We start from the raw sequence: 144,179 nt of genomic DNA, 5'->3' as shown, positions 1-144,179 counted from the left end.
ACATGCTTTATCCAAATCATGAAAGAAAAAAATTTGAGTTTAGTATCCCTTTAAAGTTTTGCAACAGGCTCCATTTGAGCCAATGCATTCCATAGATATTAAGTGTTGTCTTGGAAGGTTTTGTTTCTTCTTGCTATCTCTTCTGCTCGGAGAGTCACTGAACTTTCGGCTTTGCAGTGTGATTCACCTTACCTTATCTTTCATGCTGATAAGGCTGTTCTTCGTACTAAATTGGGGTTTCTTCCTAAAGTGGTTTCGGATAGAAATATTAATCAGGAAATTGTTGTTCCTTCTCTCTGTCCTAATCCTTCTTCTCATAAGGAACGTCTGTTGCACAACTTGGATGTTGTGCGTGCTCTAAAATTCTACCTACAGATGACTGAGGATTTTCGCCAGTCTTCTGCCCTGTTTGTTTCTCAGGAAAGTTTAAAGGTCAGAAGGCTACTGCTACTTCTCTTTCTCTCTGGTTGAGAAGTGTGATTCGTTTTGCTAATGAGACTGCTGGTCAGCAGCCTTCTGAGAGAATTACAGCTCATTCCACTAGGGCTGTCTCCTCTTCTTAGGGTTTCAAAAATGAAGCTTCTGTGGAACACATTTGCAAGGCTGCAACTTGGTCCACTTTGCATACTTTTTCCAAATGTGATACTTTTGCTTCGGCTGAGGCTTCCTTTGGGAGAAAAGTTCTTCAAGCGGTGGTGCCTTCTGTAGGTCTGCCTGTGTTGTTCCCCCCCCCCCCCCCGCTATTCATTCAGTGTCCTCTAGCTTGGGTATTGGTTCCCACTAGTAATTGAATGACGTCGTAGACTCTCCATATCTTAGGAAAGAAAACAAAATTTATGCTTATCTGATAAATTTCTTTCCGGATATGGAGAGTCCACAACCTTACCCTTTATTAAGACAGTTATTTTTTCTTTCATGTAATTAGCAAGAGTCCATGAGCTAGTGACGTATGGGATATACATTCCTACCAGGAGGGGCAAAGTTTCCCAAACCTTAAAATGCCTATAAATACACCCCTCACCACACCCACAAATCAGTTTTACAAACTTTGCCTCCTATGGAGGTGAAGTAAGTTTGTGCTAGATTCTACGTTGATATGCGCTCCGCAGCAGGTTGGAGCCCGGTTTTCCTCTCAGCATGCAGTGAATGTCAGAGGGATGTGAGGAGAGTATTGCCTATTTGAATGCAATGATCTCCTTCTAAGGGGTCTATTTCATAGGTTCTCTGTTATCGGTCGTAGAGATTCATCTCTTACCTCCCTTTTCAGATCGACGATATACTCTTATATATATACCATTACCTCTGCTGATTTTCATTTCAGTACTGGTTTGGCTTTCTACAAACATGTAGATGAGTGTCCTGGGGTAAGTAAGTCTTATTTTCTGTGACACTCTAAGCTATGGTTGGGCACTTTTTTATAAAGTTCTAAATATATGTATTCAAACATTTATTTGCCTTGACTCAGGATGTTCAACATTCCTTATTTTCAGACAGTCTGTTTCATATTTGGGATAATGCATTTGAATCAATCATTTTTTCTTACCTTAAAAAATTTGACTTTTTCCCTGTGGGCTGTTAGGCTCGCGGGGGCTGAAAATGCTTCATTTTATTGCGTCATTCTTGGCGCTGACTTTTTTGGCGCAAAATTTTTTTCTGTTTCCGGCGTCATACGTGTCGCCGGAAGTTGCGTCATTTTTTACGTTCTTTTGCGTCAAAAGTGTCGACGTTCCGGATGTGGCGTCATTTTTGGCGCCAAAAGCATTTAGGCGCCAAATAATGTGGGCGTCTTATTTGGCGCTAAAAAAATATGGGCGTCACTTTTGTCTCCACATTATTTAAGTCTCATTATTTATTGCTTTTGGTTGCTAGAAGCTTGTTCACTGGCATTTTTTTCCCATTCCTGAAACTGTCATTTAAGGAATTTGATCAATTTTGCTTTATATGTTGTTTTTTCTATTACATATCGCAAGATGTTCCACGTTGCAACTGAGTCAGAAGATACTTCAGGACAATCGCTGCCCGGTGCTGGAGCTACCAAAGCTAAGTGTATCACTTTTGGTATCTGTTCCTTCAGCTGTTGTTTGTATTAAATGTTATGACAAACTTGTTAATGCAGATAAAATTTCCTTTAGTACTGTTACATTACCTGTTGCTGTTCCGTCAACATCTAATACTCAGAGTGTTCCTGATAACATAAGAGATTTTGTTTCTAAATCCATTAAGAAGGCTATGTCTGTTATTTCTCCTTCTAGTATACATAAAAGTCTTTTAAAACTTCTCTTTTTTCAGATGAATTTTTAAATGAACATCATCATTCTGATACTGATAATGGTTCTTCTGGTTCAGAGGTTTCTGTCTCAGAGGTTGATGCTGATAAATCTTTGTATTTGTTCAAGATGGAATTTATTCGTTCTTTTTTTAAAGAAGTATTAATTGCATTAGAAATAGAGGATTCTGGTCCTCTTGATACTAAAACTAAACGTTTAAATAAGGTTTTTAAATCTCTTGTAGTTATTCCAGAAGTGTTTCCTGTCCCTGATGCTATTTCTGAAGTAATTTCCAGGGAATGGAATAATTTGGGTAATTCATTTACTCCTTTTAAAACGTTTTAAGCAATTATATCCTGTGCCATCTGACAGATTAGAGTTTGGGACAAAATCCCTAAGGTTAATGGGGCTGTCTCTACTCCTGCTATATTTTTAGCGGATGTTGCTGCAGCTTCAACTTTTTGGTTAGAAGCTTTAGCGCAACAAGTAACAGATCATAATTCTCATAGCATTATTATTCTATAACATGCTAATTATTTTATTTGTGATGCCATCTTTGATATCATTAGAATTGATGTCAGGTATATGTCTCTAACTATTTTAGCTAGAAGAGCTTTATGGCTTAAAACTTGGAATGCTGATATGTCTTCTAAGTCAACTTTGCTATCTCTTTCTTTCCAGGGTAATAAATTATTCGGTTCTCAGTTGGATTCTTTTATCTCAACTGTTACTGGAAGTAAGGGAACTTTTTTACCACAGGATAAAAAATCTGAGGTAAATTTAGGTCTAATAATTGTTTTTCGTTCCTTTTCATCACAACAAGGAACAAAAGCCTGATCCTTCATCCTCAGGAGCGGTATCAGTTTGGAAACCTTCTTCACTTTGGAATATATCCAAGCCTTATAGAAACCCAAAGCCAGCTCCTAAGTCCCCATGAAGGTGCGGCCCTCATTCCAGCTCAGCTGGTATGGGGCAGTTTATGTTCTTTTCAAGAAATTTGGATCAATTCCGTTCACAATCTCTGGTTTCAGAACATTGTTTCAGAAGGGTACAGAATTGGCTTCAAGTTAAGGCCTCCTGTAAAGAGATTTTTTTCTTTCCCGTGTCCCAGTAAACCCAGCAAAGGCTCAAGCATTTCTGAAATGTGTTTCAGATCTAGAGTTGGCAGGAGTAATTATGCCAGTTCCAGTTCTGGAACAGGGGCTGGGGTTTTATTCTATCTCTTCATTGTACCAAAGAAGGTCAATTCCTTCAGACCAGTTCCGGATCTATCAATATTGAATCGTTATGTAAGGATACCAACATTCAAGATGGTAGCTGTAAGGACTATCCTGCCTTTTGTTCAGCAAGGGCATTATATGTCTACAATAGATTTACAGGATGCATATCTGCATATTCCGATTCATCCAGATCACTTTTAGTTTCTGAGATTCTCTTTTTTAGACAAGCATTACCAGTTTTGTGGCTCTACCGTTTGGCTTAGCATCAGCTCCAAGAATTTTTACAAAGGTTCTCGTGCCCTTCTGTCTGTATTCAGAGAACAGGGTATTGGTTTTTCCTTATTTGGACGATATCTTGGTACTTGCTCAGTCTTCACATTTAACAGAATCTCATACGAATCGACTTGTGTTGTTTCTTCAAGATCATGGTTGGAGGATCAATTTACCAAAAAGTTCATTGATTCCTCAGACAAGGGTAACCTTTTTAGGTTTCCAGGTAGATTCAGTGTCTATGACTCTGTCTTTGTCAGACAAGAGAAGTTTAACATTGATATCAGCTTGTCAAAACCTTCAGTCACAATCATTCCCTTTGGTAGCCTTATGCATGGAAATTTTAGGTCTTATGACTGCTGCATCGGACGCGATCTCCTTTGCTCATTTTCACATGCGACCTCTTCAGCTCTGTATGCTGAACCAATGGTGCAGGGATTACACAAAGATATCTCAATTAATATCTTTAAAACCGATTGTACGACACTCTCTGACGTGGTGGACAGATCACCATCGTTTAGTTCAGGGGGCTTCTTTTGTTCTTCCAACCTGGACTGTAATTTCAACAGATGCAAGTCTTACAGGTTGGGGAGCTGTGTGGGGGTCTCTGACGGCACAAGGGGTTTGGGAATCTCAGGAGGTGAGATTACGATCAATATTTTGGAACTCCGTGCAATTTTCAGAGCTCTTCAGTCTTGGCCTCTTCTGAAGAGAGTCTCGTTCATTTGTTTTCAGACAAACAATGTCACAACTGTGGCATACATCAATCATCAAGGAGGGACTCACAGTCCTCTGGCTATGAAAGAAGTATCTCGAATTCTGGTTTGGGCGGAATCCAGCTCCTGTCTAATCTCTGCGGTTCATTTCCCAGGTATAGACAATTAGGAAGCGGATTATCTCAGTCGTCAAACGTTGTATCCGGGCGAATGGTCTCTTCACCCAGAGGTATTTCTTCAGATTGTTCAAATGTGGGAACTTCCAGAAATAGATCTGATGGTTTCTCATCTAAACAAGAAACTTCCCAGGTATCTGTTCAGACCCCGGGATCCTCAGGCGGAGGCAGTGAATGCATTATCACTTCCTTGGAAGTATCATCCTGCCTATATCTCTCCGCCTCTAGTTCTTCTTCCAAGAGTAATCTCCAAGATTCTGAAGGAATGCTCGTTTGTTCTGCTGGTAGCTCCAGCATGGACGGATTCTTTTTCGGATGGCCTTTTGCCAACCGTGGGCTCTTCCGTTAAGACCAGACCTTCTGTCGCAAGGTCCTTTTTTCCATCGGGATCTCAAATCTTTAAATTTAAGGGTATGGAGATTGAACGCTTGATTCTTGGTCAAAGAGGTTTCTCTGACTCTGTGATCAATACTATGTTACAGGCTCGTAAATCTGTATCTAGAGAGATATATTATAGAGTCTGGAAGACTTATATTTCTTAGTGTCTTCTCATCATTTTTCCTGGCATTCTTTTAGAATTCCGAGAATTTTTTTACAGTTTCTTCAGGATGGTTTAGATAAAGGTTTGTCCGCAAGTTCCTTGACAGGATAAATCTCTGCCCTTTCTGTTCTTTTTCACAGAAAGATTGCTAATCTTCCTGATATTCATTGTTTTGTACAAGACTTGGTTCGTATAAAACCTGTCATTCAGTCAATTTCTCCTCCTTGGAGTTTGAATTTGGTTCTGGGGGCTCTTCTAGCTCCTCCTTTTGAACCCATGCATTCATTTGGACATTAAACTTCTTTCTTGGAAAGTTTTGTTTCTTTTGGCCATCTCTTCTGCCAGAAGAGTCTCTGAATTATCTGCTCTTTCTTGTGAGTCTCCTTTTCTGATTTTTCATCAGGATAAGGCGGTGTTGCGAACTTCTTTTGAATTTTTTCCTAAGGTTGTGTATTCTAACAACATTAGTAGAGAAATTGTGGTTCCTTCATTATGTCCTAATCCTAAGAATTCTAAGGAGAAATCGTTGCATTCTTTGGATGTTGTTAGAGCTTTGAAGTATTATGTTGAAGCTACTAAGTCTTTCCGAAAGACTTCTAGTCTATTTTTCATCTTTTCTGGTTCTAGAAAAAGCCAGAAAGCTTCTGCTATTTCTTTGGCATCTTGGTTGAAATCTTTAATTCATCATGCCTATGTCGAGTCGGGTAAAACTCCGCCTCAAAGGATTACAACTCATTCTACTAGGTCAGTTTCTACTTCCTGGGCGTTTAGGAATGAAGCTTCGGTTGATCAGATTTGCAAAGCAGCAACTTGGTCCTCTTTGCATACTTTTACTAAATTCTACCATTTTGATGTGTTTTCTTCTTCTGAAGCAGTTTTTGGTAGAAAAGTACTTCAGGCAGCGGTTTCAGTTTGAATCTTCTGCTTATGTTTTCATTAACTTTATTTTGGGTGTAGATTATTTTCAGCAGGAATTGGCTGTCTTTATTTTATCCCTCCCTCTCTAGTGACTCTTGCGTGGAAAGATCCACATCTTGGGTAGTCATTATCCCATACGTCACTAGCTCATGGACTCTTGCTAATTACATGAAAGAAAACATAATTTATGTAAGAACTTACCTGATAAATTCATTTCTTTCATATTAGCAAGAGTCCATGAGGCCCACCCTTTTTGTGGTGGTTATGATTTTTTTGTATAAAGCACAATTATTCCAATTCCTTATTTTATATGCTTTCGCACTTTTTTCTTATCACCCCACTTCTTGGCTATTCGTTAAACTGATTTGTGGGTGTGGTGAGGGGTGTATTTATAGGCATTTTAAGGTTTGGGAAACTTTGCCCCTCCTGGTAGGAATGTATATCCCATACGTGACTAGCTCATGGACTCTTGCTAATATGAAAGAAATGAATTTATCAGGTAAGTTCTTACATAAATTATGTTTTTACTAAACCTCAGGCACCTCTACACCTTGTGTTATTCCTTTTTCTATTTCCCTTCGGGCGAATGACTGGGGATTATGGGTAGGGGAGTGACACTTAACAGCATTGCTGTGGTGCTCTTTGCCTCCTCCTGCTGGCCAGGAGTGATATTCCCACTAGTAATGTGTCCACTAGTCGTGGACTCTCCATATCCGGAAAGAAAGAAATTTATCAGGTAAGCAAAAAGGGTTTTTTTTGGCATATTTTCTATCTAGAACATATTATAACATACTCTTGGTTCTGTAGTTTTTAAAACTAAAAATTTGTGTCTGCAGAAACAAGTCTCCTCTTCACTGCAAATACGGTTATGAAATTAACATACAGAAATAGACATTAAAAGGGATATAAACCCCAAATTTTACAGATTTACTTTGTTTATCCAATTTGCTTAACCCCTTGAGTGCTAATGACGTCCCAAATTGTCTCAGTCAGGTGCTAATGACGGCTCAGAGCCGTCGCTAGCACTCTCCCACTTTGAGGGAGATCTGGGGGCTCCCACCAGCTCTTACCCCGGCGATCGGGCCTGCATAATAACAGGCATCGCCGGGGCTTCACGTTACGCGTGGTGACGTCACGCGCAATGACGTGATGACGTCACCGCAACTTTATTTAAAATAAACTGTTAAATGTAGGAGCAGGGGGCATGCTGCTTAGAAGCCTAACCTTTCAAACAGTGTAAGTCTTGAAATAAATTTAAAAAAATATATTTTTAAAAATATAAAATAAAAAAAGCCTTTAAAAAACCTTAGCACCCAGGTGGGAAAGTGCTTAGCACTCAAAGGGTTAAATCTCTTGATATTCTTTGCTGATGGAGAGCATTGCTCTACTGGGAGCTAGGTGAACACATTGGGTGGGCCAATGACAAGCAGCTAGTTCACAGCAGTGCATTGCTCCTGAGCCTATCAATGTATACTTTTCAACAATGGATACCAAGAGAATGAGGCAAATTAGATAAGATAAGTACATTGGAAAGTTATTTAAAATGTCATGTTCTATCTTAATCATACAAGCTCAATGAAAAAGAGATTGTTTGAAGTGGAATAGATTTGCATCTAAGTGTGAGGAGGGAGGGGCAGGTATTTAAAATGAGATATAATGTTATTGTTTTAGTTAAATAAAACTAATTTACATTTATATTATTAAAGGTAATCATCCTTTCTTTCATGTAATTGGCAAGAGTCCATGAGCTAGTGACGTATGGGATATACAATCCTACCAGGAGGGGCAAAGTTTCCCAAACCTCAAAATGCCTATAAATACACCCCTCATCACACCCACAATTCAGATTTACAAACTTTGCCTCCCTATGGAAGTGGTGAAGTAAGTTTGTGCTTGATTTTCCTCTGTGATATGCGCTTCTCAGTATTTTGAAGCCCGATTCCTCTCAGAGTACAGTAAATGTCAGAGGGATGTGAAGAGAGTATCGCCTATTGATTTTATGGTTTTCCTCATGGGAAATCTTGTCAAAGGTTCTCTGTTATCGATCGTAGAGATTCATATCCTACCTCCCTTTTCAGATCGACAATATACTCTTATATTCCATTACCTCTACTGTTAAATATTGGAATGCTGACATGGTATCTAAGTCTAGATTACCATCTCTTTCTTTCCAAGGTAACAATTTTTTGGTTCTCAGTTGGATTCGATTATTTCAACTATTACTGGGGGGAAGGGAGTTTTTTTACCCCAGGATAAGAGATCTATGGGTAAATCTAAAGCTTCTTATCGTTTTCGTTCTTTTCGACAGAATAAAGAACAGAAAGCCAATCCTTCCCCAAAGAATCTGGTTCCAATTGGAAACCTTCAATTTGGAATAAATCCAAGCCATTTAAGAAACCAAAGCCAGTCCCCAAGTCTGCATGAAGGTGGGGCCCTCATTCCAGCTCAGCTGGTGGGGGGGCAGATTAAAATTTTTCCAAAACATTTGGGCAGATTCTGTCCAAAATCATTGGATTCAGAGTATTGTCTCAAGGGTATCAAATAGGATTCAGTGTAAGACCTCCTGTAAGAAGATTTTTTTTATCTCACATGTCCCAGTAAATCCAGTGAAGGCTCAGGCTTTTCTGCAGAGTGTTTCAGATCTAGAGCTTTCAGGGGTAATCATACCAGTTCCGTTCCAGGAACAGGGTCTGTGGTTTTATTCAAATCTGTTCATTGTCCCAAAGAAAGAAAAGTTCTGGATCTGAAAATTTTGAAGTGCCAACTTTCAAAATGGTGACTATAAAGACTATTCTGCCTTTTGTTCAGCAAGGTCATTATATGTCCATGTCGGTTTCTGAGATTCTCTTTTCTAGACAAGCATTAGCAATGTGTCGCTTTTCCATTTGGCCTAGCGACAGCTCCAAGGATTTTTTTTAAGGTTCTCAGTGCCCTACTCTCTGTAATCAGAGAACAGGGTATTACAGTGTTTCCTTATTTGGATGATATCTTGGTACTAGCTCAGTCTTTACATTCTGCCAAATCTCACACAAATCAACTAGTGTTGTTTCTTCAAAGACATGGTTGGAGAATCAATTTACCAAAGAGTTCCTTGATTCCTCAGATAAGGGTCACCTTTTTAGTTTTCCAGATAGATTCAGTGTCCATGACTCTGTCTCTAACAGACAAGAGACAAATAAAATTGGATTCAGCTTGTCGGAACTTTCAGTCTCAATCATTCCCTTCAGTAGCTATGTGCATGGAAGTTTTAGGTTTCATGACTGCAGCATCGGACATGATCCCCTTTGCTTGTTTTCATATGAGACTTCTCCAGCTTTGTATGCTGAATCAATGTTGCAGGGATTATACAAATATATCACAATTAATATCCTTAAATCCCAAGGTTCTACTCTCTCTGACTTGGTGGTTAGATCACCATCGTATAGTTCAAGGGGCCTCTTTTGTTCGTCCAACCTGGACTGTGATCACAACAGATGCAAGTATTTCAGGATGGGGAGCTGTCTGGGGATTTCTGACAGCACAAGTGGTTTGGAAATCTCAAGAGGAGAGGTTACCAATCAATATTTTAGAACTCCATGCTATTTTCAGGGCTCTTCAGGTTTGGCCTCTGTTGATGAGAGAATTGTTCATTTGTTTTCAGACAGACAATATCACAACTGTGGCATATGTCAATCATCAGGGTGGGACTCGCAGTCCCCTAGCTATGAAAGAAGCATCTTGGATACTTTCTTGGGCGGAATCCAGCTCTTGTCTAATTTCTGCGGTACATATCCCAGGTGTAGACAATTGAGAAGCAGATTATCTCAGCCATCAGACATTACATCTGGGGGAGTGGCCGCTGCATCCAGATGTGTTGTTTCAGATTGTACAGATGTGTGGTCTTCCAGAAATAGATCTGATGGCTTCACATTTAAACAAGAAACTTCCCAGGTACCTGTCCAGGTCCAGGGATCTTCAGGCGGAGTCGGTGGATGCGTTATAAGAAGGTTAGTAAAACCAAGGAACTGCTATCTTCCCGCCTCTAGTTCTTCTTCCAAGAGTGATCTCCAAGATCATCATGGAACGATCGTCTCAAGGGCCGTTTTTCCATCAGGATCTCAAATCATTAAATTTGAAGGTATGGAAATTGAACGCTTAGTCATAGATGTTTCTCTGACTCAGTGATTGCTACTATGCTATAGGCTCGTAAATCTGTATCTAGGAAGATTTATTATCGAGTCTGGAAGACTTGTATTTCATGGTGTTCTTCTCATAAATTCTCCTGGCATTCTTTTAGAATTCCTAGAATTTTACAGTTTCTTTAGGATGGTTTGGATAAAGGTTTGTCTGCAAGTTCATTGAAAGGACAAATCTCTGCTCTTTCTGTTTTGTTTCAAAGAAAGATTGCTAACTTCCTGATATTCACTGTTTTGCCCAGGCTTTGGTCCGTATCAAGCCTGTCATTAAATCAATTTCTCCTCCTTGGAGTCTTAATTTAGTTTTGAAGGCTTTACATGCTCCTTCTTTTGAGCCTATGCATTCCTTGGATATTAAACTACTTTCTTGAAAAGTGTTGTTCCTTTTGGCTAGAAGAGTTTTCAAATTATCTGCTCTTTCTTGTGAGTATCCTTTTCTGATTTTCCATCAGGATAAGGCAGTTTTGTGGACTTCATTTAAATTTCTACCTAAGGTTGTGAATTTTAAAACATTAATAGGGAAATTGTTGTCCCCTCTTTGTATCATAATCCTAAGAATTCTTTGGAGAGATCCTTACATTTTCTGGATGTTGTAAGAGCTCTGAAATATCATGTGGAAGCTACTAAAGATTTCAGGAAGACTTCTAGTCTATTTGTTGTCTTCTGGTTCTAGGAAAGGTCAGAAAGCTTCTGCCATTTCCTTGGCATTTTGGTTAAAGCTTTTGATTCATCAGGCTTATTTGGAGTCAGGCCCCGCCACAGAGAATCACAGCTCATTCTACTAGATCAGTCTCCACTTCATGGGCTTTTAAGAATGAAGTTTCAGTTGATCAGATTTGCAAAGCAGCAACTTGGTCTTCTTTGCATACATTTACTAAATTCTACCGTTTTGATGTATTTGCCTCTTCGGAAGCAGTTTTTGGTAGAAACGTTCTTCAGGCAGCTGTTTCAGTTTGATTCCTCTGCTTATGTTTTAAGGTTTTTTTTTGCATTTATGAGAAAACTTATTCTTTTGGGTGTAGATTTAATTTTTTTCAGCGGAAAATGGCTGTTTTTATTTTTATCCCTCCTTCTCTAGTGACCCTTCTGTGGAGTGCCACATCTTGGGTATTGCTATCCCATATGTCACTAGCTCATGGACTCTTGCAAATTACATGAAAGAAAACATAATTTATGTAAGAACTTACCTGTTAAATTCATTTCTTTAATATTGGCAATAGTCAGTCCATGAGACCCACCCTTTTTATGGTGGTTATGTTTTTTGTATAACGCACAATTATTTCCAGTTCCTTTTTTTTATGCTTTTTACTCTTTTTTTCTATCACCCCACTACTTGGCTATTCGTTAAACTGAATTGTGGGTGTGGTGAGGGGTGTATTTATAGGCATTTTGAGGTTTGGGAAACTTTGCCCCTCCTGGTAGGATTGTATATCCCATATGTCACTAGCTCATGGACTCTTGCCAATATGAAAGAAATTAATTTATCAGGTAAGTTCTTACATAAATGTTTTTCCTCCTTCCAATAAAGTTCAGCTGAAAAGTTGATCAAATATGAACCTATTAAACAGGACATAGTTCACCTCTCAATAATTGCATTCATTTCAATTATCTATGTATTTCTAATGGTATAAAACCAAAATAATGAGTCATTGTCTGATATAACTGGAATAATAATCTAATTTAAATTTAGTCTTACTGACTAGTGATTTAAATCAAAACCACCCAGCCCATATTGTTTGTCTTTACCATCTCTAATGGAAGTTTATTCCATAAATCAACCACCCTTCCTGTGCAAACTGCCTCCTTAGTTCTTTTGACAGACTTGCATTTTAGCCAATCAGTGCTAACTTATAAATAATCCCATTGGAGTGAGCACAATGTTATCTATATGGCACACATGAACTAGCCCTGCCTAGCTGTGAAAAACTGATATAAGAGGCGGCCTTCAATGGCTTAGAAATTAGCATTTGAGCCTATCTGGGTTAGTTGATAAAAATTGCATGCCCTATCTGAATCATGAAAGTTTTATTCTAATTGTCCCTTTAAGGAATATAACATTCTACAAACAACATGGAAACACTTCAAAGCTAAGTTCTTGTTCCAGATTCTCAGCATATTTTGTGACATGTAATAAGATGGAAAAAAAGTAAATAAGAATAAATGAGTGCATAGATACCAAACGTATATATTTTCTTAAGCCCAAGGCTAGTACAGCCTGCTAACTTGTAAAATGTCAAACCTGAGAAAGCATGTTTTATAAGATTTAAAAAGAAAAAAGTTAATTAAAAGGGCTCTGCTATCCACATGTACAGTTTAATTTAATACATTTGTTGGAAATTGATCATTTACAGTAGGTTTATTTTTGTAATTAAAACCACCACCTAAAATTAACATTTAAATACCAATTTTTTTTTTATTTTAACACTTCATGAACCTCACTCTAACTATGGGTGAGATCATTTTGGAACCTAGGTTACACTGCAGGTATCTGAATGAGAGTTGCTGCACATGTGCAAACACAACAGCACTGAGTGAAGGTCAGATTTCAATATGGCGGCCCACATGACTAAAGGGAGGCAGGGAATAAACTCAATACTATGCTTATAAAATTAATTTAGTGTTTAATGTCACTTTAAGTAATGTACACAGAAACTATTACCTATTGAGAACAAAAAGTAGCTATTTAAAATATAATAAACATAAATGAGCTATTTACAATACATTTGATGTCCTGCAGCTAGTATAACAAGTAATTGTGAACTAATTAAAATATTACAGTATTGTGTCCCTTTAAATAATGTTAAAATGTCTTCATCCATGGAATTAAACACCAATATCAATTCTTTCAATTTTAAAGACTACAACCCAAACACAGACATAAGAGAATAATCAATACATGTGTAGATGTTTAACTAAAGGACTTGGGGTTCGATTTATTAGACAAAAATTCACAAAATTTGCAATTTTTCTGCCTTAAAACGGGACAAAATTACATACGGTTTATAAAAAAGGGCAGAAATTAGTAGTCAAATATGTTTGTACGCATGGTAACACTAATTGCGCATGTATTGTATGGAAATGCCTACTGCCTGTATTGAGTTCAATGTACATTGAAATTTGTGCGACTAACAAATCCCACAACTATTTATCAGAATATGCCCTCTGTTTGCAAAACAAAAGTAATTCTGGTTAGATAGCGAGACTGATTTTAGGCAGATTAGTTTTTTCTTTATAGATGTTTCCTCAAGACATTTTAGCCCCCCATAAAACATAATTTATGTAAGAACTTACCTGATAAATTCATTTCTTTCATATTGGCAAGAGTCCATGAGCTAGTGACGTATGGGATATACAATCCTACCAGGAGGGGCAAAGTTTCCCAAACCTCAAAATGCCTACAAATACACCCCTCACCACACCCACAATTCAGTTTAACGAATAGCCAAGTAGTGGGGTGAGTATAAAGCATCAACAAAGGAATTTGGAAATAATTGTGCTTTATACAAAAAAAATCATAACCACCATAAAAAGGGTGGGCCTCATGGACTCTTGCCAATAAGAAAGAAATTAATTTATCAGGTAAGTTCTTACATAAATTATGTTTTCTTTCATGTAATTGGCAAGAGTCCATGAGCTAGTGACGTATGGGATATCAATATCCAAGATGTGGAACTCCACGCAAGAGTCACTAGAGAGGGAGGGATAAAATAAAAAACAGCCATTTCTCTTGTTAAGTGTATCCAGTCCACGGATCATCCATTACTTATGGGATATTCTCCTTCCCAACAGGAAGTTGCAAGAGGATCACCCACAGCAGAGCTGCTATATAGCTCCTCCCCTCACTGCCATATCCAGTCATTCTCTTGCAACTCTCAACTAAGATGGAGGTCGTAAGAGGACTGTGGTGTTTTATAATTATTTTATTTCTTCAATCAAAAGTTTGTTATTTTTAAATGGTACCGGAGTGTACTGTTTATCTCAGGCAGTATTTGGAAGAAGATTCTGCCTGCGTTTTCTATGATCTTAGCAGAAGTCACTAAGATCCTTTGCTGTTCTCACATATTCTGAGGAGTGAGGTAACTTCAGAGGGGGAATAGCGTGCAGGTCTTCCTGCAATAAGGTATGTGCAGTTAAAATATTTTTCTAGGGATGGAATTTGCTAGAAAATGCTGCTGATACCGAAGTAATGTAAGTAAAGCCTTAAATGCAGTGATAGCGACTGGTATCAGGCTTATTAATAGAGATACATACTCTTATAAAAGTGTATTTTAAAACTTTTGCTGGCATGTTTAATCGTTTTTTTATATATGTTTGGTGATAAAACTTATTGGGGCCTAGTTTTTTCCACATGGCTGGCTTGAATTTTGCCTAGAAACAGTTCCTTGAGGCTTTCCACTGTTGTAATATGAGTGGGAGGGGCCTATTTTAGCGCTTTTTTGTGCAGCAAAAATTACAGACACAGACATCCAGCTTCTTCCTGCATGTTCCAGGACTTCTCTGAAGGGCTCAAAAGGCTTCAAAAGTAGTATTGAGGGAGGTAAAAAGCCACAGTATAGCTGTGGCAGTTGTTGTGACTGTTTAAAAAACGTTTTTGTCATTTGTTATTCCGTTTTTGGTATTAAGGGGTTAATCATCCATTTGCAAGTGGGTGCAATGCTCTGCTAACTTGTTACATACACTGTAAAAATTTCGTTAGTGTAACTGCCTTTTTTCACTGTTATTTCAAATTTGGACAAAATTTGTGTTTCTTAAAGGTGCAGTAACGTTTTTTTATATTGCTTGTAAACTTGTTTTAAGTGTTTTCCAAGCTTGCTGGTCTCATTGCTAGTCTGTTTAAACATGTCTGATACAGAGGAACCTACTTGTTCATTATGTTTGAAAGCCATGGTGGAGCCCCATAGGAGAATGTGTACTAAATGTATTGACTTCACCTTAAACAGTAAAGATCAGTCTTTATCTATAAAAGAATTATCACCAGAGGGTTCTGTCGAGGGGGAAGTTATGCCGACTAACTCTCCCACGTGTCAGACCCTTTGCCTCTCGCTCAGGGGACGCATGCTAATATGGCGCCAATTACATCAGGGACGCCCATAGCGATTACCTTGCAGGACATGGCTGCAATCATGAATAATACCCTGTCAGAGGTATTATCTAGATTGCCTGAATTAAGAGGCAAGCGCGATAGCTCTGGGGTTAGGAGAGATACAGAGCGCGCAAATGCTGTAAGAGCCATGTCTGATACTGCGTCACAGTATGCAGAACATGAGGACGGAGAGCTTCATTCTGTGGGTGACATCTCTGACTCGGGGAAACCTGATTCAGAGATTTCTAATTTTAAATTTAAGCTTGAGAACCTCCGTGTATTGCTTGGGGAGGTATTAGCTGCTCTGAATGACTGTAACACAGTTGCAATTCCAGAGAAATTGTGTAGGCTGGATAGATACTATACCCTTCCTCAGGACAGGGCCAAATCAAAGGCCAAACAGTCTAATTTTCGTGCCTTTCGAAATTTCAAGGCAGGAGCAGCATCCACTTCCTCCGCTTCAAAATAAGAGGGAACTGTTGCTCATTCCAGACAGGCCTGGAAACCTAACCAGTCCTGGAACAAGGGCAAGCAGGCCAGAAAACCTGCTGCTGCCCCCAAGACAGCATGAAGGAACGGCCCCCTATCTGGAAACGGATCTAGTGGGGGGCAGACTTTCTCTCTTCGCCCAGGCGTGGGCAAGAGATGTTCAGGATCCCTGGGCGTTGGAGATCATATCTCAGGGATATCTTCTGGACTTCAAAGCTTTTCCTCCACAAGGGAGATTTCATCTTTCAAGGTTATCAGCAAACCAGATAAAGAAAGAGGCATTCCTAAGCTGTGTGCAAGACCTCCTAGTAATGGGAGTGATCCATCCAGTTCCGCGGACGGAACAGGGACAGGGGTTTTATTCAAATCTGTTTGTGGTTCCCAAGAAAGAGGAAACCTTCAGACCAATCTTGGATCTAAAGATCTTAAACAAATTCCTCAGAGTTCCATCATTCAAAATGGAAACTATTCGGACCATCCTACCCATGATCCAAGAGGGTCAGTACATGACCACAGTGGACTTAAAGGATGCCTACCTTCACATACCGATTCACAAAGATCATCATCGGTTTCTAAGGTTTGCTTTCTAGACAGGCATTACCAATTTGTAGCTCTTCCCTTCGGGTTGGCCACAGCCCCGAGAATCTTTACAAAGGTTCTGGGCTCACTTCTGGCGGTTCTAAGACCGCGAGGCATAGCGGTGGCTCCGTATCTAGACGACATCCTGATACAGGCGTCAAGCTTTCAATTTGCCAAGTCTCATACAGAGATAGTTCTGGCATTTCTGAGGTCGCATGGGTGGAAAGTGAACGTGGAAAAGAGTTCTCTATCCCCACTCACAAGAGTCATCTTCCTAGGGACTCATAGATTCTGTAGAGATGAAAATTTACCTGACGGAGTATAGGTTATCAAAACTTCTAAATGCTTGCCGTGTCCTTCATTCCATTCCACGTCCGTCAGTGGCTCAGTTCATGGAAGTAATCGGCTTAATGGTAGCGGCAATGGACATAGTGCCATTTGCGCGCCTGCATCTCAAACCGCTGCAATTATGCATGCTAAGTCAGTGGAATGGGGATTACTCAGATTTGTCCCCTCTAATAAATCTGGATCAAGAGACCAGAGATTCTCTTCTCTGGTGGCTATCTCGGGTCCATCTGTCCAAGGGTATAACCTTTCGCAGGCCAGATTGGACGATTGTAACAACAGATGCCAGCCTTCTAGGTTGGGGCGCAGTCTGGAACTCCCTGAAGGCTCAGGGATCATGGATTCAGGAGGAGAAACTCCTCCCAATAAATATTCTGGAGTTAAGAGCAATATTCAATGCTCTTCTAGCTTGGCCTCAGTTAGCAACCCTGAGGTTCATCAGATTTCAGTCAGACAACATCACGACTGTGGCTTACATCAACCATGAAGGGGGAACCAGGAGTTCCCTAGTGATGTTAGAAGTCTCAAGGATAATTCGCTGGGCAGAGTCTCACTCTTGCCATCTGTCAGCGATCCACATCCCAGGCGTAGAGAACTGGGAGGCGGATTTTCTAAGTCGTCAGACTTTTCATCCGGGGGAGTGGGAACTCCATCCGGAGGTGTTTGCTCAACTGATCCATCGTTGGGGCAAACCAGAACTGGATCTCATGGCGTCTCGCCAGAACGCCAAGCTTCCTTGTTACGGATCCAGGTCCAGGGACCCGGGAGTGACGCTGATAGATGCTCAAGCAGCTCCTTGGTTCTTCAACCTGGCTTATGTGTTTCCACCGTTTCCTCTGCTCCCTCGACTGATTGCCAAAATCAAACAGGAGAGAGCATCCTTTCCACCATGGACTCTGCCTCTGAGGCAGGACCTTCTAATACAAGGTCCTTTCAATCATCCAAATCTAATTTCTCTGAAACTGACTGCATGGAGATTGAACGCTTGATTATATCAAGGCGTGGCTTCTCCGAGTCAGTCATTGATACCTTAATACAGGCACGAAAGCCTGTCACCAGGAAAATCTACCATAAAATATGGCGTAAATACCTTTTATTGGTGTGAATCCAAGAATTACTCATGGAGTAAGGTTAGGATTCCTAGGATATTGTCCTTTCTCCAAGAGGGTTTGGACAAAGGATTATCAGCTAGTTCTTTAAAAGGACAGATTTCTGCTCTGTCTATTCTTTTGCACAAGCGTCTGGCAGGGGTTCCAGACGTCCAGGCATTTTGTCAGGCTTTGGTTGGAATTAAGCCTGTGTTTAAAACTGTTGCTCCCCCGTGGAGCTTAAACTTGGTTCTTAAAGTTCTTCAAGGAGTTCCGTTTGAACCCCTTCATTCCATCTGTTTATGATGGCTATTTCTTCGGCTCGAAGAGTCTCTGAGCTATCTGCCTTACAATGTGATTCTCCTTATCTGATTTTTCATGCAGATAAGGTAGTTCTGCGTACCAAACCTGGGTTTTTACCTAAGGTGGTTTCTAACAAGAATATCAATCAAGAGATTGTTGTTCCATCATTGTGTCCTAATCCTTCTTCAAAGAAGGAACGTCTCTTACATAATCTGGACGTAGTCCGTGCCTTGAAGTTTTACTTACAAGCTACTAAAGATTTTCGCCAAGCATCTTCCCTGTTTGTCGTTTACTCTGGACAGAGGAGAGGTCAAAAAGCTTCGGCAACCTCTCTTTCCTTTTGGCTTCGGAGCATAATTCGCTTAGCCTATGAGACTGCTGGACAGCAGCCCCCTGGAAGGATTACAGTTCATTCTACTAGAGCTGTGGCTTCCACCTGGGCCTTTAAAAATGAGGCCTCTGTTGAACAGATTTGCAAGGCTGCAACTTGGTCTTCGCTTCACACCTTTTCAAAATTTTACAAATTTGATCCTTTTGCTTCTTCGGAGGCTGTTTTTGGGAGAAAGGTTCTTCAGGCAGTGGTTCCTTCCGTTTAATCCTGCCTTGTCCCTCCCATCATCCGTGTACTTTAGCTTTGGTATTGGTATCCCATAAGTAATGGATGATCCGTGGACTGGATACACTTAACAAGAGAAAACATAATTTATGCTTACCTGATAAATTTATTTCTCTTGTAGTGTATCCAGTCCACGGCCCGCCCTGTCCTTTTAAGGCAGGTCTAAATTTTAATTAAACTACAGTCACCATTGCACCCTATGGTTTCTCCTTTCTCGTCTTGTTTCGGTCGAATGACTGGATATGGCAGTGAGGGGAGGAGCTATATAGCAGCTCTGCTGCAACTTCCTGTTGGGAAGGAGAATATCCCATAAGTAATGGATGATCCGTGGACTGGATACACTACAAGAGAAATAAATTTATCAGGTAAGCATAAATTATGTTTTTCCGCTGAAAAGATAATCCACAACCCAAATTATAAGTTTATTCTTTTAATGACAAGAAAAACTTAAAACATCAGCAGAAGAATCAAACTGCAACAGCTGCCTGAAGAACTTTTCTACCAAAAACTGCTTCTGAAGAAGCAAAAACATCAAAACGGTAGAATTTAGTAAATGTATGCAAAGAGGACCAAGTTGCTGCTTTGCAAATCTGATCAACTGAAGCTTCATTTTTAAAAGCCCACGAAGTGGAGACTGATCTAGTAGAATGAGCTGTAATTCTCTGAGGCGGGATCTTACCCGACTCCAAATAAGCTGAATGAATCAAAAGCTTTAACCAAGAAGCCAAGTAAATAGCAGAAGCCTTCTGTCCTATCCTAGGACCCGAAAATATAACAAATAGACTAGAAGTCTTCCTGAAAACTTTAGTAGCTTCAACATAATATTTCAAAGCTCTTACCACATCCAAAGAATGTAAGGATCTTTCCAAAGAATTCTTAGGATTAGGACACAAGGAAGGGACAACAATTTCTCTACTAATGTTGTTAGAATTCACAACCTTAGGTAAAAATTGAAATGAAGTCCGCAAAACCGCCTTATCCTGATGAAAAATCAGAAAAGGAGATTCACAAGAAAGAGCAGAAAGCTCAGAAACTCTTCTAGCAGAAGAGATAGCCAAAAGGAATAACACTTTCCAAGAAAGTAGTTTAATGTCCAAAGAATGCATAGGCTCAAATGGAGGAGCCTGTAACGCCTTCAAAACCAAATTAAGATTCCAAGGAGGAGAAATTGATTTAATGACAGGCTTAATACGAACTAAAGCCTGTACAAAATAGTGAATATCAGGAAGTTTAGCAATCTTTCTGTGAAATAAAACAGAAAGAGCAGAGATGTGTCCATTCAAGGAACTTGCTGACAAACATTTATCCAAACCATCCTGAAGAAACTGTCAAATTCTAGGAATTCTAAAAGAATGCCAAGAGAATTTATGAGAACAACACCATGAAATGTAAGTCTTCCAAACTCGATAATAAATCTTTCTAGAGACAGATTTACGAGCTTGTAACATAGTATTAATCACTGAGTCAGAGAAACCTCTATGACTTAGCACTGAGCGTTCAATTTCCATACCTTCAAATTTAATGATTTAAGATCCTGATGGAAAAATGGACCTTGAGACAGTAGGTCCAGCTTTAATGGAAGTGGCCAAGGTTGGCAACTGGACATCCGAACAAGATCTGCATACCAAAACCTGTGTAGCCATGCTGTAGCCACCAGCAACACAAATGATTGTTCCATTATGATTTTGGAGATCACTCTTGGAAGAAGAACTAGAAGCGGAAAAATGTAAGCAGGTTGATAACACCATGGAAGTGTCAGCGCATCCACTGCTTCCGCCTGAACATCCCTGGACCTGGACAGGTATCTGGGAAGTTTCTTGTTTAGATGAGAGGCCATCAGATCTATCTCTGGAAAACCCCACATCTGAACAATCTGAGAAAACGCATCTGGATGGAGAGACCACTCCCCCGGATGTAAAGTCTGACGGCTGAGATAATCCGCTTCCCAATTGTCTACACCTGGCATATGCACCGCAGAGATTAGACAGGAGCTGGATTCCGCCCAAGCAAGTATCCAAGATACTTCTTTCTTGGCTTGGGGGACTGTGAGTCCCCCCCCTGGTGAATGACATATGCCACAGTTGTGATATTGTCTGTATGAAAGCAAATGAACGGTTCTCTCTTCAACAGAGGCCAAAACTGAAGAGCTCTGAGAATTGCACAAAGTTCTAAAATATTGATTGGTAATCTCGCCTCTTGAGATTTCCAAACCCCTTGTGCTGTCAGAGATCCCCAAACAGCTCCCCAACCTGAAAGACTTGCATCTGTAGTAATCACAGTCCAGGTAGGACGAACAAAAGAAGCCCCGTGAACTAAACGCTGATGATTTAACCACCACGTCAGAGAGTGTCGAACATTGGGATTTAAGGATATTAATTGTGATATTTTTGTATAATCCCTGCACTATTGATTCAGCATACAAAGCTGGAGAGGTCTCATATGAAAACGAGCAAAAGGAATCGCATCCGATGCTGCAGTCATGAGGCCTAAAACTTCCATGCACATAGCCACTGAAGAATATGACTGAGACTGAAGGTGCAGACAGGCTGCAACCAATTTCAAACGTCTCTTGTCTGTTAGAGACAGAGTCATGGACACTGAATCTATCTGGAAACCTAAAAAGGTGACCCTTGTCTGAGGAATCAAGAAACTTTTTGGTAAATTGATCCTCCAACCATGTTTTCGAAGAAACAACACTAGTTGATTTGTGTGAGATTCTGCAGAACGTAAAGCTAGTACCAAGATATCGTCCAAATAAGAAAACACCTCAATACCCTGTTCTCTGATTACAGAGAGTAGGACACCTAGAACCTTTGAAATGATTCTTGGAGCTGTTGCTAGGCCAAATGGAAGAGCAACAAATTGGTAATGCTGCTCTAGAAAAGAGAATCTCAGTAACTGATAATGTTCTGGATGAATCAGAATATGAAGGTATGCATCCTGCAAGTCTATTGTGGACATATAATGTCCTCGCTGAACAAAAGGCAGAATAGTCCTTATAGTCACTATCTTGAAAGTTGGTACTCTTACATAAAGATTCAAAATTTTCAGATCCAGAACTGGTCTGAATGAATTTTCCTTCTTTGGGACAATGAATAGATTTGAATAAAACCCCAGACCTTGTTCCTGAAAAGGAACCAGCATGATTACCCCTGAAAACTCCAGGTCTGAAACACACTTCAGGAAAAAATCTTCTCACAGGAGGTCTTACCCTGAATCCTATTCAATACCCTTGAGAGACAATGCTCTGAATCCATTGATTTTGGACAGAATGTATCCAAATATCTTTGAAAAACCTTAATCTGCCCCTACCAGCTGAGCTGGAATGAGGGCCGCACCTTCATGCGGACTTAGGGGCTGACTTTGGTTTCTTAAATGGCTTGGATTTATTCCAATTTGAGGAAGGCTTCCAATTTGAAACAGATTCCTTGGGGGAAGGATTAGATTTTTGTTCCTTATTTTGACGAAATAAACGAAAACGGTTAGAAGCCTTAGATTTACCCTTAGGTTTTTTATCCTGAGGCAGAAAAACTCCCTTTCCCCTAGTATCAGTTGAAATAATAGAATCCAACTGAGTACCAAATAAATTATTAGCTTGGGAAGAAAGAGATAGCAACAAAGACTTAGATGTCATATCAGCATTCCAAGATTTAAGCCACAAAGCCCTTCTAGCTAAAATAGCTAAAGACATGGATCTAACATTAAGTTCGATAATATCAAAAATGTCATCACAAATAAAATGATTAGCATGTTGCAGTAAACGAACAATGTTAGATATGTCAGTTCTTGTTGCGCTAAATTTTCCAACCAAAAAGTTGATGCAGCCGCAACATCAGCCAAAGAAATTGCAGGTCTGAGAAGATGACCTGAATATAAATAGGCTTTCCTTAGATAAGATTCAAGCTTCCTATCTAAAGGATCCTTAAAGGAATTACTATCTTCCATAGGAATAGTGGTACGTTTAGCAAGAGTAGAAATAGCCCCATCAACTTTGGGGACTTTTTCCCAAAACTCATAGAAAAAGGCAAGAGGCAGACAGCAATGGGGTATTAAATTAATGAAAAATTTGGCGGCAAATATGACGCACAACGTAACTGAAACTTTTTTGGCTCCAACAATATCTGTAAAGGACACACTTGCGTCACTAATGACGCAACCGTGTGTAAGGCTTCTGCGTCAACTACGACGCCGGAAATGACGAACTTGCGTCAACGGACGTACTTTTCGCGCCAAAAATGACGCAATAAAGTCTAGCATTTTGCGCACCTGCGGGCCTAGTACTGCCCGCAATTTTCAAGAAAAAATGTAGTCAATTTGAAAAAAAAAGACTAAACCCCAGGTTAGAAAAATATTTCTTAATATTTTTATTTTCCCTAAATATGAAACCGACGGTCTGCACAAGGATTACTCTGAGAGGAAGCGCATGTCAACGTAGAAATCTTAGCACAAACTTTACTTCACCACCTCCATAGGAGGCAAAGTTTGTAAAACTGAATTGTGGGTGTGGTGAGGGGTGTATTTGTAGGCATTTTGAGGTTTGGGAAACTTTGCCCCTCCTGGTAGGATTGTATATCCCATACGTCACTAGCTCATGGACTCTTGCCAATTACATGAAAGAAAGGGCATACGCTATTAACATTAAATTACAAAGCAGAACTTATTTTTGTAAAATTTCAATAAAGTTGCATTTGTCACACAGACACCAAGCTAATAAATATACATTAGACTATTTAAAATTGTAACTAAAAATAGTTCTGCACTAAAGAGGCATAATATGTTGACCTGTCAAATACATTAATAATATGAACGAATTTGAAATGACACTATAAATGTTATATCCATCCCTCACAACATTATACAAGTTAAATTTCAGCTGCATCCCGCACAACTAGGCAATAGTATCCCTGACACACCATATCAAATTAAAAATACTCTTTGCAATGTTCTGTTGCTGTAGTAAATAACCCTATTATCATCCACAATCGTGGCCCCTGCACATGGATACATTTCTTAATAATGAATTCATAATTAAGAAGGACAAGTCAATAATCCATAATTGAGAGGGACAAAATTCATAATGGAGAAGGACAAGTCCAGTTTTCCATTTTATTTTATTTCTCATTTAATAAGGCAGCAGGTGCATTTGAAAATAGGGGCATACGAGTGAGCATTGAAACAGAACAATTTGTAAATTTCAATAAAATTATATTTATGCACACAAAGACTTGCTCCTTAAAAAGTACATGAAGAAAAAATTATATGATAAAATGATGTGTCCTTAAAAAGGGGCTTAGTCTGGGATAAATTTGTGCCCCAAAATAGAAGCATAAGAAAGCAACAATTGAAATTGTATGAAACAGAACTATTTTATTGGAAATTATAATTAAGTTGGATTATGTGCACGAGTAAGGGACAATACCATTTTTTTTTGGGGGGGGGGGAATATGCTACAAATAGTTGTTTCCTAAAAATGGGGCATAATATGTCAATCTTTATTTTTATTGATCTATATTTTTAATGTTATTCCGAAAATATTTACAACTCTTGTCCATCTCTTTTAATCTGCACCCAACAAAACTAAACAGGAGTTATTCTGCATTCATTCCCCCAGTCACTGTAACTTTCAATAGGTGAAGTAATATGCCCTAACAAGTCGCACAAAATATCATCTTTTTCCAATTCAGCCTTTATCTCGTGGGTTTTAGTTTTTTATATATTTGTGTACTTTCATATTGATGTCTGGCGCATTAGCTGCCCCCTTTTTGGGGCATTAATACACATTATTGATAAATGGTCCCCTTAACGACCACAACGTACCTTGTATGTTGCTGGTCATTAAGGGTTTGGTTATAATAGCGTAGCTGGACTGCGCTATTATACCCTCCCTCCCTCAAGCTGGCCACTGGAGATAGATATTAAAAATAAGATACGTCGGAGGTCCTTAAGGGGTTAATTATGATAATTATGTCATTTTATTTTTTTTAAATAAAGGTACTTTCATCATTTTTTATGTGCCCCTTTTTTTCTTCTTTTTTTTTACGAGAATAGCTGAAACTAATGGTTGCCTGAATTGCATTGACCTATTATAACATGGGTCATTAAACACTAACACTACATTTTATAAACACATTATTGAGGTTATTCCCTGCCTCCCTTTTATTATGGGAACCACAACACTGACCTGTTTCCACATATGCAGCAACTCTCCTTTAGATACCTGCAGTGTAATCTAGGTTTCATAATGGCAGCACTTATAATTAGAAGGAGGTGCATGAAATGTATTTAGTGTCCCTTGAATCTTTTCTAATTGATACTTAAAAAAATGTTAAAGGTACTTCTGTAGTAGCTATCCTTCCATAATGAACAGGATATGACTGACAAGAGTGCATGTATAAGGGTGCTTAGCCTTTTCCAGATGGGTATCTGTGGGGAGGAGTTAGAAATGTATAAAGAAAATTTTAAAAAAATGCCATTTAAAAAGAAATTATAAGGAACACAAATTAATTTCACATAAAGATGCTTTCTTTAAGGTATATAGTAGGTATGTGCATTTATTCTTGTGAAAGTACAACACACAAATGGATTTTCCCAGATCTCAGTGTGTTGCACTTTTACAAAAATAAATCCGGCTCTGAAAAGAGCTAAATGTGGCTTGCGGCCGCCTTCTTCCTGATTCGTTACAGCAGGAAGTGCACAAATGCACGTACCTTGTGTATAGTGAATACAAAATTAGAGCTCAGGTGAAGTAATCAGTAACCATGGTTATTTACCTGTTCTCGTCCATCAACTGATTATTTCACTTGTTCTTTATTTCATATCAAGAAAATTTGGCCTGATGCCTTGAAAACTGGATCTAAAAAACACTGCTCTGTCTAATTAAGCTGATTAACAGGCTGTGAACCCAGGGTGACATCATAAGTAGTTTGTTTATTTACTAAAATGGTCACTAAAGTCAAAATTAAATGTTCATGATTCAGATAGACCATGCAGTTTTAACAGACTTTTCAATTTAGTTCCATTATCAAATTGTGCACAGTCTTCTTATATACACTTTCATAGTTGACATTTGAAAAAAAAAATTCCAGGGACACTTTGTTTGCATAGCTCCGACCCCCATACTGATTGCTTAAAGGGACAGGAAAGATTAAATTAAACTTCCATGATTCAGACAGAGCATGTAATTTATAAATTAACTTCTACTTTGTTCTCTTGGGTAACTTTGTTATAAAGAATATGTAAATGTCCTCATCAGCAACAATTCACTACTGGGAGCTAGATTTTGACTACACACATTTGTCTTTTATCATTGGCTCATCAGATGTGTTTAGCTAGCTCCCAACAGTTCTCAATGAGCTGTCTGGATTCCTCGCACCTTGTCTCCTACTATCCCTGGTATTATATATCACATATCCTTGCTGAATTTCAGTGTAACAGAAGACCCCAGATAAAGAAAACTGCAGAAAAACATACTGTCAGCAATGAGACTAATGCTACAGCGCCCTCTGTGGTGGGAGTATTGCACTGCACACAATATAAATAAACTATATACAGACTGAATTCAACAAGGGACAAGCTTAAAGAGACAGTATACTGTAAAATTGTTTTTACCTTAATGTATATCCAATTACTTGTTATGCCAGCTGCAGAGTATAAAATGTATGACAAATTGAATTTTCAGGTTTATTTGTGTACATGAAATTGCTGGTTTTGTGCTTTGAAACCACAGCTTTTGAAATGGGTTGAGCTTGCAGGTAAAATGAGATCTCATTATGTTATCACTTTGTGTAAACACAATTGCTTCCTTATCTTATATCTGTTTGTAAATCAAAGCCCAATACTAGAGAACAATGGAAAATTATTATTTTGGCTGATGGCTGGGCTGTTACACGATACAGGGGGCCAGCAAATTGAAGTACATTTTTAAATTTGTTATAGAAAATCTACTGCTCGTTTAAAAGTGCTATTGTTTTGTGTTTTTGTTATGCACTTGTCGATTATACAATTCTACTGTATTTAATGGTACTTTAAGGTAAAATGGACAATAAAGTCAAAATTAACCATCATAATTTATATAAAAAATGTAATTTTAAACAACTTTCCAAATTACTTCTATTATCTAGTTTGCTTCATTCTCATGGCATCCTTTATTGAAAAGCATACCAAGGTAGGATCAGGAGCAGCAAAGCGCTTCTAGGAGCTAGCTGCTGATTGGTGGCTGCACATATGTGCCTCGTCATTGTCTCACTCAATGTGTTCAGGTATCTCCCAGTACTGTATCTTTAACAAAGGATACCAAAAGAATAAAGCAAATTTGATAAGTAAAATGCAAAGTTGTTATATTCTATCTGAATCATGAAAGAAAAAAAATGTGGGTTTTGTGTCCCTTTAAATCTAAGATGACACACACTGTTTAAGGAAACAGGTATAGACAAAACAGTAAGTAGAGTGAGTACGTTACATAAATATGTGTAATATAATCTGATAATCCTTTGTAGTTTCATACACAAAATGTTGTGGATAAGGATGTACATTTCTTTTAGGTAAATCTTTCTTAAAAATATTTGATCTGTGTTACCAGTCAAAAAGCAAGGCCGTATATGGTTGCATATTTGCTTTATTAAAGTAGGAGACAAATGTATGCATACATGTACAGATGAACAATATACAATTAGAATACAACTCATAGAGGGTCCACTTCCATCTTAATAGGTATACGAGACAGATTAGATAGATACATAGGTAGGTATATAATGCCACAGTTAATAAATAATACCACAACTGTAGATGTCTATAGTAAATAAAAAGCTCCATCAGCTCCCTTCAAACTGGAAAATGGTACAATGCGATCTAAGGATAATCAAATAGAAAAAAAAACAGAATTCACCACAGCGCTATATTATAATGAACTCAAACTGACAACGCACTATGATATAGTGCAAACATGCAGGCCTCTGCCGTGTGATTGTGAAGACTATAAAAAGCAAGAACTGCTTAAAGAGAGAGTAAAGTCATAATTACTCATGATTTAGACAGAGCATACACTTTTAAACAACTTTGCAATTTACTTCTATTGTTTAATTTGCTCCTTTCTCTTGTTATCCTTTGCTGAAAGGTAGAACCTATATATGTATAAATATATACCGATTGTCATTGGCTCACGCATGTGTTCAGTTAGAAACCAGTAGTGCATTGCTGAACCTTCAACAAATGATCCTTTAAATTTGTGGTTGCAGGCTTGCTCTTTACAGTATATTGGTTTTCCTTTGTTAATTGCTTTTTTTTCCCTTTTATTTGCCATTATGACAACAATATGCTACTTTATGCAGTACAATACTATACGGATGCTTAAGAGGGTGTAGTAACACAGTCTGTTCCAACACTATTTCTATACACACAGAGGCTTTGTAAGTAATCAACCAAAGTCCTGACACCTATAGGAATTGTTGGATTCATTTTGAAGGCCTGATTTACTATTTCTACAGAAAAGTGGTAAGTTAATAAACCATTATTTCTTTCCTGTAAGTGGCAAGAGTCCATGAGCTAGTGACATATGGGATATACGTTCCTACCAGGAGGGGGCAAAGTTTCCCAAACCTCAAATGCCTATAAATACACCTCCCACCACACTCATACCTTAGTTTTACAAACTTTGCCTCCTATGGAGGTGGTGAAGTAAGTTGTGCTTGATTTCTTCTGAATGTATAATTTTTTTAAAGACACTCTCAGCTATGTTTGGCACTTTATATTGTATTGTAAAGTTTTAAATATATGTGTTTGCTTATATTTGCCATGTATCAGGTCTATGTATATTTCCCTTTTTTGCAAACTATCAGTTTCAGTATGGAAATTATGTTTGGGAAGATTATTTTTCTTACCTGGGGTTCAAGTTTTTCTAATTTGACTTTGTTATCCAAATTTTCACGGGCAAACTAGGCTCGCGAGGACGCAAAATGCAGTTTTTATTGCATCATTCGTGGCGCGGAAAATATTGTCGCAAAGTTGCGTCTATGTTGACGTTACTTCTTTTGGCGCGAAGTCACGCTTGTTATGACGCAAGTTGCGTCATTTCCTGGTGTTAGCTTTGGCAGCAAAAATGTTTTAACTTCCTTTTGCGTCATGCGTCATACTTGGCGCCAAAAATGTATTTGTATATTACCCCTCTTCTTGTAATGCTTCTGGTTCTCTTTATATCTTAGAGCTAAGATGCTTCCTTTTTTGCATATAATTTAGCATAAGCATTTTTTTCCCATTCCTACAACTGCTATATGAGGAAATTGGATATTTTGTTTAAATGTTATTTTTTTTTACATTTTGCAAGATGTCTGTCTGATACTGCCTCTGAGTTGCTGTAGAAACCATGCTGCCTGAACACAGTTCTACCAAAGCTAAGTGTGTTTGTTGTATATTAACTGTTATTTCTTAAGCTTAATTATGTGGCATCTGTCATGACAAACTGTTAAATGCTAATAATGTTTCTTTCATGTAATTAGCAAGAGTCCATGAGCTAGTGACGTATGGGATATACATTCCTACCAGGAGGGGCAAAGTTTCCCAAACCTCAAAATGCCTATAAATACACCCCTCACCACACCCACAATTCAGTTTTACAAACTTTGCCTCCGATGGAGGTGGTGAAGTAAGTTTGTGCTAGATTCTACGTTGATATGCGCTCCGCAGCAAGTTGGAGCCCGGTTTTCCTCTCAGCGTGCAGTGAATGTCAGAGGGATGTGAGGAGAGTATTGCCTATTTGAATGCAGTGATCTCCTTCTACGGGGTCTATTTCATAGGTTCTCTGTTATCGGTCGTAGAGATTCATCTCTTACCTCCCTTTTCAGATCGACGATATACTCTTATATATACCATTACCTCTGCTGATTCTCGTTTCAGTACTGGTTTGGCTTTCTACAAACATGTAGATGAGTGTCCTGGGGTAAGTAAATCTTATTTTCTGTGACACTCTAAGCTATGGTTGGGCACTTTGTTTATAAAGTTCTAAATATATGTATTCAAACATTTATTTGCCTTGACTCAGAATGTTCAACTTTCCTTATTTTTCAGACAGTCAGTTTCATATTTGGGATAATGCATTTGATTTAATCATTTTTTTTTTCTTACCTTCAAAAATTTGACTCTTTTTCCCTGTGGGCTGTTAGGCTCGCGGGGGCTGAAAATGCTTCATTTTATTGCGTCATTCTTGGCGCAGACTTTTTTGGCGCAAAAATTCTTTTCCGTTTCCGGCGTCATACGTGTCGCCGGAAGTTGCGTCATTTTTTGACGTTATTTTGCGCCAAAAATGTCGGCGTTCCGGATGTGGCGTCATTTTTGGCGCCAAAAGCATTTAGGCGCCAAATAATGTGGGCGTCTTATTTGGCGCTAAAAAATATGGGCGTCGCTTTTGTCTCCACATTATTTAAGTCTCATTTTTCATTGCTTCTGGTTGCTAGAAGCTTGTTCTTTGGCATTTTTTCCCATTCCTGAAACTGTCATTTAAGGAATTTGATCAATTTTGCTTTATATGTTGTTTTTTCTCTTACATATTGCAAGATGTCTCACGTTGCATCTGAGTCAGAAGATACTACAGGAAAATCGCTGTCTAGTGCTAAATCTACCAAAGCTAAGTGTATCTGCTGTAAACTTTTGGTAGCTATTCCTCCAGCTGTTGTTTGTATTGATTGTCATGACAAACTTGTTAATGCAGATAATATTTCCTTTAGTAAAGTACCATTGCCTGCTGCAGTTCCTTCAACATCTAAGGTGCAGAATATTCCTGATAACATAAGAGATTTTGTTTCTGAATCCATAAAGAAGGCTATGTCTGTTATTTCTCCTTCTAGTAAACGTAAAAAATCTTTTAAAACTTCTCTCCCTACAGATGAATTTTTAAATGAACATCATCATTCTGATTCTGATGACTCTTCTGGTTCAGAGGATTCTGTCTCAGAGGTTGATGCTGATAAATCTTCATATTTATTTAAAATGGAATTTATTCGTTCTTTACTTAAAGAAGTTCTAATTGCTTTAGAAATAGAGGATTCTGGTCCTCTTGATACTAATTCTAAACGTTTGGATAAGGTATTTAAATCTCCTGTGGTTATTCCAGAAGTTTTTCCTGTTCCTAATGCTATTTCTGCAGTAATTTCCAAAGAATGGGATAAATTGGGTAATTCATTTACTCCTTCTAAACGTTTTAAGCAATTATATCCTGTGCCGTCTGACAGATTAGAATTTTGGGACAAAATCCCTAAAGTTGATGGGGCTATTTCTACCCTTGCTAAACGTACTACTATTCCTACGTCAGATGGTACTTCGTTTAAGGATCCTTTAGATAGGAAAATTGAATCCTTTCTAAGAAAAGCTTATCTGTGTTCAGGTAATCTTCTTAGACCTGCTATATCTTTGGCTGATGTTGCTGCAGCTTCAACTTTTTGGTTGGAAACTTTAGCGCAACAAGTAACACATCATGATTCTCATGATATTATTATTCTTCTCCAGCATGCTAATAATTTTATCTGTGATGCCATCTTTGATATTATCAGAGTTGATGTCAGGTTTATGTCTCTAGCTATTTTAGCCAGAAGAGCTTTATGGCTTAAGACTTGGAATGCTGATATGGCTTCTAAATCAACTCTACTTTCCATTTCTTTCCAGGGTAACAAATTATTTGGTTCTCAGTTGGATTCTATTATTTCAACTGTTACTGGTGGGAAAGGAACTTTTTTACCACAGGATAAAAAATCTAAAGGTAAAAACAGGGCTAATAATCGTTTTCGTTCCTTTCGTTTCAACAAAGAACAAAAGTCTGATCCTTCATCCTCAGGAGCAGTTTCAGTTTGGAAACCATCTCCAATCTGGAATAAATCCAAGCCAGCCAGAAAGGCAAAGCCTGCTTCTAAGTCCACATGAAGGTGCGGCCCTCATTCCAGCTCAGCTGGTAGGGGGCAGGTTACGTTTTTTCAAAGAAATTTGGATCAATTCTGTTCACAATCTTTGGATTCAGAACATTGTTTCAGAAGGGTACAGAATTGGTTTCAAGATGAGACCTCCTGCAAAGAGATTTTTTCTTTCCCGTGTCCCAGTAAATCCAGTAAAAGCTCAAGCATTTCTGAATTGTGTTTCAGATCTAGAGTTGACTGGAGTAATTATGCCAGTTCCAGTTCAGGAACAGGGGATGGGGTTTTATTCAAATCTCTTCATTGTACCAAAGAAGGAGAATTCCTTCAGACCAGTTCTGGATCTAAAAATATTGAATCGTTATGTAAGGATACCAACGTTCAAGATGGTAACTGTAAGGACTATCTTGCCTTTTGTTCAGCAAGGGAATTATATGTCCACAATAGATTTACAGGATGCATATCTGCATATTCCGATTCATCCAGATCATTATCAGTTCCTGAGATTCTCTTTTCTGGACAAGCATTACCAGTTTGTGTCTCTGCCGTTTGGCCTAGCTACAGCTCCAAGAATTTTTACAAAGGTTCTCGGTGCCCTTCTGTCTGTAATCAGAGAACAGGGTATTGTGGTATTTCCTTGTTTGGACGATATCTTGGTACTTGTTCAGTCTTTACATTTAGCAGAATTTCATACGAATCGACTTGTGTTGTTTCTTCAAGATCATGGTTGGAGGATCAATTTACCAAAAAGTTCATTGATTCCTCAGACAAGGGTAACCTTTCTGGGTTTCCAGATAGATTCAGTGTCCATGACTCTGTCTTTAACAGACAAGAGACGTCTAAAACTGATTGCAGCTTGTCGAAACCTTCAGTCACAATCATTCCCTTCGGTAGCCTTATGCATGGAAATTCTAGGTCTTATGACTGCTGCATCGGACGCGATCCCCTTTGCTCGTTTTCACATGCGACCTATTCAGCTTTGTATGCTGAATCAATGGTGCAAGGATTACACAAAGATATCTGAATTAATATCTTTAAAACCGATTGTTCGACACTCTCTAACGTGGTGGACAGATCACCATCGTTTAATTCAGGGGGCTTCTTTTGTGCTTCCGACCTGGACTGTAATTTCAACAGATGCAAGTCTCACAGGTTGGGGAGCTGTATGGGGATCTCTGACGGCACAAGGAGTTTGGGAATCTCAGGAGGTGAGATTACCGATCAATATTTTGGAACTCCGTGCAATTTTCAGAGCTCTTCAGTTTTGGCCTCTTCTGAAGAGAGAATCGTTCATTTGTTTTCAGACAGACAATGTCACAACTGTGGCATACATCAATCATCAAGGAGGAACTCACAGTCCTCTGGCTATGAAAGAAGTATCTCGAATTTTGGTTTGGGCGGAATCCAGCTCCTGTCTAATCTCTGCGGTTCATATCCCAGGTGTAGACAATTGGGAAGCGGATTATCTCAGTCGCCAAACGTTGCATCCGGGCGAATGGTCTCTTCACCCAGAGGTATTTCTTCAGATTGTTCAAATGTGGGAACTTCCAGAAATAGATTTGATGGCGTCCCATCTAAACAAGAAACTTCCCAGGTATCTGTCCAGATCCCGGGATCCTCAGGCGGAAGCAGTGGATGCATTATCACTTCCTTGGAAGTATCATCCTGCCTATATCTTTCCGCCTCTAGTTCTTCTTCCAAGAGTAATCTCCAAGATTCTGAAGGAATGCTCGTTTGTTCTGCTGGTAGCTCCGGCATGGCCTCACAGGTTTTGGTATGCGGATCTTGTCCGGATGGCCTCTTGCCAACCGTGGACTCTTCCGTTAAGACCAGACCTTCTGTCACAAGGTCCTTTTTTCCATCAGGATCTGAAATCCTTAAATTTAAAGGTATGGAGATTGAACGCTTGATTCTTCGTCAAAGAGGTTTCTCTGACTCTGTGATTAATACTATGTTACAGGCTCGTAAATCTGTATCTAGAGAGATATATTATAGAGTCTGGAAGACTTATATTTCTTGGTGTATTTCTCATCATTTTTCTTGGCATTCTTTTAGAATACCGAGAATTTTACAGTTTCTTCAGGATGGTTTAGATAAGGGTTTGTCCGCAAGTTCCTTGAAAGGACAAATCTCTGCTCTTTCTGTTCTTTTTCACAGAAAGATTGCTATTCTTCCTGATATTCATTGTTTTGTACAAGCTTTGGTTTGTATAAAACCTGTCATTAAGTCAATTTCTCCTCCTTGGAGTTTGAATTTGGTTCTGGGGGCTCTTCAAGCTCCTCCGTTTGAACCTATGCATTCGCTGGACATTAAATTACTTTCTTGGAAAGTTTTGTTCCTTTTGGCCATCTCTTCTGCCAGAAGAGTTTCTGAATTATCTGCTCTTTCTTGTGAGTCTCCTTTTCTGATTTTTCATCAGGATAAGGCAGTGTTGCAAACTTCTTTTGAATTTTTACCTAAAGTTGTGAATTCCAACAACATTAGTAGAGAAATTGTGGTTCCTTCATTATGTCCTAATCCTAAGAATTCTAAGGAGAAATCGTTGCATTCTTTGGATGTTGTTAGAGCTTTGAAATATTATGTTGAAGCTACTAAATCTTTCCGAAAGACTTCTATATTTGTTATCTTTTCCGGTTCTAGAAAAGGCCAGAAAGCTTCTGCCATTTCTTTGGCATCTTGGTTGAAATCTTTAATTCATCTTGCCTATGTTGAGTCGGGTAAAACTCCGCCTCAGAGAATTACAGCTCATTCTACTAGGTCAGTTTCTACTTCCTGGGCGTTTAGGAATGAAGCTTCGGTTGATCAGATTTGCAAAGCAGCAACTTGGTCCTCTTTGCATACTTTTACTAAATTCTACCATTTTGATGTATTTTCTTCTTCTGAAGCAGTTTTTGGTAGAAAAGTACTTCAGGCAGCGGTTTCAGTTTGAATCTTCTGCTTATGTTTTTCGTTAAACTTTATTTTGGGTGTGGATTATTTTCAGCAGGAATTGGCTGTCTTTATTTTATCCCTCCCTCTCTAGTGACTCTTGTGTGGAAAGATCCACATCTTGGGTAATCATTATCCCATACGTCACTAGCTCATGGACTCTTGCTAATTACATGAAAGAAAACATAATTTATGTAAGAACTTACCTGATAAATTCATTTCTTTCATATTAGCAAGAGTCCATGAGGCCCGCCCTTTTTTTGTGGTGGTTATGATTTTGTATAAAGCACAATTATTCCAATTCCTTATTTTATATGCTTTCGCACTTTTTTTTATCACCCCACTTCTTGGCTATTCGTTAAACTGAATTGTGGGTGTGGTGAGGGGTGTATTTATAGGCATTTTGAGGTTTGGGAAACTTTGCCCCTCCTGGTAGGAATGTATATCCCATACGTCACTAGCTCATGGACTCTTGCTAATATGAAAGAAATGAATTTATCAGGTAAGTTCTTACATAAATTATGTTTTCTATTAGTACAAATACCTAGTCTGTTGTTCCTTCAACATCTAATGTACCTGATATTCCTGCAGATGTAAAGAGTTATATTGCTGCAGCTATAGAAGAGGCGATGTCTGCTATATCGCCATCAAATAAACGTAAAAGGTCTTTTAAAACTTTTCATAATTCTGATGAAATTTGTATTGACCGACAACATACTGAAGTATCCTCTGCTGAGGATCTCTATGGTTCAGAGGAAAAAGTCCCTAAAGTTGATGGGGCTATTTCCACTCTTGCCAGACGTACTACTATCCCTATGGAAGATAGTACTTCTTTTAAGGATCCTTTCGACAGGAAGATTGAATCTTATCTCAGAAAAGCATATTTACATTCTGGTTATATTCTTAGACCTGACATTTCTATGGCTGATGTGGCTCCTGCTTCAACTTTTTGGTTGGAGAGTTTAGCCCGTCAGGTAGAGGATTCTGATTTGTCTAGCATTGTTCTTCTGCTTCAACATGCTAATCATTTAATTTGTGATGCTATATTTGACGTTATTAAGATCGATGTTAAACCTATGTCTTTAGCTATTTTAGCTAGAAGAGCTTTATGGCTTACATCTTGGAATGCTGACATTGTGTCTAAATCTAGATTACTATCTCTATCTTTCCAGGGTAAGAATGTATTTGGTTCTCAATTGGATTCTATTATTTCCACTATCACTGAGGGGAAGGGAGTCTTTCTACCTCAAGATAAAAAAATCTAAGGGTAAATTTGTAGCTCCTAATTGTTTTCATTCCTTTCATCAGAATAGAGAACAAAAAAACACTCCTTCCCCTAAGGCCTCTGGTTCCAATTGGAGACCATCTTCAAATTGGAATAAAACCAAATCCAGCCCCCAAGACTGCATGAAGGAACGGCCCTCGATCCAGTTCAGCTGGTGGGGGGCAGATTGAAATTATTACAGGACTTTTGGATAGGTTCTGTTCAGAATCAGTGGATTCTGAATATTGTGTCTCAAGGGTATCGAATAGGTTTCAGAATAAGACCTCCCGTGGGAAGATTCTTTCTTTCTTTCTCATGTTCCAACAAATCCTGTGAAGGCTCAGGCTTTTCTGAAATGTGTTTCAGACCTAGAGCTTTCAGGGGCGATTGTATCAGTTCCTCTCCAGGAACAGGGTTTGGGGTTCTATTCAAATCTATTCATTGTCCCAAAGAAAGAGGAGAATTCTTTCAGACCAGTTCTGGATTTGAAGTTTTTAAATAATTTTGTAAGAGTCCGAACTTTCAAGATGGTGACTATAAGGACTATTCTGCCTTTTGTTCAGCAAGGGCATTTTATGTCCACAATAGAGACTTACAGGATGCTTATCTTCACATTCCAATTCATCCAGACCACTATCGTTTCCTGAGATTCTCTTTTCTAGACAAGCATTACCAATTTGTTGCTGTTCCATTTGGTCCAACAACAGCTCCAAGAATCTTCTCAAAGGTTCTCAGTGCCCTTCTATCTGTAATCAGAGAGCAGGGTATTGCGGCGTTTCCTTATTTGGATAATATCTTGGTACTAGCTCAGTCTTTTCATTTAGCAGAATCTCACACAAAACAACTAGTGCAGTTTCTTCAAAGGCATGGTTGGAGGATCAATTTACAAAAGAATTCCTTGATTCCTCAAACAAGGGTCACCTTTTTAAGTTTCCAGATAGATTCAGTGTCCATGACTCTGTCTTTAACAGACAAGAGACGACTGAAATTGGTTTTAGCTTGTCTAAACCTTCAGTCTCGATCATTCCCTTCAGTGGCTATGTGCATGGAAGTTTTAGGTCTTATGACTGCAGCATCGGACGCGATCCCCTTTGCTCGTTTTAATATGAGAGCTTTGCATGCTGAATCAATGGTACAGGGATTATACTCAGATATCACAACTGATATTCTTAAGTCCCAACATTCAACTCTCTCTGTCTTGGTGGTTGGACCATCACCGTATTGTTCGTGGGGCCTCTTTTGTTTGTCTTTCCTGGACTGTGATCTCAACAGATGCAAGTCTTACAGGTTGGGGAGCTGTCTGTGGGTCTCTGACAGCACAAGGGGTTTGGAAACCTCAAGAGGCAAGGTTACCAATCAATATTTTAGAACTCCGTGCTATCTTCAGAGCTCTTCAGGCTTGGCCTCTGTTAAAGAGAGAACTTTTCATTCATTTTCAGACAGACAATATCACAACAGTGGCATATGTCAATCATCAGGGGGGCAGCTCCTTAGCAATGAAAGAAGTATCTTGGATACTTTCTTGGGCAGAGTCTAACTCTTGTCTAATTCCTGTGATTCACATCCCAGGTGTAGACAATTGGGAAGCGGATTTTCTAAGTCGTCAGACTTTGCATACGGGGGAGTGGTCTCTCATTCAGATGTTTCATCAGATTGTGCTGATGTGGGGTCTTCCAGAAATAGATCTGATGGCCTCCCGTCGAACAAGAAACTTCCCATATACTTTTCCAGGTCCAAGGATCCTCAGGTGGAGATGGTGGATGCTTTAGCAGTTCCTTGGTTTTACCAACCTTCTTACATATTTCCGCCTCTAGTTCTTCTTCCAAGGGTGATCTCCAAGATCATAATGGAACAATCTTATGCGTTTCTAAAAGCACCAGCATGGCCTCAAAGGTTTTAGTATGCAGATCTTATCCGGATGTCCAGTTGCCATCCTTGGCCACTTCCTTTAAGGCCAGACCTTCTGTCTCAAGGGGCGTTTTTCCATCAGGATCTCAAATCTCTAAATTTGAAGGTATGGAAATTGAACGCTTAGTTCTTAGTCATAGAGGTTTCTCTGACTTAGTGATTAGCACTATGTTACAGGCTGGTAAGTCTTTTTCAAGGAAGATTTATTATCGGGTTTGGAAAACCTATATTTCATGGTGCTCCTCATAAATTTTCTTGGCATTCTTTTAGACTTCCTAGGATTTTACAGTTTCTTCTGGATGGTTTGGATAAGAGTTTGTCTGCAAATACTTTGAAGGGACATATATCTGCTCTTTCTGTCTTATTTCTTAGAAAGATTGCTAAACTTCCTGATATTCACTGTTTTGTTCAGGCTTTGGTTTGTATCAAACCTGTTAAGTCTATTTCTCCTCCTTGGAGTTTCAATTTGGTTTTAAGGATTTTGCAGGCTCCTCCTTTTGAGCCTATACATTCTTTGGATATTAAAAAAGTACTTTCTTGGAAAGTGCTATTTCTTTTGGCTATCTCTTCAGCTAGAAGAGTTTCTGAGTTGTTGGCTCTCTCTTGTGAGTCTCCTTATCTGATTTTCCATCAAGATAAAGCTGTTTTGCGGACTTCGTTTAAATTTCTGCCTAAAGTTCTGAATTCTAACAACATTAATAGGGAGATTGTTGTTCCTTCCTTGTGTCCTAATCCTAAGAATTCTCTTGAAAGATCTCTACATTCTTTGAATGTGGTAAGAGCTTTGACATACTACATCGAGGCTACTAAGGATTTCAGAAAGACTTCTAGTCTATTTGTTATTTTCTCTGGTTCCAGGAAAGGTCAGAAAGCCTTGGTTACAACTTTTGATTCCAAGTAGCAAAAAAGAGTAGCGGAGCACCAATCCAATGTAGTGAAATAAAAATAGTCTTTATTGAAAATCAAATTAAAACAGAAAAATGACAGGGTGCCATTATCCAAAAGGAGTCAGCTCCTACAGCTGCTGACATGTTTCGGCTGTTGCCGTTATCAAAGCTGCTTGTCTGTGCAGGTGTAATCCTGCCCTTTAAAAGAAATGAACAACGACTCCTATTGGATAATGGTTAATTGCACAATTAAACTTTAACCATTTCCTTACTTCAGGATATACTGACAATAATAATGCCCAGTGACTAAATAAGGTTTAAACAAAGTATATAAATACTACCTATAAGTACCTCAGTCTCTAAGTAAGCATAATAGAAAGAGAACATAAGATGTTGAATTGCAAAAATATATATAAATGTACAATGTGCTCTACAAGACTTATTTTTAACTCTTGCTGGTATTACAGATATTGCAGAGCAGTGAGGAACTGATGTATCAGACAACTGAATGATACTTCAAGGTAAACAGCAATTTCAAATAGAAAAAGTATCCAATGCATTAATATCAAAAATATTTACAAACAGAGAAAAATTTTTTTTATTATATATATGATATGTGAAAGAATACTTTAGAAAAAAAATGTTATACTAATTTTAAATGGAAAATTAATGTTGGAGAGGAAGTACTAAGATACAGAATCTCTATATGATGAGCACAAAATAGTGTGCTAGGTGTATATATATTATTATAATTGTAAGAGAAGAATGTATAAACGAGAGAATGGGAGGGGGTGGTTTTTAGGTCCAGTTTACTCCCAATGGTTAATTAAATCATACATGGAGTTAACACCTGAGGGGTATCTCGTGCGCAATTTGAATATCCAAAAGATCTCACGTTTTGACAAGATTGTATCCCGGTCCACCCCTCTGGGTGGTTTGGTAATTTGTTCAATGCAGGTCCAACGAAAAGTATCAGAACTTTTACCATGTAAATTGGTAAAATGTTGGATCAAGGGGGTAGTAGCTGTACCTGTCCTGATGTTAGAGAGATGTTCCCTAATTCTTGACCTGACCTCTCTGGTCGTGAGGCCTACATATTGTTTTGCACATAAAGTGCAAGTGGCAAGGTAGATGGTGTAGGTGGACCTACAGTTAAGGCACATGTTTTTCGTAAAAATCTGTCCTGTTACCGTGGAGCAAAAAGTGTTCCCCAGCTCCACCTTTTCACAGGCCACACAGTCTCTAAAATGACACTTGAACATGCCTTTCTGGGTTAGCCAGGAAGACATCTCTGAAACCCTGCTAGTGGAAATTCTGGTAGGAGCTACCATATTCCCTATGGTTTTACTTCGCCGGTATGTGAAATGGCATGATTTCACTGATAGATTAGCTAAATCCTCATCCGCTCTCAGCATTTCAAAATGTTTTTTGATGATTTCACACACCTGTGGGTATTGTTCCGAATGATCAGTAACAAAAAAAAAGATCATCTTTTGTTGCTTCCTTGTTGTTACATTTATTTTTATCTTTTGGTTTCAAAAGATTTTTTCTATCGATGGTTTTTACTTCTTCGAATGCTGAGGCTATCAGATCTTTCTTATACCCCCTGCACAGGAGTCTTTGAGAGAGTTGAGCAGCTTCCTTCTCAAAGAGTGCCGGCTCTGAACAGTTTCGTTTTAGACGAATGAACTGGCCCTTGATGATGCCTCTAAACACGGCTTTGGGGTGGCAACTGTTGGCATGTAACAGGGTGTTGCCTGAAATTGGCTTTCTGTATACCGTGGTACACACTTTCTCCCCCGCAACACCTGAAAGAGTAACATCCAGATAGTTAATGGTTGTCAGATTGGATTCTGAAGTAAAACTCAGTCCCAAATCATTGGTGTTCAGGAGCTCCACAAAGGCCAACAGTTCACTGTCAGTACCCCTCCAAATGAACAGGAGGTCATCAATGAACCTCCTGTAGAAAACTATATTTGAGCAGAGGGGGCTTCCACCTCCAAATATGTGGTCCTGCTCCCACCAACCCATGAAAAGGTTGGCGTAAGAGGGGGCAAATTTGGCCCCCATTGCAGTCCCACAAATCTGGAGGTAGAACACCCCCTCAAACTCGAAATAGTTATGTGAAAGCAAGAACTCGGTCACTTGTGTCACATACTCGCAGTAATCTGGATCTTCACCAAAGTATTTATTCAAATAGCACCTTACTGCTTGTAACCCTTTGTTATGGGGTATAGATGAGTATATTGATTTCACGTCTACCGTGAGCCAAGTGTATTCCTCTTTCCACTTTAAATTTTCCAGCAATTTTAGGACATGCATCGTGTCCCTTAGGTAGCTCCAAAGTTCTAGTACCATCGGGTGTAGAATTTTATCTAACCACTCTGAGGTATGTTCAAGGAGCGAACCTATGCCGCTGACAATTGGTCGGCCAGTTACATTGTCCAAGGACTTGTGAACCTTGGGCAAAAGATTGAAAACTGGAATGGTGGGGTTAGTTACTAGGAGATAATCAGCAGTATCCTCATCTATGAAACCTCCCTCAACACCATCATCCACAAGGCTTCTGAGCTTTTTTTTAAAAAGCACAGTCGGGTCTGAGTTTAAAACCCTATAATTGCTAGGATTGTAGAGTTGTCTGTGGGCTTCACTAATGAAGTCCTCCTTGTTCATCAGTACCACAGACCCTCCTTTGTCCGCGGCCCTGATCACCAAGGTTGAATTGTTGCTCAATGAAGCTAATGCTTCTCTTTCCCCCACAGAGAGATTCTGTTTCCTCTTAGTATTATCATTCACATAATACAAGTTGTTTAAATCAGCCTCAATTCTGCTCTGAAATCTTTCAATGATGGTGCCCCTACTTTGTATCGGATAAAATTTAGAGGGGCCCTTAAACTTAGGAAATTTGTGTTGTGTAGAGGTAATTGTGTCTGGAGTAGTATTATCCAATGCCTGTAAAGTTGAGAGACCACAGAGATACTGGAATTCCAGGTCATCGGTCTCAATTTGATTTCTGTGAATTTCATACTCGCATTGGACATTACACTCAGTACTAGGAATATTTTTAGTCTTGGAAAAATGTTTTTTAAGGGTAATTTTTCGTACCAATTTATTGACATCAATCAAGGTATTAAAAAGATTGAAATTGTTTGTTGGCACAAAATTTAAGCCCAAACTCAAAACCCTTTGTTCAATGGGATTTAAATTATATGAGGAGAGATTAATTACCGATACCTCGTCTGCCTTTGGGTTTTCCTCAATGTGTAGCCCCCTTTGTTTGTTCCTCTGGCTCCTTTTCCCCCCCCGGCGCCTTGCGGGGGGGGAAGGGAAAAAACCTGGCGTAATTCAACACTTTCAGCCCCATTAGGGGTATCATGAGTTTGTGGAATATCAGCGGGTAGAGGAATATATCTCGAGGGAGTTTTAGGATTTTTCAATATGGGGGGAGGTAATGTGTTAGGTTTATCCCTTGGTCCCACAGTCTGATGTGGCTGTGTCCCAGGGATGGGTTGATTTATTGTTTGGCTAGCTGAGTGTGCAGGTCCTGGGTGTGGAGTAATAGGATAAAAGGATGTGTCCTCTTCTCCTGATGTAGAGCTCTCTCCCCCTGAGTCTGCCTCACTATCTGAGAAACGAATTCTCTGCTGCCTACCTCTTCCCCTCCCTCTGCGTCTACCTCTATAACCCCTCCCTCTATTGGCAAAACCTCGATTTTGGTTATACTCTCTATATATTTGTGTCCTCTCCCTCTTATTCCAAATATATACAGTATTATTATTAAAATCAGTTTGATCCCTGACATACTTAGAATGTTTAATTTCTAGTAAAAGGGCCTTAGCTTCAGCAACTGCCTCTTGAAGCAAATTATCAAATCTAGCAAAGTCCGTGTTGTCACAGCGCTTATTCAATTCATCTTGCACCTGACTGATCTTAATAGTAATGTCCTGGACTTGCTTGTTCTTATAAATGATCAAAAGGCACATTAGATTCCAGGAGCATTCAGAAAGAGTCTCATTCCATTCAATAATGAATGCCCTGTCCTCAGTGAAAAAAGTAGGGTATTTATTGATGCGTAGGCCCCTGGGTATAAGTTTGAGCTTTAAGTAGTTTTCCAAAGTCCAAATATCCCATTTATATTTATTTTCTTTGTTCATTAGAAATTCCATCTCATCAAATAGAGTAGGTAAATTTTGTTGTGTCCTATCAAGTGTAAAAAAGTTCTCTGCCAACACCATATTCTCATCCCTTTCACTCTCATTGCGTAAAGAGTAAAAGTTCATAATAGTCCCAGGTGTCACTATATTGTTCATAGTATTATTCACCCCGTCATTCATTATCCCTGTATTGTGTTAAGTAGTACTGCTGCAAGTATAAACCCAGACCAAGGCACACAGGGAAAGAGAGAAAAGGGGGGGGGCGGGCCTATGTAGCACTTCCAGAGGATAATTATCCTCATTTTCCCTGTTTAACTGCTGCACCGGCATTCACCCGCAGCTACAATCAAGTTTTCACCACTTCCTGTCCAGAGAGGGCGTGTACAAGGACCGCGCCCCCCTCACTCCCGAGTACGTCTGAGGAGGGTTTGTTTGGGCACTGTAGCCCTTTGCCAGGACCGGAGTAGCAGATTTCTGGGCTTGAACCTTGCATCTACCCGGAGAACAAGAGGGCAGGCTTTCAGCTCATACACCCCAGGACCGGACGATTACGGCAGTGAGTGAGGGGAGACAGCATACTCCACTGAGTGGAGACCCACACTGAGGAGCGGGTGAGTCCGGTAGCAGAAATAAGTTGTTGTTGTTACTGAACTTTCTACACATAACCAACCAGGCACACTGGGGGTATTACTAGAGAGAATACCTTTCTGCATTCACTACAACTTTTGATTCACAAAGCTTATTTGGAGGCAGGGCAGTCTCTGCCTCAGAGAATTACAGCTCATTCTACTAGATCAGTTTCCACTTCTTGGGCTTTCAAGAATGAAGCTTCAGTTGATCAGATTTGCAAAGCAGCAACTTGGTCTTTGCATACATTCACTAAATTTTACCATTTTTATGTATTTGCTTCTTCTGAAGCAGTCTTTGGTAGAAAAGTTCTTCAGGCAGCTGTTTCAGTTTGATTCTATTGCCTATGTTTTGAGTTTTTGGAAATTTTTTAAGAAAACTATTATTTGGATTAAATTTCTCAGCAGAAATAGCAGTTTTTATTTTATCCCTACCTCTCTAGTGACTCGTGGATTTCCACATCTTGGGTATTATTATCCCATATGTCACTAGCTCATGGACTCTTGCCACTTACATGAAAGAAAACATAATTTATGCAAGAACTTACCTGATAAATTCATTTCTTTCATAGTGGCAAGAGTCCATGAGACCCGCCCTATTTTTTGGTGGTTATGATTTTTTTGTATAAAAGCACATTATTTTTCCAGTTCCTCTTTTTGCATGCTTATTTATTTCTTTTTACACCTCACTACTTGGCTATACGTTAAACTAAGGTATGAGTGTGGTGGTAGGTGTATTTAAAGGCATTTTGAAACTTTGCCCCCTCCTAGTAGGAATGTATATGCCATATGTCACTAGCTAATGGACTCTTGCCAGTATGAAAGAAATTCATTTATCAGGTAAGTTCTTACATAAATTGTGTTTTGTTGCCTGAAGGGAAAAAAAAAATACTTTTTTTTTTAACTCTGAAATTTAAATTATTTTTCAGTTTTTGGCATCACTTACCTTTGTAACATTTCAGGTTATTCACTGGACTTGAACTGCTTAAATTTCAATAAAAACCTGGAAAAACAATGGTGTTCTTTAAAGGGACAGTCTATTCCAGAATTTGTATTGTTTAAAAAGATAGATAATCCCTTTATTAAGCATTCCCCAGTTTTGCATAACCAACACGGTTATTTTAATATACTTTTTACCTCTGTGATTACCTTGTATCTAAGCCTCTGCAGACTGCCCCCTTATTTCAGTTCTTTTGACAGACTTGCATTTTAGCCAATCAGTGCTGACTCCTAGGTAACTCCACGGGCGTTGGTTCATGTGTTCCATATAGATAACATTGTGCTAACGCGCTCTAGTTGTGAAAAACTTTCGAAATGCATTCAGATAAGAGGCAGTCTTCAAGGGCTAAAGAATTAGCATATGAGCCTACCTACTATAGGTTTAGCTCAACTAAGAATACCAAAACAACAAAGCAAAATTTTTGATTAAGTAAATTGGAAAGTTGTTTAAAATTACATGCCCTATCTGAATCATGAAAGTTTATTTTTGACTAGACTGTCCCTTTAATGTTTGACTGATGGCATACAAACTTTATTAACCTTACAGCAGCTGAGCTTTCAGATTGATATAAAAAGGTACATTTTAAATGATTGTTTCAAGTGATCATTTCTGTAAACCTAATAAGGCTTTTGGAGTAGGGATGCCACCTGTCCGGGATTGACATGGACAGTCTGGGTTTCAAACTTTGTATCAGGGTTTCCTGCTTAATCAGACCCAGACATGTAAATGAGATTTTCCCATTTAAAGGGAAATTAAACCTCAAAATGTTTTCTTTCATGATTAAGATAGAGCATGCAATTTTAAACAACTTTCTAATTTACTCCTATTATCAAATTTTCTTTGTTCTCTTGGTATCTTAATTTGAAGATACCTTAATTTGAAAAAGATGGCCTGAACTTATTTGTAATTTATGATTAAACTGATACTGAATACTGAGAGGCCAGACGCACACTTTTTAGAACACATAAAGACACATTTATATAAAGATAATGTTGAATAATCCAAAAAGCTAAGAAGCTTAGTAAAATTTTAGGAGCCGTTACTCAGTGGCTCTCCGGATAGGCAAGATCCAGGGTGTGTATGACAGCAACTGCAGTTGACTCCTCTGTCACAGAGTCTCACCCACTTAAGGTGCATTAGTCCTATTTCTACTGAGGGGAGATAGAATACCCCAGAGCAAGCTGCACATAAATGTAAGCACCATGTGTTTCACACAGTGCAGTGATCACACAGAAGGACCTCTGGCAGGCTTGCATTTAGTGTATTATAGGAAGTGTTAATGCCCATTACTAGAGGATCTCACTATCCCTCTAACCAGACTGTGCTCCAGCTCCTCCCACCAGAAGCAGCAGTGTTTACTGAAGTGTTTCGGTTCTCTGTCCAATGGGAACTGTGTTCCACCTGCAAAAATAGTACAGGAACTCCGTTCCCATGCATTCCCGCAGAACTTGACCCCTGTATATATATATATATATATATATATATATATATCATTTTTACTTTGTAAACAACTCCCTACTATATTTAGTCTCTTCTATTTTTTTAGCCATCCTCCTGCACAATTATTATTATGTCCATAGCTCTCCAAAAAGTCATCCCTCTTCTGGCAACTCTCGTCTATACATCTGCAACATCTATTCTCCCCTTTGTTAGAACTCCCACTGGTGCTATAATCTACATTTTCCCTACACTTTGTATTTTTTCCTATATGTAACACCAACTTGTCCTCCTAAGAACTTTCTTGTTGCAACTCTCTTCAGCCTCTCTTGTTTAAGATCTCATCTGCCTTAAACCTGCTGAGCAACTTTATATAATCTGTCTGCCCAAACCTGCTTTAGCTCTGACCCTCAGCAGTTTCACCTTCATACACATTTTTCCAGACATTCTCCACACTCTTGGGTAACCCTTTCCCCAGCCTCCACCTCTAAATCTCGGGATCAAAGCATACAAACCACCCACTTTACACGTTTACAGCCTCCCACCCACAACCTCAGATTCTCAGCCTCCTCCCTCTCCTCCCCCCGAAAAGAAATAACAGGCAGCTCCCTGGTCTCTACTAATTCACGATTAAACGAGTTCCTGCTTCTCCCGGTATGTCGGTGCTGTTGGCGGTTGTCTCAGCTCTCCTGGCTGCCGTCCTCCTCCTGTTTCTCCCCAGAGGGCGAGCGCTCTGCTCCTTGCTGTTACAAGATGCGCGGTTCCTGTTTCGGGTCAGAAAGATTAAAATGTCATTCGGTCGCTGGATGGAGCAGGGGGCTTTCTCTCTACCGATGCTTTTCCAGGCCCAGGTTCGGAAACATCCTGACAAAACTTTCTTAAGGTGCAGAGATCGGAACCTCACTTACCGTGAGTTGGCCCACATGAGTAATAAAGTTGCCAATGCATTGCACGGACATCCGGCGGGGCTGGGTGGAGGAGCCACAGTAGCACTGCTGCTAGGAAACGAGCCCCGCTTCCTAGCTGCTTGGTTCGGCCTGGCTCAGCTAGGGATGGTAGTGGCATTCCTCAACACCAACGTGAGGAAAGGAGCCCTGAAGCATTGTCTGAAGTCCTGCGGGGCCCAGGGGGTCATCACCAGCCCAGGTAACAATCAAATCGCGTGGACCGTACCAATGTATGTGACGTTGGGGGCGTGGTTATTAAACTTCTAGCTAAAGTATTGTCAATGGCAATCTCCTCATTATGTGTGACAATAACTAATATGCTGCAGGAGATGCCACACGTACGCATAGGATGGCTGACAGCTACAAGTACTGTCTGGTGGTATAAAAGGGGCAACATATTGTCTTTTCATTGCCAGCCTGGAGCAGCGCAAAGAGTCTTAGCCTAGCAGAATAGGTGGTGCAATTGTGGGTGATGGAGCTGATTAATTAATATACTATTTGTTTATTAAATATGGATGGTATTGGCACATAAAAATCACTTGGCAAAAATGTTTTTAAAGCATATAAAATGTTGCTTGGTTAGCAAAATGTGGTATTGCTTTACAGTTCAGGGGTATACCTTATTAATAGCTTCATCTCTTCTAGAGATATTATTATTATTATATTTTATTTATAAAGCACCAACAACTTCCGCTGCACTGTCCATGAATACAAAAGATAAAAATACAACAATGATGCAGGACAAAATTGATCTAATACTGAGGAATTAAGGCCCTATTCCAAACAGCTACTATAGTAATCCCTTATCACTATATTATTTTTATAATTAGACAACTGGATAAAAAAAAACTTTTTTTACAATTAAATTACATGAAATCTGTTAATATAAATCATGAAAGTGTATTGCATTTTTTTTCTTTTTTTTTTTTTTGTGCACAGACATTTTATGACTAAGTTTCTAATGACTTGTTTGCGCATGTTTTTTGTTTTTGCAAATAAGTGCAATATATTTCCATAATTAAAACATAAACTATCTGTTTCCTTTTGCACATTCCCCTAAAATGTTCATAACATGAAGCTAATCCAAATCCATGATGGAACAAAATTTTCTGGGGCACATGCTTTTTAAAGCAGTGAAAAATGCCAGAGGCTGCACTAATTTAAGAGCTTTAAAAAATAAGGAAAGATTACAAATTACTGTAAATGTACATTGCTGTTAATTGTTTTAACTTTATTTCTTCACTTTTACATTCCTTTAAATCAAAACATATATCTGCAGCTTATTCCCAGCCTGCAGGCCCTGAACATTTTTTAAAGGCTGGGGAAAATGCAACCAGTCAGAGGCCATATTAGTAAAACCATTAGAGTGAATGGAACCATGCCCATTGTGCTCATAGCCATGGGTGAGGAACAGAGATGAAAGCATGGTAACTTATGTGGTACACAAGCACAGCCACACATCAGTCTCTTCCCTTTGTGACAAAAAAGCAGTCAGAGCATGTCTCCCCATTCAGTCTAGGGGCTTGGGAAAATGTGCAGAAATTCATCCCATTACTAGTTATTATGTAAAACTGACATTTTTTGGATATTTGTAATAAAATACATATATGTGCATGCTCGTACTGTTACATACTTCCACACATAAATAAATAAAAAAGCCAAACATGCATCTACTTAGAACTCACATACATTATATGCATTTCAATTGGGATACAATGTCCCTTATGTGCTTTTATATATGTACTGTACTATCATATACCAGCCGAAGAAATAATCTGTTAGCATGGTCTATTGATGAATAGGATTATTCGATGAGAAGGTATAAAGAATGATTTCTATCAAGGGGAGTCACCATCTTGAGTAAAGCGTTTTAGGACCTGGAAGTTTTGCAGTATCACATAAGGATGGATTTTAGAGGACTTGTCTGTAAGTTGGTATTGTGTTCATTTGCTAGTTGATGGAATGTCTTGCTTTTCAGATCTGTTTGAAGCTATTGGAGAGATTATTTCAGAACTGCAAGAGATGGGGATAGTTGTGTGGGTTATGGGCACTGGCAACTACCCTCCCAATGTTATTAACTTGCAAGAACTAATAGACGTGGCTTCAGATGACCCTCCAGCAGCTCACCTAGGGGTAGTGAAAGACCCAAGGAGCCCAGCTATTTGCATATTCACCTCTGGGACCACAGGTAAAAGACAACTCACTGCAAAGGAGTTACTGTGCATTACTGTGCATCTGCTGGGTAAAGATACAAATACATTGGGATTCACTGCAACCGTAACTGTTCTGCATCTATAACATAGGTCTGTAACCATTTAAAGAGACATTTAAAAAAGTTATTACAGGCCCTGTAATCAGTAGTGGCGTTGCTACATGGGGGGCTTACTGATGCCAGGGGTCCAACCAAATTATGCTTGGCCAATCTGTGTGCCCCCAGCAAAACAGGACTCGCAATTCAGTGTTCTTCACAGCAAAATGTTGCCAGCCTGGTGGAATTATGAAGTAGGGGGACGGGGCCAGTTTAACCCCTTAGTGACCAGACCATTTTTCAATTTTCTTACCGTTAAGGACCAGGGCTATTTTTACATCTCTGCTGTGTTTAGCTGTAATTTTCTTCTTACTCATTTACTGTACCCACACATATTTATATACAATTTTTCTTGCCATTAAATGGACTTTCTAAAGATACCATTATTTTCAGCATATCTTGCAATTTACTATAATCTTTTTTATAAAATGATGAAAAAAACACTTTTTCTAACTTTGACCGCCAAAATCTGTTACACATCTACAACCACCAAAAAACACCCATGCTAAATAGCTTCTAAATTTTGTCCTGAGTTTAGAAATACCCAATGTTTACATGTTCTTTGCTTTTTTTGCAAGTTATAGGGCAATAAGTACAAAAACTTTAATTTCCAAACCATTTTTTTTGTCCAAAATTAGCGATAGTTACATTGTAACACTGATATCTGTCAGAAATCAAATAACCGTTCACATGTGTGTATGTATGTATGTATGTATGTGTGTGTGTATATATATATATATATATATATATATATATATATATATATATATATATATATATATATATATATATATATATATATATATATATATATATATAGTAGACAACCCAAAGTATTGATCTAGGCCCATTTTGGTATATTTCAGGCCACCATTTCACTGCCAAATGTGATCAAATAAAAAAAAATCGTTCACTTTTTCACAAACTTTAGGTTTTTCACTGAAATTATTTACAATCAGCTTGTGCAATTATGGCACAAAGGGTTGTAAATGCTTCTCTGTGATCCCCTTTGTTCAACAATAGCAGACATATATGGCTTTGGCATTGCTTTTTGGTAATTAGAAGGGTGCTAAATGCCACTGTGCACCACACTTGTATTATGCCCAGCAGTGAAGGGGTTAATTAGGTAGCTTGTAGGGTTCATTTTAGCTTTAGTGTAAAGATCAGCCTCCCACCTGACACATCCCACCCCTGCTCCCTCCCTGACCCCTCTCAAACAGCTCTCTTTCCTCCCCCACCCCACAATTGTCACCGCCATCTTAAAGTGAATGTAAATTTAACGTAATTCAGTAAAGTCAAACGATAGAAGTTACAAAATGAATGAGAGTATCATTCACAAAATCTTTACTATGTACTTATCTTCAGAGATATTTCAATAGAAACGCTCTACGGATAAGAACTGAAGTTCCGGTCGCCATCTTCAACAATTGATTGACAGATTACTCATCTGCAATCAACTAATCGTTGTTTTCCCCCCGGGCAGTGACGTTTGTGTAAAGGGGCTAAACTACGATTAGTTAATTGCAGATGAGTAATCTGTCAATCAATTGTTGAATATGGCAACCAGAACTTCAGTTCTTATCCGTAGAGCGTTTCTATTGAAATATCTCTGAAGATAAGTATATAGTAAAGATTTCATGAATGAAACTCTCATTCATTTTGATACTTCTATCGTTTTACTTTAACGCATTACGTTAACTTTACATTCACTTTAAGTACTTGCAGAAAGTCTGCCAGTACTAAAATAAAAGGCTTTTTATTTTTTTATATCATTTTTTTTTATTTTTTTAATATATATTCTGCAGTGTAGGATCCCCCCCCCCCAAACAGCTCTCTAACCCTCCCCCCTATTTGCCGCCATCTTGGCTACTTGCAGCTGTCTGCCAGTACACAGTTTGCAAAATTTTAGGCTTTTGGGGGGTTTATAACCCAATTTTTTTCTGTAGTGTAGCTGCCCCCCACTCAATACCCTACTCCCTTCCAGATCCCTTTCCCCAACACTTATTCCCCCCTCCCTCTCCCTCCGTCACATACCCTTAAGGCGCACTCCCGCCCTCTGCCGTGCACTCCCAGAACTGGAACTCTGATCCAGCAATGGGCCTCCCACCCTCCTCCCTCGTATCCCTCCCATACCACCAACTATTGGCACCATCGCTGACTGATGCAGAGAGGGCCACAGAGTGGCCTTCTCTGCATCTTTTTGCTTAAAGGGACACTCAATCAAAATTAATTTTATTATTCAGATAGAGCATGCTATTTTAAACAACTTTCCAATTTACTTCCATTAACTAAATGTGCACATTCTTTTTATATTTAAACTTTTTGAGTCACCAGCTCCTACTGAGCATGTGCAAGAATAAGTGTGTATGCATTTGTGATTGGCTGATGGCTGTCACATGGTACAGGGGGAGTGGAAAAAGACATAACTTTTAAAATTGTCAGAAAAAAATCTACTACTCAACTGAAGTTCAGACTAAGTGCTATTGCATTGTCTTGTTATCTTGCATTTGTCGATTATGCAAATCTACTGTGTTGACTGGTCCTTTAAAAAAGGGTTCTGCACGATGGCTCAATATTGAGGCATCGCTGCAATACCCTGAAAGCGTCTAGAAGTGATCACAATCACTTCCAGCACTTGAAACCTCAGAGGAACATGCCAGGCACGTCTTTGGTCGTTAAGGAGTTAATACTTTGCAATATTATAACAAAAAAATTGCACAAGAAAGATATAAGATTTCAGGTATTAGAAAAAAAAGCAGGCAAAGGGCTTTAACATAGAGCTATAACATACATACATATACCGGTCTAATTATGTGTGTATGTATATGTGTGTGTATATATATATATATATATATATATATATATATATATATATATATATATATATATATATATATACATATACACATATGTAGACAAAAGTGCATTGGAGCCCTTTATAGTCAAGTAGATGAAAATCTGTAAAAGAATATTTCACATTCCAATGTTCTTCACATGGAGAAGATCCTTTTACAAACATAAAAAAGTCAGATTTTAGGCTTTGAGTTCCTTTCTGTACCATTTAAAGTTAAACGGCTCATCATTGGGTGCTAGTTAAAGGGACAGTTCACCCAAAACAATTCTACCATTTAAATTGTTCCCAATGATCCATTTTACCTGCTGATGTGTATTACATTGTTTACAAGTAGTTCCTTTACCCCTTATCAATCAACAAAAATGCAAATTGAGTGAACATAATAAAAATCTAGATCAAATCAATAGTTTCCTTTAAAACAGCATCAGTTCTTCTAGGTACTCTTGTGCAAAGTCAGGGATTTTGTAGGCATAAAGTCTGGTGCATATTTAAAAAAAATCTGTGTAGGAGTGAGGAACAGCCAAACTCTGCTAACAAGGTAAAATTGCTGAAGACCGTTTAATGTCAAAAGTCATACACCATGGCAAGACTGAGCACATCTATAAGTCACAAGGTAGTTATACTGCATCAGTAAGGTCTCTCCCAGGCAGACATTTCCAGATGTGCTGTCCAAGCTCTTCTGAAGAAGCACAAAGAAACAGGCACTTTGAGGACTGTAGCACCGTGGTTGGCTAAGGAAACTTAGTGCACCAAATGGAAGACATTGCTTACTTCCCTACACAATTGGAAGATGTCTAGCAGTACAATCAGCTCAGAAATGGCAGAATGAATGGGACCCTGGTACACCCATCTACTGTCCAGAGAAGTCTGGTGAGAAGTGGTTTTCATGGAAGACTTGCGGCCCCAAAACTCCATTTTCCAATGTGGAAACCAGGGCAAGTGACGCAACTGTGCACAAAAAAACAGGAACTAGAGTGCAGAAAGGAAAGGAAATTTGTTTGCCGAAGGGCTGGAGAGTAGTACAAGAATGAGTGAAGCATGGTGGAGGTTGCTTGCAAGTTTGGCTGCCTTAATGCACAGAAGAACTGTGTTTAGTTTTCCAAGTTGTTTGGAACAACCTACCTGCCAAGTTCCTTAAACAAAATAGTTTACCTAGAAAAATTGATGCTGTTTTGAAAGCAAAGGGTGGTCACACCAAATATTAATTTGATTTATACTTTTCTTCTGTTCACTTCCCTTGTATTTTGTTAATTGATAAAAAAATAAAATAAACTATTAACATTTATATTTTTAAAGCCATTCTTATTTACAGAATTTTTTCACACCTTCCTAAAACTTTTGCACAGTAGTTTTGTGTGCCGTTCCCTAATTAACTGCCCTAATTAACTTTTTCACTGCTGGGCCGCTAACAAAATGTGCCCTTAGAGGATATATATATAAAAACACACTGGGTTAGATTACAATTAGCACTCTATTTAACACTTGTTAAAAGTAAAATGTTTGAGCCCGAGTGAAACCTGATGCGAGCTAACTTTAGATATCGTAACCGCGTTATCTTCTTCTCCACATAGACTTCAATGGAGTGTGCTTTTAAAAAAAACTAACACTTGTCACTTGCACACTAATCTGATACCCCGTTAGACCTACAGCACTAAACCCAAAGGTAATTATTCATTTTTTACATTCCATATACAGGTGGCCCTTGGTTTACAACGGTTCAATTTGCACCATTTCAGAATAACAACCTTTTTTTCCAGTCATGTGACTGCTATTGAAAAGCATTGAGAAGCAGTGCATTGATTAAAATAGCCAGTAGGTGGAGCTGTCCGTTGTGTTGCAGCAAAGCCAAGCAAGCTGAAATTAATTAGTTCATTCAGACCTGAGCTATCGTGCAGATTTCAAAGGAACAAGTTCTTCCTGTCTATAAATCAGTCCAGATTGGAATGCATAGAAATAACTGTTTGCAGAAAAATGCAAGTGAAGTCTGTGTTGTGTGATTATTTTATTAAGTTTATAATGCTGTTTAGCAAATCTTTTTGTTCATTTAACTTAGTTTAATTATATATTCTGTGTTGTTTGATTATTTTATTAAGTTTATAATGCTGTTTAGCATTTACGTCTTCATTTCAAAGCTTTAAAATAATGTATTAGGTGTTACTTATGACAATTTTGAGAGGGGCCTAGAACCTAACTCCCTCACTTCCCATCGACTTACATTATAAACTGGGTTTCAATTTAAAATGGTTTCGATTTACAACCATTCCTTCTGGAACCTTGTGTATATATAGCCCTTTCCATTTATATACCTTACCATTGACTATATACCTTTTTAACCCTTTTTATTTTAAAATTTTTATTAATATTTATACAGTATGAATCATTTTTATCAGGTAGTGTATATATGAACGTGACACTTTATTTTAATGTATTTGTTGTGTTTGGTACACATTTATTTTTATTTATTTAAAATTCTTACACTTTACGCTAGGTCTCTATTCACACAAATCTGACACAGTCTACATTTGTTTGCGATCAAGCCAACGCATTTTTCTTTTACTTCACAAATGCGCACGTTAGCATGGTCGCAATATTGCTTATCGAGACTCACGCTAACAGTAGCGCACCACTTGTAATCTAGCCACTGTGTGTTGTTTTCTGGGGACACCCGCTTGACCCCAAACTGTTCACCATGTTACTGACAGCTCAGGCTCCTTTCCCCCAAATCCCCTGTGTTACAACATTGGTAAAGGGACTCAGAATGAGGTATTAGAAGGCTTAGCCAAAGCTGGATTTGTATTTCACTGCTGCAAGGCCTCTGGAGGATCCAGCCGCTCTAAGCTAACTTTTAGTTACTGGAAAGGGGAAATTGGGGTCACCAATGGGTGTTTTGGTGGCTCTAAACCAGGGTGCCAGGTCTTAATTTTTAAAAGCCAATGGCTTCCTGGCTCCTGGGTTTGTTGAGCCTTGTAATATTCTACTGATCTGCCTACTGTGATGCACATTCAGAAGAGTGGATTTGGAAGACAAAGCTAGATGGTATCATAATTTATACACCTACAAATTATGATCATTTTAGAGCTTAAGAATAGGGCTATTAGTTTCAAGAAGAGGAGTCCAAAAACAAAATACTTCCATTTGAGATATGTTATGGGCTTTAAGATGATCATTATTTTTCAGGTTATTATGAACTTTTGGAACTGAGAATGATCACCAGAAAGCCTGTCAGGTAGAGGTACCTGGTGTGTAAATACAGGCAGGGCATTACAACTTTCTGCCACCAAAACTCTAGGCTTAAAGGGATATGAAACCCAACATTTTTCTTTCATGAATCAGAGCATGCAATTTTAAGAAACTTTCCAATTTACTCCTATTATCAATTTTTCTTAGTATTTTTATTTGAAAAAGCAGGAATGTAAGCTTAAATGCTGGCCCATTTTGGTTCAGCACCCCCGGTAGCGTTTCTTGATTGATGGCTACATTTAGCCACCAGCCAGCAAGCGCTACCCAGGTGCTGAACCTAAAATGGGCCGGCTCCTAAGCTTCCATTCCTGCTTTATAAATAAAGATATCAAGAGAACAAAGAAAATTTGTTAATCAGAGTAAATTGGAAAGATGCTTAAAATTGCCTGCTCTATCTGAATCATTAAATAATTTTTTTTTGTTTCATATCCCTTTAAATCCGCATCCACTGGATCAGAAGCAGATATAGCAGAGGTCTGTAACTGATTAATACGTGTCAGGAGATGAGCACATTTTTCAGGACTAGAAGTATTACTTGCAGCTCCGTTATTTGCTTTGATTTTGCTATCAGATTTGTACTGGGCAATGTGCCAGTGGTGTCTGTGGATAAACAAAATGTCAAATCAGGATACATTTTCGGGGTCAGGGCAAAGACTAAAAAACTAAAGAGTAAAACAATTAAATTGATCGTAAGTCACCAATTTGAAAATTAAGAGCTGCATTTATAGTAGTATCACAGCTTAATAGTGAGTGAAGGGTCACATCTGTCCTGGCATAAATATGTGGCCTACACATTTATATACACATGGAAGCCGTATGGCAAAACTAGCCATGTGTGCAAGGGAGATGTAAGAATTAAGTCACCACAAGCCACACAACCCAGAATATTGACATTAAAGGATTACTTTCTGTTATAATTTTTAAGCTAAACAACTAACATATTAAAGTTAATAAACATTAATTAAAACCTACTGACCTATATTTTCTCCAAAACTAAGTTTCATAACGTTCTAAAAGTTATATCTTTTATTCGCCGATGATGTCACGTTATCCTGCCCACTATTTTCAGCACTGAGTGTTCAAAATACTTAAACCAATAACTTTGTGTTTAAAGCGCCATTTTGAAACCTAGGTATTGTAAACGGATTGGTACAGAGCAAAGGATACCCATGGAGTGGGTTTGGAAAACAATTACATTTGCAGACAAGATTTCTGATATACAGTAGGGATATGTTAATGAAATGCTATTGATAAAAAGCGTATTTGGGGTAGTTAGTTCGTAACAGGCATAGAAAATATTTACTTACAGTGGCCCTTTAAAGGGACATGCCACCCACATTTTTTCTGTTATGATTTAGAAAGAGAATGCAATTTTAAACATCTTTCTAATTTACTTATATTATCTAATTTGTTTTATTCTCTTGATATTCTTTGATGAAAAAAATATCTAGATATGCTCACTAGCTGCTGATTGGTTGCTGCACATAGAAGCCTCGTGTGATTGGCTCACCATGTGCATTGCTTTTTCTTCAACTAAAAAAATTGAAAAAATGAAGCAAAATAAATAATGGAAGTAAATTGTAATGTTGTTTAAATTTCTATTCTCTATCTGAATCATGAAAGAAAGATTTTGGGTTTAGTGGCCCTTTAAGTCAATGACTTTGTACCTTTTAAAGGAACAGGTTGTAATATAAAATGTTTTATTATGCACAGTAAAACTACTTTGCAATACACGTTCATTATTTATTTTGCCCCCTTTTCAAGTCATTTAATAAGGAGTTTTCTAATTCTCAGAACTGGAAATGCACACTGAAGCCTTCTTTATATCTGTCCCTAACCAGCTTCAGCAGAAAACAAACTGCAGTTTTTGCTAATATAATGGTCGTGGCTAGCCTTGTGTACTCCAGTAACAAGTCTGAATTGGCTCCTTCCAAATAAGGCAAATGGTGGGTAGAATTTGGCTTTTGAAAAACAATTGCAGCAACCAAGGTGAAATTTTGTTTTTAAAATGTTTAAACTTTTCTGATATGTCATTCTGTCGCAAGACAACAGAAATGTTTACTGTCCCTTTAAAGTACATCAGATTTTTTCTTTCATGCAATAAGGTTTGTAGGGAACAAGTGAGGCAGCTGATAATAAAAAAATGATGTACAGATGTTAGCCTTTCAGCCAAAACTGCAAAAGCTAACATGAAGCATTGTCAAGGATTTTCAAATGTGAAGGAAATTAGTGAGTTCCAGCTAAGCAGAAGTTAAAGCATTAGAAATTAGTGTTTTCTAAAATTGTAAATACAGCATTGCAAATTTTCTGAATGGGGAAGGTGGTCTGCATCCACAAGATAATGCAAAGCTCTTTAGTTAGAAGACATGGGCATGTTTTTTATCTGTTAACCTTTGGAAACAGGTATTGAATTTGGGTAAAAGTCACACAATGTGGTTGGTTAAATAAGAGGAAAAGAATCAAAGCTTGATTAAGTTTCTTCTTTAGAACACACAGGAAAAGGAAGGGACACTGCCTGTGCCTTGGTGTATTGTATAGCATAAAAACCAACAGATTTGCCAGTATTTTATAGTACATTCCGTAAGGCTGGTCTATGTAGGCAACAATTAAAGGGATAGTCTAGTCAAAAAACTTTCATGATTCAAATAGGGCATGCGATTTTAAACAACTCTCCAATTCACTTTTATCATCAAATTTGCTCTTGGTATTCTTAGTTGAAAGCTAACCCTAGGTAGGCTCTTATGCTAATTTTTAAGCCCTTGAAGGCCGCCTCTTATCACAATGGATGTTACAGGTTTCCACAGCTAGAGGGCATTAGTTAATTTGTGCCATGCAGATAACATTGTGCTCAGACCTGTGGAGTTACTTATGAGCGAGCACTGATTGGCTAAAATGCAAGTCTGTCAAAAGTACTGAAATAAGGGGTTAGTCTGCAAAGGCTTAGATACAAGGTAATCACAGAGGTAAAAAGTATCGCCTAGATTACGAGTTTGGCGTTTGCCTTAAAAAGCAGCGTTGAGAGGTCCCAACGCTGCTTTTTAACGGCCGCTGGTATTACGAGTCTGGCAGGTACAGGCTCACTGCTCACTTTTCTTCCGCGAGTCGAGGCTACCACAAATCCCTTACGTCAAATGCGTATCCTATCTTTTTAATGGGATTTGCCTAATGCCGGTATTACGAGTCTTGGAAGAAGTGATTAAAACAAGAAATTTTTGCGCTCTAATGTCAACCACAATATTATAGATATTAAAAACTAATAAAAAAAAATATATATATATATATATATATATGATAAAAATGTGTGTATATATATATATATATATATATATATATATATATATATATATATATATATATATATATATATATATAAATATACACACACAATCCCAGTGGAATCAGTCTATTGTCAAAAATTGTCCATATAGTCTCAAAATAGGGATTAAAGGACTTGACCACAGTACCTTGTAATGGAGTAGATTGGTTTTAAAGGTCAAACTTTTGCAGCTGGTATTCTGCAAGTTTTTCCTTGGAATGCTGTTCCAGACAATTCCTCTGTGAAAAGGATTGAATTCCAATTGTTGTGCCTTTATAGTGCAGCCTTGTTCCAGCCAGCAATTCACCGGTCTTGACTCAGAAGTGATAACATAAAACGAAAAAGAAAAAAACAGGCGCACAAGGCACGATTCAAGTGTAAAAGTTTTAATAACAAAGTAACACACGCACAGTAATAATTGCACTTACTAGATTAAAAATAAAAGTATGCATATAAACACCACTCCTTGGGTCTGCAGCTCCTGTAACAGTGGCACAGATGGTCTTTCTCCTTACAGCTTTTGTCCAACAGCATCAGGTAAAGGTAATCCGGATCCTTAACCTGAGCGTGTGACCAGCTTCTGTACACAGGTTGTTCCGCTTCCCAGAAAAGAGTGACAGTCTGCAGTGACTGGCCTGACGCGTTTCCCCCGACTTCGGCCGGGCTTTTTCAAAGGCTTAATCTTGTTAAAAATGCGCCCTTTTGTTTTAAAGGCACGGTGACCAATCATAGAAGAGGTTTGAGTTTGATTAGCCAATGCTAAAAAGGGGTGTGTAAACACCATAAAACTGACATCGCTGTTCGTTGGAAATGCTCAGTTGGATTAACAGCTTGTTGCTAATTGCCTAAAAAAGTTGCCACAATAAGTATACATATAACGCTGACAAATTCCATATGTACAAAAACTCTGAAGCATTAAAACCATAAAGGTAATTACGTGCTTCCTAATATGATGTTTTTTTGGGTGGTGTATATTACACTGTAATTCCTACTTACATTGTCAAACATACAAACATACAGATATCAATTGATTATTCGTGATTTGATACAGAAACGCATAATAAATTTATAGTTTATTATAATATCAAAGGCATTTAGTTAAACTCCATCAAATTACCTTTAATAAAATTGCATAAAAACCTTTTTCCATGAACCATTACTTTTTTAAAAATATATATGCTTTCTGGTTTTTGTAAAAGGTTTCTATTTGCAGTAGATACTTTTTGTGAACACAATATGAATTATTTGAAATTCAACTTTTGTTATATGGAGAATTAATATGAACTGTACCTAAAGGTTCGCTGTATCAAATCACGAATAATCAATTGATATCTGTATATTTGTATGTTTGACAATGTAAGTAGGAATTACAGTGTAATATACACCACCCAAAAAAACATCATATTAGGAAGCACGTAATTACCTTTATGGTTTTAATGCTTCAGAGTTTTTGTACATATGGAATTTGTCAGCGTTATATGTATACTTATTGTGGCAACTTTTTTAGGCAATTAGCAACAAGCTGTTAATCCAACTGAGCATTTCCAACGAACAGCGATGTCAGTTTTATGGTGTTTACACACCCCTTTTTAGCATTGGCTAATCAAACTCACACCTCTTCTATGATTGGTCACCGTGCCTTTAAAACAAAAGGGCGCATTTTTAACAACATTAAGCCTTTGAAAAAGCACGGCCGAAGTCGGGGGAAACGCGTCAGGCCAGTCACTGCAGACTGTCACTCTTTTCTGGGAAGCGGAACAACCTGTGTACAGAAGCTGGTCACACGCTCAGGTTAAGGATCCGGATTACCTTTACCTGATGCTGTTGGACAAAAGCTGTAAGGAGAAAGACCATCTGTGCCACTGTTACAGGAGCTGCAGACCCAAGGAGTGGTGTTTATATGCATACTTTTATTTTTAATCTAGTAAGTGCAATTATTACTGTGCGTGTGTTACTTTGTTATTAAAACTTTTACACTTGAATCGTGCCTTGTGCGCCTGATTTTTTCTTTTTCGTCTTGGAAGAAGTGAGCAATAGACCCTCTCCTGTCAAGACTCCTACCGCATTTAAAAGTCAGTAGTTAAGAGTTTTATGGGCAACGCCGGAACATAAGACTCTTAACTAAAGTGCTAAAAGTACACTAACACCCATAAACTACCTATTAACCCCTAAACCGATGCCCCCCCACATCGGAAACACTTTAATAAATATATTAACCCCTAATCTGCTGATCGGACATCACCACCACTTTAATAAATATATTAACCCCTAAACCGCCGCACTCCCACCTCGCAAACACTAGTTAAATTTTATTAACCCCTAATCTGCCGTCCCTAACATAGCCAACACCTACTTACATTTATTAACCCCAATCTGCCACCCCCAACGTCGCCGCTACTATATTAAATTTATTAACCCCTAAACCTAAGTCTAACCCTAACTCCCCCCCAACTTAAATATAATTTAAATTAAACAAAATAAATTTAACATAATTAAATAAATTAATCCTATTAAAAACTAAATACTTACCTATAAAATAAACCCTAAGGTAGCTACAATATAACTAATAGTTACATTGTAGCTAGCTTAGGATTTATATTTATTTTACAGGCAACTTTGTATTTATTTTAACTAGGTACAATAGTTATTAAATAGTTATTAACTATTTAATAACTACCTAGCTAAAATAAGTACAAAATTACCTGTAAAATAAATCCTAACCTAAGTTACAATTACACCTAACACTACACTATCATTAAATAAATTACCTAAACTACCTACAATTATACAATTAAATAAATTAGGAAAAAAACAAACACTAAATTACAGAAAAAAAAAAAGAATTACAAGAATTTTAAACTAATTACACCTAATCTAATCCCCCTAATAAAATAAAAAAGCCCCCCAAAATAATAAAATTCCCTACCCTATACTATTAGTTATATTGTAGCTAGCTTAGGGTTTATTTTATCGGTAAGTATTTAGTTTTAAATAGGATTAATTTATTTAATTATGTTAAATTTATTTTGTTTAATTAAAATTATATTTAAGTTAGGGGGGGTTAGACTTAGGTTTAGGGGTTAATCAATTTAATATAGTAGCAGCGACGTTGGGGTCAGAAGATTAGGGGTTAATACATTTAACCCCTAATAGAAACTGAAATCAAAGCAAATTACATAATAGGCACCTAGATACGTATACAATGTTGTGACATCATTCAGTACTATACCAACTGAGATTTATATATATATATGTTAGAAATAATATGTATAATTAAGTTCTATTTTTAAAACCATTTAATCATTACTTATCTGTTCTTCTCTAGTCCTCTGCTGCACAGGATCGATGCAAATGTAGCGGTGGGTGACCATCAGACCATACACCTGTTGGCAATTTTCACATTTAATGATGAAATTCCCATACCTGCCCTGATAGGTCACTCACCGCTTTATATTGACCCTGAACAGCAGAGACTAATATCTCTGATGAAGCGCATGTGCCCATGCGCGAAACGCGTAAGATTGGAGTTCACCTTGTATCCAGAAAGCCTACCTTGCAATAAAACTTTTTCCTGACACCTGGACTCAGCTCTCCTTCTTCCTCATTTTGTATGCAATCGGCGGTAGGAGGATCCGCCGCCGGCTGAGCCCTATGATTGAAACGGCACATCGTACTATTTGAAATTCCAAAGGGTACTCACTCTTCCGCTCCGTTTACCACCATCACACAGACGTTTGGATTTCAACCCCACAGGGACCCGTAGAGCCGCAAAAGATCAGAGCGACGCGCTCACACCACCAATGAGAGGAGAGTCCCTTGACAGTGAGGTCATCAAGATCCGACACGCTTAGACGCCGAGTACGGGCGCGCAAAGCGGATACACCAAGAGAGTGCAGACCACCAAGGGACCATATAGGTGAATCTATTTCAGGTTGAAGGCACACCGTGTCTCCCCGAACCTATATCAGCGACCTGGCTCCAGAATCGGGTCCCTACCAGAATCGATCACTCATACACACAGCGGCCTAGGACAGAGACTGTCATCAGTGAGTACCCTTCTTTGTATTTGCAAACATATTCATACAGTGCAAGATATCAGTGACTCAGATTAATTACTGATACTCTGTAAAGAACTATCTACTTAATACATATCATCCAAGAGGCACAACATATGGCTTTTGCCTGCACATCTATTTCACTCAGGAATCAGAACCTACAAATGGACTAACACCTAAGAACAGTGTATCTCCATCTAAGAGGAACCATCCTCTACTAAATATACTGATATTATCAGGACTATTTCATCGTCACTGACTTCCTATGCTACATTACAAAGCAGTTTGGCTAATTATAATTTTATCAACTATTGAGCAGGAGCCCTAACAGTCGAATGTATTTTACAGGTTAACCCACTACTAATATTAGCTATCTAAGTCTTAGACCGTTTAGGGTGGGTTCTTGCCAATTTGTCAATTATTTGTGCAGCTTTGTTTAGCTGTTATTTGCTATTTACAGCTTGTTTGCATATATTTACTTGATGTACTGATATAACAACTTAGTATTACACCAGAATAGGCAGTACTATATACCTTTCCAATTGCAGCACACTATAAGCATATAATAGCATTTATATATTAGTACCTAGACTGCCCACAACACATTTTCTCTAGTACACCGTGCCATATCTATTTTAAGAAACTGGTTTTCCTTGATCCCTATCTAGGATCTACATCCTCTTTATTGTTTCTTAAAAATAATAAAAGGCTTTCTACACATACATTGTCTTGTATTAGTACACCAAGCTTACTCAAGCAACTAGACACACTAGCTTACCATTATGGCTGAAAGTAACACTCTCACAGGGGTAGTAGACACAGACCGAAGAAAACTCATAATGAGTACAGCTTTAAAAGGTAACTCCACTAGAACAGATGAACCATTGGAGAGGGACCTAACTAATATTTTCTCTAATTTAGAAAACATCAAATACAAAGAAAGCAACCTTTGGTGGGATATAGAGTTCTTAGAACTCTATATCAACGAAAGGAAAGTCCCCAGGGGGCTTAGGATGAAGAAATATCCATCCTTTGCTCGTCACAATCAGGGCTTCATGGATGAGTGGAACAACAATTTGACCAACTGCTCCATCATTTTGATGAAGCAGCTGCTCAAACACAAAAAAGAAGAAAGAGACTCCCTACTCACACAGATAGAAGAGACCTTAGAGTCTCTCAAACCATTTGAACAGACTAAGAAATATACAGATTACAAAACCCAACTGGACTCAACTATGCAACAGTTAGATTCTACACTATCAGAAAGAAAAGTTAGTAAATATCAGAGAGATTTGAAGGATTACGAATTAGATATCGTATATTCCTGGCAGAAAGACAAACCACATAGACACAAAGATCATTCACAACAATACAATCACAAAAGGAAGAATAAAAATAAAAGAAAGGGTCATTTTAACCACACACCGAATGCCAAGCGAGTTACATTCTCAAGCATTGACACAGATAACACAGAAAGTTCACAGACAGTAGAAGAATCACAAGCACACACTTCCAATGAAGTAACAACAAGTCATAGTACCTCTGAAGGCAGAATTAAACTTTCAACACTAGTACAAACACCGATCACCAGCAGTACACCAAAAAAGGATTTACCACTACGTTATCCAAGCAGAATAAAAAAGACCACACAAAAGAAGTAGGATCAGTAATCAACCTATCTAATATCACCCTCAACAGCTCCCAAGTCAGTCTACTGAACAAAGGGTTGTCTTTTGCCCCGTCCACCAACTTTGATCTCTTTTGCACTATTCTGGACATTAACGCCTTGGTTAGAAAAATCACACTATACAAACACTTTTCACAAATTACATGCACTGACAATGAACAAGCCAACAGCGTACAGTTAGAAAATACAGCACATACAAACATTAACTCTATAGGCTTACAATTTAGAGATCTCTGTGATCTGAACACTCTCACCTCACTCCAAGCCCTCACACTTAGAGAAGTCAGCACTTATGACACAGTTCCCACACTTAAAACACTACCACACACTAAATCTTACTTTTACCCAGTCCACAGCAGAAGTGAAGCCATAGAGATGTTCCAAAATCTTATAGAATTGGAACTCACTAGTTTACACTCCTCCTTAGAGAACGCCTCCAACGCGACAAGCAAACACAATCTATCTTCTAGTGAACAATTGGCACTCAAATCACTTAGTACCAATAAAGATATAGTGGTTACCCCAGCGGATAAGGGAGGGGCAATAGTAATCCTCAACACTGATGACTACAAAAAAGAGGTATACAGACAATTAAATGATAGGGAGACATACTCAAAACTAACTTTCAATCCGACACACAAATTCAAACAAGAACTCCACAATTTATTGGATTCTGCAATTGAGGAGGGACATCTAACTCAAGACATAGCCACTTATTGCCTAGTTGAGTACCCTACCATCCCTACATTCCGCATAGTCCCCAAAATACATAAGACCCTCACTGACACACCTGGCAGACCTATAGTAGCCAGCAGAGGCTCACTATGCGAAAGAGTAGGGAACTGGCTAGACAACATATTACAACCCATAGTCAAATCCTTGCCAGGGTACATACGAGACAGCACACATTTAATACAACAAATACAAGCAGTCACATGGCAAGAAAATTATACTTGGTTATCCATAGATGTCTCAGCACTTTATTCGAGCATCCCCCATGAGGAAGGCCTCACAGCTTTGACATATATGTTAAGGAGACACACCAGTTACCCAGAGGAATTCATTACATTCCTTGTGGAACTCACAAAATTTCTCCTTACACACAACTACTTTGTCTTCGAGGGCCATTACTACCTCCAAAAATGTGGCACTGCCATGGGGGCCAAGTTTGCCCCCTCTTATGCAAACTTGTATATGGGATATTTTGAACATCTTTATCTCTTTGGGGGTGGACTGGCCCTTGAGGACAAGGTAGTTGTGTATGGTAGATTTATAGATGATCTAATTCTGATCTATAAGAAGAACACAGAACTTACCATCCAAGAAATTATTAATTATTTTAACAATAACATACTCAATCTGACATTCACACACCAAAATGACGACCACATTATTAATTTTCTAGATCTTACACTAGAACACAATAGGACAGGAGAAATCATTACTAGCACATTCAGAAAACCGCTAGCAAGAAACACGATACTAAGAGCAGACTCTTGCCATGCCCCACACATACAAAAAGGTATCCCTAAGGGCCAATACCTCAGACTACGGAGAAATTGTAGTTCCCTCCAGGCATACATCAAACAAGCAGATGAACTAACAAATAGATTAGTAGCTAGAGGCTACAAAAAAAGTTTACTCTTCAAAATTAAATTGCAAGTAATGAGAATGGATAGGACATCATTGCTAATTAGCAAAACAGCCAAAAGTACATCAAACAGAAATGACATAAAAGAAGACATATGTTTTGTCACAAACTATAGCAATCAGTTTTACACCATCACTAGAATTATTAAAAAGTATCTCCCTGTTCTCAATAGTGACATCATCCTAAGGGATAAATTACAGAAATGCATTAGATTTGTAGCCAAAAAAGCACCAACAATACGAGATAAGATTACACACAAGTTTCATGAGAAAACCCCATTAACCACCAACTGGCTCACTCCCACAAAAGGCAACTACAGATGTGGCCGCATACCATGTAAAAGCTGCAAATATACCGATAAGTACCTAACATTTACCTCGTCGCAAACCAACACAACATACCCCATCACTACTAGGATGGACTGTACATCAACATACATAATTTATTTGATTACATGTTTATACTGCCAACAACAATATGTTGGTATCACTACACGTCCCTTAAAAGACCGCATAAGGGAACACCTCTTATCCATAGAGGAAGATTTCCCTAGAACACCAGTGGCGAAACATTTTCACACACACCCACAAAAACTGACTCATTTTTCATTTAAAGCAATCGAACATATAACAAATAACCCTCTAGGAGGAGATAGGAATAAAACTCTATCCAAAAGAGAAGTATACTGGATCTTCATGCTTCAAACTAGGGCACCACAAGGCATGAATAAAAGATATGATGTCAATCTGTACATTGAATGAATAGTACCCCTTCTTCCACTCATCCAGGATGCCTTTGATCCCAAAATCTATATGCCAGGGACTTAGGATAAAAACTTTATAGTAGAGAAAAGTATGAAACTATAAGTAACAACCAAGAAACATACATATAAAATTACAGGATGTTCCCAGCTTAGGTCTACACGAATTTATCCCTCTCCCAAAAACATATTAATTATTAATTTTTCCTTTAGCTAAATCTATTGTATAGAATAAACACACAAAAATTCTTTTATCATGCTTTCTAATAGCCTTATTCCTTACCCAGTGTTGTTATTCACAACAGGTAAGGTAGCTAACACACCCCTGTAGTCCCCTACAGTATCAACCAATAGAACTTCCCTTCTTAGTATGGACAATACCCATTTTTAGAGTAATTCTTTATTTACTGTTTGTCCTTTTTCTCCTATTTGCAATACACAACTAGGAGCCATTATTACTAGGGGACCCAAGGGATATAGCTTAGTAAATATAGATTGTTTTATGGACCTCACAGAAGTAACTTACAAACATACAGTATCAAAGTTACCCATAAATGCTATTAGACTACAGAATGTTATTAATTATTAATCATTTTCATGCATGATGATGTTTGGAACAGTACTGTCAGCCCCATGAAGGGCCATTGTTATTTTTTGTTCCAGTTGAGCCACATATTACTTAAGTAAGTTCAAATTTCCCTATAAAGGGCTTTGTTAAATTACGGGTCTTCAAAATGCGAGCCAACTGTCTAACTTAAATATGTGCTTATTCTTAGATGTAAAAAATGTAAAAAACATAGAAACTGAAATCAAAGCAAATTACATAATAGGCACCTAGATACGTATACAATGTTGTGACATCATTCAGTACTATACCAACTGAGATTTATATATATATATGTTAGAAATAATATGTATAATTAAGTTCTATTTTTAAAACCATTTAATCATTACTTATCTGTTCTTCTCTAGTCCTCTGCTGCACAGGATCGATGCAAATGTAGCGGTGGGTGACCATCAGACCATACACCTGTTGGCAATTTTCACATTTAATGATGAAATTCCCATACCTGCCCTGATAGGTCACTCACCGCTTTATATTGACCCTGAACAGCAGAGACTAATATCTCTGATGAAGCGCATGTGCCCATGCGCGAAACGCGTAAGATTGGAGTTCACCTTGTATCCAGAAAGCCTACCTTGCAATAAAACTTTTTCCTGACACCTGGACTCAGCTCTCCTTCTTCCTCATTTTGTTTTTAATACATTTAATATAGTTGCGGCGACGTTGGTGGGGGCAGATTAGGGGTTAATAAATATAATGTAGGTGTCGACGATGTTGGGGGCAGTAGATTAGGGGTTCATAGGGATAATGTAGGTGGCGGCGGTGTCCGGAGCGGCAGATTAGGGGTTAATAATATAATGTAGGTGTCAGCGATAGCGAGGGTGGCAGATTAGGGGTTAATAAGTGTACGATTAGGGGTGTTTACACTTGGGGTTCATGTTAGGGTGTTAGGGTGTTAGGTGTAGACATAAAATTAATTTCCCCATAGGAAACAATGGGGCTGCGTTAGGAGCTGGACGCTGCTTTTTTGCAGGTGTTAGGTTTTTTTTCAGCCAGCTCAGCCCCATTGTTTCCTATGGGGAAATCGTGCACAAGCACGTTCAGCCAGATCACCGCTGACTTAAGCAACGGTGGTATTGAGGTGAGATGTGGAGCTAAATTGTGCTCTACGCTCACCTTTTTGCAGCTAACACCAGGTTTAAAAAAAACTGTAATTACCAGCGTTGTCTTAAGGGAGCGGTGGGAAAAAAAGTCTTGTTAGCCCCGCAAACCTTACCGACAAAAACTCGTAATCTAGCCGCATATTAATGTAACCATGTTGGTTATGCAAAACTGGGGAATGGGTAATAAAGGGATTATATATCTTTTTAAACTATAAATCAAGTAGACTGTCCTTTTACGTCTATAGTTGAGTGAGGTGCCCAATATACTATATTGCACATCAAACCACTAACAGCACAGAAAAATAAAAAATGCAGCAATTCCTAAAGAAGTTTGCAAAACTGTGTAAATGTCTGTAACTGTAAAATATTTGCATGCCTGGTAAAGTATGGAAGTCTCACCAGATAGAATATACAGTGTCTGCAGGAGGTGGCTGTAGGGTTTCCAATGAGTAACTTCAAGACCTATACTTTTGGTCAGCCATGAGGAATACATAAGACTGCATTGCCAACGTGAATATATTGAGAGTCATGATTCTCTATTTTAGAGCTGACCCGCTTTTATCATATATATAATTTTGTTTTTAACTTTTATTTATACCCAACAGGCAATACAAAATGAAATAAGTGTGTCACCTCACCAGGCAGGGTGGCAAAAAGATATCCAAGCATTGTACATAATGTAATAAATCTAATAATGGATAATAAAAACTGCCTCTGATCCAATCAGCAGTGCTATTAGTAGGACTCAGATGTGGAACTAGCATTCACTTTGCAGGGGTTAGACTCACAGTAGTGCAGGGATACTAAGCTCTAACGAATTAGAACATTACATTTTTCCACTATTATGGCCCGTTTGTTCTGCAAGTGTTTGAAGGAGTTTTTATGATGCTGTTGTCCTTCCCAAGAAGTGAACACTGATGAGATAGATGTGTCTTCTCTGAGTATAATGAAGCTTAATTAGCAACTCACTGATGTATCAATTGGTGGATACAAATTTACTCAGTTTTCGAGTTGCGATGTTGCGGCAAGTTTTTTTTCTTTCCTTGGGATATTACTTAGTGACACAAACTGGTGTAATTAAATGAAGGCCTTTGGCATCTGTGTTTCAGTGGGTGAGCTATTATAGGCTATCTTTACTCATTAATTAAATCATATTTTTGTTTTAAGTTTTATATCATTATAAAGCAAGGTAAGAATCTATTAGTGTTACTCTTTATATCATTTATCATCTTCTTTTCAGGATTACCCAAAGCTGCACAGATCAGCCACTTAAAAACTCTTATGTGTTGCGTGTTCTACCAGTTGTGTGGTGCCAACACTGATGACATTATCTACATGTCACTACCACTCTACCACAAATCAGGGGCGTTACTGGGTATTGGTGGCTGCATCGGCATTGGTAAGAAATGGGTGATGCTTGGTATGTCCAGTGCAATATGGAGCTATTTGTAAGTACAAAGAAGTTGTTTATTTATATTAGTATTATTCAACCCATCATAGTGGCTCATCCCCAGATTGAACATTATGTGTGTCTGAACTATGGGACTGTTTTTAGATGGTTGTTTTATTTGTTCTTTGTTTTTGATAAATCCCGTCCTCTATGTGTGACTAAAATTATATATGTTTCTGGGACAGTTAATTTGTTGCTAATGTTCAATCTCATTTTATTTTGATAAATTAAATTGTTAAAGTTCTTCACCAGCCCTGCAAGTGAAAAATATAATCTATTGTGGAAATGTTGGACACCCCTGATCTACTGTATGTGTTCAAGAAATGTATAATATTATTTATGAGAAGCTATTTGTTTGTGGAGCTCAATGTGTGAGAAACTGTTTGTGAATGTAGTTTTGTGGAGCTCTGTGTATGTAACTGTTTGGATGATGCATAGAGTATGTGCTTTCTCCAACATAGGTGTGTCCGGTCCACGGCGTCATCCTTACTTGTGGGATATTCTCTTCCCCAACAGGAAATGGCAAAGAGCCCAGCAAAGCTGGTCACATGATCCCTCCTAGGCTCCGCCTACCCCAGTCATTCTCTTTGCCGTTGTACAGGCAACATCTCCACGGAGATGGCTTAGAGTTTTTTAGTGTTTAACTGTAGTTTTTATTATTCAATCAAGAGTTTGTTATTTTGAAATAGTGCTGGTATGTACTATTTACTCAGAAACAGAAAAGAGATGAAGATTTCTGTTTGTATGAGGAAAATGATTTTAGCAACCGTCACTAAAATCCATGGCTGTTCCACACAGGACTGTTGAGAGCAATTAACTTCAGTTGGGGGAACAGTGTGCAGTCTCTTGCTGCTTGAGGTATGACACATTCTAACAAGACGATGTAATGCTGGAAGCTGTCATTTTCCCTATGGGATCCGGTAAGCCATGTTTATTACGATCGTAAATAAGGGCTTCACAAGGGCTTATTAAAACTGTAGACTTTTTCTGGGCTAAATCGATTCATTATTAACACATATTTAGCCTTGAGGAATCATTTTATCTGGGTATTTTGATATAATAATATCGGCAGGCACTGTTTTAGACACCTTATTCTTAGGGGCTTTCCCAAAGCATAAGCAGAGCCTCATTTTCGCGCCGGTGTGGCGCACTTGTTTTTGAGAGGCATGGCATGCAGTCGCATGTGAGAGGAGCTCTGATACTTAGAAAAGACTTTCTGAAGGCGTCATTTGGTATCGTATTCCCCCTTTGGGCTTGGTTGGGTCTCAGCAAAGCAGATACCAGGGACTGTAAAGGGGTTAAAGTTCAAAACGGCTCCGGTTCCGTTATTTTAAGGGTTAAAGCTTCCAAATTTGGTGTGCAATACTTTTAAGGCTTTAAGACACTGTGGTGAAAATTTGGTGAATTTTGAACAATTCCTTCATGTTTTTTCGCAATTGCAGTAATAAGTGTGTTCAGTTTAAAATTTAAAGTGACAGTAACGGTTTTATTTTAAACGTTTTTTGTACTTTGTTATCAAGTTTATGCCTGTTTAACATGTCTGAACTACCAGATAGACTGTGTTCTGAGTGTGGGGAAGCCAGAATTCCTATTCATTTAAATAAATGTGATTTATGTGATAATGATAATGATGCCCAAGATGATTCCTCAAGTGAGGGGAGTAAGCATGGTACTGCATCATTCCCTCCTTCGTCTACACGAGTCTTGCCCACTCAGGAGGCCCCTAGTACATCTAGCGCGCCAATACTCCTTACTATGCAACAATTAACGGCTGTAATGGATAATTCTGTCAAAAACATTTTAGCCAAAATGAACACTTATCAGCGTAAGCGCGGCTGCTCTGTTTTAGATACTGAAGAGCATGACGACGCTGATAATAATATTTCTGAAGGGCCCCTAACCCAGTCTGATGGGGCCAGGGAGGTTTTGTCTGAGGGAGAAATTACTGATTCAGGGAACATTTCTCAACAGGCTGAACCTGATGTGATTGCATTTAAATTTAAGTTGGAACATCTCCGCATTCTGCTTAAGGAGGTATTATCCACTCTGGATGATTGTGACAAGTTGGTCATCCCAGAGAAACTTTGTAAAATGGACAAGTTCCTAGAGGTGCCGGGGCTCCCAGAAGCTTTTCCTATACCCAAGCGGGTGGCGGACATTGTTAATAAAGAATGGGAAAGGCCCGGTATTCCTTTCGTCCCTCCCCCCATATTTAAAAAATTGTTTCCTATGGTCGACCCCAGAAAGGACTTATGGCAGACAGTCCCCAAGGTCGAGGGAGCGGTTTCCACTTTAAACAAACGCACCACTATACCCATAGAGGATAGTTGTGCTTTCAAAGATCCTATGGATAAAAAATTAGAAGGTTTGCTTAAAAAGATGTTTGTTCAGCAAGGTTACCTTCTACAACCAATTTCATGCATTGTCCCTGTCGCTACAGCCGCATGTTTCTGGTTCGATGATCTGATAAGAGCGGTCGATAGTGATTCTCCTCCTTTGGAGGAGATTATGGACAGAATCAATGCTCTCAAATTGGCTAATTCTTTCACCCTAGACGCCACTTTGCAATTAGCTAGGTTAGCGGCTAAGAATTCTGGGTTTGCTATTGTGGCGCGCAGAGCGCTTTGGTTGAAATCTTGGTCGGCTGATGCGTCTTCCAAGAACAAGCTACTTAACATTCCTTTCTAGGGGAAAACGCTGTTTGGCCCTGACTTGAAAGAGATTATCTCTGATATCACTGGGGGTAAGGGCCACGCCCTTCCTCAGGATCGGCCTTTCAAGGCAAAAAATAAACCTAATTTTCGTCCCTTTCGTAGAAACGGACCAGCCCAAGGTGCTACGTCCTCTAAGCAAGAGGGTAATACTTCTCAAGCCAAGCCAGCTTGGAGACCAATGCAAGGCTGGAACAAGGGAAAGCAGGCCAAGAAACCTGCCACTGCTACCAAGACAGCATGAAATGTTGGCCCCCGATCCGGGACCGGATCTGGTGGGGGGCAGACTCTCTCTCTTCGCTCAGGCTTGGGCAAGAGATGTTCTGGATCCTTGGGCGCTAGGAATAGTCTCCCAAGGTTATCTTCTGGAATTCAAGGGACTTCCCCCAAGGGGGAGGTTCCACAGGTCTCAGTTGTCTTCAGACCACATAAAAGACAGGCATTCTTACATTGTGTAGAAGACCTGTTAAAAATGGGAGTGATTCATCCTGTTCCATTAAGAGAACAAGGGATGGGGTTCTACTCCAATCTGTTCATAGTTCCCAAAAAAGAGGGAACGTTCAGACCAATCTTAGATCTCAAGATCTTAAACAAGTTTCTCAAGGTTCCATCGTTCAAGATGGAAACCATTCGAACTATTCTTCCTTCCATCCAGGAAGGTCAATTCATGACCACGGTGGATTTAAAGGATGCGTATCTACATATTCCTATCCACAAGGAACATCATCGGTTCCTAAGGTTCGCATTCCTGGACAAACATTACCAGTTCGTGGCGCTTCCTTTCGGATTAGCCACTGCTCCAAGGATTTTCACAAAGGTACTAGGGTCCCTTCTAGCTGTGCTAAGACCAAGGGGCATTGCTGTAGTACCTTACTTGGACGACATTCTGATTCAAGCGTCGTCCCTTCCTCAAGCAAAGGCTCACACGGACATTGTCCTGGCCTTTCTCAGATCTCACGGGTGGAAAGTGAACGTGGAAAAGAGTTCTCTATCCCCGTCAACAAGGGTTCCCTTCTTGGGAACAATAATAGACTCCTTAGAAATGAGGATTTTTCTGACAGAGGCCAGAAAAACAAAGCTTCTAGACTCTTGTCGGATTCTTCATTCCGTTCCTCTTCCTTCCATAGCTCAGTGCATGGAAGTGATCGGGTTGATGGTAGCGGCAATGGACATAGTTCCTTTTGCGCGCATTCATCTAAGACCATTACAACTGTGCATGCTCAGTCAGTGGAATGGGGACTATACAGACTTGTCTCCGAAGATACAAGTAAATCAGAGGACCAGAGACTCACTCCGTTGGTGGCTGTCCCTGGACAACCTGTCACAAGGGATGACATTCCGCAGACCAGAGTGGGTCATTGTCACGACCGACGCCAGTCTGATGGGCTGGGGCGCGGTCTGGGGATCCCTGAAAGCTCAGGGTCTTTGGTCTCGGAAAGAATCTCTTCTACCGATAAATATTCTGGAACTGAGAGCGATATTCAATGCTCTCAAGGCTTGGCCTCAGCTAGCGAGGGCCAAGTTCATACGGTTTCAATCAGACAACATGACAACTGTTGCGTACATCAACCATCAGGGGGGAACAAGGAGTTCCCTAGCGATGGAAGAAGTGACCAAAATCATTCTATGGGCGGAGTCTCACTCCTGCCACCTGTCTGCTATCCACATCCCAGGAGTGGAAAATTGGGAAGCGGATTTTCTGAGTCGTCAGACATTGCATCCGGGGGAGTGGGAACTCCATCCGGAAATCTTTGCCCAAGTCACTCAGCTGTGGGGCATTCCAGACATGGATCTGATGGCCTCTCGTCAGAACTTCAAAGTTCCTTGCTACGGGTCCAGATCCAGGGATCCCAAGGCGGCTCTAGTGGATGCACTAGTAGCACCTTGGACCTTCAAACTAGCTTATGTGTTCCCGCCGTTTCCTCTCATCCCCAGGCTGGTAGCCAGGATCAATCAGGAGAGGGCGTCGGTGATCTTGATAGCTCCTGCGTGGCCACGCAGGACTTGGTATGCAGATCTGGTGAATATGTCATCGGCTCCACCTTGGAAGCTACCTTTGAGACGAGACCTTCTTGTTCAGGGTCCGTTCGAACATCCGAATCTGGTTTCACTCCAGCTGACTGCTTGGAGATTGAACGCTTGATTTTATCGAAGCGAGGGTTCTCAGATTCTGTTATTGATACTCTTGTTCAGGCCAGAAAGCCTGTAACTAGAAAGATTTACCACAAAATTTGGAAAAAAATATATCTGTGGGTGTGAATCTAAAGGATTCTCTTGGGACAAGGTTAAGATTCCTAGGATTCTATCCTTCCTTCAAGAAGGATTGGAAAAAGGATTATCTGCAAGTTCCCTGAAGGGACAGATTTCTGCCTTGTCGGTGTTACTTCACAAAAAAACTGGCTGCTGTGCCAGATGTTCAAGCCTTTGTTCAGGCTCTGGTTAGAATTAAGCCTGTTTACAAACCTTTGACTCCTCCTTGGAGTCTCAATTTAGTTCTTTCAGTTCTTCAGGGGGTTCCGTTTGAACCCTTGCATTCCGTTGATATTAAGTTATTATCTTGGAAAGTTTTGTTTTTAGTTGCAATTTCTTCTGCTAGAAGAGTTTCAGAATTATCTGCTCTGCAGTGTTCTCCTCCTTATCTGGTGTTCCATGCAGATAAGGTGGTTTTACGTACTAAACCTGGTTTTCTTCCAAAAGTTGTTTCTAACAAAAACATTAACCAGGAGATTATCGTACCTTCTCTGTGTCCGAAACCAGTTTCAAAGAAGGAACGTTTGTTGCACAATTTGGATGTTGTTCGCGCTCTAAAATTCTATTTAGATGCTACAAAGGATTTTAGACAAACATCTTCCTTGTTTGTTGTTTATTCTGGTAAAAGGAGAGGTCAAAAAGCAACTTCTACCTCTCTCTCTTTTTGGATTAAAAGCATCATCAGATTGGCTTACGAGACCTGCCGGACGGCAGCCTCCCGAAAGAATCACAGCTCATTCCACTAGGGCTGTGGCTTCCACATGGGCCTTCAAGAACGAGGCTTCTGTTGATCAGATATGTAGGGCAGCGACTTGGTCTTCACTGCACACTTTTACCAAATTTTACAAGTTTGATACTTTTGCTTCTTCTGAGGCTATTTTTGGGAGAAAGGTTTGCAAGCCGTGGTGCCTTCCATTTAGGTGACCTGATTTGCTCCCTCCCTTCATCCGTGTCCTAAAGCTTTGGTATTGGTTCCCACAAGTAAGGATGACGCCGTGGACCGGACACACCTATGTTGGAGAAAACAGAATTTATGTTTACCCTGATAAATTACTTTCTCCAACGGTGTGTCCGGTCCACGGCCCCGCCCTGGTTTTTTTAATCAGGTCTGATAATTTATTTTCTTTAACTACAGTCACCACGGTACCCATATGGTTTCTCCTATGCAAATATTCCTCCTTAACGTCGGTCGAATGACTGGGGTAGGCGGAGCCTAGGAGGGATCATGTGACCAGCTTTGCTGGGCTCTTTGCCATTTCCTGTTGGGGAAGAGAATATCCCACAAGTAAGGATGACGCCGTGGACCGGACACACCGTTGGAGAAAGTAATTTATCAGGTAAACATAAATTCTGTTTTTTTATGCATTTTGAATGCATTGTATTTGTTTTGTCAGTGCTGGTTCTTAGGAACAAAGAAAACTCATAAATTATGATTGAATTCCAAATTCCTTGTTCTCTCTTTGTTTTTTGTTTTGTTTTTATTTCTCACACTCTTACTTCCTTTTTCCATATTCTCATTTTGTCTATTCACTACCTTAATTACTAATTTGTTCTTTTTGTCATTGACTTTCTTTCTTCTCCCTACGTCTATCTGCACTTTCTCTCAATCCATCATTCTTCTTTTAACCCGGTCTTAAGGTGCCTCGGTAGTACTGAAGGAGCGTTTCTCAGCCAGCCAGTTCTGGAGTGACTGTTGCACGCACAATGTTACAGTGTTCCAATATATTGGGGAGCTGTGCAGATACCTCACCAGCCAACCCAAGGTACTTTGTTACCATTTTATACATTTGTTGTTCCAAAAATATTATATTCATTAAGTGCTTTTCTGAAAGACACTCTCTATGCTTTTTCTACCCTTTTGCTTACTTCTGTAACCACGTCTCTTCCTGTTTGCTCTTTGCAGCCCTCATTACATCTATATTCTCCTATACCCTCATTTCTTCTCATAGCCTAAGCTATGCATGGACTGTTCTCTCTTGTATAAATTGTCCAATTCTTCTTCTTTCCCATGTTCCACAAGAACTGCTTTTCTTACCTTGTGACTACTACCTCAGGAACATATGTCTTCCCCTCTCTCGCACTATTCTTCTCTTTTTTGTCCCACCTCAGATCTCTTCCATCTCAGTCTTCTTTGGTCATGTCCTTGATTGAGTCATTTTCTGTTCCATCTCAGCTCACTTGTCTCTGACCCAAATAAGTCCTGCCCTTGTTCACTTTTACTCTATGCTGCTCCAGGTTTTAGATTCCTGCCCCAAAACTTATTTAGCTTCTTTAGGATACTGTTTGCAAGTGGTGGTGAGCTCCACCAGTCTTGTGGTTCACTTACGAGCTGGAGAACCAGCTTCAGTGTAATCACGATTGTAAAGAGGGAGCAAGTCTTCTCCAACAAATTTATAAAAAGTGGCATTTATATTTGTTTTATGTTGCTTTACTGGGTAGCCAATTCTAGTCTCACATTAGTGTAGGCTAACTTTGGGTTTCTTTCCCAGAGTTATAACATCATGGATTCAAGGTCATATTTTGCTTCTTTTGGCACCACATGCTGTCTTACTGTTCTAGATGTTTTTATATATTAAAATACGCTTTTCTAAAACTCAAGGTTCAAGTGAGGGATTAAGGTAGAGGCACTTGCGTAGCTTTCACTCAAATTTAGATTCTAGATGAGTTTAATTAATTTGACATATTGCATAATATTTGTTAGTGTTCTTACTAATTTACTGTACACGCTATATGAGTGCAGGTCCATTAGAGCTATAGCTTTGGAATAATATAACTTTCTATGGAGGCTCTGTTACAGTATGCACCATTTCTTAGATTGTCTCCCCTCTTCCATATATTCACTTTTTCTTACATCTCTTTAACTGTGCCTCACAGGCTGAGCATGAGACCAAACACAACGTCCGATTGGCAACAGGAAGCGGGCTCCGTCCTGATGTGTGGAGGGATTTTAGTCGGCGCTTTGGAAAGATTGAAGTCTTTGAGACGTATGGCTTGACTGAATTTAACATCACTTTCTTCAACTACACCCAGACAAAAGGGGCAGTAGGCAGGGGCAGCTTTTTGTACAAGGTAAGTGAAAACATGTCTGCATGTTTCCTAATGTAATAACTATGCATTTTTTGTAGTAGCCTGATTCTAAGTCTACTGACTGTTTATATGTGGTGGTTCAATATTCACTTGTTTGCTTTCCCCACAATCTACTGCATGAACCACAGTGCCTGCATGACTGATCCACAGTACATTCCTACTGGACATTACTATCTCAGGTTCCCTCTTATTCACCTAATTAATTATTATTGTCCCATTTCTTCCTTATGTAGCAATTCTGCCCATTCGATCTCATACAGTTTGACACCCAGCAGGGGGAGGCAGTAAGAGACTCATTGGGGCGCTGCTTGCGAGTTTCCACAGGTACTTTCTACATGTTTGTGGTTGTTTTGTATGCTAGCTGTTGGGTGTAACAGATCATTCCTGAATGATTATTATTTATTTAGGGCAAACAGGCCTCCTTATTTCTCCGGTCACAACCTCTTCTCCGTTCCTGGGGTACGTGGGAAGCCGGGAACTGTCTGAAAAGAAGCTTCTTAGAGATGTGTTTCAACCAGGAGACTGTTACTTCAACACTGGAGACTTAATGATGCAAGATAGCAAGGACTTTGTATACTTCAGAGACAGGATTGGGGACACCTTCAGGTACAAAGAAAGTCCTAACTTAGCCTCTCACACATAAACCGCTTCAGTCTTCCACCTGCACTGAGTTAGCACCAGCCTCACCTTTAAAGAAGAGACTTATACTTTCCTATTACATAGATTCCCACACATGTGTATACTACTATTATTATCATTATTATTATCATTTATTTGTATAGCGCTGCCAAATTCCGTAGCGCTGGGATGCTACTCTTCCATATAGGAGGCTGTGCCAGCTTTTCCTTCACACAGAAAGAGCACTGACCTCCCTTTCACACAGAATAGACATCACCTCTTACACTTAGGTAGAACGTACCTCTCCCTAACACTGTGGTATCACCTGGCACCCCTAACACTTAGTAACACATAGGTAGCACCAGACTCTCCATCTTAATTTGCTAGCATCAATCTAGCCTCATACTTTTGATAACACCTGCTTTGCCAGTTACACTTTTAGCATCAGCTGCTCTATCACACGTTTGAAGCACTAACCTACCCATTAAACTTTGGTGGCACCAGCCTCCCTGTCACACCAGCCTCCCCATCTCACTGATAGCATAAGCTTCCACCTTACACATAGTAGCACCTGTCTCCACCTCACACATAGGTAGCGCCTAACTCACCCTCATATCTAAGTAACCCCTGCTTCCCCCTAACACGTAAGTAGTCCCTGCCTCCCCCTCATATGTAGATAGCGCCTGGCTCCGCCTCACATGTAGGTAGTGCCTGCCTTACTTTCACACATACGTAACACCTTCCTCCCCCTTAAACGTAGGTAGCACCTGCCTCCCCCTTAAACGTAGGTAGCACCTGCCTCCCCCTTAAACGTAGGAAGCACCTGCTCCCCCTCACATGTAGGCAACACCTTCTCCCCTTAAATAGACATCATCCCACTTGAGCAGTTCACCCCTTCCCCTTACACATGAGAAGCACCCTCACACCCCTGTCCAACCTCTTCTGAAGTACCAATTACTTCCTCATACAGGCAACCTCCCTTGATATAGAGGTACACTATACAACGGGCCCAATGAGCTAAAGCTCTTCACTTATGCAAGATAATCTAAGAAGTCTTGTCAGTACACCAAGGTCCCTCAATAACTTTTAGAAATGTTAATTTTATCTTGAGCACTCTTTATGTTGCTATGCAGGATTCTGGGAGTGAAGAAGAGACACTTTCATTATAAAATAAGGTCTAAAAAATCCTTCTGAAAAATGTTTGAATGATTTCTCTTCATACTTGGAGTTTTTGATCATCAGGCCAAATATCTCCACTTCCCCTTTTCACACATATACAACAGCAATCATGGTGGTAGTAATTCATGGTATATGTCCACAGGTGGAAAGGAGAGAACGTGGCCACTACTGAGGTGTCGGAAATTCTAAGTTCTCTTGATATGTTCCAAGAGGTTAATGTGTACGGAGTAACCGTCCCAGGTACAAAAACACAGCAACTGGTTACAAATTTTTATGTGATAAGTGGTTGCATGGGTTAACACAGATCAGCTTCATGGGGGTTGTCACATACTATTCATATAGACCTCAAAAATGACTAAACTTCATCATTTATATTCTCCCAGAACATAGACTCTTCTTCTACTTACATTTTCTAATAATTTTACTTCATTTTAGATTGCAACACTATGGAATAGATAATTAGTACCTCCTAGACTAATTCATTATATGGTCAAAAGTTAGTGGACACATGACCATTACACTTATATGAGCGTGTTGAACATTGTCCATATAGTTAGAAGAACCAAATTGTTTAAAATGTCTTTCTATCCTGTAGCATTAAGATGACCCTTCACTGTTGCTCTTAGATGCTTCCACTACATAATAGCACTTATAATGGACTGTGGCAGATCTATTAGGGCAGAAATTTCACAAATTAGCTTGAAAAAAGTGGCATTATATGATAGTGATAGTATGACCTATTGTACTGCCAAAGTTTGTCTAAGGAGATTTCATGGCTATGTACTGGATTTTATGCACCTGTTCACAATGGGTGTGGATGAAACAACTGAATTAAATAATTAGTAGTTTGGCCATATATTATTTATAGCTGAAAAAGTACAAGAAGACAGAGGGGCGCCTCATGTGTGGTATAATCAGATGGTATGATACAGAACAAACAGAATGGAGCCAAATGAGTACTCACATACTATTGAAGCACACCTATGTGCTGGTAGAGACAAGCTGCAATTTCAGATAGGCGTGACAGCTCACCCTCCAGGCAAAACTGTGTAGCTGGTGAGAGATTAAAAAACAAACAAAGAAAGCACTACATGTGCAGACAATTAAAGGTATAACCGGCAATATCTCTTAGATGATACAGATGGGTACTCACATACTCCTGTAGCACACTTATGTGCTGGTAGAGGCAGGCTGTAACGTTATGACAGGTGTAGCAGCTCACCCTAGATGTAGATTCTTGGTTGTGCAGGGGTGTAGGTCCCAGTGAGCAATCAGCAAAGGCAGAAGGTAGGAAAAGAACTCCACTTAGAGTACATTTAAAATAAAATGTAGCTATTTATTAAAAACAAAGATAAAAAAACAACACAGCAGTTGTTTATGATGAGTGGATAAAAGGGTATACAGTGGCACCCCTCAAATGCAACGCGTTTCTCGGTTAGAACCGTTTCATCAGGCATATATTCATTCAACATCCTACCTCTGCCTTAAATAACAAACTAACAGTTATTCACCTCCTTACAAAGGGGTGTGTTTCCTAATTGATATCTAACACCTGTCTGATGACATCAGATCTTCTAATTGCAACAGTTTTTCACATAGAGTAAAAACCACATTATACACATGTAAAGTATTTTAGCAATAGTATCCTATACTAAACAATAATTAGACAATCCAATAGAACACTGCATGTTTGCATTTAAAGATAAAAAAAATCGGTATTGACCCACAGTTATCAAAGGGTTATTTGATCTATTTTCCTATTCACACAATGTTTATAATTCAAAATATATATTGGGAATGTTAACTTCTATCCATAGTCAAAAACTGGGCTAGATTTAAACATATTGTTAGTATGAGGAACAACCTACTGTGCGTTAGACCCGTATTAAAAAAAATATATATAATAAAAAAATAAATAAAATACAAGGGGGTGTGTTAAGGCAGCCAATAAGCTAACATTAGTGTAGATACACTCACGTCAGCCTATTGACTGTTTCCACACAGCACTTGTAAACATACACACCCACATTTTACTATATACTTTATTTACTAATGTCAGCTCATCGGCTGCCTTCACACACCCCCGATAGATACACCCACGTCAGCCTATATATATATATATAAATATACACGCCCAACTTCTTATCATTTATATATATATATTTTTTTTTTTTTTATTATTTTTTTTCTCCAACATAGGTGTGTCCGGTCCACGGCGTCATCCTTACTTGTGGGATATTCTCTTCCCCAACAGGAAATGGCAAAGAGCCCAGCAAAGCTGGTCACATGATCCCTCCTAGGCTCCGCCTACCCCAGTCATTCTCTTTGCCGTTGTACAGGCAACATCTCCACGGAGATGGCTTAGAGTTTTTTAGTGTTTAACTGTAGTTTTTCATTATTCAATCAAGAGTTTGTTATTTTCAAATAGTGCTGGTACGTACTATTTACTCAGAAACAGAAAAGAGATGAAGAATTCTGTTTGTATGAGGAAAATGATTTTAGCAACCGTAACTAAAATCCATGGCTGTTCCACACAGGACTGTTGAGAGCAATTAACTTCAGTTGGGGGAACAGTTTGCAGTCTCTTGCTGCTTGAGGTATGACACATTCTAACAAGACGATGTAATGCTGGAAGCTGTCATTTTCCCTATGGGATCCGGTAAGCCATGTTTATTACGATTGTAAATAAGGGCTTCACAAGGGCTTATTTAAACTGTAGACTTTTTCTGGGCTAAATCGATTGATTATTAACACATATTTAGCCCTGAGGAATCATTTTATCTGGGTATTTTGATATAATAATATCGGCAGGCACTGTTTTAGACACCTTATTCTTTAGGGGCTTTCCCCAAGCATAGGCAGAGTCTCATTTTCGCGCCGGTGTTGCGCACTTGTTTTTGAGAGGCATGGCATGCAGTCGCATGTGAGAGGAGCTCTGATACTTATAAAAGACTTCTGAAGGCGTCATTTGGTATCGTATTCCCCTTTGGGTTTGGTTGGGTCTCAGCAAAGCAGATACCAGGGACTGTAAAGGGGTTTAAAGCTTAAAACGGCTCCGGTTCCGTTATTTTAAGGGTTAAAGCTTCCAAAATTGGTGTGCAATATTTTCAAGGCTTTAAGACGCTGTGGTGAAAATTTGGTGAATTTTGAACAATTCCTTCATGTTTTTTTCGCAATTGCAGTAATAAAGTGTGTTCAGTTTAAAATTTAAAGTGACAGTAACGGTTTTATTTTAAAACGTTTTTTGTACTTTCTGATCAAGTTTATGCCTGTTTAACATGTCTGAACTACCAGATAGACTGTGTTCTGAATGTGGGGAAGCCAGAATTCCTATTCATTTAAATAAATGTGATTTATGTGATAATGACAATGATGCCCAAGATGATTCCTCAAGTGAGGGGAGTAAGCATGGTACTGCATCATTCCCTCCTTCGTCTACACGAGTCTTGCCCACTCAGGAGGCCCCTAGTACATCTAGCGCGCCAATACTCCTTACTATGCAACAATTAACGGCTGTAATGGATAATTCTGTCAAAAACATTTTAGCCAAAATGAACCCTTGTCAGCGTAAGCGTGGCTGCTCTGTTTTAGTTACTGAAGAGCATGACGACGCTGATATTAATATCTCTGAAGGGCCCCTAACCCAATCTGAGGGGGCCAGGGAGGTTTTGTCTGAGGGAGAAATTACTGATTTAGGGAACATTTCTCAGCAGGCTGAATCTGATGTGATTACATTTAAATTTAAATTGGAACATCTCCGCATTTTGCTTAAGGAGGTATTATCCACTCTGGATGATTGTGAAAATTTAGTCATCCCAGAGAAACTATGTAAAATGGACAAGTTCCTAGAGGTGCCGGGGCTCCCAGAAGCTTTTCCTATACCCAAGCGGGTGGCGGACATTGTTAATAAAGAATGGGAAAGGCCCGGTATTCCTTTCGTCCCTCCCCCCATATTTAAAAAATTGTTTCCTATGGTCGACCCCAGAAAGGACTTATGGCAGTCAGTCCCCAAGGTCGAGGGAGCGGTTTCTACTTTAAACAAACGCACCACTATTCCAATAGAGGATAGTTGTGCTTTCAAAGATCCTATGGATAAAAAATTAGAAGGTTTGCTTAAAAAGATGTTTGTTCAGCAGGGTTACCTTCTACAACCCATTTCATGCATTGTCCCTGTCACTACAGCCGCATATTTCTGGTTTGATGAACTGCTTAAGGTGCTCGATAGTGACTCTCCTCCTTATGAGGAGATTATGGACAGAATCAATGCTCTCAAATTGGCTAATTCTTTCACTCTAGACGCCTCTTTGCAATTGGCTAAGTTAGCGGCTAAGAACTCTGGGTTTGCTATTGTGGCGCGCAGAGCGCTTTGGTTGAAATCTTGGTCGGCTGATGCGTCTTCCAAGAACAAGCTACTAAACATTCCTTTCAAGGGGAAAACGTTGTTTGGTCCTGACTTGAAAGAGATTATCTCTGATATCACTGGGGGTAAGGGCCACGCCCTTCCTCAGGATCGGCCTTTCAAGGCAAAAAATAGACCTAATTTTCGTCCCTTTCGTAAAAACGGACCAGCCCAAGGTGCTACGTCCTCTAAGCAAGAGGGTAATACTTCTCAGGCCAAGCCAGCTTGGAGACCAATGCAAGGCTGGAACAAGGGAAAGCAGGCCAAGAAACCTGCCACTGCTACCAAGACAGCATGAAATATTGGCCCCCCGATCCGGGACCGGATCTGGTGGGGGGCAGACTCTCTCTCTTCGCTCAGGCTTGGGCAAGAGATGTTCTGGATCCTTGGGCGCTAGAAATAGTCTCCCAGGGTTATCTTCTGGAATTCAAGGGACTTCTCCCAAGGGGGAGGTTCCACAGGTCTCAGTTGTCTTCAGACCACATAAAAAGACAGGCGTTCTTACATTGTGTAGAAGACCTGTTAAAAATGGGAGTGATTCATCCTGTTCCATTAAGAGAACAAGGGATGGGGTTCTACTCCAATCTGTTCATAGTTCCCAAAAAAGAGGGAACGTTCAGACCAATCCTAGATCTCAAGATCTTAAACAAATTTCTCAAGGTCCCATCGTTCAAGATGGAAACCATTCGAACTATCCTTCCTTCCATCCAGGAAGGTCAATTCATGACCACGGTGGATTTAAAGGATGCGTATCTACATATTCCTATCCACAAGGAACATCATCGGTTCCTAAGGTTTGCATTCCTGGACAAACATTACCAGTTCGTGGCGCTTCCTTTCGGATTAGCCACTGCTCCAAGGATTTTCACAAAGGTACTAGGGTCCCTTCTAGCGGTGCTAAGACCAAGGGGCATTGCAGTAGTACCTTACCTGGACGACATGCTGATTCAAGCGTCGTCCCTTCCTCAAGCAAAGGCTCACACGGACATTGTCCTGGCCTTTCTCAGATCTCACGGCTGGAAAGTGAACGTGGAAAAGAGTTCTCTATCCCCGTCAACAAGGGTTCCCTTCTTGGGAACAATTATAGACTCCTTAGAAATGAGGATCTTTCTAACAGAGGCCAGAAAAACAAAGCTTCTGGACTCTTGTCGGATACTTCATTCCGTTCCTCTTCCTTCCATAGCTCAGTGCATGGAAGTGATCGGTTTGATGGTGGCGGCGATGGACATAGTTCCTTTTGCGCGCATTCATCTAAGACCATTACAACTGTGCATGCTCAGTCAGTGGAATGGGGACTATACAGACTTGTCTCCGAAGATACAAGTAAATCAGAGGACCAGAGACTCACTCCGTTGGTGGCTGTCCCTGGACAATCTGTCTCAAGGGATGATGTTCCACAGACCAGAGTGGGTCATTGTCACGACCGACGCCAGTCTGATAGGCTGGGGCGCGGTCTGGGGATCCCTGAAAGCTCAGGGTCTTTGGTCTCGGGAAGAATCTCTTCTACCGATAAATATTCTGGAACTGAGAGCGATATTCAATGCTCTCCAGGCCTGGCCCCAGCTTGCGAGGACCAGGTTCATACGGTTTCAATCAGACAACATGACGACTGTTGCGTACATCAACCATCAGGGGGGAACAAGAAGTTCCCTAGCGATGGAAGAAGTAACCAAAATTATTCTTTGGGCGGAGTCTCACTCCTGCCACCTGTCTGCTATCCACATCCCAGGAGTGGAAAATTGGGAAGCGGATTTTCTGAGTCGGCAGACATTGCATCCGGGGGAGTGGGAACTCCATCCGGAAATCTTTGCCCAAGTCACTCACCTGTGGGGCATTCCAGACATGGATCTGATGGCCTCTCGTCAGAACTTCAAAGTTCCTTGCTACGGGGCCAGATCCAGGGATCCCAAGGCGGCTCTAGTGGATGCACTAGTAGCACCTTGGACCTTCAAACTAGCTTATGTGTTCCCGCCATTTCCTCTCATCCCCAGGCTGATAGCCAGGATCAAGCAGGAGAGGGCGTCGGTGATCTTGATAGCTCCTGCGTGGCCACGCAGGACTTGGTATGCAGATCTGGTGAATATGTCATCGGCTCCACCTTGGAAGCTACCTTTGAGACGAGACCTTCTTGTTCAGGGTCCGTTCGAACATCCGAATCTGGTTTCACTCCAGCTGACTGCTTGGAGATTGAACGCTTGATTTTATCGAAGCGAGGATTCTCAGATTCTGTTATCGATACTCTTGTTCAGGCCAGAAAGCCTGTGACTAGAAAGATTTACCACAAAATTTGGAAAAAATATATCTGTTGGTGTGAATCTAAAGGATTCCCTTGGGACAAGGTTAAGATTCCTAGGATTCTATCCTTCCTTCAAGAAGGATTGGACAAGGGATTATCTGCTAGTTCCCTGAAGGGACAGATTTCTGCCTTGTCGGTATTACTTCACAAAAAGCTGGCAGCTGTGCCAGATGTTCAAGCCTTTGTTCAGGCTCTGGTTAGAATCAAGCCTGTTTACAAACCTTTGACTCCTCCTTGGAGTCTCAATTTAGTTCTTTCAGTTCTTCAGGGGGTTCCGTTTGAACCCTTACATTCCGTTGATATTAAGTTATTATCTTGGAAAGTTTTGTTTTTAGTTGCGATTTCTTCTGCTAGAAGAGTCTCAGAATTATCTGCTCTGCAGTGTTCTCCTCCTTATCTGGTGTTCCATGCAGATAAGGTGGTTTTACGTACTAAACCTGGTTTTCTTCCAAAAGTTGTTTCTAACAAAAACATTAACCAGGAGATTATCGTACCTTCTCTGTGTCCAAAACCAGTTTCAAAGAAGGAACGTTTGTTGCACAATTTGGATGTTGTTCGCGCTCTAAAATTCTATTTAGATGCTACAAAGGATTTTAGACAAACATCTTCCTTGTTTGTTGTTTATTCAGGTAAAAGGAGAGGTCAAAAAGCAACTTCTACCTCTCTCTCTTTTTGGATTAAAAGCATCATCAGATTGGCTTACGAGACTGCCGGACGGCAGCCTCCCGAAAGAATCACAGCTCATTCCACTAGGGCTGTGGCTTCCACATGGGCCTTCAAGAACGAGGCTTCTGTTGATCAGATATGTAGGGCAGCGACTTGGTCTTCACTGCACACTTTTACCAAATTTTACAAGTTTGATACTTTTGCTTCTTCTGAGGCTATTTTTGGGAGAAAGGTTTTGCAAGCCGTGGTGCCTTCCATTTAGGTGACCTGATTTGCTCCCTCCCTTCATCCGTGTCCTAAAGCTTTGGTATTGGTTCCCACAAGTAAGGATGACGCCGTGGACCGGACACACCTATGTTGGAGAAAACAGAATTTATGTTTACCTGATAAATTTCTTTCTCCAACGGTGTGTCCGGTCCACGGCCCGCCCTGGTTTTTTTAATCAGGTCTGATATTTTATTTTCTTTAACTACAGTCACCACGGTACCATATGGTTTCTCCTATGCAAATATTCCTCCTTAACGTCGGTCGAATGACTGGGGTAGGCGGAGCCTAGGAGGGATCATGTGACCAGCTTTGCTGGGCTCTTTGCCATTTCCTGTTGGGGAAGAGAATATCCCACAAGTAAGGATGACGCCGTGGACCGGACACACCGTTGGAGAAAGAAATTTATCAGGTAAACATAAATTCTGTTTTTAATACGGGTCTAACGCACAGTAGGTTGTTCATTTTCTCCGGTCATCCGGTCATACATTTCAAAGAAAGACTTTGATCTCTGTATTATCCTTTATTCAAGGATTCAAAGGTTTTTTATTTCATATATATATTATTCATTTTTATTTTTATTTTGTTTGGTCCTTGTGATATTTGAATTGTTCTGTATTATCTACGCATAGTGATTCATTTTTTGCACTGAGTTACCCCTGCACCTTTAGCGCCCCCTCTATTTTGTTATATATTATTTATATCCTGTTTAATTACTAAATTTGCACTTTTTTAATGACTAAAAACACAGCTATAACTATTGTACATATGTGTATAAAATGTTTGAACCGAGTAAACCATACACTTAGGGATGTCATTTCTAAAAATCCTTCCTTAGTGTCATAAAAACAACGTACCTTACAAATTTCACGTTCCTAGGTTAAACGGTTTGAGCTGGGCATTGATCAGTCAGTCAGTGAGAAATATATAGAATATTCACACAGAGAAAGTCCAGCACTCGCTTGCAAGCTCTCAGCTCAGCCATACAAATGCAAGCTCTCAATCAAACAAACTGGGAACAAGTCAAGCGTTCACAGACTTATGTAATCAGATATTACCTAGATATTACAAAACACAGAAGGGAGCTACACTCTCAGACTGGACTCGGTACACATCCTATGACCCTGCAAGATGCTCAGCCCTGGGTGCTGTGCTGTTCCCAGAGTCCCAGGCAGTTAACCCCAGACAAGTCTGGGTGCAGGGCTCATAGGTAAAATTACAAAATAAATTAATACAACACACAGAGAAAGTCCAGCACTCACTGGACCACGTCAATGTCTGTGGGTGCTTGATACTTTTCAGTCAGATTATGGCACTGTTCAGTGGGCATATTGGATTATTAATCTGATAAGGGGTCATTTAATAGGCCTACCTACCTTTTAAAATTAAAGTGCTTTTTTGTGGACCCTGAGTTATTAAATGTGGCTGATGTAGATTATTCTTTGTTGAATGCACCTATCTACTCCTTATTGTCACAGGACATGAAGGCCGTGTAGGGATGGCAGCAGTGGTCTTACAGACAGATCATGAATTAGAGCTCGAGCGAGTGTACACTCACGTGATGGACCTCCTCCCTTCATATGCTCGACCTCGCTTTCTACGAGTAATGGTGAGTGTATGGATCTCAATGTGCACCTCTCACATGCAAGTGTCCTGTCATACACACACCATGCTTGTGTGTCTTTTCCATAGGGATTTGTCTGATCTTGCAGAAATGTGCAACCAACACAGCTAACGTGTTTCTAACTACACATGCTTGAATTTACACTCATTATCCAGCCATTCACATCTCACAAGTCATACCATACCATGACCCTGTTATATGCATTTCCCATATATATATATATATATATATATATATATATATATATATATATATATATATATATATATATATATATATATATATATATATATATATATATGTTTTCCTGCTTCACATATGCACATTTTACACACACACACTCTAAATATAACATGCGTTTGTGCACCATTGTACATTTTACATTTATTTTCTGCTTTTTACCACCATGTGACATACCCACGTGATGCATCCACCTTCCACGTCCAACTTGTCTGCGTTGGGGCAAACTCACCTTAATAAACTTAATACATTGTATAACTCGTTCTGCAGCTTTGTGCTACAATGTAACTACAAGACCTACCATTGTGACATGCTAAAAGAACTAAACTGTCTGTCGCTGGAATCCAGACGCTCCCTCCATCTTTCCTGCCTTGTGTTTAAGAGCCTTTCTGAGAAGCTCCCACCCTACCTGAGCAGAATGCTCTCCCCGGCTGTTCCCACCTCCTATAACCTCCGATTCAATACCAGCACATTATTTAGCTTGCCTCAATACAAAAGGAAAGCAGCTCGATACTCCTTTTCTTACAGAGCACCAAAATTATGGAATGACCACCCGCACACTTTCAAACCTTCCCCAAGCCTAATATCCTTTAAGAGATCCCTCTCTACATATCTCAAAACAGAATGCACCTGTCATGGTTGATTAAATATTTCCTACCTGTTCTATGTTAATTTTTTTTCATATATTGTGTATTATTATTGTTTTTGTATTTTATTGTATCAATGCAATGTTTTGTGGACCCAGGACATACTTGAAAACGAGAGAAATCTCAATGTATCCTTCCTGGTAAAATATTTTATAAATAAATAAGTGCCAATATATTGTACGGAACTGCCCTTGAGTTACCATTTATACGGCTAGATTTAGAGTATGGCGTTAGCCGTCAAAAGCAGCGTTAAGGGGTCCTAAAGCTGCTTTTGGCCGCCCACTGGTATTTAGAGTCAGGCAGGAAAGGGTCTAACGCTCACTTCCCTACCGCGATTCCAGGCTACTGCAGATCCCCTTACACCAATTGCGTATCCTATCTTGTCTATGGGATCTGCCTAACGCTGGTATTTGGAGTCTTGGGAGAAGTGAGCGGTAGAGCCTCTACCGACAAGACTCCTAACGCCATAAAAAGTCAGTAGTAAAGAGCTTTATGGGCTAACGCCGGAATATAAAGCTCTTAACTACTGTGCTCTAAAGTACACTAACACCCATAAACTACCTATGTACCCCTAAACCGAGGCCCCCCCCACATCGCCGCCACTCTATTAAAATTTTTTAACCCCTAATCTGCCGACCGGACATCGCCGCCACCTACGTTATACTTATGAACCCCTTATCTGCTGCCCCCAACGTCGCCGCTACCTAACTACACTTATTAACCCCTAATCTGCCGACCGGACCTCGCCGCCACTATAATATATGTATTAACCCCTAAACCGCCGCACTCCCGCCTCGCAAACACTATAATAAATTGTATTAACCCCTAATCTGCCCTCCCTAACATCGCCGCCACCTACCTACAATTATTAACCCCTAATGTCCCGTCCGCACCGTCGCCGCTACTATAATAAAGTTATTAACCCCTAAACAAAACTCTAACCCTAACACCCCCCTAACATAAATATAATTTATATTAAACGAAATAATATTCCTAAAATTAACTAAATTATTCCTATTTAAAACTAAATACTTACCTATAAAATAAACCCTAATATAGCTACAATATAATTAATAATTACATTGTAGCTATTTTAGGATTTATATTTATTTTACAGGCAACTTTGTATTTTTTTTAACTAGGTACAAAAGCTATTTAATAGCTACCTAGTTAAAATAAATACAAAATTACATGTAAAATAAATCCTAACCTAAGTTACAATTAAACCTAACACTACACTATCATTAAATTAATTAAATCAATTACCTACAATTACCTACAATTAAATACAATTAAATAAACTATTCTATAATACAAAAAAAAACACTAAATTACAAAAAATAAAAAAGAATTACAAGCAGTTTAAACTAATTACACCTAATCTAAGCCCCCTAATAAAATAAAAAAGCCCACCAAAATAAAAAATTCCCTACCCTATTCTAAAATACAAAAGTAATCAGCTCTTTTACCAGCCCTTAAAAGGGCTTTTTGCTGGGCCTTTCCCCAAAGTAATCAGCTCTTTTGCCTGAAAATAAAAATACAATACCCCCCAACATTACAACCCGCCACCCACATACCCCTACTCTAACCCACCCAAACCCCCCTTAAAAAAAACTATCACTAACCCCCTGAAGATCTCCCTACCTTGAGTCGTCTTCACCCAGCCGAGCCGAATTCTTCATCCAAGTGGAGCAAGAAGATGTCCTCCATCCGGGTGAAGTCTTGATCCAAGCGGCAAAGAAGAGGTCTTCCATCTGGTGCGATGTCTTCTTCGAAGCGGCATCTTCTTTCTTCTGGATACATCTTCATCCCGCCGACGCGGAACATCCTTCTTCCCCGACGGACTAACGACGAATGAAGGTTCCTTTAAGGGACGTCATCCAAGATGGCGTCCCTTCAATTCCGATTGGCTGATAGAATTCTATCAGCCAATCGGAATTAAGGTAGAAAAAATCTGATTGGCTGATGCAATCAGCCAATCAGATTGAAGTTCAATCCGATTGGCTGATCCAATCAGTGAGTCAGGTTCATGTATTTCCTTGTGCAGACTGTCAGTTTCATATTTAGGGAAAATAAACATATTAAGAAATATTTTTCTTACCTGGGGTTTAGTCTTTTTTTCAGTTGACTACTTTTTTTCTTACAAATTGCGGGCAGTACTAGGCCCGCAGGTGCGCCAAATGCTAGACTTTATTGCGTCATTCTTGGCACGAGAATTTTTTGGCGCGAAAAGTACGTCCGTTGACACACACGGTTGCGTCGTTAGTGGCGCAAGTGTGTCATTTCCGGATATTGTTGGCGCCAAAACATTTTTTAGTTACGTTGTGCATCATACTTAGCGCCAAATTTTTTAATTAATTTAATACCCCATTGCTATTTGCCTCTTGCCTTTTTCTATGTCAGAGGGCTATGCTATTTGCATTTTTTTCCCATTCCTGAAACTGTCATACAAGGAAATTGACAAATTTTGCTTTATATGTTGTTTTTTATTTTACATTTTGAAAGATGTCTCAATCTAATCCTGCCTCAGAAGTATCTGTTGGAACTTTGCTGCCTGATGTCGGTTCTTCTAAAGCTAAGTGCATTATATTTCCGAATATAATTGTATTGGTTATTATGATAAACTTTTACATGCAGGTATTGTGTCCATCATTAAATAGTACATTTCCTGTTGTTGTTCCTTCAACTTTTAATGTACTGTACATGTTATACCTATGAAATTTAAAGAATTTGTTACTAATTCTATTCAGAAGGCTTTGTCTGCTATTCAGCCTTCTAATGAATATAAAGGTCTTGTAAAACTTCTAATAAGGTTGATGAAATTTCAAATGACCGACAACATAATGAATTAACCTCTTCTGATGAGGATCTATCCGATTCAGAAGATCTTTAATCAGATATTGACACTAACAAATCTACTTATTTATTTAAATTGAAGTATTTCCGTTCTTTGTTAAAGAAGTGTTAATTATTTTGGATATCGTGGAAACTAGTTCCCTTTTTTTTTTTTTTTTTTTAAATATAATTTTTATTGAGGTAATCCGAATAACATACAGCTTATGCATTATGAGCTGAGTACATAACATTATAACATTGACATAAACTTTGTTTCAAGAGGCGGAACAACACCTCTGCTTTCACAAAAACCTCGTTGTTTTTACAGAGGCCATCATTTAGGATCTCTTTGAACTTCACTAGTTCTTTTGATTTATCATATTAAGAATATAACTGGGACGGCCTTTAAGTTAGTGGGTCAGTCTACTAGGGTATCTAGATGATCAAACACTATAGACTACTGTGGGGGTGCAGATAAATGATAGATAATATATCTCACCAAGTGAGATGCGGGAACCGAGAGAGGCCGTACTAATTCACCAGTGGACTCTCTTTCTCCCTGTACCTGGTTTACTAGCATGGTGGGGATCAAGGGTAGTTCTTGGGGGGGATTCTGTTATCTAGGGCAGTAGGGGATAGGGAGATCAGTCATTAAGGCTACCCCTGTCTTGTCATTGGTCGGACCGGTCATGAAGGCTTATGGGTCCAAGGGGTTTCCCATGGTTCCCATATTAGACAGAAATCTGTCAGTTGTCTGCGTTCCCCGAATACATAATTTTCCATGTTTTTGATATGATTTACACAGTCTATAACCCCTTGCCACCTGGGGGGTTGGCTTTTCTTCCAGTTTCTGGCAATAAGTAGTTTGGTGGAAGTGAGGATGCATATGAGCAAGTTTTGTTTAAATCTGGGGAGTGATTCTACTCCTAGGTGCAATATTGCAAGGGCCGGGGTAAGCACTTCCAATATGTCTAAGTCTTTACACAATGTTTCTATTTTGCTCCATAAACTGTCCAGTTTCGGGCAGGTCCACCAGATGTGGAGCGGAGTGCCCTGTTCTCCACACTCTCTCCAGCACATGGGGGAGTGATCTGGATAGAGTTTCCGCAGCTTTGTAGGCACTAGGTGCCACCTTGTGATTATTTTAAAGTACAGCTCGTATAGAGTGACACAGTGGGTAGCTTTTTTGGTGAGGCTAATTGCCTCCTCCCATGCTTCAAGTGGGTGTGTAAGCTCCCATGCTTCCATGTGGTTTGTTTTAGAAGGGATATTTTCCTCCAGCAAACACTTATAGTGTGCTGAAAGAGGCTTATATAGTTGGAGGTTCGCCTTCCAACGTGATTCCCAAGAGGAAAGATCTCTCAGCCTATCTTCCAGGAAGCCCCAGGATCTTATAAGAGATCAGATTCTCAGCAAATCGAAATGAAACTTTGGGGCCAGCGTGGGTAGAGTTAGCATATTTACATGTGTCTTTAATTGTTTATTTTCATAGAAGTCTTGTAAAGAGACTATATCTGTGGTAGGCCATGAACTGATATGCATGTCAGGTAGTCCTAAGAGTAGGCCTCGTATGGGGTGTATGGGTGAGGGGTGCGGGGCAATAAGCCTGTTGTGTCTTAGCTTCAGCCAACTCTCTTGACATCCCTTAATTATATTATTGAAGATGCAAATTTTTGAATGCCAGTGTGGGGGGAGCCAGAGAAGATCTTCTAGGTCAACATATTCTAGCAGCGAAGCCTGCTCTAGCTCTTTCCACCTAGTTGCAGGAAGGCCGGTACCCCATGCCGAAGCGTGGGTGATCATCGCGGCCTTGTGGTATTTCCTTACGTTAGGAAGGCCTATACCACCTCTCTCAATGGGGGCTTGGAGGATATGGGCTGCAACTTGAGGTCTTTTGTTGTGCCAGGTGTAGGTATTGAAAAGGGTCTGGAACTTCCGAATCAGGGATATAGGAATTGAAATGGGGATACAGTGGAATAGATACGTAAGCCTGGGAAGCACCATCATTTTGAGGGGCGCCACTCTGCCCAACCACGATATCTCACTATATCTCTTGGGTTTAAGTTCCAATGAAATCTCTTTCAGCAAGCTCTCATAATTTTCTTTGGTAGTTATAGGTTTGGAGTGGGAAAGAAACACTCCTAGGTGTCGTATTACCTTGGTGGACCATTTGAAGGAATAAAGGAGCTGAATTCTGTGTTTGTCGTTCGAGGGAATATTAAGAGAATATGCTTCCGTTTTACTGACATTGATTTTGTAGTAGGAAAGTTCACCAAATCTCTTTAGCGGATGAAACAACGGGGGGAGAGAATCTATGGGTTCCGTGAGAAAGACTGTAAGGTCGTCTGCAAACAGGGCTAATTTCGTGAGTGTGTCATGGAGCTGGAGTCCCTGTATTGCAGGGCATCTCCTGATGGCAGCTCCCAGAAGTTCAATTGCCAGTACAAATAGGAGGGGGGACAGGGGGCACCCCTGTCTAGTCCAATGTGTTATCTTTATTGTAGGAGAGCAGAAACCTAGGCCTCTCACCACATCAGTGGGGGAAGAGTATAGTGCCTTAACAGCTCAGCTATAGGTGTCAGGTATACCAAATGCTGCAAGAGCCCACCTCACCCTGTCAAACTCCTTTTCGGCATCGAGTGACAGAGTGAGCATGGGGAGACCCAGATCAGCTGCCTCAGTGTATATGTTTAAGAGACGGCGAGTATTATCAGAGCCTTGCCTATTTAGAACAAATTCTACCTGGTCCAAATGTATGAGTGTCTGGAGATGTTTGTCTAGCCTATTGGCAAGGACTTTGGCATATATTTTAGCGTCTACATTAATGAGGGAAATACATCTATAGCTAGGGCATAGCGCAGGGTCTTTACCCTCTTTATGTATTGTGATGATATTGGCTTCGAGGAATTCTGGGAGGAATCTGCCCCGTTGAGCAAAATCGGAGAAAGTGCAGAGCTAAGAGCTTGATAGAAGGTGACTGTGAACCCATCTGGTCCTGGGGCTTTGTGGAGAGCTAGACTAGCTATAGCAATTTTAACTTCCTCTGAAACTAGTCCTCTTGATATTAGAACTAGTAAATTCTGTTTTTAAACCTCCTGTGGTTACTCCAGAGGTTTTTTCCTGTTCCTGATGCTATTTCTGTTATGATTTCTAAGGAATGGAATTAGCCGGGTACTTCTTTTATTCCTTCTTCAAGGTTTAAAAAATTGTATCCTTTTACCAGCAATTTCTATAGAGTTTTGGGAAAAGATCCTCAAAGTTGATGGGGCTATTTCTACTCTTGCTGAACTTACCTCTATTCCTATGGAAGGCAGTACTTATGTTTCTTTAGCTAGGAAACTTGAATCTTATCTAAGGAAAGCTTATTTATATTTAGGTCGTCTCAGGCCTGCAATTTCTTTGGCTGATGTTGCAGCTGCATCAACTTTTTTGTTGGAGTTTTAGCGCAACAAGAATTTGATTCTGATTTATCTAGTTTTGTTCGCTTACTGCAACATACTAATCAGTTCTGATGCCATTTTTTGATATCAGCAAGATTGATATTAGATCTATGTCTTTAGCTATTTTTAGCTACAAGAGTTTTGAGGCTTAAATCTTGGAATGCTGATATGACTTTTTAAGTCTAGATTGCTATCTCTTTCTTTCCAAGATAATAAGAGACCTAAGGGTAAATATAAAGCTTCTATATCGTTTTCGTTCTTTTTGTCAATTAAGGAACAAAAACCTAATCCTTCCCTATGGAATCTGTTTCCAATTGGAAACCTTCATTAAATGGATTAAATCCAACTCATTTAAGAAACCAAAAGCCAGCCCCTAAGTCAGCATGAAGGTGCGACTCTCATTCCAGCTCAGCTGGTAGAGGGCAGATTAAGGTTTTTTTTCTAGAATGTTTTGGATAAATTCGGTCCAAAATCAACGGTTTCAGAGTATTGTCTCTCAGGGGTTTCAAATAGGATTCTGAGTAAATCCTCCTGTGAAAAGATTTTTTTCTCTCATGCATCCCAGCAAATCCAGTTAAAGCTCAGGCTTTCCTGAAGTGTGTTTCAGACCTGGAGTTTCAGGGGTAGTCATGCCAGTTCCTTTTCAGGGACAAGGTCTGGGGTTTTTATTCAAATCTATTCATTGTCCCAAAGAAGGAAATTTCATTCAGACCAATTCTGGATCTGAAAATTTTGAATCGTTATGTAAGAGTACCAATTTTCAAATGGTGACTTTAAGGACTGTTCTGTCTTTTATTCAGCAAGGACATTTTAGGTCCACAATGGATTGCAGGATGTATACCTTCATATTCCGATTCATTCAGATCAAAATCAGTTCCTGAGATTCTCGTTTCTAGACAAACGTTACCAATTCGTTGCTTTTCCATTTGGTCTAGTAACCGCTCAAAGAATCTTTTTTTTAAAGGTTCTTGGTGTCCTGCTTTATGGAAACCAGAGAGCAGGGTATTGCGGTGTTTCCTTATTTGTACAATATCTTGGTACTAGTTCAGTCTTTCCGTTCTGCAGAATCTCACACTAATCAACTAGTGTTGTTTCTTCGGAAACATGGTTGGAGGATCAATTTTCCAAAAAGTTTCTTGATTCCTCAGACAAGGGTCACCTTTTTAGGTTTCCAGATAGATTCAGTGTCCATGACTCTGTCTCTAACAGACAAGAAACGTTTGAAAATGGTTGCAGCCTGTCGGCACCTTCAATCTCAGTCATTCCCTTCAGTGGTTATGTGCATAGAAAATTTAGTTTTCATGACTGCAGCATTGGACGCGATTCCCTTTGCTCGTTCTCACATGAGACCTCTCCAGCTTTGTTTGCTGAATCCATGGTGCAGGGATTATACAAAAATATCACAATTGATATCCTTAAATCCCAATGTTTGACACTCTCTGAGGTGGTGGTAAATCACCAGCGTTCAGGGATTTTCAGGCGGAAGCAGTGGGTGCGCTGACACTTCCTTGGTGTTATCATCCTGCTTATATTTTCCCGCCTCTAGTTTTTCTTCCTTGAGTGATTTCCAGAATCATCGTGGAACAATCGTTTGCGTTGCTGGTTGATCCAGCATGGCCTCACAGGTTTTGGTATGCGGGTCTTGTTCGGATGTCCAGCTGCCAACCTTGGCCACTTCTGTTAAAGCCAGACCTACTGTCTCTAGGTCCGTTTTTTTCCATCAGATTTTCAAATCATTAAATTTGAAGGTATGGAAATTGATCGCTTAGTGCTAAGTCATAGAGGTTTCTCTGACTCAGTGATTAATACTATGTTACAAGCTTGTAAATCTGTCTCCTTGAAAGATTTATTATCGAGTTTGGAAGACTTACATTTCATGGTGTTCTTCTCATAAATTCTCTTGCCATTCTTTTAGAGTTGCAAGAATTTTACAGTTTCTTCAGGATGGTTTGGATAAGGTTTTGTCTGCAAGTTCCTTGAAGGGACAAATCTTTGCTCTTTCTGTTTTATTCACAAAAAGATTGCTAAACTTCCTGATATTCACTGTTTTGTACAGGCTTTAGTTCATATTTAAGCCTGTCATTAAAACAATATCTCCTCCTTGGAGTCTTAATATGGTTTGGAGGGCTTTACAGGCTCCTCCATATTGAGCCTATGCATTCTTTGGACATTTAACTACTTTCTTGGAAAGTGTTGTTCCTTTTGGCCATCTCTTCTGCTAGAAGAGTTTCTGAGCTATCTGCTCTTTCTTGTGAATCTCCTTTTCTGATTTTTCATCAGGATAAGGCGGTTTCGCAGACTTCATTTACATTTTTTCCTAAGGTTGTGAATTCTAACAACATTAGTAGAGAAATTTTTGTTCCTTCCTTGTGTCCTAATCCTAAGAATTCTTTGGAAAGATCCTTACATTCTTTGGATGTGGTGAGAGCTTTGAAATATTATATTGAAGCTACTAAATATTTCAGGAAGACGTCTAGTCTATTTGTTATATTTTCTGGTCCTAGGAAAGGTCAGAAAACTTCTGCTATTTCCTTGGTTTCTTGGTTAAAGCTTTTGATTCTTCAAGCTTATTGGAGTCGGGTCAGTCCCCGCCTCAGAGAATTACAGCTCATTCTACTAGATCAGTCTCAAGTACTTCGTGGGCTTTTAAGAATGAAGCTTCAGTTGATCAAATTTGCAAAGCGGCAACCTAGTCTTCTTTACATACATTTACTAAATTCTACCGTTTTGATGTTTTTGCTTCTTCAGAAGCAGTTTTTGGTAGAAAAGTTCTTCAGGCAGCTGTTTCAGTTTGATTCTACTGCTGATGTTTTAAGTTTTTCTTGACATTTAAAGAATTAACTTATATTTTGGGTTGTGGATTATTTTTTCAGCGGAAAATGGCTGTTGTTTGTTTGTATCCCTCCCTCTCTAGTGACTCTTGCATGGAGTTCCACATCTTGGGTATTGATATCCCATACGTCACTAGCTCATGGACTCTTGCCAATTACATGAAAGAAAACATAATTTATGTAAGAATTTACCTGATAAATTGATTTCTTTCATATTGGCAAGAGTCCATGAGGCCCACCCTTTTTTATGATGGTTATGATTTTTTTGTATAAAGCACAATTATTTCCAAATTCCTTTGTTGATGCTTTTTGCTCCTTTCTTTATCACCCCACTACTTGGCTATTCGTTAAACTGAATTGTGGGTGTGGTGAGGGGTGTATTTATAGGCATTTGAGGTTTGGGAAACTTTGCCCCTCCTGGTAGGATTGTATATCCCATATGTCACTAGCTCTGGGACTCTTGCCAATATGAAAGAAATTAATTTATCAGGTAAATTCTTACATAAATTATGTTTTTTCTTCGTTCTTTTGGATGTATGCTTAGGAGCTGGCCCATTTCTGGAGCACTATTTAGCAGCAGGTTTGCAAGATTTTTTTTTTTTTTTTTTTAAATAATTTTTTTTATTGAGACTGACAATAATACAATAAGACATCACCATCATACATAATAAGATATGTTCATACACGGGTATAGACGTAATGCAATTTATAATACGGAAGTGTATAAAAGATTGAAGGAGTTGCGGGTCCTATTGTGCCGGGAAAAGTAATGTATAAAATGGTGTTGGTAGTAGGGTCTCATTTATGGGAAAAATCTAAGAAGGAGGTATATCTTATAGTTATATCTATTGCGGGTAATAGTATGAGTGGATGTGTCTTGGAACCAAAGACGAATGAAAAAAAAAAAAAAGGAAGAGAAGGAAAATTTAGGGGGGTGTTTAGGAATGAGGTGTAAGGGTGGGGGTGGAGTCCTAGTTTAAGAACTTTGAGAGCCAAGGAGACCAGATCTCATGGAAGGAATCAATCATATCTAAGACTTTATAAGAGTACTGTTTCATTTGTCCAATGTAGTGTACTATGGGGATTACCTGTGCGAGGAGTGGCGGTCTCTCCTCCTTCCAAGTTCTAGCTATAACTAGTTTTGTGGCCATAAAAATGTAGATTGTAAGAGCTTCATTGGGACGATTAAGATTGGGCATCTGCGTGTGTAAAAGGGATACTTCTGGGGTATATGGTGGCGTTATTCCAAGTGAGTGTAGGAGTGCATATATTTCCCTCCACAGTGGCTGAATAGCCGGGCAGGACCACCAAATGTGTAGTGTTGTACCACAAGCTTTGCAATTCCTCCAACATTCGGGGGATTGTGTGGGGGAAATCTTATGTAGCACCATTGGTACCAGATGCCACCTGACTAGTACCTTGTAATGAAGTTCCCACAGATTGGCACAGTGGAGTAATTTTTTGGTTAACATGATCCTAGTATGTCAAATATCTAGGGTAGCGGTAAAACCAATATCTCTTTCCCAGGCTTGGTGTTGTGGTATTTTGTGAGAGATGTGTGAGTTGATGAGAAGGTTAGAATGAAATGAAAGCAGATGTTTAACCTTGGAAGCCCTTTGCCAGGCCATCTCCCAGGTTGTCAGAGGTCTTAGTAATCTTTTAGGGTAGCCCCATGTGCGTGGACGCGTGCTCAAGCGATACGCTTCAAAATTTAGTCTAGGGGGGAGTTGGAATTTGGTGCATAGGGCCGGATGGGGAAGCCACGTGCCAATATCTTAAAAGTCTGTCACCCGTAGGGTCTGCTGTAGGGGCCATAAGTCAGGGTGGGAGTCAGGGAGACAAAAAAGCGCACTAGAGATAGTGAATATAGGCGATGGGTGAGGAGAGATGGCTGGATTATGTCTTATCTGGTGCCAAAACAGTAGTGCGTGTTTGAATATTGGGTGTATACTTTCTAAGTCCTGTCTATGATTAGGGATCGAAACTAGGTCAGAGAGACTTAAGCTAGGGGGTAACAGTGATGACTCAACAAGAGACCAGCCCAGTTGCCATTCAGAGTCGTTCCATCTAAATATATGTGAAAGTCTAGCAGCGTTGTAATAGGAAATCAAATTCGGTAAGGCAAGGCCACCCTGATTCACCGTTTTTTCCAAGGTACGACCAGAGGTTCTAGGTCTCTTATCCTTCCACACATAAGTGGTGATCATACTCTGTAGTCTGTTCAGGACATTTCTGGGAACGTTGTATGGTATGGATCTAAGCAGATATGTGATCTTGGGGAGAAAGAACATTTTGATCGCGGAGATGCGTCCTGTCCAAGAGATCTCTCGAAACTCCCACAACTCAAGTAGTTTCTTGAATTCAGGAAACCTGTATACATAGTTCTGAGCTACAGTGATTGAAGGATCTGGGCTAAGATGAATACCTAGGATCTTAAGAGAAGTTCTTTTCCACTGGAAGTGGAATGTTTTTTGCATAAAATTTAGGTCATGGGGAGAGATATTAATGGGAAGGGCCTCTGTTTTAGAGATATTAAGCTTGTAAAAACTTAAGTCAGCAACACGTTTTATTATCGTGAAGACTGCTGGGAGGGACTCTCTGGGAGATGACAAAAAAAGGGTGATTTTGTCTGCATATAAGGAGATTTTGTGGGTGCAGGATCCAATTGAGAGACCTTTGGTTCGGGGGTCTTGTCTAATAGATTGTGCAAGGGGTTCTATGACCAAAGCAAACAGGAGAGGTGAAAGTGGGCATCCCTGCCTGGTACCATTTGCTATATTGAACTTAGGGGATTGAAAACCAACTCCTCGAACGACGGCCGAGGGGTATTCATAGAGGGCTCTCACAGCAGAGATAAAAGTACTGGGGAACTGGAAAGTTCTCATAGTTTCCCATAAGTAGTCCCATCTGACCCTGTCGAATGCTTTTTCAGCATCCAACGACAGGGCCAGGAAGGGAGCACCACTGTTGGACGCAACGTGAAGAATATCAAGTATCCGTCTGGTCGCGTCAGGACCTTCCCTGTCTGGAATGAAACCTACCTGGTCGTTCAAAATAAGGGAAGAAATAATTTTCGAGGTTCTATTCCCTAAGAGTTTGGCATAAATTTTGGTGTCAAGGTTGATTAACGAAATGGGGCGATAACTACTACAAAGGTCAGGAGGTTTGCCCGGTTTTAGGATTGTAACTATCACTGCCTCCAAGAACTCTGTCTTAAAAGATCCTCCCGAGAATATCTCCTGGAAGAACCTGCAAAGGATGGGGGCTATGAGGGGGTGAAATGTTTTATAAAATCTGTCTGTGAAGCCATCCGGGCCCGGTGACTTTCCTAGTTTCATGTTTTGAATAATTTTTGTGACTTCCTCTGGAGTTATCGGGGTTGTTAAGGAGGAAGCATACTGATGCGTGTATGTGATTTGTGTGGAGAGGAATAAAACGTATAATCTCTCTCTTTTGGATGGAGGGCCCTCCATACATCGTATAATTCATGTTGAGCAATCAGTGATTGAAAGGAGAGGGAATGGGTGGCTCTGTCATTACGGGAGAGTGGAGGACCTGTTCTGTCTAGTTTTGCATCCCATATTAAGTTGCAATCCCCTCCCATGATTAGTTCCCCCTGTTTCACCTTAAAAACCGACGTGAGAATTGTCCTAAGGAATTTTATCTGTCTGGTGTCAGGTGCATAAACGTTGAGCAATGTGACTAGTTGTTTATTCAGTTTACACACTACTATTATAAACCTGGCCTTGGGGTTAGGTTCTACATAAATCGGGTCGTAGGAAATGTTTTTACTTATGTAAATAGCTGCGCCTCGGGATTGAGTAGGGAACATGGCTTCTAAAAGGGTGGGGAATGGCCTGGATAAATGCTATGTCAATGCGATTTTTGCGTAAGTAGGTGAAAAGTAAACTACGTTTAGTTGGGGAGTTAAGTCCCTGTACATTTAAAGTAAGTAAGTCCTTCCATGGTTATGTGGGGTTAGATGATTATAAAAATGAGGGAGAGATGTAGGGAAAGAAGGAAGAGAAGAAGAAAGAGAAGAAAAAAAAAAAAAGGCGAGTTTGGTTCAGCAGATTAGTTCGGAGTAGTGTTGAAAAGTATGGTTAGATATAACTGAGCAATGTGTTTAATTTATTTCATGTAATTAGCAAGAGTCCATGAGCTAGTGACGTATGGGATATACATTCCTACCAGGAGGGGCAAAGTTTCCCAAACCTCAAAATGCCTATAAATACACCCCTCACCACACCCACAAATCAGTTTTACAAACTTTGCCTCCTATGGAGGTGGTGAAGTAAGTTTGTGCTAGATTCTACGTTGATATGCGCTCCGCAGCAGGTTGGAGCCCGGTTTTCCTCTCAGCGTGCAGTGAATGTCAGAGGGATGTGAGGAGAGTATTGCCTATTTGAATTCAATGATCTCCTTCTACGGGGTCTATTTCATAGGTTCTCTGTTATCGGTCGTAGAGATTCATCTCTTACCTCCCTTTACAGATCGACAATATACTCTTATATATACCATTACCTCTACTGATTCTCGTTTCAGTACTGGTTTGGCTTTCTACTACATGTAGATGAGTGTCCTGGGGTAAGTAAGTCTTATTTTCTGTGACACTCTAAGCTATGGTTGGGCACTTTTTTATAAAGTTCTAAATATATGTATTCAAACATTTATTTGCCTTGACTCAGGATGTTCAACGTTCCTTATTTCAGACAGTCAGTTTCATATTTGGGATAATGCATATGAATAAATCAATTTTTTCTTACCTTAAAATTTGACTTTTTCCCTGTGGGCTGTTAGGCTCGCGGGGGCTGAAAATGCTTAATTTTATTGCGTCATTCTTGGCGCGGACTTTTTTGGCGCAAATTTTTTTTTTCTATTTCCGGCGTCATACGTGTCGCCGGAAGTTGCGTCATTTTTGACGTTTTTTTGCGCCAAAAGTGTCGGCGTTCCCGATGTGTCATTTTTGCCGCCAAAAGCATTTAGGCGCCAAATAATGTGGGCGTCTTTTTTGGCGCTAAAAAATATGGGCGTCACTATTGTCTCCACATTATTTAAGTCTCATTATTTATTGCTTCTGGTTGCTAGAAGCTTGTTCACTGGCATTTTTTCCCATTCCTGAAACTGTCATTTAAGGAATTTGATCAATTTTGCTTTATATGTTGTCTTTTCTATTACATATTGCAAGATGTCCCACGTTGACACTGAGTCAGAAGATACTTCTGGAAAATCGCTGCCTGGTGCTGGATCTACCAAAGTTAAGTGTATCTGCTGTAAACTTGTGGTATCTGTTCCTCCAGCTGTTGTTTGTACTGAATGTCATGACAAACTTGTTAATGCAGATAATATTTACTTTAGTAATGTTACATTACCTGTTGCTGTTCCGTCAACATCTAATACTCAGAGTGTTCCTGATAACATAAGAGATTTTGTTTCTAAATCCATTAAGAAGGCTATGTCTGTTATTCCTCCTTCTAGTAAACGTAAAAAGTCTTTTAAAACTTCTCATTTTTCAGATGAATTTTTAAATGAACATCATCATTCTGATTCTGATAATGGTTCTTCTGGTTCAGAGGATTCTGTCTCAGAGGTTGATGCTGATAAATCTTCATATTTATTTAAAATGGAATTTATTCGTTCTTTACTTAAAGAAGTCTTAATTGCATTAGAAATAGAGGATTCTGGTCCTCTTGATACTAAATCTAAACGTTTAAATAAGGTTTTTAAATCTCCTGTAGTTATTCCAGAAGTTTTTCCTGTCCCTGATGCTATTTCTGAAGTAATTTCCAGGGAATGGAATAATTTGGGTAATTCATTTACTCCTTCTAAACGTTTTAAGCAATTATATCCTGTGCCATCTGACAGATTAGAGTTTTGGGACAAAATCCCTAAGGTTGATGGGGCTGTCTCTACTCTTGCTAAGCGTACTACTATTCCTACGGCAGATAGTACTTCCTTTAAGGATCCTTTAGATAGGAAAATTGAATCCTTTCTAAGAAAAGCTTACTTGTGTTCAGGTAATCTTCTTAGACCTGCTATATCTTTAGCGGATGTTGCTGCAGCTTCAACTTTTTGGTTAGAAGCTTTAGCGCAACAAGTAACAGATCATAATTCTCATAGCATTATTAATCTTCTTCAACATGCTAATAATTTTATTTGTGATGCCATCTTTGATGTCATTAGAGTTGATGTCAGGTATATGTCTCTAGCTATTTTAGCTAGAAGAGCTTTATGGCTTAAAACTTGGAATGCTGATATGTCTTCTAAGTCTACTTTGCTTTCCCTTTCTTTCCAGGGTAATAAATTATTTGGTTCTCAGTTGGATTCTATTATCTCAACTGTTACTGGAGGGAAAGGAACTTTTTTACCACAGGATAAAAAATCTAAAGGTAAATTTAGGTCTAATAATCGTTTTCGTTCCTTTCGTCACAATAGGGAACAAAAGCCTGATCCTTCATCCACAGGAGCGGTATCAGTTTGGAAACCATCTCCAGTCTGGAATAAATCCAAGCCTTTTAGAAAACCAAAGCCAACTCCTAAGTCCACATGAAGGTGCGGCCCTCATTCCAGCTCAGCTGGTAAGGGGCAGATTACGTTTTTTCAAAGAAATTTGGATCAATTCCATTCACAATCTTTAGATTCAGAACATTGTTTCAGAAGGGTACAGAATTGGCTTCAAGATAAGGCCTCCTACAAAGAGATTTTTTCTTTCCCGTGTCCCAGTAAACCCAGCGAAGGCTCGAGCATTTCTGAAATGTGTTTCAGATCTAGAGTTGGCTGGAGTAATTATGCCAGTTCCAGTTCTGGAACAGGGGCTGGGGTTTTATTCAAATCTCTTCATTGTACCAAAGAAGGAGAATTCCTTCAGACTAGTTCTGGATCTAAAAATATTGAATCATTATGTAAGGATACCAACATTCAAAATGGTAACTGTAAGGACTATCCTGCCTTTTCTTCAGCAAGGGCATTATATGTCCACAATAGATTTACAGGATGCATATCTGCATATTCCAATTCATCCAGATCACTATCAGATTCTGAGATTCTCTTTCCTAGACAAGCATTACCAGTTTGTGGCTCTACCGTTTGGCCTAGCAACAGCTCCAATAATTTTTACAAAGGTTCTCGGTGCCCTTCTGTCTGCAATCAGAGAACAGGGTATTGTGGTATTTCCTTATTTGGACGATATCTTGGTACTTGCTCAGTCTTCACATTTAGCAGAATCTCATACGAATCGACTTGTGTTGTTTCTTCAAGATCATGGTTGGAGGATCAATTTACAAAAAAGTTCATTGATTCCTCAGACAAAGGTAACCTTTTTAGGTTTCCAGATAGATTCAGTGTCCATGACTCTGTCTTTGACAGACAAGAGACTTCTGAAATTGATATCAGCTTGTCGAAACCTTCAGTCACAATCATTCCCTTCGGTAGCCTTATGCATGGAAATTCTAGGTCTTATGACTGCTGCATCGGACGCGATCCCCTTTGCTCGTTTTCACATGCGACCTCTTCAGCTCTGTATGCTGAACCAGTGGTGCAGGGATTACACAAAGATATCTCAATTAATATCTTTAAAACCGATTGTACAACACTCTCTGACGTGGTGGACAGATCACCATCGTTTAGTTCAGGGGGCTTCTTTTGTTTTTCCGACCTGGACTGTAATTTCAACAGATGCAAGTCTGACAGGTTGGGGAGCTGTGTGGGGGTCTCTGACAGCACAAGGGGTTTGGGAATCTCAGGAGGTGAGATTACCGATCAATATTTTGGAACTCCTTGCAATTTTCAGAGCTCTTCAGTCATGGCCTCTTCTAAAGAGAGAATCGTTCATTTGTTTTCAGACAGACAATGTCACAACTGTGGCATATATCAATCATCAAGGAGGGACTCACAGTCCTCTGGCTATGAAAGAAGTATCTCGAATACTGGTATGGGCGGAATCCAGCTCCTATCTAATTTCTGCGGTTCATATCCCAGGTATAGACAATTGGGAAGCGGATTATCTCAGTCGCCAAACGTTACATCCGGGCGAATGGTCTCTTCACCCAGAGGTATTTTTCAGATTGTTCAAATGTGGGGACTTCCAGAAATAGATCTGATGGCTTCTCATCTAAACAAGAAACTTCCCAGGTATCTGTCCAGATCCAGGGATCCTCAGGCGGAAGCAGTGGTTGCATTGTCACTTCCTTGGAAGTATCATCCTGCCTATATCTTTCCGCCTCTAGTTCTTCTTCCAAGAGTAATCTCCAAGATTCTGAAGGAATGCTCGTTTGTTCTGCTGGTGGCTCCAGCATGGCCTCACAGGTTTTGGTATGCGGATCTTGTCCGGATGGCCTCTTGCCAACCATGGACTCTTCCGTTAAGACCAGACCTTCTGTCACAAGGTCCTTTTTTCCATGAGGATCTCAAATCCTTAAATTTAAAGGTATGGAGATTGAACGCTTGATTCTTAGTCAAAGAGGTTTCTCTGACTCTGTGATTAGTACTATGTTACAGGCTCGTAAATCTGTATCTAGAAAGATATATTATCGAGTTTGGAAGACTTACATTTCTTGGTGTCTTTCTCATCATTTTTCCTGGCATTCTTTTAGAATTCCGAGAATTCTACAGTTTCTTCAGGATGGTTTGGATAAAGGTTTGTCTGCAAGTTCCTTGAAAGGACAAATCTCTGCTCTTTCTGTTCTTTTTCACAGAAAGATTGCTAATCTTCCTGATATTCATTGTTTTGTGCAAGCTTTGGTTCGTATAAAGCCTGTCATTAAGTCAATTTCTCCTCCTTGGAGTTTGAATTTGGTTCTGGGGGCTCTTCAAGCTCTTCCGTTTGAACCTATGCATTCATTGGACATTAAAATACTTTCTTGGAAAGTTTTGTTTCTTTTGGCCATCTCTTCTGCTAGAAGAGTTTCTGAATTATCTGCTCTTTCTTGTGAGTCTCCTTTTCTGATTTTTCATCAGGATAAGGCGGTGTTGCGAACTTCTTTTCAATTTTTACCTAAGGTTGTGAATTCTAACAACATTAGTAGAGAAATTGTGGTTCCTTCATTGTGTCCTAATCCTAAGAATTCTAAGGAGAGATCATTGCATTCTTTGGATGTAGCTAGAGCTTTGAAATATTATGTTGAAGCTACTAAGAATTTCCGAAAGACTTCTAGTCTGTTTGTTATCTTTTCCGGTTCTAGGAAAGGTCAGAAGGCCTCTGCCATTTCTTTGGCATCTTGGTTGAAATCTTTAATTCATCATGCTTATGTCGAGTCGGGTAAAACTCTGCCTCAAAGGATTACAGCTCATTCTACTAGGTCAGTTTCTACTTCCTGGGAGTTTAGGAATGAAGCTTCGGTTGATCAGATTTGCAAAGCAGCAACTTGGTCTTCTTTGCATACTTTTACTAAATTCTACCATTTTGATGTGTTTTCTTCTTCTGAAGCTGTTTTTGGTAGAAAAGTACTTCAGGCAGCTGTTTCAGTTTGATTCTTCTGCTTATAATTTCAGTTTTTTTCATTATAAGATTTAAACTTTATTTTTGGGTGTGGATTTTTTTCAGTGGAATTGGCTGTCTTTATTTTATCCCTCCCTCTCTAGTGACTCTTGCGTGGAAGATCCACATCTTGGGTAGTCATTATCCCATACGTCACTAGCTCATGGACTCTTGCTAATTACATGAAAGAAAACATAATTTATGTAAGAACTTACCTGATAAATTCATTTCTTTCATATTAGCAAGAGTCCATGAGGCCCACCCTTTTTTGTGGTGGTTATGATTTTTTTGTATAAAGCACAATTATTCCAATTCCTTATATTTATGCTTCGCACTTTTTTCTTATCACCCCACTTCTTGGCTATTCGTTAAACTGATTTGTGGGTGTGGTGAGGGGTGTATTTATAGGCATTTTGAGGTTTGGGAAACTTTGCCCCTCCTGGTAGGAATGTATATCCCATACGTCACTAGCTCATGGACTCTTGCTAATATGAAAGAAATGAATTTATCAGGTAAGTTCTTACATAAATTATGTTGTTTTTTTGGGGGAAAATTGGGGATTCAGCGGTCAAGAGCTGCTCTGGTTAAAAAAAAAATAGGGAGCAGGGGGAAGGTGGAAGCAATATGGGGGGGGGGGGGCGGAGGTGAATGTGTCCAACCTAAACTGGGTTGGTTATCAGGGTGAGCTAGCGGTCTAGTAAAAAAAGAAGTTTGGGGGGTTAAATAAATTAGAATAATGTGAATATGGTAGAGGAGTCTGGGGGTAGAAATATTAAGTGAGCTGCAGAAGATAAAGGTGACCAGACACGAGCCCCCCCCCCCCCCCCCCCCCCAGTTTATGAGCGGTATGGTAAGTGAACAAGGAGGATTAATTTTAGACCTGTATATGTTTGTTCAGTTGAGACAGAGAAGAGATCCAAAATGCATGGGATTAGGAGTTTGCCTGGTCAATGGGCTTTGTGAGACACACCGTGTGGAGAAGTGTATGTAGGAAAATAAGCGTGCATACGAAAAACTAAACAACAGTATCAAAACCTGAGTAAAAGATATCTAATATTAAAGCATATGGTGTAGTTCGAATGTCAAAAACAATTCTATAAATGCGATTATCCGAATCCTAATTAACATCATTAAGTATCCTAGTAGCTATGGTTCTCTTGTACTTAGTGCAACAGGTAGTTTTTTTTTTTAAGAATAACATATTGGACTAAAACAATAAGTAAGAGAAAAAATACATGGTATAGCGAGGGGGAGCCATAACAACAATGGGAAAGCCGTGAGCTAGAGGAGAGTAAGGTAAGTACCCGTAACCCGTATGTAAGCTCTAGGCTTCCCTGTGTAGGGGTCACCTGATGAGGGAGTCCTGGTTAATGAGTCACTTTAGACCTGCATATGTTCGTTTAGGTGAGATAGAGGAGAGGTCCAAAATGGATTCAATTAGGAGTTTGCCTGATCTATAGGCTTTATGAAACATACAGTATGAAGAAATATATGTAGAGAAACAAACATGCATATTAAAAACTGAACAACATTATCAAACCTGAGTAAAAAATATCAAATATTTCTCTGACTAAAACATGACACATTAAAGCATATGGTGTAGTTTGAACATCAAAAGCAAGTTTATAAATTAGATGTTACTATCTCAATCTTAATTAACATCATTAAGTATCTATCCTAGTAGCCATGAATCTCCTGTACTTAATGAGACAGGGAGGTTTCTTTAGAATAACCTGTTGGACTAAAACAATAAGAAAGAGAGATATACATGGTATGGCACGGGGAGTCATAACGACAAGGGGAAAGCCATGAGCTAGAGGAGAGTAAGGTGAGTACCCGTAAGTGAGCTCTAGGCTTACCTGTGTAGGGGCCATCTGATGGAGTCCTGGTTGGTGGGACCGAAGAGAAGGGAGTGGTGAATGAGTAAGGTAAGTACCCGTTTGTGCACTCCATTAAGGGTCTGTTTCAGTAATTTGGTCTTAATAGACCTGGTCTGGAGGGAAGGAAGTCTGTAACTACCTGGGTTCTGATCTCCTTCATTCTTTCTCCTGATGAGAGGATGCAGGATGGTTTAGCTTCCTTCTCGGAGCTGCCAAGTTAAGCTCCTTCGGTTCCCAGTAGAGGACTCAGAGGGATCAGAAAGACCTAGAGTGTTGAGTAGCTTCATACCTTGATCTATGGATGAAATTACATAGGAATGATCCTGGTGTTGTACAAAGAGCTTCACAGGGAATCCCCATCTGTATTTTATCTTATGGTGTCTCAATGCCATTGTAAATTGATGGAAGGATCTCCTTTTGGCTAGGGTGTGCAGAGACAGGTCAGGGAAAATTTGTAGATTTTGGTAATGTTCTTTGAGAGGTTTATTGTTAAAAGATAAAAGATTGGAGTGATCCGTTGTTAAATCTTCATGTTTTCTCTCCAGAATCTCTGTTCTTTCTCCCAGCGAGAATATGTCTCGCTTTAGTTCACTAACTGATTGGCGAAGTTCTTGTCTAAGAGAGGCATAATGGGTGTCCATCTTATCGGTTAGAAGTTTAATGGATTCTAAGAAAGTGGATTGTGAGAGTGTAGATTTATCTTTACAGGATCTGTCTGTTTTGGTGTGTTCAGAGCTGAAGGCCGTGGAATCTCTCGAATCCTCCCCTGAGAGATCTGGGTTGGATACATTCTTACAATGGAAATGGTCAGTGAGGGTCCTTTTAGGATTATCCTGGTGTTTTGGTTTTCTCTTTACTGATTGCGCCATGGTTAGTAGATTTGGCTTCGAGATCTTCTAGTTTTATTAGGATGTGTTGCTTCCTTGTTAGGGTTGAATACTGGGGGGGGGTGTCGGGCCGGCTCCCCTAAATCATGGGGCTCTAGCCCTCCATTACTCTCCTAAGTTTCCAATAAAAAAGATGTTCCGGGTTGTCGGAGTCTGGTTGATGATGATGTGAGTGTTGCCTGTCTGACTTGACCAGAGGTTAGTGAGGATCCCCCTCCTGGGGCAGTGCCACCTCTGGGCGAGTCCGGAAAAAGGAGTATGGATATGACCCATAGATTTAAATGTCTGCGGGAAAGGGAGGAGAGGGATCCCTGCGGGACCGGTATGCAAATCTGTGTAAGAGGTTCTGAAAAAACAGGTTAAGGAGGCAAAAGTAATAATTGGCCTTCTGATAAAGATAAAAAGGCGTCTGCTATATACACTGTAGTATGCGTGTCGATTGCTCGTCTCTGACAAGCTGACTGATAGGGTGCTATAATAAAGCCTGCCCTAGTGGGATATAAGGAGTGGTAGAAACTCTGAGTGTTGTCTTTGAGCCTTATTTATTTGTCTTGTTTGATCAATATGCTTCACTGTATTGCCTTATGAGATTCTGAGGCAAACAAAGATTGCTTGGGCTAAGAGAGAGCTATCTGGTTTCCTCCAGGGCTTCAAAACTTGGTGTTATGTTTCACCTGGAACAGTATATGTAACCTTATGTACTTCTCTGACAGGCTAATCAGAGTGATTATGCTGTATATATTTTAGATTTCACTGTGCAGTAGGGGTTTCTCTTAGTATGTGTCTTGAATTTGATGCAGCAGCAAAGGGGCCATCTGCCCTTATCACAAAAAGCCTAGTAAAATCCTGATTGCCCTCTTTACATTTTGTGATGTATACAGGGAGGCTAAGTAACTGTGTACTGAGCAGTTGTTTTTTGATTTTTTTAAATATGAGTAGTTGCCTGGTACAATGTGGTGAGTGAATAAGGAGGACTTAGATAAAGTGTGTACCCCCCTCTGTGCTGTTTTAGGTAGAAAGGCTTCTATTCATTTACCTAAATTGGTGGTAGCAGAAGAATATATAATCTGAGGACTTCAAGGGCCCCCCTAGAGCTATGTATATATTATATAGGGCAGGTCTCACCAGCAGCCAAGATTGCAGCAATGCTCCTGAAGTGGATGAATTTACAGGGTCAATCCTGTGTTCCGGACACACCAGATAGGAACGAATCTCGGAAGAAGCCTGTAGGAGCAGGTCAGGTCTTTTGGGCCCCTATGTGCTGTGCAGATTCCTTGCCCGGAGTTTGTGAGGCAGTCAGGCCTCCAAAACAGGAGAGGGAGTCAAAATGGCCACCGTTCGCGCCACTCCGCTTGCACAGGAGAATGCAGGTAAACATCGTGTGGGTACACGATGCGAGTCAGCCGGTAGTCTTGTTCTTAGCTCCGGCAATCCGATGTGGGCTTGTTGCAGCCGTCTGGCTGTGTAAGGTCACCGCTGGCGATCTCTTCGGGAAGCTTCTGGGTGCTCTGTATACGGCACTCACCGCATCAGCTGTAACTGTTGCTCCGGAGCGGGGCCCCGTTCTCCAGAGTTGTTGCCGGATGATCACGCAGGTAGGCTCAGTTGTGAGGCTGTGATTGTAGTATAAGCCTCAAATGCATCCACTGTAGGCAGGCTCCAGGACAGCGTCCAGGAGCATGACAGCTCGAAAAAATCCTGATGTTTTAGGGCTATTAAGGTATCAGAGTCACCCCAGAAGTCTAGGTATACAGATACTGATGAAAAAAGTTTTAATTTCAGACCCCTTTACCAATTATTTTAGCTATATTAATCTTTCGGAAGCCGGCAAGAATGTTTTTCATTAGCAACGGCACTAGATGGCAGCACTATTTCCTACCATGTAGTGCTCCAGATGCCTACCTAGGTATCTCTGCAAGGAATATCATGGGAACAAAGCATATTTGATCATAGAAGTAAATTGGAAACTTGTTTTAAATGGTGTGCTCTGTCTGAATCACAAACTGTTTTTTGTTGGTTTTTTTTGGTTTCATATCCCATTTAAGGTTTTTAATTTTAGTCTGGGGGGTAGTAACTAAAGATACTTTTGTAGCCATTTTAGACAGGAGACAGGGCAAGTGAAGGATACATTTTACCAGCTAACTAAGGCCTAGATTTAGAGTTGGGCGGTAGCCGTCAAAACCAGCGTTAGAGGCTCCTAACGTTGGTTTTTACCGCCCGCTGGTATTTGGAGTCAGTCAGGAAAGGGTCTAACGCTCACTTTGCAGCCGCGACTTTTCCATACCGCAGATCCCCCTACGCCATTTGCGTATCCTATCTTTTCAATGGGATCTTTCTAACGCCGGTATTTAGAGTCGTGGCTGAAGTGAGCGTTAGAAATCTAACGACAAAACTCCAGCCGCAGAAAAAAGTCAGTAGTTAAAGGGACACTCAAGTCAAAATTAAACTTTCATGATTCAGATACAGCATGCAATTTTAAACAACGTTCAAATTTACTTCCATTAACAAAATGTGCACAGTCTTTTTATATTTACACTTTTTGAGTCACCAACTCCTACTGAGCATGTGCAAGAATTCACAGCATATACGTATATGCATTTGTGATTGGCTGATGACTGTCACATGTTACAATGGGAGTGGAAATAGACATAACTTTGCCATTTATTTAACAAAAATCTACTACTCATTTGAAGTTCAGACTAAGTGCTATTGCATTGTATTCTTTTCATGCATTTGTTGATTATGCAAATCTACAGTGTTGACTGGTCCTTTAAGAGCTTTCTGGGCTAACGCCGGTTCATAAAGCTCTTAACTACTGTGCCAATCAGAATTTTCCTACCTTAATTCCGATTGGCTGATAGAATCCTATCAGCCAATCGGAATTCGAGGGACGCCATCTTGGATGACATCCCTTAAAGGAACCTTCATTCTTCAGTTGGACGTCGGAAGAAGAAGATGGATCCGCGTTGGAGGTCTTCAAGATGGAGCCATTCGTCATCGGATGAAGATAGAAGATGCCGCTTGGATCAAGATGGTTGCCGGTCCGGATCTCCTCTTCTTCCCGTATAGGATGAAGACTTTGGAGCCTCTTCTGGACCTCTTCAGCCGCGGCTTGATAGAAGACTTCACCCGGATTATGGATCGCCAGCCCCCGCTTGGGCTTGGATGAAGACTTCGGAGGATGGATCGGTGAACCTGGCATGGTGAAGATAAGGTACGAAGATCTTCAGGGGCTTAGTGTTAGGTTTATTTAAGGGGGGTTTGGGTTAGATTAGGGGTATGTGGGTGGTGGGTTGTAATGTTTGGGGGGGGTATTGTATGGGTTTTTTTTACAGACAAAAGAGCTGAATTATTTGGGGCATGCCCCGCAAATGGCCCTTTTCAGGGCTGGTAAGGTAAAAGAGCTTTGAACTTTTTTAATTTAGAATAGGGTATGGCATTTTTTTATTTTGGGGGTCTTTGTTATTTTATTAGGGGGCATAGAGTAGGTGTAATTAGTTTAAAATTGTTGTAATATTTTTCTAATGTTTGTAAATATTTTTTTATTTTTTGTAACTTAGTTCTTTTTTATTTTTTGTACTTTAGTTAGTTTATTTAATTGTATTTATTTGTAGGTATTGTATTTAATTAATTTATTGATAGTGTAGTGTTAGGTTTAATTGTAGGTAATTGTAGGTAGTTTATTTAATTTATTTATTGATAGTGTAGTGTTAGGTTTAATTGTAACTTAGGTTAGGATTTATTTTACAGGTAATTTTGTAATTATTTTAACTATTTTAGCTATTAAATAGTTCTTAACTATTTAATAGCTATTGTACCTGGTTAAAATAATTACAAAGTTGCCTGTAAAATAAATATTAATCCTAAAATAGCTACAATATAATTATAATTTATATTGTAGCTATATTAGGGTTTATTTTACAGGTAAGTATTTAGCTTTAAATAGGAATAATTTATATAATAAGAGTTAATTTATTTCGTTAGATTTAAATTATATTTAACTTAGGGGGGTGTTAGGGTTAGGGTTAGACTTAGCTTTAGGGGTTAATACATTTATTAGAGTAGCGGCGAGATCCGGTCGGCAGATTAGGGGTTAATTATTGTAGGTAGCTGGCGGCGACGTTGTGGGGGGCAGATTAGGGGTTAATAAATATAATATAGGGGGTCGGCGGTGTTAGGGGCAGCAGATTAGGGGTACATAGGTATAATGTAGGTTGCGGCGCTGTACGGAGCGGCAGATTAGGGGTTAATAATAATATTCAGGGGTCAGCGATAGCAGGGGTGGCAGATTAGGGGTTAATAAATATAATATAGGGTCGGCGGTGTTAGGGGCAGCAGATTAGGGGTACATAGGTATAATGTAGGTTGCGGCGGTGTACGGAGCGGCAGATTAGGGGTTAAAAAAAATATGCAGGTGTCAGCGATAGCGGGGGCGGCAGATTAGGGGTTAATAAGTGTAAGGTTAGGGGTGTTTAGACTCGGGGTACATGTTAGGGTGTTAGGTGCAGACGTAGGAAGTGTTTCCCCATAGAAAACAATGGGGCTGCGTTAGGAGCTGAACGCTGCTTTTTTGCAGGTGTTAGGTTTTTTTTTTAAGTCAAATGGCCCCATTGTTTTCTATGGGGGAATCGTGCACTCGCATGTTTTTTAAGCTGGCCGCGTCCGTAAGCACCGCTGGTATTGAGAGTTGCAGTGGCGGTAAATATGCTCTACGCTCCCTTTTTTGGAGCCTAACGCAGCCATTCTGTGAACTCTAAATACCAGCAGTATTTAAAAGGTGGGGGGGGGGAAAAGCATGCGTAGCTAACGCACCCCTTTGGCCGCAGAACTCTAAATCTAGCCGTAAGAAAATTCTACCTGCAAGTTTTAGGACACTGTGGTGTCTTTGCCAGGAAGATGGTTAACATAATGTAGCAAATGAAAGCTCACAAGATGAAACATATTAGGCTTTGAGGGGTAAAAGGCAGCAAAGTTAAAATGTAACATAAAATAGTTGTGCATATGGCCACGGTTTTACTGTGTGTCTGCTTACTGGGGATGTGTGAGCAGTTAATGGGAAGCATTGTATTGTCAAGGATTATAGTTAATCTTGTGTTATAATGAGAGATGAACTGCTCAGGGTAGGATAATGATCAGACATTGCCGATTAGAGGTTTTACAGAGCCTTTGGGAATTTTAGGCTTCTCTGGTGTTATTCAGAGTTGGAAAGCTGTATGCATTTATTATAGTTGTCTGTGCATCTTTACATGTGATCCTATTGTGCAAATATATCTTATACAAGACTATTACCATGCACATGTCCATGCATGTCTCACAGGTTTTAGCCCCATCATGCATCTCTCACCATGCACTATGCACAATGTATAGGTAATTGATCAGCCATTTAAACCATAAAGTAAATGCTCTACTATGCACATTTACATGTTTCTGTGCACCATCTTATATGCATATTATAATAACTAGTATTTATATAGCGCCTTTCTCCCAGTGGGACTCAAAGCGCTTTTTCAGCGCTCGCTCTCGGAATTAACCAAATCGGCAGCTGAATAGTAATAGTTGTTATTATTACCCAATTTTTAAGGTACTCATTTTATCGACCTCGGAAGGATAAAGGGCTGAGTCGGCCCTGCCGGGATTTGAACCTGTGACCTTGGATCTTTTAAACAGGCTTTTTGTTGTAGTCAGGGCATTTACCAACTGAGCTACCTCACCTGCTATTCCACCATGTGTACATATTAAATGTACATTTCCTTGAATGCATATAGTATACATGTCCTACCATAATCTTACATGTCCTACCATAATCTTACATGTATGTCTCCCTATTACTTGTTGGTAATTGTTCCTACCTTTCACTGCTTACTTGCTTGTTCAGCAAATTGGTGTCTTCCCCACCATGTGTATCTCGCATATCTATTCTAGCATACATATTTTAATGTATATCCAGTTTACATTGCATATGCCCGACCTGTATGCACATATTTTATAAGCATGCTCAGTCTATGTTATATAGCACATTAAAGGGTACCTGCATAATTTCCCACCTATTTGTACATTCTTTTAGTCTGACTTCCCTTTCTTCCTCTTGCCCCCCTTAGTGACCACCAGACCATTTTTCTTACTGTTTGGGACCAGGGCTATTTTTACATTTCTGCTGTGTTTAGCTGTAATTTTCCTCTTACTCATTTACTGTACCCACACATATTATATACCATTATTTCTCCAACATAGGTGTGTCCGGTCCACGGCGTCATCCTTACTTGTGGGATATTCTCCTCCCCAACAGGAAATGGCAAAGAGCCCAGCAAAGCTGGTCACATGATCCCTCCTAGGCTCCGCCTACCCCAGTCATTCTCTTTGCCGTTGTACAGGCAACATCTCCACGGAGATGGCTTAGAGTTTTTTAGTGTTTAACTGTAGTTTTTATTATTCAATCAAGAGTTTGTTATTTTGAAATAGTGCTGGTATGTACTATTTACTCAGAAACAGAAAAGAGATGAAGATTTCTGTTTGTATGAGGAAAATGATTTTAGCAACCGTCACTAAAATCCATGGCTGTTCCACACAGGACTGTTGAGAGCAATTAACTTCAGTTGGGGGAACAGTGTGCAGTCTCTTGCTGCTTGAGGTATGACACATTCTAACAAGACGATGTAATGCTGGAAGCTGTCATTTTCCCTATGGGATCCGGTAAGCCATGTTTATTACGATCGTAAATAAGGGCTTCACAAGGGCTTATTAAAACTGTAGACTTTTTTTTTGGGCTAAATCGATTCATTATTAACACATATTTAGCCTTGAGGAATCATTTTATCTGGGTATTTTGATATAATAATATCGGCAGGCACTGGTTTAGACACCTTATTCTTTAGGGGCTTTCCCAAAGCATAAGCAGAGCCTCATTTTCGCGCCGGTGTTGCGCACTTGTTTTTGAGAGGCATGGCATGCAGTCGCATGTGAGAGGAGCTCTGATACTTAGAAAAGACTTTCTGAAGGCGTCATTTGGTATCGTATTCCCCTTTGGGCTTGGTTGGGTCTCAGCAAAGCAGATACCAGGGACTGTAAAGGGGTTAAAGTTCAAAACGGCTCCGGTTCCGTTATTTTAAGGGTTAAAGCTTCCAAATTTGGTGTGCAATACTTTTAAGGCTTTAAGACACTGTGGTGAAAATTTGGTGAATTTTGAACAATTCCTTCATGTTTTTTCGCAATTGCAGTAATAAAGTGTGTTCAGTTTAAAATTTAAAGTGACAGTAACGGTTTTATTTTAAAACGTTTTTTGTACTTTGTTATCAAGTTTATGCCTGTTTAACATGTCTGAACTACCAGATAGACTGTGTTCTGAATGTGGGGAAGCCAGAATTCCTATTCATTTAAATAAATGTGATTTATGTGATAATGACAATGATGCCCAAGATGATTCCTCAAGTGAGGGGAGTAAGCATGGTACTGCATCATTCCCTCCTTCGTCTACACGAGTCTTGCCCACTCAGGAGGCCCCTAGTACATCTAGCGCGCCAATACTCCTTACTATGCAACAATTAACGGCTGTAATGGATAATTCTGTCAAAAACATTTTAGCCAAAATGAACACTTATCAGCGTAAGCGCGGCTGCTCTGTTTTAGATACTGAAGAGCATGACGACGCTGATAATAATATTTCTGAAGGGCCCCTAACCCAGTCTGATGGGGCCAGGGAGGTTTTGTCTGAGGGAGAAATTACTGATTCAGGGAACATTTCTCAACAGGCTGAACCTGATGTGATTGCATTTAAATTTAAGTTGGAACATCTCCGCATTCTGCTTAAGGAGGTATTATCCACTCTGGATGATTGTGACAAGTTGGTCATCCCAGAGAAACTTTGTAAAATGGACAAGTTCCTAGAGGTGCCGGGGCTCCCAGAAGCTTTTCCTATACCCAAGCGGGTGGCGGACATTGTTAATAAAGAATGGGAAAGGCCCGGTATTCCTTTCGTCCCTCCCCCCATATTTAAAAAATTGTTTCCTATGGTCGACCCCAGAAAGGACTTATGGCAGACAGTCCCCAAGGTCGAGGGAGCGGTTTCCACTTTAAACAAACGCACCACTATACCCATAGAGGATAGTTGTGCTTTCAAAGATCCTATGGATAAAAAATTAGAAGGTTTGCTTAAAAAAATGTTTGTTCAGCAAGGTTACCTTCTACAACCAATTTCATGCATTGTCCCTGTCGCTACAGCCGCATGTTTCTGGTTCGATGATCTGATAAGAGCGGTCGATAGTGATTCTCCTCCTTTGGAGGAGATTATGGACAGAATCAATGCTCTCAAATTGGCTAATTCTTTCACCCTAGACGCCACTTTGCAATTGGCTAGGTTAGCGGCTAAGAATTCTGGGTTTGCTATTGTGGCGCGCAGAGCGCTTTGGTTGAAATCTTGGTCGGCTGATGCGTCTTCCAAGAACAAGCTACTTAACATTCCTTTCAAGGGGAAAACGCTGTTTGGCCCTGACTTGAAAGAGATTATCTCTGATATCACTGGGGGTAAGGGCCACGCCCTTCCTCAGGATCGGCCTTTCAAGGCAAAAATTAAACCTAATTTTCGTCCCTTTCGTAGAAACGGACCAGCCCAAGGTGCTACGTCCTCTAAGCAAGAGGGTAATACTTCTCAAGCCAAGCCAGCTTGGAGACCAATGCAAGGCTGGAACAAGGGAAAGCAGGCCAAGAAACCTGCCACTGCTACCAAGACAGCATGAAATGTTGGCCCCCGATCCGGGACCGGATCTGGTGGGGGGCAGACTCTCTCTCTTCGCTCAGGCTTGGGCAAGAGATGTTCTGGATCCTTGGGCGCTAGAAATAGTCTCCCAAGGTTATCTTCTGGAATTCAAGGGACTTCCCCCAAGGGGGAGGTTCCACAGGTCTCAGTTGTCTTCAGACCACATAAAAAGACAGGCATTCTTACATTGTGTAGAAGACCTGTTAAAAATGGGAGTGATTCATCCTGTTCCATTAAGAGAACAAGGGATGGGGTTCTACTCCAATCTGTTCATAGTTCCCAAAAAAGAGGGAACGTTCAGACCAATCTTAGATCTCAAGATCTTAAACAAGTTTCTCAAGGTTCCATCGTTCAAGATGGAAACCATTCGAACTATTCTTCCTTCCATCCAGGAAGGTCAATTCATGACCACGGTGGATTTAAAGGATACGTATCTACATATTCCTATCCACAAGGAACATCATCGGTTCCTAAGGTTCGCATTCCTGGACAAACATTACCAGTTCGTGGCGCTTCCTTTCGGATTAGCCACTGCTCCAAGGATTTTCACAAAGGTACTAGGGTCCCTTCTAGCTGTGCTAAGACCAAGGGGCATTGCTGTAGTACCTTACTTGGACGACATTCTGATTCAAGCGTCGTCCCTTCCTCAAGCAAAGGCTCACACGGACATTGTCCTGGCCTTTCTCAGATCTCACGGATGGAAAGTGAACGTGGAAAAGAGTTCTCTATCCCCGTCAACAAGGGTTCCCTTCTTGGGAACAATAATAGACTCCTTAGAAATGAGGATTTTTCTGACAGAGGCCAGAAAAACAAAGCTTCTAGACTCTTGTCGGATACTTCATTCCGTTCCTCTTCCTTCCATAGCTCAGTGCATGGAAGTGATCGGGTTGATGGTAGCGGCAATGGACATAGTTCCTTTTGCGCGCATTCATCTAAGACCATTACAACTGTGCATGCTCAGTCAGTGGAATGGGGACTATACAGACTTGTCTCCGAAGATACAAGTAAATCAGAGGACCAGAGACTCACTCCGTTGGTGGCTGTCCCTGGACAACCTGTCACAAGGGATGACATTCCGCAGACCAGAGTGGGTCATTGTCACGACCGACGCCAGTCTGATGGGCTGGGGCGCGGTCTGGGGATCCCTGAAAGCTCAGGGTCTTTGGTCTCGGGAAGAATCTCTTCTACCGATAAATATTCTGGAACTGAGAGCGATATTCAATGCTCTCAAGGCTTGGCCTCAGCTAGCGAGGGCCAAGTTCATACGGTTTCAATCAGACAACATGACAACTGTTGCGTACATCAACCATCAGGGGGGAACAAGGAGTTCCCTAGCGATGGAAGAAGTGACCAAAATCATTCTATGGGCGGAGTCTCACTCCTGCCACCTGTCTGCTATCCACATCCCAGGAGTGGAAAATTGGGAAGCGGATTTTCTGAGTCGTCAGACATTGCATCCGGGGGAGTGGGAACTCCATCCGGAAATCTTTGCCCAAGTCACTCAGCTGTGGGGCATTCCAGACATGGATCTGATGGCCTCTCGTCAGAACTTCAAAGTTCCTTGCTACGGGTCCAGATCCAGGGATCCCAAGGCGGCTCTAGTGGATGCACTAGTAGCACCTTGGACCTTCAAACTAGCTTATGTGTTCCCGCCGTTTCCTCTCATCCCCAGGCTGGTAGCCAGGATCAATCAGGAGAGGGCGTCGGTGATCTTGATAGCTCCTGCGTGGCCACGCAGGACTTGGTATGCAGATCTGGTGAATATGTCATCGGCTCCACCTTGGAAGCTACCTTTGAGACGAGACCTTCTTGTTCAGGGTCCGTTCGAACATCCGAATCTGGTTTCACTCCAGCTGACTGCTTGGAGATTGAACGCTTGATTTTATCGAAGCGAGGGTTCTCAGATTCTGTTATTGATACTCTTGTTCAGGCCAGAAAGCCTGTAACTAGAAAGATTTACCACAAAATTTGGAAAAAATATATCTGTTGGTGTGAATCTAAAGGATTCTCTTGGGACAAGGTTAAGATTCCTAGGATTCTATCCTTCCTTCAAGAAGGATTGGAAAAAGGATTATCTGCAAGTTCCCTGAAGGGACAGATTTCTGCCTTGTCGGTGTTACTTCACAAAAAACTGGCTGCTGTGCCAGATGTTCAAGCCTTTGTTCAGGCTCTGGTTAGAATTAAGCCTGTTTACAAACCTTTGACTCCTCCTTGGAGTCTCAATTTAGTTCTTTCAGTTCTTCAGGGGGTTCCGTTTGAACCCTTGCATTCCGTTGATATTAAGTTATTATCTTGGAAAGTTTTGTTTTTAGTTGCAATTTCTTCTGCTAGAAGAGTTTCAGAATTATCTGCTCTGCAGTGTTCTCCTCCTTATCTGGTGTTCCATGCAGATAAGGTGGTTTTACGTACTAAACCTGGTTTTCTTCCAAAAGTTGTTTCTAACAAAAACATTAACCAGGAGATTATCGTACCTTCTCTGTGTCCGAAACCAGTTTCAAAGAAGGAACGTTTGTTGCACAATTTGGATGTTGTTCGCGCTCTAAAATTCTATTTAGATGCTACTAAGGATTTTAGACAAACATCTTCCTTGTTTGTTGTTTATTCTGGTAAAAGGAGAGGTCAAAAAGCAACTTCTACCTCTCTCTCTTTTTGGATTAAAAGCATCATCAGATTGGCTTACGAGACTGCCGGACGGCAGCCTCCCGAAAGAATCACAGCTCATTCCACTAGGGCTGTGGCTTCCACATGGGCCTTCAAGAACGAGGCTTCTGTTGATCAGATATGTAGGGCAGCGACTTGGTCTTCACTGCACACTTTTACCAAATTTTACAAGTTTGATACTTTTGCTTCTTCTGAGGCTATTTTTGGGAGAAAGGTTTTGCAAGCCGTGGTGCCTTCCATTTAGGTGACCTGATTTGCTCCCTCCCTTCATCCGTGTCCTAAAGCTTTGGTATTGGTTCCCACAAGTAAGGATGACGCCGTGGACCGGACACACCTATGTTGGAGAAAACAGAATTTATGTTTACCTGATAAATTACTTTCTCCAACGGTGTGTCCGGTCCACGGCCCGCCCTGGTTTTTTTAATCAGGTCTGATAATTTATTTTCTTTAACTACAGTCACCACGGTACCATATGGTTTCTCCTATGCAAATATTCCTCCTTAACGTCGGTCGAATGACTGGGGTAGGCGGAGCCTAGGAGGGATCATGTGACCAGCTTTGCTGGGCTCTTTGCCATTTCCTGTTGGGGAGGAGAATATCCCACAAGTAAGGATGACGCCGTGGACCGGACACACCGTTGGAGAAAGTAATTTATCAGGTAAACATAAATTCTGTTTTTCATCATATCATATTATTTACTATAAAAAATTATAAAATATGATGAAAAAATGGAAACATACTTTTTCTAACTTTGACCCCCAAAATCTTTTACACATCTATAACCACCAAAAACACCCATGTTAAATAGTTTCTAAATTGTGTCCTGAGTTTTGAAATACACAATGTTTACATGTTCTTTGTTATAGGGCAAAAAGTACAAGTAGCACTTTGCTATTTCCAACCATTTTTGAGAGAGAGAGAGAGAGAGAGAGAGCCCCCAACCTCCCTGATGCCACCCTCCCCCCTCTACCTAGTTTTCCACCATCTTCGGTTTGTTAAAAAAAAAAAGCCTTTTTTTATATTCAAATAAATAAATCCCCAATTTTCTGTTGTATAGCTGCCCACCCTCCCAGATCCCTTTCCAAACTTTTAATTCCTCCCTCTCCCTCCATCCCTTACACTTTTCTGTATTGTAGCTCTCCCAGTTCCACCCGCTCCCGTGCACCTGCCCCCCACTACCGCCTCCCTGCTATGGCTCCCACCAACGATCGGCACCATCGCTGGCCGATGCAGAGGGGGCTACAGAGTGTCTCTCTCTTCATCGGATGCCTACAAAATGTTATTGCAGGATACCTTAATATTGAGGCATCACTGCAATAACATGAAAGCGTCTGGAAGCGATCATGATCGCTTCCAGCACTTGAAAACCCTGAGGATGTACAGGGTACGTCCTTGGTCATTAAGTGACATTTTTTGTGGGACGTACCCTGTACGTCCTTGGTCCTTAAGGGGTTAAAGGGATACTTAATCCCAATTTTTTTTCTATAATGATTTTGATAGAACATGCAATTTTAAGCAACTTTCTAATTTACTCCTATTATAACATTTTCTTTGTTTATTTGAAAAAGCAGTAATGTAAGTTTACGAGCCGGACCATTTTTGGTTCAGCACCCTGCATAGCGCTTGCTTGATTGGCGGCTGCATTTAGCCACCCTATGACTGACAAATCTCTTGCACCTCACTATAGTTTTTTCCCTCTTTTGCTTTACCCAAACTCTCTCCATATTTAAACATATTTTCTGTCTCCTTCTTTCTGTCTGCCAGGAGTTTATGGAGTCCACAGGCACATTCAAGCAACAGAAGCTGAAGCTGGTTCAGCAAGGCTTTTCCCCATCCATCATCCTGGACCCACTCTTTGTACTGGATGAAGCCTCCAAATCCTACCGGCCTTTAACTGAGGAACTGTACAACAATATTGTGGCTGGTGGCTTTAGAGTATAACCAGTTAATACCACATTTGCCATATAAGGAGGGACAATGTCACACTATAAAACCAGCCATTTTTACTCTCTTTAAAGGGACAGTGTACACCAATTGTCATGTAACTGCATGTAATAGACACTAATATAAAGATTAATATGCACAGATACTGATCTAAAAATCCAGTATAAAACCTTTTTAAAACTTACTTAGAAGCTCCCAGTTTAGCACATTTATAAAGTGTTCTGTTATTTATATATTTAGTTTAGCACTGTTGATAAGGTTAGGCTGGGACACCCAGTATAAGTGACTGGGGAAGCAGGAAAAGCAGATACTCCTCCCTCCCCTGCATATGAAAAAACAGTGCACTGGAGCAAGCAGGAATCTGTAGACTTCAGTCTACATCTGATACTTTGGAACTTGGTTAGGAGTCTGAAAATCAGCACAATGTTATTAAAAAATAAGCAAAACTATACATTGTTACAAAAACACTTGCAGACAGGCTATATAAATAGATTATCTACAAAACATTTGTGGGGGGGGGGAGGAGAAATCTAGTGTGCAATGTCCCTTTAAAGATATGTTCTGATTGTTGCACTAATTTTGCCTTTTAATTTGGTGATAAGGTGGGTCCTACAGTCCTTGGCTCACAGGGATTTTTACCATGTGCCTTAGTGTCCAAACAGGGTTTTTGTTTATATTCATATCCTCAGAATTACAGGGTATACAGCCAGGCTTGGAGCCTGTATTTTAGTGCACTGCTGGGTTATATCTGTTTACTGACCTCTACACCCAGCAGCAGTGTAACTTGTCTAATCTAGATGTAAATGTAATAATGTCTTTTATACTTCTTTTCTGTACTTTTGTAGCATTTTTTTATAACAATCAAGTAAAAATAAAACAATTTACTACATATTTTCTGCAATGTTATAGTGTTCTGTTATTTATAAATACGCACATATACATATAAGCGGGAGCAAATGGTGTGTTTATTATAATATAAAACAAAATATTTTCTCTACTATCCAGAGAGCACAATTTGCTAACAGTGCCTGGAGCAACCTTTATACAGATGTTAGGTACAGACAGTGTAAATGCAGCATATTGTTGCAAGTGAGGGAATAACTGTGACCCACAGAACTTGCTATTGAGGCAAAAAATAAATAAATGGAGTAGAGACAATGTATGAGAAATGAAGACCCACTGAGAGTGGAGAACATGTTGTGTCTGAGACGATTTGCTGTTTAATGGTTCAGGGAGGTGAGTTCCTTGATGTTCTGCTTGACCCCCAAAGCCCCCCTCCCAGCACACTTTAACCCCTTTTGTTTCCACTATAATAGAATTTAGAGCTTGTGTGAAAGTGACACTGGGCAACAGACTGCTGGGAATAGATCTCTGACCCTTAAAGATGGATGAATCCAGCTAATATTTACTATTTGTCAGAACCGTAAATGTGGGTGCAGCCAACTTAATTTCTAACATTTCTTTATTCATATAGCTTAGAATTGAAATCTTTCCCACTTGCATTAACTTCATGGTCCGTCGCTGATGTGTCTAAAAATATTTCCTTAATTTTAGCCCACTTGCTTCTGAATAGGATTTGTATTGCTCCTGACCCTGCACTCTGACTTTGTGGCCACATCTCCCTCCAGCTGTCCTTGGTCCTGTACATTTTTGTACAATAAGTGAATAGAGATCTCATGAGAGGGGAGTGGCTCATTTCCATTCTTTTCTAGCCTTTGTTTTGTGCCCCCTTCCCCCCCCCATGTACATCAGTCAGACCCTGGAGCTGTGCACTCTTGAATCTGAGGTTGAAACTATAGGCTGTATTTTTTAAGGGACGGATATTAAGATCTTAATCCTAACATCACAGGATATACTTAGTTCCTTAAGTTCATGGTTAGGTCATGCTGACAGTTTGGTGTCTCGGACTGATTCTGCTCTACCAATGGGGTAAGTTCAGCAGCATATGATTGTATGTATGATTGCAAGTTCCTGTGTGTGCAAGTTGCCTGACTGTAAACCTACCAGCTCCTGTGTATGCAAGGTGCCTGACTGTAAAACTACCTGATCCAGTGTGTGCAAGGTGCCTGACTGTAAAACTACCAGCTCCTGTGTGTGCAAGATGCCTGACTGTAAAACTACCAGCTCCTGTGTGTGCAAGATGCCTGACTGTAAAACTACCTGATCCAGTGTGTGCAAGGTGCCTGACTGTAAAACTACCAGCTCCTGTGTATGCAAGGTGCCTGACTGTAAAACTACCAGCTCCTGTGTGTGCAAGATGCCTGACTGTAAAACTACCAGCTCCTGTGTGTGCAAGATGCCTGACTGTAAAACTACCTGATCCAGTGTGTGCAAGGTGCCTGACTGTAAAACTACCAGCTCCTGTGTATGCAAGGTGCCTGACTGTAAAACTACCTGATCCAGTGTGTGCAAGGTGCCTGACTGTAAAACTACCAGCTCCTGTGAATGCAAGGTGCCTGACTGTAAAACTACCTGATCCAGTGTGTGCAAGGTGCCTGACTGTAAAACTACCAGCTCCTGTGTGTGCAAGATGCCTGACTGTAAAACTACCAGCTCATGTGTATGCAAGGTGTCTGACTGTAAACCTACCAGTTCCTGTGTATGCAAGGTGCCTGACTGTAAAACTACCTGATCCAGTGTGTAAAACTACCAGTTCATGTGTGTGCAAGGTGTCTGACTGTAAAACTACCTGATCCAGTGTGTGCAATGTGCCTGACTGTAAAACTACCAGCTCTTGTGTGTGCAAAGTGCCTGACTGTTAAACTACATGCTACTGTGTGTGCAAGGTGTCTGACTGTAAAACTACCAGCTCCTGTGTGTGCAAGGTGCCTGACTGTAAACCTACCAGCTCCTGTGTGTGCAAGGTGTCTGACTGTAAAACTACCAGCTCCTGTGTGTGCAAGGTGTCTGACTGTAAAACTACCAGCTCCTGTGTGTGCAAGGTGTCTGACCGTAAACCTACCAGCTCATGTGTGTGCAAGGTGCCTGACGGTAAAACTACCATCTCCAGTGTGTGCAAGGTGCCTGACTGTAAAACTACCAGCTCATGTGTATGCAAGGTGTCTGACTGTAAAACTACCAGTTTATGTGTATGCAAGGTGTCTGACTGTAAAACTACCATCTCATGTGTATGCAAGGTGTCTGACCGTAAAACTACCAGCTCATGTGTATGCAAGGTGTCTGACTGTAAAACTACCAGCTCATGTGTATGCAAGGTGTCTGACTGTAAAACTACCTGATCCAGTGTGTGCAAGGTGCCTGACTGTAAAACTACCAGCTCCTGTGTGTGCAAAGTGCCTGACTGTTAAACTACATGCTACTGTGTGTGCAAGGTGTCTGACTGTAAAACTACCAGCTCCTGTGTGTGCAAGGTGTCTGACTGTAAAACTACCAGCTCATGTGTGTGCAAGGTGCCTGACTGTAAAACTACCAGCTCCTGTGTGTGCAAAGTGCCTGACTGTTAAACTGCATGCTACTGTGTGTGCAAGGTGTCTGACTGTAAAACTACCAGCTACTGTGTGTGTGCAAGGTGTCTGACTGTAAAACTACCAGCTCCTGTGTGTGCAAGGTGTCTGACTGTAAAACTACCAGCTCATGTGTATGCAAGGTGCCTGACTGTAAAACTACCTGATCCAGTGTGTGCAAGGTGCCTGACTGTAAAACTACCAGCTCATGTGTATGCAAGTTGCCTGACTGTAAAACTACCAGCTCATGTGTATGCAAGGTGCCTGACTGCAAAACTACCTGATCCAGTGTGTGCAAGGTGCTTGACTGTAAAACTACCAGCTCCTGTGTGTGCAAAGTGCCTGACTGTAAAACTACCAGCTCCTGTGTGTGCAAGGTGCCTGACTGTAAAACTACCTGATCCAGTGTGTGCAAGGTGTCTGACTGTAAAACTACCTGATCCAGTGTGTGCAAGGTGTCTGACTGTAAAACTACCAGCTCCTGTGTGTGCAAGGTGCCTGACTGTAAAACTACCAGCTCCTGTGTGTGCAAGGTGCCTGACTGTAAAACTACCTGATCCAGTGTGTGCAAGGTGTCTGACTGTAAAACTACCTGATCCAGTGTGTGCAAAGTGCCTGACTGTAAAACTACCAGCTCCTGTGTGTGCAAGGTGCCTGACTGTAAAACTACCAGCTCCTGTGTGTGCAAGGTGCCTGACTGTTAAATTACCAGCTCATGTGTGTGCAAGGTGCCTGACTGTAAAACTACCAGCTGCTGTGTGTGCAAGGTGCCTGACTGTAAAACTACCAGCTCATGTGTGTGCAAGGTGCCTGACTGTAAAACTACCAGCTCCTGTGTGTGCAAGGTGCCTGACTGTAAAACTACCAGATCCAGTGTGTGCAAGGTGTCTGACTGTAAAACTACATGCTATTGTGTGTGCAAGGTGCCTGACTGTAAATCCACTAATTGTATGTAATTTGGATTCTAAGCTCCTAGCTATAAGGCTAATAGCAATATGATTGTAGGCTGCTGTGAACAAGGTTCCTAACAGTCTGTGTACTCCTCTTTAAAGTGCAGACTGATTGCAAACTTCCCAGTACAAGTTGGCTTCATATAGTTGGATTGTAAACTGCTGAACACAAGTTGCTAACAATATGATTGCAATTTCATTTGTACAAGGCACTTAGCAAAGTGATTGTAAGCTCTGTGCATAAGGTTTGTATGTCTGCAAAACAAACCAAATAGACTAACAATCTACACAGAAGTTTGTTTAAAAACATTAGTGCGTTTTTTTATTAGTTTGATTGTAATCCCACTCTAGCTGCAAGGAGCATTGTACAGAGTTTGTAGTCACAGTTTAAAAGGACCTGTAATCCAATTTTTTTTTCTTTCATGATACGTACATAGAATACATTTGACATAGAATACATTTTAATTAAAAACGTCTGCATTCTAGACTTCTGATAGTGGAATTACAAGTTCCTGTAGGCAGCACTTCTTATACAGTTTCATACAAGAAACTTTCTTCACAGTAGGTATATAGAATAGGGACTTTGCACGTAGGCGCTTGTTATGTGACATACAGTAGGGACTCCAAATTCCTTTGTATAAGGCTTTTAACAGTGAGACTGCAAGGCCTTGTGCAAGGAACAGTCTGCTTGCTCCTATTTGCAAGATTTGTGTGTGACGCTCATAATAGTGTGTTTAATTGGAAACTTATGCACAAGTATGAATGCTGTGTGTGTGATTACAAGCATATGTCTATGTGAGTGCAATTCAGTCTGTAAAGCTTAGTAATCCAGTGGAATAAATAGGACTATAACGTTTAAAATGTATTAAAATATAGACTATATTTCCAGAACCAATAAAAATCACAATTGTGTAACATAGAAGATTTTCCTATATAGAGCCATAGACAAACGTATACAATTCTCCTATATAAAGCCATAGACTATGATAAGCGCATCCTCACAGCCGTCTGATTGCCCTAGAATATAATGCACATAATAGTGTGATCAAGCTTATGTCCCTAAGGCTGCTAGCTGGGTGATTGCTGCATCCCATAAGTCTGAGTGTGAGCTCTTGTGTACAAGGTTTTTTGACAGGGTGATTGAAATTGCATGTGATAAGCCCATACTTACAAGACTAATAGCCGCAATTCCTGGTAATAAGAAAAATAACTCTCCTTCAAAACATGAGCTGGAAACCTTGTTTTCCAGAATGTTTATATATTAAACAAGTGTGAGCTGTAAATAAAAAAAAAAAAAAAAAAAAAATGGATTTAAGATAGTCAGTGACTGATCTGTTACTGTGGTGGTGGTGAAGGAGTTAAACCCTTTTCAATGTTCGGGTTAGACAATAGCCAGGTTCAGGGGTCAGATCGCATCCATCTTATTCTCACCCTGTGACATTGTGAATAAAACAAGACCATCCATCTGTTACAAAGGGGAGGTGGCCCGGCTCCCATGATCACCATTAATCACAGTGTTCTATGCAGGCCTCACAAAAGAGGGTAAAGCTTTGCAGAGAACTGACAGGGAAGAATAGTCAGCAGGACTTACACTAAAGAAAGCAGCTACATACATCTGTGATAGAGATACTCTGCAGGACTGTGTAATAAAAAATACTTTGCAGGGATGTAAGATAGGAAATGATGCTCTATCACTGTATGATAAGGTATAAGAATGTGTATAGTTGTATAAAATGGCATAATACTGTGTAGGATTGTGTGTGTCTTGTGTCTGCAGGACTTTGTGTATGTGTGATATTCTGCAGAATTGTATGATTAAAGGGACAGTCTACTCCAGAAATTATATTGTTTAAAAAGGTAATCCCTTTATTACCCATTCCCCAGTTTTGAATAACCAACACTGTTATATTAATATACTTTTTACCTCTGTGATTACCTTGTATCTAAGCCTCTTAAGACTGCCCCCTTATTTTAGTTCTTTTGACAGACTTGCATTTTAGCCAATCTGGGCTGACTTATAAATAACTCCAAGGTAGTGAGCACAATGTTATCTATATGACACACTTTAACGCTGTCTAGCTGTAACAAATCTGTCAAAATGCACTGATATAAGATGCAGCTTTCAAGAGCTTAGAAATGAGTAAATGAGAATACCTAGGTTTAGCTTTCATCAAAGAATACCAACAGAACAAAGCAAATTTATAATAAAAGTAAATTGGAAAGTTGTTTAACATTGTCAGCCCTATCTGAATCTTGAAAATTTAATTTTGACTAGACTGTCCCTTTAATTAGAATATTTTAGTGTATAGGAAAAGTGGTTATACAAACTGTAATAGAAATGGATGCTCTTCAGGGACAAGTATTATGTAGTGATGCTGAGCATTATGTTTAGATAGAGAGTGATGGCCTGCACTGTAGTGTGATACCTGATTAGATGGGAGGCTTTAAGGGTTTGAGTTCTGTATGGCCGTCTGTGAGAGATTCTGCAGGATGACAAAGAATCCTATGTGATGGTTTGATGAAACTCTCTAAAGTTCTATAACTTTTCATATAACTTCCAGGCCTTGCATTATCTGGTGACCTCTCTTTCCTGTTGGAACCGGCAGACTCTATTGCAGTAAGGGGTCGTGCCTTGACACTAAACTGCCAGGCAGAGGGTGAGCCCCCCATCAACATCACTTGGTACAAGAATGGGAATCCCTTATCTGGTATACCCCACATTCAGCAGCTTAGTAATGGCTCCCTCTGGATACGCAACTTACAAAAGAGGCAGGTGAACGCTTCTGATGCCGGAGAATATAGCTGCGCCGCACAGAATCGTTATGGCAAGCTGTTGAGCCGCAAGGCCAGGATTCAACTAGCATGTAAGTGTTATTTAGCTAAAAATAGATGAGAGTGAAATCTGTGAAAAAGGTACAATGAAAACAATAAAACAACTTCTCTTATGGAATAGTAGCAGCCTACTTCAGCTTTCTCCTTAAGCTGTAAAAGATGTTTTGTGTTTGTGAAGTGGCACCAGTCGTTTCCCGGGATCAGCATGTCGTTTTCAAGTAGTACACCGGAAATCCTCTGCAAGTAAAAAGCCCAGAATGGTATAGGACAGACAAGCAATCTGGACTACTAAGTGCAATATACTCACAGACAAAAATATATATTAAAGCCTCCTGAAATATTGAAGATCTCCAAAGCAGGAATCAATTCAGCTCCAAAAGTGTATTTACTGAAAACGCAGCTCGAATAATAAAATCTCAACGCGTTTCAACAGTGTATACTGTCTTTTTCAAGAGATAAAAACCTCATCAAACAGAGCATTGAGATTTTATTATACGAGCTGCGTTTCCAGTAAATACACTTTTGGAACTGAATCGATTCCTGCTTTAGAGATCTTCAATACATTTCAGGAGGCTTTTATATATATATATTTCTTTCTAATGACACGGTGAGTCCACGGATCATCTAATTACTATTGGAAATATCACTCCTGCCAGCAGGAGGTGGCAAAGAGCACCAAGCAAAGCTGTTTAATATCACCTCCCTTCCCTCAAACCCCAGTCATTCTCTTTGCCTACGTTAGAGCAAGGAAGTGGTAAAGTTAGGTGTTGGAAAGAAGATTCTTCAAGCAAGATTTTATTATTTTTAGGCAGTGCAAGATTGTTCTGCTTTGTCCTAGGGTGTAGCCGTAGTCCATATCAGTCTCTTCAGTAGAGCAGTGGTGACTTTCAAGCAATGGCAACTTGTGGGGTACAATCCTCACTGCGCTTCCCATGTATTTAATGCTGCCCTATCCGTGCAAGCCTGAGTAAGATTACTTAGTCTTTGTTTTTATCCACAGGTCCATGTGAGGGAACTGGTCTTCTAAAACCTAGTGAGCTGCCGTGCTGCCTGGCAGAAGTCTAAAGGTAAGTGCTAACTTTGTTTTTTCTGGGACACATTGCAGAAAATGGCACTTTACAATATGATTGTGGGACAAGAGACATTCACCTATTGCTTGGGGGATCATTTTATTGTTGGCAGCAATAGCAGTCAATGGGGACGAGGGGATATGGCTCAGAGGTGGTGTTTTTATTATTACCTGCTGCTTTGGTAATATTTTTAGCCGATCGGGAGGTTAACGTTGTAACGCCCATGATGGGCGGGGTTAGCTGAGGCGGCATTATCTGTTGCGCGCCTTTTTCCCCCTTCACTTTCTATGTTACGGAGCGGAGAAATAGCTGCGTCACAGCCATTAGCTGAATAACGGTTACCGGTCTTCACTTTCAGAAAGATAGCAGTTGAGTCCGGATTTTCTAGCAGGATAATCACTCCGCTTTCAGTCAGGCAGGCAAGCACCTCAGCAAAGCTAATCTGAGGTGTAGATGTTACCCGGAGTGGTTTTTGTGCTACTTTATATTTTTATTGCAGAAAAATAAAGCAGTTTTGTTTTAAAATTTAAAGGAACAGTAACATTTTTTTTGTGGGGTATTTTCTAAATAAAATATCCTGTTTATTGGTGAATAAAGATGGACCAAGAGGCCTTGCAAGATGTTACATGTACTTTGTTTTAATGCTAATGTGGAACCACCAATCACTTTCTGTTCCTCATGTATTGAGAGAACTTTACATTACAGGGATAGACTTTTTTCTGAGCCAACATTGTCTAAGGCGGATGCTGTTCAAGAGTCTGACAATGTTCAAGATATGCCGCAGCTTTCTCCTCAAGCATCCCAAGATTTATTGTCCATACAGCCAGTGCCCTGCGCTTCCTCTATTACTCCACCTGGAGTTTCCTTGCAAGACATTTCTTCCCTAATGTCCTCAGTGGTATCTGATGCGTTGTCTGCTTTTCCCATGCTGCAGGGAAAGTGCAAGAGGAAATCTAAACAATCAGTGAGTAAGGTTGCTGACACAGTAGTGGCTATTCCGAATGTCCCTTCCCAGAAATCTAAGGAGGAAGATACTTCGGTAGCATCTCAGGATGAAATCTCAGACTCAGACCGTGTAATTCCTTTGGCTGATACTGAAGTTGTTTCTTTCAGGTTTAAGCTCGAACACCTCCGTTTGTTACTTAAAGGGACACTGTACCCAAAAATTAAATTTTGTGATTCAGATTGAGCATGAAATTTCAAGCAAATTTCGAATTTACTCCAATTATCAAATTATCTTCATTCTCTTGGTATCTTTATTTGAAATGCAAGAATGTAAGTTTAGATGCCGGCCCATTTTTTGTGAACAACCTGGTTGTCCTTGCTGATTGGTGGATAAATTCATCCACCAATAAAAAAGTGCTGTCCAGAGTACTGAAACCAAAAAAAAGCTTAGATGCCTTCTTTTTAAAAAAAATGATAGCAAGAGAACGAAGAAAAATTGATAATAGGAGTAAATTAGAAAGTTGCTTAAAATTGCATGCTCTTTCTGAATTCAAAAATTAAAAAAATTGGCTTCAGTGTCCCTTTAATGAGGTTTTAGCTATCCTGGACGATTTTGACACTATTGTCATAGTCAATCATAAGAAGGCTATTAAACTAAACAAGTATTTTCTTATACTTTCCACGGTGGAGGTTTTTCCTTTACCAGATCGAGCTACAGAGATTATTGCTAGGGAATGGGAGAGACCGGGTATCCCTTTTTCTCCATCCCCTATATTTAAGAAGATGTTTCCTATAGCAGACTCTATCAAGGAGTCTTGGCAGACAGTACCCAAGCTGGAAGGGGCAATTTCCACACTAGCTAAGAGGACCACTATTCCCATAGAAGATAGTTGTTTCTTTAAGGATCCTATGGACAAGAAATTAGAGGGGTTACTCAAGAAAATGTATATAAACCAGGGTTTACAATGGCAACCTGCGGTGTGTATTGCTACTGTCACTAGTGCGGAAGCATACTGGTTTGATGCGTTGTCTGATTCTATTCGGACAGACACTCCCCTCGAAGAGATCCATGATAGGATCAAGGCCCTTAAGTTGGCCAATTCTTTTATTACGGATGCCTCCCTACAGGTTATTAAACTAGGAGCAAACATTTCTTTCATGTAATTGGCAAGAGTCCACGAGCTAGTGACGTATGGGATATACATTCCTACCAGGAGGGGCAAAGTTTCCCAAACCTCAAAATGCCTATAAATACACCCCCCACCACACCCACAATTCAGTTTTACAAACTTTGCCTCCTATAGAGGTGGTGAAGTAAGTTTGTGCTAGATTTCTACGTTGATATGCGCTTCGCAGCATGCTGAAGCCCGGTTTCCTCTCAGAGTGCAGTGAATGACAGAGGGATGTGAAGGGAGTATTACCTATTGAATGCAATGGTCATCCTTTCGGGGATCTATTTCATAGGTTCTCTGTTTTCGGTCGTAGAGATTCATCTTCTACCTCCCTTCTCAGATCGACGATATACTCTTATATACCATTACCTCTGCTGATTCTCGTTTCAGTACTGGTTTGGCTATCTGCTATATGTTGATGAGTGTCTTTGGTAAGTATGTCTTATTTTATTTTTGACACTCTCAGCTATGGTTTGGCACTTTATATGTAAAGTTCTAAATATATGTTTTATACTTATATTTGCCATGATACAGGTTAATCAGTATATTTCCTTTTGGGAAATGCATATGAATGCATATGAATAAAAAAAATTCTTACCTGAAAATTTTTCAAATTGACTTTTCTTTCTAAATTGCGGGCTGTTAGGCTTGCGGGAGCAAAAAATTGTATAATTTATTGCGTTATTTTTGGCGCAAGACTTTTTTGGCGCGAGAATTACGTTTGTCGACATTATGACGTAATTTCCGGCGTCTTAGTTGGCGCCAAGAGTTTTCACGTAGTCACGCTCGTGTGTGTTGCAGACGTTTTTGGCGCCAAAAAATTTGTCAATTGGGGGCGTCATACTTGGCGCCAGTTTTTTTGACATTATTTAAGTCTTGGTTTCTTTTTGCTTCTGGTTTCCAGAGGCTTATTCTGTTTGCATTTTTTCCCATTCATGAAACTGTCATTTAAGGAATTTGATCATTTTGCTTTATATGTTGTTTTTTCCATTACATATTGCAAGATGTCTCAGTCTGACCCTGTATCAGAATCTGCTTCTGGAATGCTGCTGCCTGATGTCGGTTCTACCAAAGCTAAGTGCATTTGTTGTAAACTTGTGGTAACTGTTCCTCCAGCTGTAGTTTGTGTTAGTTGTCATGATAGACTTTCAAAAGCAGACAATATTTCCATTAGTAGTAGTCCATTACCTGTTGTTGTTCCTTCAACATATAATGTTCAGGATATTCCTGTTAATGTGAGAGAATTTGTTTCTAATTCTATTCAGAAGGCCCTGTCTGTTATACCTCCTTCTAGTAAACGTAAAAGGTCTTTTAAAACTTCTCATAAATTAGATGAATTTTTAAATGACCGCCAGCATTCTGATTTATCTATCTCTGATGAGGATCTACAGTGGGGAAAAAAAGTATTTAGTCAGCCACCAATTGTGCAAGTTCTCCCACTTAAGAAGATGAGAGAGGCCTGTAATTTTCATCATAGGTATACCTCAACTATGAGAGACAAAATGTGGAAACAAATCCAGACAATCACATTGTCTGATTTGGAAATAATTTATTTGCAAATTATGGTGGAAAATAAGTATTTGGTCAATATCAAAAGTTCATCTCAATACTTTGTTATATATCCTTTGTTGGCAATGACAGAGGTCAAACGTTTTCTGTAAGTCTTCACAAGGTTGTCACACACTGTTGCTGATATGTTGGCCCATTCCTGCTTGCAGATCTCCTCTAGAGCAGTGATGTTTTGGGGCTGTCGCTGGGCAACACAGACTTTCAACTCCCTCCAAAGGTTTTCTATGGGGTTGAGATCTGGAGACTGGCTAGGCCACTCCAGGACCTTGAAATGCTTCTTACGAAACCACTCCTTCGTTGCTCGGGCGGTGTGTTTGGGATCATTGTCATGCTGAAAGACCCAGCCACATTTCATCTTCAATGCCCTTGCTGATGGAAGGAGGTTTACACTCAACATCTCACGATACAAGGCCCCATTCATTCTTTCATGTACACGGATCAGTTGTCCTGTTCCCTTTGCAGAGAAACAGCCCCAAAGCATGATGTTGAAACTCCCATGCTTCACAGTAGGTATGGTGTTCTCTCTCCTCCAAACACGACAAGTTGTGTTTCTACCAAACAGTTCTACTATGCTTTCATCTGACCATATGACCTTCTCCCAATCCGCTTCTGGATCATCCAAATGGTCTCTAGCATACTTCAGACTGGCCCGGAAATGTACTGGCTTAAGCAGGGGAACACGTCTGGCACTGCAGGATCTGAGTCCCTGGCAGCGTAGTGTGTTACTGATGGTAGCCTCTGTTACGTTGGTCCAGCTCTCTGCAGGGCATTCACTAGGTCCCCCCTGTGTGGTTTTGGGATGTTTGCTCACCGTTCTTGTGATCATTTTGACCCCACGGGGTGAGATCTTGCGTGGAGCCCCAGATCGAGGGAGATTATCAGTGGTCTTGTATGTCTTCCATTTTCTAATTATTGCTCCCACAGTTGATTTCTTCACACCAAGCTGCTTGCCTATTGCAGATTCAGTCTTCCCAGCCTGGTGCAGGTCTACAATTTTGTTTCTGGTGTCCTTCGATACTTCACCATAGTGGAGTTTGGAGTGTGACTGTTTGAGGTTGTGGACAGGTGTCTTTTATACTGATAACAACTTCAAACAGGTGCCATTAATACAGGTAATGAGTGGAGGACAGAGGAGCATCTTAAAGAAGAAGATACAGGTATGTGAGAGACAGAAATCTTGCTTGTTTGTAGGTGACCAAATACTAATTTTCCACTATAATTTGCAAATAAATTATTTCCAAATCAGACAATGTAATTGTCTGGATTTGTTTCCACATTTTGTCTCTCATAGTTGAGGTATACCTATGGTGAAAATTACAGGCCTCTCTCATCTTCTTAAGTGGTTAAACTTGCACAATTGGTGGCTGACTAAATACTTTTCTTTCATCTAATTAGCAAGAGTCCATGAGCTAGTGACGTATGGGATATACATAGGATATGCATTCCTACCAAACCTCAAAATGCCCATAAATACACCCCTCACCACACCCACAATTCAGTTTTACAAACTTTGCCCCCGTGGAGGTGGTGAAGTAAGTTTGTGCTAGATTCTACGTTGATATGCACTTCGCAACAGGCTGGAGCCCGGTTTTCCTCTCAGAGTGCAGTGAATGTCAGAGGGATGTGAAGAGAATATTGCCTATTTGAATTCAATGGTCTCCTTCTACGGGATCTATTTCATAGGTTCTCTGTTATCGGTCGTAGAGATTCATCTCTTAGCTCCCTTTTCAGATCGACGATATACTCTTATATACCATTACCTCTTCTGATTCTCGTTTCAGTACTGGTTTGGCTATCTACTATATGTAGATGAGTGTCCTGGGGTAAGTAAGTCTTATTTTTTGTGACACTCTAAGCTATGGTTGGGCACTTTATATATAAAGTTCTAAATATATGTCTTTAAACTTATATTTGCCATGATTCAGGATGATCAGTATTCCTTATTTCAGACAGTCAGTTTTATTATTTGGGATAATGCATATGAATGATCATTTTTTCTTACCTTAAAAATTGTTTCAATTGACTTTTTTCCCTGTGGGCTGTTAGGCTTGCGGGGGCTGAAAATGCTTCTATTTATTGCGTCATTTTTGGCGCAAAAAATTTGTCATTTCCGGCGCCCTAATTGACGCCGGAAGTTGTTCGTGATTGTGTAATTTTTTTGACGTTTTTGTGCCAAAAATGTCGGCGTCACCGGATGTTGCGTCATTCTTAGCGCCAAAAAATGTAGGCATTGTACTTAGCGCCAATAATGTGGGCGTAATTTTTTGGCGCCAAAAAATGTGGGCGTCATTCTTGTCTCCACCTTTTTTTCACATTATTTCAGTCTCATTTTTCATTACTTCTGGTTGCTAGAGGCTTGTTCATTGGCATTTTTTCCCATTCCTGAAACTGTCATTTAAGGAATTTGATAAATTTTGCTTTATATGTTGTTTTTTCTTTTACATATTGCAAGATGTCTCAAATTGACCCTGGATCAGAATCTACTTCTGGAAAGACGCAGCCTGATGCTGGTTCTACCAAAGTTAAGTGCATTTGTTGTAAACTTGTGGTAACTGTTCTTCCAGCTGTAGTTTGTGATGAATGTCATGATAAACTTGCTAATGTAGATAGTATTTCCATTAGTAATATTCCATTACCTGTTGTTGTTCCCTCAACATCTAATGCTCAGGATGTTCCTGTTAATATAAAAGAATTTGTTTCTAAATCTATTAGGAAGGCTCTGTCTGTTATTCCTCCTTCCAGTAAACGTAAAAGGTCTTTTAAAACTTCTCATATTTCAGATGAATTTTTTAATGACCGTCATCATTCTGACTTGTCTGTTTCTGATGAGGATTTATCTGGTTCATAAGATTCTGTCTCAGATATTGACACTGATAAATCTTCATATTTATTTAAAATGGAATTTATTCGTTCTTTACTTAAAGAAGTTTTAATCGCATTAGATATGGAGGAGTCTAGTCCTCTTGATACTAAATCTACTAAGCATTTAAATTCGTTTTTTAAACCTCCTATAGTTATTCCAGAAGTTTTTCCTGTCCCTGATGCTATTTCTGAAGTAATTTCTAGGGAATGGAATAATCTGGGTACTTCTTTTACTCCTTCTCAAAGGTTTAAGAAATTGTATCCTGTGCCATCTGATAGATTAGAGTTTTGGGACAAAATCCCTAAAGTTGATGGGGCTATCTCTACTCTTGCTAAACGTACTACTATTCCTACGGTGGATAGTACTTCCTTTAAGGATCCTTTAGATAGGAAGATTGAATCCTTCCTAAGGAAAGCTTATTTATGTTCAGGTAATCTTCTTAGACCTGCTATTTCTTTGGCTGATGTTGCTGCCGCTTCCACTTTCTGGTTGGAGGCTTTAGCGCAACAAGTGTCAGACCATAATACTCATAGCATTGTTAAACTTCTTCAACATGCTAATAACTTTATTTGTGATGCCATCTTTGATATCATTAGAATTGATGTCAGGTAATAAATTATTTGGTTCTCAGTTGGATTCTATTATTTCAACTGTTACTGGGGGGAAAGGAACTTTTTTGCCTCAGGACAAAAAATCTAAAGGTAAATACAGGGCTGCTAATCGTTTTCGTTCCTTTCGTCAGAATAAGGAACAGAAGCCTGACCCTTCCCCTAAAGGAACGGTTTCTGTTTGGAAACCTTCTCCAATCTGGAATAAATCCAAGCCTTTTAGAAAGTCAAAACCAGCTCCCAAGTCCACATGAAGGTGCGGCCCTCATTCCAGCACAGCTGGTAGGGGGCAGGTTATGATTTTTCAAAGACATTTGGATCAATTCGATTCACCGTCTTTGGATTCAGAACATTGTTTCACAAGGGTACAGAATAGGTTTCAAGGTAAGGCCGCCTGCAAGAAGATTTTTTCTCTCTCGCATTCCAATAAACCCAGTGAAGGCTCAGGCATTTCTGAAATGTGTTTCAGATCTAGAGTTGGCTGGAGATATTGTGCCAGTTCCAGTTCTGGAACAGGGTCTGGGGTTTTACTCAAATCTATTCATTGTACCAAAGAAGGAGAATTCCTTCAGAACAGTTCTGGATCTAAAGATATTGAATCGTTATGTAAGGATACCAACATTCAAAATGGTAACTATAAGGACTATTCTGCCTTTTGTTCAGCAAGGGCATTATATGTCCACAATAGATTTACAGGATGCATATCTCCATATTCCGATTCATCCAGATCACTTTCAGTTTCTGAGATTCTCTTTTCTAGACAAGCATTACCAGTTTGTGGCTCTGCCGTTTGGCCTAGCAACAGCTCCAAGGATCTTTTCAAAGGTTCTCGGTGCCCTTCTCTCTGTAATCAGAGAACAGGGTATTGCGGTATTTCCTTATTTGGACGATATCTTGGTACTTGCTCAGTCTTCACATTCTGCAGAATCTCATACGAATCAACTTGTGTCGTTTCTTCAAAGACATGGTTGGAGGATCAATTTATCAAAGAGTTTGTTGATTCCTCAGACACAGGTAACCTTTTTGGGTTTTCAAATAGATTCAGTGTCCATGACCTTGTCTCTAACAGAAAAGAGACGTCTGAAATTGGTTTCAGCCTGTCGAAACCTTCAGTCTCAATCATTCCCTTCGGTAGCTTTATGCATGGAAATTCTAGGTCTCATGACTGCTGCATCGGACGCGATCCCCTTTGCTCGTTTTCACATGCGACCTCTTCAGCTTTGTATGCTGAACCAGTGGTGCAGGGATTATACAAAGATATCACAATTAATATCCTTAAATCCCAATGTACGACACTCTCTGACGTGGTGGATAGATCACCATCGTTTAGTCCAAGGGGCTTCTTTTGTTCGTCCAACCTGGACTGTAATCTCAACAGATGCGAGTCTGTCAGGTTGGGGAGCTGTATGGGGATCTCTGACAGCGCAGGGGGTTTGGGAATCTCAGGAGGCGAGATTACCAATCAACATTTTGGAACTCCGTGCGATTTTCAGAGCTCTTCAGTTCTGGCCTCTTCTGAAGAGAGAATCGTTTATTTGTTTTCAGACAGACAATGTCACAACCGTGGCATATGTCAATCATCAGGGTGGGACTCACAGTCCTCAGGCTATGAAAGAAGTATCTCGGATACTTGTATGGGCGGAATCCAGCTCCTGTCTAATCTCTGCGGTCCATATCCCAGGTATAGACAATTGGGAAGCGGATTATCTCAGTCGCCAGACGTTACATCCGGGCGAATGGTCCCTTCACTCAGAAGTATTTCTTCAGATTGTTCAAATCTGGGGACTTCCAGAAATATATCTGATGGCCTCTCATCTAAACAAGAAACTTCCCAGGTATCTGTCCAGATTCAGGGATCCTCAGGCGGAGGCAGTGGACGCGTTGTCGCTTCCTTGGAATTATCATCCTGCCTATATCTTTCCGCCTCTAGTTCTTCTTCCAAAAGTGATTTCCAAAATTCTAATGGAACATTCGTTTGTACTGCTGGTGGCTCCAGCATGGCCTCACAGGTTTTGGTATGCGGATCTCATTCGGATGGCCAGTTGCCAACCTTGGACTCTTCCGTTAAGACCAGACCTTCTATCTCAAGGCCCTTTTTTCCATCAGGATCTCAAATCATTAAATTTGAAGGTATGGAAATTGAATGCTCGATTCTTAGTCATAGAGGTTTCTCTGACTCAGTAATTAATACTATGTTACAGGCTCGTAAATCTGTGTCTAGGAAGATTTATTATCGAGTCTGGAAGACTTACATTTCTTGGTGTTCTTCTCATAAATTCTCCTGGCATTCTTTTAGAATTCCTAGAATTTTACAGTTTCTTCAGGATGGTTTGGATAAAGGTTTGTCTGCAAGTTCATTGAAAGGACTCTCTGCTCTTTCTGTTCTTTTTTACAGAAAGATTGCTAATCTTCCTGATATTCATTGTTTTGTACAGGCTTTGGTTCATATCAAACCTGTCATTAAGTCAATCTCTCCTCCTTGGAGTCTTAATTTGGTTCTGAGGGCTTTACAAGCTCCTCTGTTTGAACCTATGCATTCTCTGGACATTAAATTACTTTCTTGGAAAGTTCTGTTCCTTTTGGCCATCTCTTCTGCTAGAAGAGTTTCTGAGTTATCTGCTCTTTCTTGTGAATCTCCTTTTCTGATTTTTCATCAGGATAAGGCAGTGTTGCGGACTTCATTTAAAGTTTTTTACCTAAGGTTGTGAATTCTAACAACATTAGTAGAGAAATTGTTGTTCCTTCATTGTGTCCTAATCCTAAGAATTCAAAGGAGAGATCTTTACATTCTTTGGATGTAGTAAGAGCTTTGAAATATTATGTTGAAGCTACTAAAGATTTTAGAAAGACTTCTAGTCTATTTGTTATCTTTTCTGGGTCCAGAAAAGGTCAGAAGGCCTCCGCCTTTTCTTTGGCGTCTTGGTTAAAGTCTTTGATTCATCATGCTTATGTAGAGTCGGGTAAATCCCCGCCTCAAAGAATTACGGCTCATTCTACTAGGTCAGTTTCTACTTCCTGGGCGTTTAGGAATGAAGCTTCTGTTGATCAGATTTGCAAAGCAGCAACTTGGTCTTCTTTGCATACTTTTACTAAATTGTACCATTTTGATGTTTCTTCTTCTTCTGAAGCAGTTTTTGGTAGAAAAGTACTTTAGGCAGCTGTTTCAGTTTGATTCTTCTGCTTATAATTTCAGTTTTTTTCATTATTGAGATTAAAACTTTTGTTTTGGGTTGTGGATTATTATTTTTCAGCGGAATTGGCTGTCTTTATTTTATCCCTCCCTCTCTAGTGACTCTTGCGTGGAAGTTCCACATCTTGGGTATTTATTATCCCATACGTCACTAGCTCATGGACTCTTGCTAATTACATGAAAGAAAACATAATTTATGTAAGAACTTACCTGATAAATTCATTTCTTTCATATTAGCAAGAGTCCATGAGGCCCACCCTTTTTTGTGGTGGTTATGATTTTTTTTGTATAAAGCACAATTATTCCAATTCCTTATTTTGATGCTTTCGCTCCTTTCTTATCACCCCACTTCTTGGCTATTCGTTAAACTGAATTGTGGGTGTGGTGAGGGGTGTATTTGTGGGCATTTTGAGGTTTGGGAAACTTTGCCCCTCCTGGTAGGAATGTATATCCCATACGTCACTAGCTCATGGACTCTTGCTAATATGAAAGAAATGAATTTATCAGGTAAGTTCTTACATAAATTATGTTTTTTCCCCACTGTATCTGGTTCCGAAGATTCTGCCTCAGATATTGACACTGACAAATCTTCATATTTATTTAAAATGGAGTTTATTCGTTCTTTATTAAAAGAGGTGTTGATTGCATTAGATATGGAGGAGTCTAGTCCTCTTGATATTAAAACCAGTAAACGTTTAAATTCGGTTTTTAAACCTCATGTAGTTATTCCAGAGGTTTTTCCAGTTCCTGATGCTCTTTCAGATGTTTTTTTTCCAGAGGTTTTTCCAGTTCCTGATGCTCTTTCAGATGTTTTTCCAGTTCCTGATGCTCTTTAAGGTTTAAGAGACTGTACCCTTTGCCGTCTGATAGATTGGAGTTTTGGGAAAAAATCCCCAAAGTTGATGGGGCTATTTCTACTCTTGCTAAACGTACTACTATTCCTACGACAGATAGTAC

At 39.9% G+C, this 144,179-nt stretch overlaps 3 protein-coding genes across 3 annotated transcripts in view; all 3 read left to right on the top strand.

Moving 5' to 3' along the window:
- INTS3 (integrator complex subunit 3) overlaps positions 1–38,677 on the top strand; it is an 883,995-nt gene extending 845,318 nt beyond the window's left edge. Inside the window, 1 exon segment of the mRNA XM_053719732.1 lies at positions 38,635–38,677. Coding sequence (XP_053575707.1) covers positions 38,635–38,677 — 43 coding nt within the window.
- Positions 38,678–45,969: 7,292 nt separating this feature from the next.
- On the top strand, positions 45,970–125,450 carry SLC27A3 (solute carrier family 27 member 3). Its single transcript, XM_053704212.1, has 10 exons — positions 45,970–47,026; positions 48,806–49,015; positions 69,667–69,825; positions 76,476–76,600; positions 77,712–77,906; positions 78,158–78,248; positions 78,332–78,530; positions 79,864–79,961; positions 88,825–88,955; positions 124,380–125,450. The coding sequence occupies exons 1-10, from the start codon at positions 46,537–46,539 to the stop codon at positions 124,554–124,556; spliced, it is 1,875 nt and encodes a 624-aa protein (XP_053560187.1). The 5' UTR covers positions 45,970–46,536; the 3' UTR covers positions 124,557–125,450.
- A 5,986-nt stretch (positions 125,451–131,436) lies between these two features.
- Positions 131,437–144,179, top strand: part of LOC128664928 (immunoglobulin superfamily DCC subclass member 3-like) — a 57,430-nt gene continuing 44,687 nt past the window's right edge. The window contains exons 1-2 of the mRNA XM_053719724.1: positions 131,437–131,446; positions 131,535–131,837. Of these exons, the coding sequence (XP_053575699.1) occupies positions 131,437–131,446; positions 131,535–131,837 (313 nt within the window). The remainder of the gene's footprint in view (positions 131,447–131,534; positions 131,838–144,179) is intronic.

This window comes from Bombina bombina, chromosome 1, assembly GCF_027579735.1.
Source record: "Bombina bombina isolate aBomBom1 chromosome 1, aBomBom1.pri, whole genome shotgun sequence".
Lineage (NCBI taxonomy): Eukaryota > Metazoa > Chordata > Amphibia > Anura > Bombinatoridae > Bombina > Bombina bombina.
The sequence above is the reverse complement of the archived record's forward strand: the minus strand, read 5'-3'. Positions and strand labels throughout refer to the sequence as shown.

Excerpts from the sequence above, each read along its gene's own strand:
- SLC27A3 (XM_053704212.1), top strand. The coding sequence starts at position 46,537 with ATGTCGGTGCTGTTGGCGGTTGTCTCAGCTCTCCTGGCTGCCGTCCTC. Across the intron at positions 76,601-77,711 it reads ACCTCACCAGCCAACCCAAG|GCTGAGCATGAGACCAAACA; the intron begins GTACTTTGTTAC and ends TGTGCCTCACAG. Across the intron at positions 77,907-78,157 it reads GGGGCAGCTTTTTGTACAAG|CAATTCTGCCCATTCGATCT; the intron begins GTAAGTGAAAAC and ends TTCCTTATGTAG.